We start from the raw sequence: 144,179 nt of genomic DNA, 5'->3' as shown, positions 1-144,179 counted from the left end.
GCAATATCTGGGATTCAGTTAGCTGAAAAACAACCGGATATTTCCGGTTTCATCAACTCATATGCGGACAAATTGGTGTGGAATTCGTATGCAATGGACAGACAAAATCACAGTAAAAATGGTTTTGGAGAAAAGCAAAGTCTTTTCGTTAGGCAAGTGCATAAAATGTCATGTACACAAACAGAAATATCATGTTTGTTTGCCGCAGTTCCTCTAGTCTCTCGCTTAGAATATACGAATGTGTAGAGTTGGTGTCTCCATGTGGAAGCACTGAGTGTTTCCCAGTACAAAATTAAATGTTCCCTGATAAAAAAAAGTTTCAAAACAATAAAGTCCTTTGATAATATCCAGAAAACACAAACACAGAGGCTGTCGCAATATCTGGATATTAGTTAGCCAAAACACAACTGCATATTTCGGTTTCATCAAGTCATATCAGGACAAAGTGGTGTGGAATTCCTATGCAATGGACACAGAAAATCACAATAAATATGTTTTGGGGTAAAGCAAAGTCTTTTCGTTAGGCAACTGCATAAAATGTCATCTATACAAGCAGAAATATCATGTTTGTTTGCCGCAGTTCCTCTAGTTTTCTCGCTAGAAAATACGAATGTGTAGAGCTTGTGTCTCCATGTGGAACCAATCAGAGTTTCCCAGTAGAAAATTAAATGTTCCCTGATTAAAAAAAAAAAACATTAAAAACCATAAAGTCCATCGATAATATCCAGAAAGCACAAACACAGAGGCTGCGTCAATATCTGGGATTCGGTTAGCCAAAACAAATCCGGATATTTCCGATTTCATCCACTCATATCCGAACAAAATGGTGTGGAATTCATATTTAATGGACAGACAAAATCACAGTAAAAAAGGTTTTGGAGAAAAGCAAAGTCTTTTCGTTAGGCAAATGCATAAAATGCCATCTAAACAAACAGAATATCACGTTTGTTTACCGCAGTTCCTCTAGCTTTCTCCCTGGAACATACGAATGTGTAAACCTGATGTCTCCATGTGGAACCAATCAGAGTTTCCCAGTACAAAATTAAATGTTTCCTGATAAAAAAAAAATCTTTCAAAGCAATAAAGTCCTTCGATTATATCCAGAAAACACAAACACAGAGGCAGTCGCAATATCTGGATATCAGTTAGCCAAAAAACAACCGGATATTTCCGATTTCATCCACTCATATCCGGACAAAGTGGTGTGGAATTCGTATGCACTGGACCGAGAAAATAACAGTAAAAATCGTTTTGGAAAAGCAAAGTCTTTTCGTTAGGCAAGTGCATAAAATGTCATGAATACAAACAGAAATGTCATGTTTGTTTGCCGAAGTTCCTCTAGTTTTCTCGCTAGAAAATACGAATGTGTAGAGCTTGTGTCTCCATGTGGAACCAATCAGAGTTTCCCAGTAGAAAATTAAATGTTCCCTGATTAAAAAAAAAACATTAAAAACCATAAAGTCCATCGATAATATCCAGAAAGCACAAACACAGAGGCTGCCTCAATATCTGGGATTCGGTTAGCCAAAACAAATCCGGATATTTCCGATTTCATCCACTCATATCCGAACAAAATGGTGTGGAATTCATATTTAATGGATAGACAAAATCACAGTAAAAAAGGTTTTGGAGAAAAGCAAAGTCTTTTCGTTAGGCAAATGCATAAAATGCCATCTAAACAAACAGAATATCACGTTTGTTTACCGCAGTTCCTCTAGCTTTCTCCCTGGAACATACGAATGTGTAAACCTGATGTCTCCATGTGGAACCAATCAGAGTTTCCCAGTACAAAATTAAATGTTTCCTGATAAAAAAAAAATCTTTCAAAGCAATAAAGTCCTTCGATTATATCCAGAAAACACAAACACAGAGGCAGTCGCAATATCTGGATATCAGTTAGCCAAAAAACAACCGGATATTTCCGATTTCATCCACTCATATCCGGACAAAGTGGTGTGGAATTCGTATGCACTGGACCGAGAAAATAACAGTAAAAATCATTTTGGAAAAGCAAAGTCTTTTCGTTAGGCAAGTGCATAAAATGTCATGAATACAAACATTAATGTCATGTTTGTTTGCCGAAGTTCCTCTAGTTTTCTCGCTAGAAAATACGAATGTGTAGAGCTGGTGTCTCCATGTGGAACCATTCACAGTTTCCCAGTACAAAATTAAATGTTCCTTGATGAAAAAAAAAAAACCTTTCAAAACAAAAAATTCCATAGATAATATCTAGAAAACACAAACACAGGGGCTGCGGCAATATCTGGGATTGAGTTAGCCAAAACACAACCGGATATTTCCGGCTTCATCCAGTCATATAAGGACAAAGTGGTGTGGAATTCATATGTAATGGACAGAGAAAATCTCAGTAAAAATGGTTTTGGAGAAAAGCAAAGTCATTTCGTTAGGCAAGTGCATAACATGCCATCTATACAAACAGAAATAACATGCTTGTTTGCCGCAGTTACTCTAGCTTTCTCCTAGAAAATACGAATGTTTAGAGCTGGTGTCTCCATGTGGAACCAATCAGAGTTTCCCCGTATAAAATAAAATATTCCCTGATAAAAAAATTCAAAACCATAAAGTCCTTTGATAATATCCAGAAAACACAAACACAGAGACTTTCCCAATATCTGGGATTCAGTTAGCCAAAACACAAGCGGATATTTCCGGTTTCTTCCAGTCATATCCAGACAAAGTGGTGTGGAATTCGTATGCAATGGACTGAGAAAATCACAGTAAAAATGGTTTTGGAGAAAAGCAAAGTCTTTTCATTAGGCAAGTGCATAAAATTTCATGAATACTAACAGAAATATCATGTTTGTTTGACGCAGTTCCTCTAGCTTTCTCGCTAGAAAATACGAATGTGTAGAGCTGGTGTCTCCATGTGGAATCAATTAGAGTTTCCCAGTACAAAATTGAATATTTCCTGATATAAAAAAACTTTCAAAACAAAAAGTGCTTCGATAATCTACAGAAAACACAAACACAGGGTCTGTCGCAATATCTGGGATTGAGTTAGCCAATACACAACCGGATATTTCCAGTTTCATCCAGTCACATCCGGAAGAAGTGGTTGGAATTCGTAAGCTAAGGACCGAGAAAATCACAGTAAAAATGGTTTTGTAGAAAAGCAAAGTCTCTTTGTTAGGCAAGTGCATAAAATGCCATCTATACAAACAGAAATATCATGATTGTTTGCCACAGTTCCTCTAGCTTTCTCATAGAAAATACGAATGTGTAGAGCTTGTGTCTCAATGTGGAACCAATTAGAGTTTCCCAGTACAAAATTAAATGTTCGCAGATTAAAAAAAAACTTTCAAAACAATAACGTCCATTGATAATATCAAGAAAACACAAACACAGGGGCTGTGGCAATATCTGGATATCAGCTAGCCAAAACAAAACCGGATATTTCCGGTTTCATCCAGTCATATCCGGACAAAGTGGTGTGCAATTCGTATGCAATGGTGAGACAAAATCGCAGTGAAAATGGTTTTGGAGAAAAGCAAAGTCTTTTCTTTAGGCAAGTGCATAAAATGTCATGTATACAAACAGAAATATCATATTTGTTTGTCGCAGTGCCTCTAGATTTTTCTTGCTAGAAAATACGAATGTGTGGAGCTGGTGTCTCCATGTGGAAGAAATTAGAGTTTCCCAGTACAAAATTGAAATTTTCCAGATAATAAAAATCTTTGAAAACAATAAAGTCCTTCGATAATATCCAGAAAACACAAACACAGGATCTGTGGCAATATCAGTGATTGAGTTAGTCAAAACACAACCGCATATTTCCGGTTTCATCCACTAACATTTGGACCATGTGGTGTGGAATTGAAATGCAATGGACAGACAAAATCACAGTAAAAATGGTTTTGGAGAATAGCAAAGTCTTTTCGTGACGCAAGTGCATAAAACATCATGTATACAAATGAAATATCAGGTTTGTTTGCCGAAGTTCCTCTAGCTTTCTCATAGACAATACGAATGTGTAGAGCTGGTTTGTCCATGTGGAACCACTGAGTGTTTCCTAGTACAAATTTAAATGTTCCCTGATAAAAAAAAATTCAAAACAATAAAGTCTTTGATAATATCCAGAAAACACTAACACAGGGGCTGTGGCAATATCTGGGATTGTGTTAGCCAAAAAAAAACCGGATATGTCCCGTTTCATGCACTCATAGCCGCAATAATCTTTGTGTAATTCGTATGCAATGGACTGAGAAAGTTACAGTGAAAATGGTTTTGGAGAAAAGCAAAGTCTTTTCGTTAGGCAAATGCATAAAATGTCATGTAAACAAACAGAAATATCATGTTAGTTTGCCGCAGTTCCTCTAGTTTTCTCCTAGAAAATATGAATGTGTAGAGCTTGTGTCTCCATGTGGAACCAATTAGAGTTTCCCAGTACAAAATTAAATGTTCCCTGATAAAAAAATTTTCAATGCAATAATGTCCGTCGATACTATTCAGAAAACACAAACACAGGGCTGTGGCAATATCTTGGATTGAGATACCCAAAAAAAATCGGATATTTCCGGTTTCATCCAGTCATATCTGGAAAAAGTGGTGTGGATTTCGTATGCAATGGACCGATAAAATCGCAGTAAAAATGGTTTGGGAGAAAAGCAAAGTCTTTTCGTTAGGCAAGTAAATAAAATATCATGTATACAAACAGAAAAATCATGTTTGTTCACCGCAGTTCCTCTAGCATTCTCCCTAGAATATACGAATATGTAGAGCTGGTGTTTCCATGTGTAACCAGTTAGAGTTTCCCACTACAAAATTAAATATTCCCTGATAAAGAAAAAATCTCTCAAAACAATAAAGTTCATCGATAATATACAGAAAACAAAAAAACACGGGCTGTGGCAATATCTGGGATTGAGTTAGCCAAAACAAAACCGGATATTTCCGGTTTCATCCACTTATATCCGGACAAAGCGGTGTGCAATTCGTATGTAATGGACTGAGAAAGTTACAGTGAAAATGGTTTTGGAGAAAAGCAAGGTCTTTTCGTTAGGCAAGTGTATATAATGCCATCTGTACAAACAGAAATATCATCTTTGTTTGCCGAAGTTCCTCTGGCTTTCATGCTAGAAAATACGTATGCTTAGAGCTGGTGTCTCCATGTGGAACCAATTAGAGTTTCCCAGTGCAAAATTAAATGTTCTCTGATGAAAAAAATACTTTCAAAACAATAAATTCTTTGATAATATCCAGAAAACACAAATACAGGATCTGTAGGAATATCTGGGTTTGAATTAGCAGAAACAAAACCGGATATTTCCCGTTTCATCCACTCATATCCGCAGTAAATGGTGTGGAATTCGTACGCAATGGACTGAGAAAATCACAGTAAAAATGGTTTTGGAGAAAAGCAAAGTCTTTTCGTTAGGCAAGTGCATAAAATGTCATGTATACAAACAGAAATATCATGTTTGTTTGCCGCAGTTCCTCTCCTTTTCTCCTAGAAGATACGAATGTGTAGAGCTGGTATCTCCATGTGGAACCAATTAGAATTTCCTAGTACAAAATTAAATGTTCCCTGACAAAAAAAAAAAATTCAAAACAATAAACTTCTTCGATAATATCAAGAAAACACAAACACGGATGCTGCCGCAATATCTGGGATTCAGGAAGCGAAAACACAATCGCATATTTCTCGTTTCAAACAAGTCATATCCCGACAAAGTGTTGTGGAATTCATATGCAATGGACCGAGAAAATCACAGTAAAAATGGTTTTGAGAAAAGCAAAATATTTTCATTAGGCAAGTGCATAAAATGTCATGTATACAGGCTGGCGCCGTGGCTCAACAGGCTAATCCTCCGCCTTGCGGCGCCGGCACACCGGGTTCTAGTCCCGTTCGGGGCATCTATCCTGTCCCGGTTGCCCCTCTTCCAGGCCAGCTCTCTGCTGTGGCCAGGGAGTGCAGTGGAGGATGGACCAAGTCCTTGGGCCCTGCACCCCATGGGAGACCAGGAGAAGCACCTGGCTCCTGCCATCGGAACAGCGCGGTGCGCCGGCCGCAGCGCGCTACCACGGTGGCCATTGGAGGGTGAACCAATGGCAAAAGGAAGACCTTTCTCTCTGTCTCTCTCTCACTGTCCACTCTGCCTGTCAAAAAAAAAATGTCATGTATACAAACAGTAGTATCATGTTTGTTTGCCGCAGTTCCTCTAACTTTCTCACCAGAAAATACGAATGTGTAGAGCTGGTTTCTCCATGTGGAAGCAATTGGGAGTTTCCCAGTACAAAATTAAATGTTCCCTGATAAAAAATTTTCAAATCAATAAATTCCATCGATAATATCCAGAAAACACAAACACAGGGGCTGCGGCAATATCTGGGATTGAGTTAGCAAAAACAAAACCGTATGTGTCCCGTTTCTTCCACTCATATCTGGACAAAGTTGTTTGGAATTCGTATGTAAAGGACTGAGAAAAGAGATTGAAAATGGTTTTGGAGAAAAGCCAAGTCTTTTCGTTAGGCAGGTGCATAAAATATCATCTATACAAACAGAAATATCATGATTGTTTGCCGCAGTTCCTCTAGCTTTCTCCTAGAAAATACGAATGTGTAGAGCGGTTTCTGCATGTGGAACCAGTGAGTGTTTCCCAGTATTAAATTAAATGTTCTGGGGAGCGGCAAGATGGCGGAATAGGAAGGGAGCACATTGATAGTTCAGCAAGACACACAGGTTAATAACAGTGCAGATACTGCAGGGTCAAGGAAGAGTAGGGGAAGAAACAGCAGCGGAAACTCTTCTGGAACTAGTGATTCACAGTGGACCTGCGTGGAGAGCGTGGAAGCCCAAGTTCGGGACACCAGCAGCAGACTCAACCCACTAGCGCTGGGACGCGAGCTGTGCAGAATTACTTCCCTTTTGAATCAAAAAGAGAAAGAAAGAAAGAGAGATTTACAATGCCAAACCTGGGAGTGTCATCTTTGACACACCCTCAGCCCTGAGGAACCAAACACAGCTCTCAGGCCACACTTTTCTCAAGCCTCTAAGGCTCCAGCGAAAGCAGACAGTCCACTTAATATAGAGCCATAGTGTAACAAGAAAAAACACCACAGTGAAGAAACAAAATATCTCCAACATGCCATACAACAAATGCAAAAACCGAGGTAACAAGAACAAGGAAGACACCATGACACCCCCAAATGAAAAAGACACCCCAATTCAAGATTATGAAGATGATGAGATAGAAGAAATGCAAAAGCAGACCTCAAAAAATTGATAAGAACATTAAGAAGTTCTCAAAAACAAATTCTTGAACTACAGAAATCCTTAATGGACAAGATAGAAAATCTCTCTCATGAAAATGAAATATTAAGGAGGAATCAAAATGAAATGAAACAACTAGTAGAACATGAAACTGTGATAGAGACAAAAAACCACAATGAAATGAAGAACTCAATAGATCAAATGACAAACACATTAGAGAGCCTTAAAAACAGAATGGGCAAAGCAGAAGAGAGAATATCAGACTTAGAAGACAGAGAACAGGAAAGGAAACAGGCAAACAAAAGAAAAGAAGAAGAAATAAGAAATCTAAAAAATATTGTCGGGAATCTACAGGATACTATTAAAAAACCTAATATTCGGCTTCTAGGAGTTCCTGAAGGCATGGAAAGTAAGAAAGGATTAAAAGGCATTTTCAGTGAGATACTAGCAGAAAATTTCCCAGGTTTGGAGAAGGACAGAGGCATCTTAGTACAGGAAGCTTATAGAACCCCTAAAAAACATGACCAAAAGAGATCCTCACCACGACACATTGTAATCAAACTCACCATAGTGAAACATAAAGAAAAGATTCTAAAAGGTGCAAGAGAAAAACGTCAGATTACTCTTAGAGGATCTCCAATTAGACTCACAGCAGACTTCTCATCAGAAACCCTACAAGCTAGAAGGGAATGGCAAGATATAGCCCAGGTACTAAGAGAGAAAAACTGCCAGCCCAGAATATTATATCCTGCAAAGCTCTCATTTGTGAATGAAGATGAAATTAAGACTTTTCATAGCAAACAGAAACTGAAAGAATTTGTGGCTACTCATCCTGCCCTGCAAAAGATGCTTAAAGATGTGTAACACACAGAAACACAGAAACATGGTCACCAATATGAAAGAAGGTAAAGGAAGGAAACCTCACAGCAAAAGATCATAGGAAGCTCAATTTCTCTTTGACATAGAATTACACTCTGATGCTCTGTTAAAACAATGTGTTAAAGTAATCTAAAAACAAAAAGCAATTCAAATCAATTGGCAATCTACAAAAAGAGTTAAAGATTTTAAAAGCTATTATTAAAATTGCTATATTGGTCTACTATGCTATGTTATATGTGTGTACATATTGTATGTCCACATAGGAAATTTTATTAAGAGTTTTATTTTAAATGGCTTATAGATAAGATTGTCCATAAATTTAAGCTGCTAAAATCAATCAAAGATACATTTTAATTTGTGTGACCTGAATCTGTGTATCATATGTTTTAAACGTGTTGGTAGAAAGAAACTAAAAACATTTTACATGGTTGTGCTTAAGTTTACTGGTTAAACAAACTACACCATGTTAGATATTTAAGAGGTGATTTCAAATACATGATTCTTAAAATTTATAGAAGGCATTGGACCATCCGGTAAATGTTTTCTTAAGTTCTTATCTAAGGGTTGAAACGGTTTGCTAAGTATTCATGTAATATTGCTATTGTCAGCAAATGATCTAGGACTTGCTCCCTCATTTCTCTATTCTAAGCCCAACTTGTTCTTTCACTTCTCTATTCTCTTCAAGGTAGGAAACTAATTCTATTATGAAGGAATCTGTAGGACGCACAATTTAATCTTTAGACCTTATAAAAGAGATGGCTAACATTTTTCTGTAATAGCATAGCAAAAATAAGAACTTAACGAATAATCTCATAGCTAGATTCACATCGCCATCAGTGAAGTATACAGTAAGTAGAAAAAAAAACTCCCTTTCAGACCAAAGGGAAAGAAAGTTTTAAAGTGAGAATATAATTTTCCTCATGGGCATTGTCTACCTTAGAAAAACTACTACAGAACATGCCTGTGACTATAGACTTGTAGTTCAGGCCACCGAAGATTAGAGATGGGACACGGGCACTCCCTTGACTTGCATAGATAAGTCTGGGCCTCTTAACTTACTAGGCCTAAAGCCCACCAGATTATTATCAAGCCCCTTCTATCAGGTTCTATTTGCCTCTCAATCAGAAAAATTACTTGTAGCTTAGACAGCACCTTTCTTAGCTCCTCTAATAATGACTCTGTCCTTTGTTCTAGACCCTGTCTAGTGCACTAGGCCTCATTCCTTTGTAGTCATAACCTCTACTCTACCACCAATGGCTCTACTCCCAACCTGTGTGTACTGATGGTCCTCTTCCCCACTTAATGCTGTATAATTGTTCAGACCTGGTTAAGGCCACTCTTAGGATCATTGGTTACTACCCTCACCCTTTCTTTTATGACCTTGTCTAAATATGATCAGAGTCGGGGAACTTGGTAGGCTTCCATAGCCTTGGCAACTCATGACGACAGCCTACGGTGGTTACTGGCGCCATAAACTAGAGTGTCAATTTGTTGGGTCAACAACAGGAGCCACTGTGCGCTTGCTCCTGATGTGGGATCTCTGTCCTTAATGTACTGTACATTTTGATTTAATGTTATAACTAGTACTCAAACAGTATGTTTCACTTTGTGTTTCTATGTGGGTGCAAACTGTTGAAGTATTTATACTAAATTGATCTTCTGTATATAAATAGAATTGAAAATGAATCTTGATGTGAATGGAAAGGGAGAGGGAGCGGGAGAGGGGAGGGTTGCGGGTGGGAGGGAAATTATGGGAAGGGGAAGCCATTGTAATCCATAAGCTGTATACTGGAAATTTATATTCATTAAATAAAAGTTAAAAAAAAGAAAAAAAGAAGATAATATCCAGAAAACAAAAACACAGGAGCTGTGGCAATATCTGGGATTGAGTTAGCCAAAACACAACAGCATATTTCTGGTTTCATCCACTCATATCCTGACAAAGTGGTGTGGAATTCGTATGCAATGGACCGAGAAAATCACAGTAAAAATGGTTTTGGAGAAAAGCAAAGTCTTTACATTACGCAAGTGCATAAAATGCCATCTATACAAACAGAAATATCATGTTTGTTTGCCGCAGTTCCTCTAGTTTTCTCCTAGAAAATACGAATTATAAGCTGGTGTCTCTATGTGGAACCATTTAGAGTTTCCCGGTGCAAAAGTAAATGTTCCCGGATTAAAAAAAAAAAAACTTTCAAAACTATAAATTCCTTCGATAATATCCAGAAAAAACAAACAAAGGGGCTGTGGCAATATCTGGGATTGAATTAGCAAAAACAAAACCGGATATTTACGGTTTAATCCAGTCATATCCGGAAAAAGTGGTGTGGAATTCGTATGCAATGGTCGGAGAAAATCACAGTAAAAATGGTTTTGGAGAAAAGCAAAGTCTTTTCATTAGGCAAGTGCATAAAATGCCATCTATACAAACAGAAATATCATGTTTGTTTGGAGCAGTTCCTCCAGCTTTCTCCCTAGAAAATACGAATGTGTAGAGCTGGTGTCTCCATGTGGAACCACTGAGTGTTTCCCAGTACATAATTAAATGTTCCCTGATAAAGAAAACTTTCAAAACAATAATTCCAATTGACAATATCCAGAAAACACAAACATAGGGGCTGTGGTAATCTGGGATTGCGTTAGTCAAACAAAACCGGATATTTCCAGTTTCATCCAGTTATATCGGGACAAACTGGGTGTGGAATCTGTAGGCAATGGACCGAGAAAAGCACTGTAAAAATGGTTTTGGAGAAAAAAAAGTCCTTTTGTTATGCTTTCTCCTAGAAAATATGAATGTGTAGAGCATGTGTCTCCATGTGGAACCAATTAGCCTTTCCGAGAACAAAGTTAAATATTCCTTGATAAAAAAAAAAAAAAAACTTTCAAAACAATAATGTCCTTCGGTAATATCCAGGAAAAACAAACACAGAGGCTGTCGCAATATCTGGGAATGAGTTAGCCAAAACAAAACCGGGTATTTCCCCTTTCATCCAGTCATATCCGGACAAAGTGGTGTGGAATTTGTATGAAATGTACTGAGAAAATCCCAGTAAATATGGTTTTGGAGAAAAGCAAAGTCTTTTCGTTAGGAAAGTGCATAAAATGTCATGTATACAAACAGACATATCATGTTTGTTTGCCGCAGTTCCTCTAGCTATCTCCCTAGAAAATACTAATGTGTAGAGCTAGTTTCTCCATGTGGAACCAGTGAGTGATTCCCAGTACAAAATTAAATGTTCCCTGATAATAATAAAAAAAAACTTTCTAAACAATATTGTCCGTTGATAATATCCAGAAAACACGAACACAGGGGCTGTGGCAATATCTGGGATTGAGTTAGCCAAAAAAAAACCGGATATTTTCGGTTTCAAACAGTCATATCCGGTACAAGAGGTGTGGAATTCATATGCAATGGACGGAGAAAATTGCAGTGAAAATGGTTTTGGAGAAATGCAAAGTCTTTTCCTTAGGCAAGTGCATAAAATGCCATCTATACAAACAGAAATATCATGATTGTTTGCCGCAGTTCTTTTAGATATCTCCCCAGGAAATACTTATGTGTAGAGCACGTATCTCCATGTGGAACCAATTAGAGTTTCCCAGAACAAAGATAATGTTCCTATATAAAAAAAAAAACACTTTCAAAACAATAAAGTCCTTCGGTAATATCCAGGAAAAACAAACACAGAGGGTGTCGCAATATCTGGGATTGAGTTAGCAAAAAAAAACCGGATATTTCTGGTTTCATCCAGCCATATCTGGACAAAGTGGTGTGGAATTCCTATGCAATGTACCGAGAAAATCACAGTAAAAACGGTTTTGGAGAACAGCAACGTCTTTTCGTTAGGCAAGTGCATAAAATGCCATCTATACAAAGAGAAATATCATGATTGTTTGCCGCAGTTCCTCTAGCTTTCTCCCTAGAAAATAGGAATGTGTAGAGCTGGTGTCTCCATGTGGAACCAATTAGAGTTCCCCAGTACAAAATAAAAGTTCACTGATAACAAAAAACTTTAAAAACCATAAACTCTATTTATAATATCCAGAATACACAAACAAAGGATCTGTGGCAATATCTGGGATTGAGTTAGCCAAAACAAAACCAGATATTTCCGGTTACATCCAGTCATATCCGGACAAAGTGGTGTGGAATTCGTATGCAATGCAGCAAGAATATCACAGTAAAAATGATTTTGGATTAAAGCAAAGTCTTTTCGTTAGGCAAGTGCGTAAAATATCATGTATACAAACAGAAATATCATGTTTGTTTGCTGCAGTTCCTCTAGCTTTCTCCCTAGAAAACAAGTGTGTAGAGCTGGTGTCTCCATGTGGAACCAATTGATGTTTCCCAGTATGCGGCGAGCCTCGACCAGCAAGGCACAGAATTAAAGGCACGAAGATCCTTCTCCGATCACGGTTTATTGAGACGCCACTTGGTTGTCAATACAGATGTAGGCAGAGAGGCACTGAACACATTTCTCTCACTGCTTATATCCCCATCCCCTTGTCCCAGTACATAGTCATACATTATCTTAAGTCTAAACCCATCCCCTGTCCCAGCACATAGTCATACATTATCTTAAGTCTAAACCCATCCCCTGTCCCAGCACATAGTCATACATTATCTTAAGTCTAAACATAGTGAAAGAGCAATAAACCCATAAAAAACAGGGAGCTTCAAAATAAACAAGCCTTGCCATAAACTGGCCTTGTCAAACATTAGTGCCTTCACAGACACTATCTAAGGCTCCTGGAAGATTACCTAAACAATCTTTACTCAGCACGTAGGCATGCAAGCAATCTTTACTCAGCACGTAGGCATCTTGCCTTACAAATCTTCCACAGTTCCCCCTTTTTTTTGTGTTTTACAGCAAATGAGGTCTTATCCCCGATCAGGCCTTCACCTCATGATGTGCTGGCCGATCAAGGGGCGCCTGTGCTCAGGGATACTCCCATTCCGGTGCAATGAGCAAAAGCTCTCGGAGTGCTAAGGCAGTATCCCAGATGAAAAAGAATTCCTATCAGGTGCGATGGCACTATGGCCCCTGAGTGCAAGGACATTCTTTTAAGCTTCTTTAAACATGCTGAGCCAAACCGCGGGGGAACTGCCTGCCTCAATTGCGGCCATTGCTTGCAGGAGAGCAATTTTTTCGCGCTTGCGGCTCCGTACTAATCGGAAAAGAACAAAAAGAGTACACAACAGCCCTAATAGTAATACAGCTCCGAACAATCCAACCCCCACCCATTCTTTGAACCATTGTAACCCCTGTAATATATAATCAGAAAACCCTTTCAGAGTGACAACAGATGCTCTAGTTTCATTCAGCTGCAAAATCATGATAGTAAGATTTTGCTGAAGTTCCCCAAATTCCACAGACCAGTTCCCTGATAGATAAGACCCAAGTTTTCTTGACTCATTTAGAGAGGCTGGATATGGCGTGACACATATATGGTGCAGTCTCTGAACGCAACCTAGGCTGGTGACTTCAAAAAGATCTTCCATAGCTGCTTGCAGCAAGTCCATGCGTTTATTTAATAGTAGCACCCCTGAAGCCAGATGATCATTTATGCGTTCCTGGACAAATAGAGCGTCTGATGATCTTTTTACGACGTCATTAATAGTCTGCACAGTTTGAGCAGTGGAAGCCATGGCCACTCCCGCCGTAACAGCCGCTGCGGCAGAGGCGACAATTGCCGTTACAATGGCTATAATCCCAAAGTCCCGTGGCTGTCGAAACAAAACTGCCAGAGGAAATTCCTCTGGGTCAGTCACTACTGGTATAGGAACATAGGTAGGTACACGCATTATTACCATAGTTTTCTGAGTTCCATTCCAACACTGGGTTAAATAGCATGTATCATTTCCTGCACATTTTATTATCGTCCCATTATCTTGTTTATCTGTCAAAAGAAAAATAAAGGGAGGATCGACACAAACATGACTAGACAGGAGGCTCATATTATGCAAAGAGTGCGATGTAAAGTTACTGAGTACGTGACTAGTTATGTTATAACTGCCACTAGCATTATAGAGGCTTATATTAATAGAATCAAGCCTTGCCAAAGGGGACAAATCCATACTAGCTCCACGTCTATTCCACAATACCCAGGAGGCTAAAGGATTGCCCGCTTTGGGTTTCTGATATAATTTGAATTTAGGAGAAAATTTATACGGTTCTTGGGTTTCTACACTTTCTGTGCAATCACCAAATCGCGGGGGATAGCTGAATTCCCGAGTGATGCACTTTGGTACAGGTCTAGATATGTTCCATGAAGCACTGGGATTGGTTCTTGTCTGTATTAAAAAAGGGACTGTTATGTTGGCTGTGATCAGGAGTGTAGTGACATTAGCCACGGTGCTATTACCTCCTCCTCCTGTTCCATTTGTGCTCCCTAGAGCAATTTTTGTAAGGGCCTCGAGCAACATTGGGATCGAGAGGTCAGGATTTAGATATTTAAAGGGATCATATATCCAACTAAGGTTATATGAAAGAATCTGTATACAGGGACTCTGCGAGTTCATAGAAAAACACAAGCTATTATAGAGGGTAACATTAGTAGCATTATATCGCATTTGTCGCATATTTTGTGGTGTTTTGCACGGTATTTCTAACTGACAGTCTCTATTATACAATTGAGGAAACATCTTATCACTAGAGAACACTGGCTTAGGTATTGGCCATGTTCTCGCAATGGCCCACAGGGTCACATTCTTTGATATCGTCATGGGAAATGTCAACCATAGTCCCATCAGTATCCATGTCAGACGTTTCATTATCATGCCTCGTGTTCTCTTGTCGTTCCTCTTCTTTCTTATCTGTCACTCTCCTTGTCAGTCTCTCTGGAATCCAGATCGGGTCTGGTCGTTCCTGCGGAAAAACACAAATTGCTCCCCTGGATCTCTGTATCACAGGATCCGGGCCATACCATTTGTTATCTAGTACATCTTTCCACATGACCTTTTGGCTAGTTTGTACAGGATTTTTTGTATGTCTCATAGCCGCTGATTCATTCTCTGCATTAAAATGTAAGAAATTAAGAGTGTATAATGCAATAGCGAGGCGTTCTCTGGGGGTTGCATGGAATGCAATGCCCCCTTTCTGTTTTTGCAATGTTTCTTTTAGGGAGCGATTAGCGCGCTCCACAATGCCTTGGCCTTGAGGATTATACGGTAGGCCAGTTTTATGAGCTACTTGCATTTGTGACATAAAGGTAGTGAAGCCTTTTGAAGTATAAGCGGGCCCGTTGTCAGTTTTTATGAGGGCAGGCTTTCCCCAAGCTGCCCAAGCCTCAAGACAATGAAGTTTCACCTGTGCTACACGTTCCCCAGACAAGGAAGTGGCATGAATGACACCAGAATATGTGTCCACTGAGACATGTACATATTTTTGCCTACCGAATTCTGGGATGTGTGTAACATCCATTTGCCATAAGGATAAAGGTTTTAGTCCCCTAGGATTAACACCAGAATGTGGCGGATGGAGGAATATTGCACAATCTGGACAGGCCTTTACAATTTGCCGAGCTTGTTCTCTGGAGATATGAAAGCGCAAGCGCAGCGTATTAGCTGGAACATGAAAAGAGGCATGAAAGTTTTTTGCTAGGTCAACAGAAGTCAGAGATACAAAGACACTATTACGGGTTGCAATATCTACCTTGGCATTAGTTTTACTCATAGGTCCAGGGAGGCCAGAGTGAGCTCTTATATGGCCAATGAAAAAGGGCATACGTCTAACCAGGATAGCTTGCTGGATTTGTCGGAATATTGGGGCTACCGTGCTATGCGACTGTATATGAGCTACAACTTCTAGTGAACGGACAGCATTTACCACATATTGGGAATCTGAGATAATATTAATGGGTTCATCTGAAAATGTGCGAAATACTGTCAATACCACTAAGCACTCTACCACTTGAGGGGCGTTAGGGCGAAAATAAAGAATCACAGGCTCTGAATCAGTTGTAGCATACGCTCCACGACCAGTCTTGGAACCATCAGTATAAATAGTTGTTGCAGCTGGAATGGGTTTGCTCTTTGTAAGTTTAGGAAAGTAAACTAAATTTCGCTGCACAAAAGTTAATAATTTGTCCGCTGGCAAGTGATTATCAATTACACCTGAGAAAGCAGTTAGAACAATAGGCCAAACATTAGTGGTACCGGCAAGAGTCTCAATTTGCATCTGAGTATAAGGCACAATCAGCTCATCAGGATGTTTACCAAAATGCATTGTGCAAAACTTGAGACCCAGAAGAGCATAATGAGCTACTAATTCAGGATAATACCGCAATGTTCTCACACCCGCTGAATTACCATGTATCCACCATAAAGGAGCATTTTGCCACACCACTCCAGTAGGTGTAGTGGGCGTAGCAAGAATGCATAGTAGTAATTTTTTAGACGGATCAAACCTACATAGTTGGGCTTTACTAATGGCCTTTTCTACGAGTTGCAAAGCTTTAACGCCCTCAGGAGTAAGTTGACGAGGAGAGGCAATATCTGGATTGCCCTCCAGAATAGAGAACAAAGGTTGCAGGTCATTTCGGGTCAGCGGTAAATATCCACGTAGCCAATTTATGTCCCCTAGCAGTTTTTGAAAATCATTCAGTGTACATAGGTTTTGAGTGCTAATGCAGAGCTTCTGTGGCCGAATGGAAGTTGTAGTAATTTTTGCTCCTAAAAATTGCACCACATCAGATTGTTGTATTTTTTCTGGGGCAATAGAAAGACCATATGCTTTAAGGCAGGAGGAGAGCAATGCAAAGGCCTTATCTACTAATTGCTGTGAATGAGCTGTGATAAGAATGTCATCCATATAATGAATGACACGGACTTGTGAAAGCTGTTTTCGCACTGGTGCGACAGCCTGATTAACATATAACTGGCAAAGAGTAGGGCTATTAGCCATGCCTTGAGGCAACACTTTCCATTGATACCTTGCGTCAGGCATTTCATGATTCTCTGAAGGGAGAGTAAAAGCGAATCGCTCTCGATCTAAAGAATGTAAAGGTATGGAAAAGAAACAATCCTTAATGTCTACCACTAGCATAGGCCAGCCCTTTGGAAGGGAAGACAGAAGAGGCAGTCCTCTCTGTACTGGTCCCATCAATTGCATCTGTCTATTGACTGCTCGCAGATCATGCAAAAGCCTCCATTTGCCTGATTTTTTCTTTATGACAAAAATTGGAGTATTCCAGGGCGATACTGAGGGCTCTATATGTTCTAACATCAGCTGCTCTTGCACAAGTTCTCTAGCGGCGGCGAGTTTTTCACGACTGAGGGGCCACTGGGGCACCCACACTGCCTTATTCGTATTCCAGGGAATACGTAATAGCTTTTCCTCAGTGGCCCCTAGGAAAAACCCACGCCTTTGCGGTCTGTTTTTTGAACTAACTCCACCGGTTCTGATATACCCTGAAGATTTTTCCCTAACCCTTTATTGGGCATATATCCTTGTCTTGCCATGATATTTTTGCTAGTCTGCGAATACTCATTAGTCAATATGAGTTTCATCTGGGTTTGTATATCCCTACCCCATAAATTTATAGGTAAATCTACCACAAAGGGACGAAAGGTGCCTTGTTGTTTATCGACTGTCCAGTGGAGTTCCTTAGAACTTATTTCTGGAGCCTGTCGATATCCCAATCCTACCAAGTCTTGAGAGGCATGCTGCAAAGGCCATCCCTTTGGCCAAAATTGTTTACTCATAACGCTACGATCTGCTCCTGTATCCACTAAGCCTGAAAAATGTTTACCCTCCACCTCTATCTGTAACATTGGTCGGTCATTTAATTCCATGCTTAGACATGCGAGATCGATTCCTGTAGATCCAAAACCAGATGCGCCACGGTTATGTGACCGGGCGGGGTATTTTTTATGACCTGATTGCAGTATCAGAAGTTGTGCTACGCGATCACCAGGGGAAATGGAAATTACTCCAAAAGGGGAGTAGCACATTACTTTAATAACACCCTCGTAGTCAGGATCAATTACTCCTGGTAAAACAATTAACCCTCGTAGCGTTGATGATGACCGTCCAATGATTAATCCTGCGGTATTCTTTTCTAATGGGCCCTGCATGTCTGTATCTATTATCTGTACTCCCATGCTCTGTGTTAATACCAAGCCGGAGGTGGCACGGAGGTCCAGCCCTGCGGAGCCTGCGGTTGCTCTGCGGACTTCGGGGGTGGCTGCATGGAAGGTTCCTGTAGTGCCCCATATGCTTTCGGGCCCTGGGGACGGGGGCCCCGATATCCGTTTTTTGACTCCTTTTCTATTGTCTCGAGGGGTTGTCCGTTAATGTCTTTTACTGACCTGCATTCATTAGCCCAATGCTTCCCCTTTTTGCATCTGGGACAAGTGCCAGGTATTTGTCGCACAGGATTGTTATGCTCCTTTTGTTCTTTACAATTTTTCTTAAAATGACCAATTTTCCCACACTTAAAACATGCACCATTATTGTTATTACGTTTTGTTGCAGTTAAAATAGCAGCAGCAAGCCCAGCATTAGTTAATGGTCCCCCAATTTCCCTACATGCCTTCAACCAGGCTTCTAGCCCTTTTCCTTTCCATGGAGTTATGGCTCGTTTGCAATCTTTAGTAGCTTGCTCATATATAAGCTGCTGAATTAAGGGCATTGAACTCTCCACGTCCCCAAAAATTTTTCCTGCTGCTTCCATCATTCTACCCACAAACTCTGAAAAAGGCTCATTGGGCCCTTGAATAATTTTTGTTAAATTCCCCGAGACCTCACCTCTTTTGGGTAAAGTCTTCCAAGCCCTGAGATATATGTCATTAATCTGTCTGTATACTTCAAGGGGGTAACGAGTTTGATCAGCCGCCCATTGTCCTTGTCCTAAAAGCATATCTGCTGTCCAATGCGGCTGACCATCCCGCACATTTTGTCTAGCCTGTGTATGTGCAGCATCGGTAACAATGGATCTGTAATCGAGATATTGTCCCGTGCTGAGGCTGCCTCGTGCAATCTCAAACCAATCTGAAGGTGTCATAGCATTAGTGGTTAATCGTCCTAACAAAGTTAAAGTATAGGCGGCATTGGGACCAAATTGGCGAGCGGCCTCCACTAGATCTTTTAACTGTTTATATGGTATAGGCTCATGAAATCGGCGTTGAGTCTGTTGTTCCTCAAATACCGGGAAGGCTGATGCCAATTGGGCCCACGTTTCCCTTTTAATAAAATGACTGCCTTTACTGTGCTTAACATAAGGGGGAGGGCGCACGCTAGCAGCCTGAATTTTATTATCTGCGCCCTGTTCCTCAGTCTCAGTGAAATCATTATCCAAATTTTCTTCATACTGCTCCTCTTCTGCCAATCTAAAATCCTCAAACTCACTTAAGGCGGGGTACAAAGGTGCTGAAGGTTTTTCTTTTTCTGAGCTCAAAATTTTCTTCATTTCCTCGCGAGATCTCTTATCTTTTACCTTGCTTTTTCTTTTGGTATGTTCCCTCTCCTCTGCAATACTTTGTTCCGACCAACTATCCTGCTGGTCAGCTAATGCTCTTCTCCCTTGTTTGATAATTTCCACATTTTTACCAGTTTGTAAGCAGGAATGTACCAATTTCCAAAACGGAAGAGTTCCTGCCCTAAGCGACCCCTTTTCTTTAGCCTGCTCCAAATCCTTTCCTAATTTTTCCCAACATTTCAAATTAATATCTCCAGTGTAAACAAACCAAGGGGCTTTCCTGTCTATATCTTCTAAAATCGTCTTTATTGTTTTTGTGGAAATTTTTAATCCCCTTTCTTTTAACAATGCTTGTATGGGATCCACGAAATTTTCACTTTCATGACTATTGGCAGTACCCATATCTATGATTCTAAAAGGCACTGTTTCCTTTTACTCTGGGCCGCACACAACTTTAGAACTATAACAGCGAGTATTAAAACAATGATAAGAGAGAAGGCAAAAATGATAATAACCAGGAGAAATTCTTCTAACATACCCTTCCTCGACGTCGACCCGTCTCCCGTGTGAAGTTCTGGATCTCACCTCTCCAGTCGTGCAATGTTACGCGTCTGGTTCGAGTTTCCCGGGTTTCGGCACCAGCTGCGGCGAGCCTCGACCAGCAAGGCACAGAATTAAAGGCACGAAGATCCTTCTCCGATCACGGTTTATTGAGACGCCACTTGGTTGTCAATACAGATGTAGGCAGAGAGGCACTGAACACATTTCTCTCACTGCTTATATCCCCATCCCCTTGTCCCAGTACATAGTCATACATTATCTTAAGTCTAAACCCATCCCCTGTCCCAGCACATAGTCATACATTATCTTAAGTCTAAACCCATCCCCTGTCCCAGCACATAGTCATACATTATCTTAAGTCTAAACATAGTGAAAGAGCAATAAACCCATAAAAAACAGGGAGCTTCAAAATAAACAAGCCTTGCCATAAACTGGCCTTGTCAAACATTAGTGCCTTCACAGACACTATCTAAGGCTCCTGGAAGATTACCTAAACAATCTTTACTCAGCACGTAGGCATGCAAGCAATCTTTACTCAGCACGTAGGCATCTTGCCTTACAAATCTTCCACACCAGTACAATTTAAATGTTCCATGATAATAAATATTCAAAACAATAAAGTCCTTCGATAATATCCAGAAAAAAGAAACACAGAGTCTGTCGCAATATCTAGGATACAGTTAGCCAAAAAAAACCGGATATTTCTGGTTTCATCAAGTCATATCCAGACAAAGTGGTGTGGAATTCATATGCAATGGACTGAGAAAATTTCAGTGAAAATGGTTTTGAAAAAAAGCAAAGTCTTTTGGTTAGGCATGTGGATAAACTGCCAGCTATACAAACAGAAATACCATGATTGTTTGCCGAAATTCCTTTAGATTTCTCCCCAGAAAATACGAATGTGTAGAGCTGGTGTCTCCATGTGGATCCTATTAGAGTTTCCCAGTACAAAATTAAATGTTCCCTGATAGGAAAAAAAAAAAAATCTTTCAAAACAATAGATTCCATCGATAATATCCAGAAATCACAAACACAGGGGCTGTGGCAATATCTGGGATTGAGTAAGCCAAAAGAAAACCGGATATTTCCAGTTGCATCCAGTCATATCCGGACAAAGTAATGTGGAATTTGCATGCAATGGACAAACAAAATTAGAGTAAATATGGTTTTGAAGAAAAGCAGAGTCTTTTCGATAGGCGAGTGCATAAAATACCATCTATAAAAACAGAAATATCATGATTGTTTCCCGCAGTTCCTCTAGCTTTCTCCTAGAAAATACGAATGTGTAGAGCTGGTGTCTCCATGTGGAACCAATTAGAGTTTCCAAGTACAAAATTAAATGTTCCCTGATTAAAAAAAAAACTTTCAAAACAATAAATTCTTCGATAATATCCAGAAAACACAAACACAGAGGCTGTGGAAATATCTGGGATTGAGTTAGACAAAACACAAGCGGATATTTCCCTTTTGATCCAGTCATATCCGGAAAAAGTGGTGTGGAATTCGTATGCAATAGACTGAGAAAATTTCAGTGAAAATGGTTTTGAAGAAAAGCTAAGTCTTTTGGTTAGGCATGTGGATAAACTGCCAGCTATACAAACAGAAATATCATGATTGTTTGCCGAAGTTCCTTTAGATTTCTCCCCAGAATATACGAATGTGTAGAGCTGGTGTCTCCATGTGGAACCACTGAGTGTTTCCCAGTGCAAAATTAATGTTCCCTGATAAAAAAAAACTTTCAAAACAATAAATTCCATTTATAATATCCAGAAAACACAAACACAGGGTCTGTGGCAGTATCTGGGATTTAGTTAGCCGAAACATAACCGCATATTTCCGGTTTTATCCAGTCATATCCATAAAAAGTGGTGTGGACTAAGTAGGCAATGGACCTAGAAAATTGCAGTGAAAATGGTTTTGGAGAAAAGGAAAGTCTTTTCATTAGGCAAGTGCATAAAATGCCATGTATACAAACAGAAATATCATTTTTGTTTGCCGAAGTTCTTCTAGTTTTCTCCCTAGAAAATACGAATGTGTAGAGCTGGTGTCTCCATATGGAACCAATTGAGGTTTCCCAGTAGAAATTTAAGTGATCCCTGATAAGAAAAAAAATTTTCAAATAAGTAAATTCCTTCTATAATATCCAGAAAATACAAACACAGGGTCTGTGGCAATATCTGGAATTGAGTTAGCCAAAACAAAACCGGATATTTCCGCTCTCATCCAGTCATATCCGAAGAAAATGGTGTGGAATTTGTAGGCAATGGCCGAGAAAATCACAGTAAATATGGTTTTGGAGAAAAGCAAAATCTTTTTGTTAGGCAAGTGCATAAAATGTCATGTATACAAACAGAAATATCATGATTGTTTGCTGCAGTTCCTCTAGCTTTCTCGCTAGAAAATACGAATCTGTAGAGCGGGTTTCTCCATGTGGAACTACTGAGTGTTTCCCAGTAAAAAACTAATTCTTCCCTGATAAAAGAAACTTTCAAATCAATGATGTCCATTGATAATATCGAAAAAACACAAACACAGGGGCTGTGGCAATATCTGGGATTGAGTTAGGCAAAAGAAAACCGGATATTTCCGGTTTCATCCAGTCATATCCGGAAAAAGTGGTGTGGAATTCATATGCAATGAATCGAGAAATCACAGTTAAAATGGTTTTGGAGAAAAGCAAAGTCTTTTCGTTAGGCAAGTGCATAAAATGTCATGTATACAAACGAAATATCACGTTTGTTTGCCGCAAATCCTCTAGATTTCATTTAGAAAATACGAATGTGTAGAGCTGGTCTCCGTGTGGAACCAATTAATTTCCCAGTACAAAATGAAATGTTCCTATATAAAAAAAAAAAAACTTCAAAACACAAAAGTCCTTCGATAATATCCAAAAAACACAAACACAGGTGCTGTGACAATATCTAGGATTCAGTCAGCCAAAAGAAAACAGGATATTTCCGGTTTCATCCAGTCATATCCGTAAATACTGGTGTGGAATTCGTATGCAACGGACTTAGAAAATTGGGGTGAAATCGGTTTTGGAGAAAAGCAAAGTCTTTTCGTTAGGCAAGTCCGTAAAATGCCATCTATAGAAACAGAAATATCATGTTTGCTTTTCGCAGTTCCTCTAGCTTTCTCCCTAGAAAATACGAATGTATTAGTGTATCTAAGCTCAAAATAAATGTTCCCAGATTAAAAAATATTCAAAACAATAAAGTTCTTCAATAATATCCAGAAAACAAAAACACAGAGGCTGTCAAAATAAATGGGATTGAGTTAGCCAAAACACAAGCGGATATTTCCCCTTTCATCCACTCATGTCCGGACAAAGTGGTGTGGAATTCGTATGCAATGGACAGAAAAAATCACAGTAAAAACGGTTTTGGAAAAAAGCAAAGTCTTTTTCTTAGGAAATGTATAAAATGGCATGTATACCAACAAATTTATATGTATGTTTGCCTCAGTTCCTCTAGCTTTCTCGATAGAAAACAGGAATGTGTAGAGCTGGTTTCTCCATGTGGAACCACTGCGTGTTTCCCAGTACAAAATTAAATGTTCCCTGATAAAAAAAACTTTCAAAACAATAAAGTACTTCGATAATATCCAGAAAACACAAACACAGAGGCTGTGGCAATATCTGGGATTGAGTTAGAAAAACAAAACCGGATATTTCCACTTTCATCCAGTCATATCGGGACAAAATGCTGTGGAATTCACATGCAATGGAACGAGAAAATCACAGTAAAATGGTTTTGGAGAAAATCAAAGTCTTTTCATTACACAAGTGCATAAAATGCCATCTATACAAACAGAAATATCATTTTTGTTTGCCGCAGTTCCTCTAGCTTTCTCCTAGAAAATCCGAATGTGTAGAGCTGGTGTCTCCATGTGAAACCAATTAATGTTTCCCAGTACAAAAGTAAATGTTCCCTGATAAAAAAAACATTCAAAACAATAAAGTCCTTCGATAATATCCAGAAAATACAAACACTGAGGCTGTTGCAATATCTGGGATTCAGTTAGCAGAAACACAACCGCATATTTCTGGTTTTATCCAGTCATGACCGGTCAAAGTGGTGTGGAATTCATATGCAATGGACCGACAAAATCACAGTAAAAATTGTTTTGGGGAAAAGCAAAGTCTTTTCATTAGGCAAGTGCATAAAATGCCATCTAAAAATGGAGAGATCAAGATTGTTTGCCACAGTTAATTGAGATTTCTCCCCAGAAAATACGAAAGTGTAGAGCTGGCTTCTCCATGTGGAACCAGTGAGTGTTTCCCAATACAAAATTAAATGTTCCGTGATAAAAAAATTCAAACAATAATGTCCATTGATAATATTCAGAAAACACAAACACAGGGGCTGTGGCAATATCTGGGATTGAGTTAGCCAAAACACAACCGCATATTTCTGGTTTCATCCACTCATATCCTGACAAAGTGGTGTGGAATTCGTATGCAATGGACCGACAAAATCACAGTAAAATGGTTTTGGAGAAAAGCAAAGTCTTTTCATTACGCAATTGCATAAAATGCCATCTATACAAACAGAAATATCATGTTTGTTTGCCGCAGTTCCTCTAGCTTTCTCCTAGAAAATACGAATGTGTAGAGCTGGTGTCTCCATGTGGAACCAATTAGAGTTTCCCAGTACAAAATTAAATGTTCCCTGATTAAAAAATAAACTATCAAAACAATAAAGTCCTTCGATAATATCCAGAATATACAAACACAGGGGCTTTGGCAATATTTGAATTTGAGTTAGCCAAACCAAAATCGGATATTACAGGTTTCATCCAGTCATATCTTGTCAAAGTGGTGAGCAATTCGTATGCAATGGACTGAGAAATTCCCAGTAAAAATGGTTTTGGAGAATAGCAAAGTCTTTTCGTTTGGCAAGTCCATAAAATGCCATCTATAGAAACAGAAATATCATGATTGTTTGCCGCAGTTCCTTTAGATTTCTCCCCAAAAAAACGAATCTGTAGAGCTTATTTCTCCATGTGGAACCACTGAGTGTTTCCCAGTACAAAATTAAATGCTCCCTGATTAAAAAAAAAAACTTTCAAAACAATAATGTCCATTGATAATATCCAGAAAACACAAACACAGGGGCTGTGGCAATATCAGGGATTGAGTTAGCCAAAACAAAACCGGATATTTCCGGTTTCATCCAGTCATATCCTGACAAAGTGGTGTGCAAATCATATGTAATGGACCAACAACATCACCAAAAAATGGTTTTAGAGAAAAGCAAAGTCTTTTGCTTAGGCAAGTGCATAAAATGTCATCTATACAAACAGAAATATCATGATTGTTTGCCGCAGTTCCTCTAGCTTTCTCGCTAGAAAATACGAATGTGTAGAGCAGGTGTTTCCATGTGGAACCTTTAGAGTTTCCCAGTGCAAGATTAAATATTCCCTGATAAAAAAAATTTCAAAACTATAAAGTCCTTTGATAAGATCCAGAAAACACAAACACAGGGGCTGTCGCAATATCAGGGATTGAGTTAGCCAAAACAAAACCGGATATTTCCAGTTTCATCCAGTCATATCTGGACAAAGCAGTGTGGAATTCGTATGCAATGGTCGGAGAAAATCACAGTAAAATGGTTTTGGAGAAAAGGAAATTCTTTTCGTTAGGAAAGTGCGTAAAATGCCATCTATACAAACAGAAATATCATGTTTGTTGGAAGCAGTCCCTCTAGCTTTCTCAGTCGAAAATACGAATGTGTAGAGTTGCTGTCTGCATGTGGAAGCACTGAGTGTTTCCCAGTACAAAATTAAAACATCCCTAATTAAAAAAAAATTCAAAATAATAAAGTCCTTCAATAATATCCAGAAAACAAAAACACAGCGGCTGTCACCATATCTGGGATTCAGTTAGCCAAAACACAAATGGATATTTCCGGGTTCATTCAGTCATATCCGGACAAAGTCGTGTGCAATTCGTATGCAATGTACTGAGAAAATTACATAGAAAATGGTTTTTTGAGAAAAGCAAAGTCTTTTCATTAGGCTAGTGCATAAAATTCCATCTGTACAAACAGAAATATCATGATTGTTTCCGCAGTGCCTCAAGATTTCTCCTAGAAAATACGAATGTGTAAAGCTGGTTTAACCATGTGGAACCAGTGAGTTTTTAACAGTACAAAATTAAATGTTCCCTGATAAAAAAAAACCTTTCAAACAATAATCTCCATTGGTTATATCCAGAAAACCCAAACACAGGGGCTGTCCAATATCTGGGATTCAGTTAGTCAAAACAGAACCGCATATTTCTGGTTTCATCCACTCATATCCGGACAAAGTTTGGTGCAATTCGTATGTAATGGATCGACAAAATTACAGTAAAAATGGTTTTGGAGAAAAGCAAAGTCTTTTCATTACGCAAGTGCATAACATGTCATCTATACAAACAGAAATATCATGTTTGTTTGCCGCAGTTCCTCTAGCTTTCTCCTAGAAAATACGAATGTGTAGAGCTGGTGTCTCCATGTGGATCCAATTAGAGTTTCACAGTACAAAATGAAATGTTCCCTGATAAAAAAACTTTCAAAACAATAAAGTCCTTCGATAATATGCAGAAAACACCAACACAGGATCTGAGGCAATATCTGGGATTGAGTGCCAAACAAAAACCGGATATTTCAGGTTTCATCCAGTCATATCCGGACAAAGTGGAGTGCAATTCGTATGCAATGGACTGATAAAATAACAGTAAAAACGGTATTTGAGAAAAAAAAAGTCTTTTCGTTATTCAAGTGCATAGAATGTCATGTATACAAACAGAAATATCCTGTTTGTTTGCCGCAGTTCCTCTAGCTTTCTCGCTAGAAAATACGAATGTGTAGAGCTGGTTTCTGCAAGTGGAACCACTGAGTGTTTCCCAGTAAAAAATTAAATGTTTGGGGATAAAAAAAATTGAAAACAATAATGACCATTGATAATATCCAGAAAACACATACACAGGGGCTGTGGCAATATCTCGGATTGAGTTAGCCAAAACAAAACAGGGTATTTCCTGTTTCATCCAGTCATATCCGGAAAAATCGTGTGGAATTCGTATGTAATGGACTGCGAAAATTGCAGTGAAAATGGTTTTGGAGAAAAGCAAAGTCTTTTTTTAGGGAAGTACATAAAATGCCATCTATACAAACAGAAATATCATGTTTGTTTGCTGCAGTTCCTCTAGTTTTCTCGCTAGAATACACGAATAGGTAGAACTGGTTTCTGCATGTAGAACCAGTGATTGTTTCCCAGTACAAAATTAAATGTTCCCTGATTTAAAAAAAGCGTTCAAAACAATAATGACCATTGATAATATCCAGAAAACACAAACACAGGGGCTGTGTCAATATCTGGGATTCAGTTAGCCAAAACACAATCACATATTTCCGGTTTCATCCAGTCATATCCGGACAAAGTGGTGTGGAATTCGTATGCAATGGACTGAGAAAATGACAGTGAAAGTGGTTTTGGAGAAAAGCAAAGTCTTTTCCTTAGGCAAGTGCATAAAACGTCACGTATACAAACAGAAATTATATGTTTCTTTGCCGCAGTTCATTTAGGTTTCTCCCCAAGAATACAAATGTGTATAGCTGGTGTCTCCATGTGAAACCAAATAGAGTTTCCAGTACAAAATTAAATGTTCCCTGACAAAAAACATTCAGAACAATAAAATTCTTGGATAATATCCAGAAAACACAAACAAAGAGGCTGTAGCAATATCTGGGATTCATTAGCCAAAACAAAACCTGATATTTCCGGTATCGTCCAGTCATATCCGGACAAATTGCTGTGGAATTCGTATGCAATTGACTGAGAAAATTACAGTGAAAGTAGTTTTCGTGAAAAGCAAAGTCTTTTCGTTAGGCATGTGCATAAAATGCCATCTATACAAACAGAAATATCATGATTATTTGCCTCAGTTCCTCTAGGTTTCTCCTAGAAAATACGAATGTGTAGAGCTGGTGTCTCCATGTGGAACCACTAAGAGTTTCCCAGTAAAAAATTAAATGTTCCTTGATAAAAAAATTTCAAAATATAATTTCCATTGATAATATGCAGAAAACACAAACACAGAGGCAGTCGCTATATCTGGGTTTCAGTTAGTCAAAACACAACCGGATATTTCCGGTTTCATCCACTCATATCCTGACAAAGTGGTGTGGAATTCGTATGCAATGGACTGTGAAAATTGCAGTGAAATTGGTTTTGAAGAAAAGCAAAGTCTTTTTATTAGGCAAGTGCATGTAATGCCATCTATACAAAGAACAATATCATGTTTCTTTTCCACTGTTCCTCTAGCTTTCTCCCTAGGAAACACGAATGTGTAGAACTGGTGTCTCCATGTGGAAGCAATTATAGTTTCCCAGTACAAAATTAAATGTTCCCTGACAAAAAAACATTCAAAATAATAAAATACTTCGATAATATCCAGAAAACACAAACACAGGGGCTGTGGCAATATCTGGAATTGAGATAGCCAAAACAAAACTGGATATTTCCAGTTTCATCCAGTAATATCAGTTTGCACTGGAGAGACAAAATCACAGTAAAAATGGTTTTGGAGAAAAGCAGAGTCTTTTCGTTAGGCAAGTGCATAAAATGTCATGTATACAAACAGAAATATCATGTTTGTTTGCGGCAGTTCCTCTAGCTATCTCGCTAGAAAATATGAATGTATAGAGCTAGTGTCTCCCTGTGGAACCACTGAGTGTTTCCAAGTAGAAAATTAAATGTTCACTGATAAAAAAAAACTTTCAAAACAATAAAGTCCATCGATAATATCCAGAACACAAACACAGGGTCTGTGGTAATATCTGGGTTTCACTTAGCCAAAACAGAACCGGATTTCCGGTTTCATCCACTCATATCCGGAAAAAGTGTTGGGGAATTCATATGTAATGGACCGAGAAAATCACAGCAAAAAATGGTTTTGGAGGAAAGCAAAGTCTTTTTGTTAGGCAAGTGCATAAAAAGTCATCTATACAAACAGAAATATCATGATTGTTTGCCGCAGTTCCTCTAGTTTCTCGCTTAGAAATTACGAATGTGTAGAGCTGGTGTCTCCATGTGGAACCACTGGGTGTTTCCCAGTACAAAATTAAATGTTCCATGATTAAAAAAAACTTTTAAAACAATAAAATCCTTCGATAATATCCACAAAACACAAACACTGGGGTTGTGGCAATATCTGGGATTTAGTTAGCCAAAACACAACCGGATATTTCCGGTTTCATCCAGTCATATCCGGACAAAGTGGTGTGGAATTCGTATGCAATGGACAGACAAAATCACAGTAAAAATGGTTTTGGAGAAAAGCAAAGTCTTTTCGTTAGGCAAGTGCATAAAATGTCATGTATACAAACAGAAATATCATGTTTGTTTGCCGCAGTTCCTCTAGATTTCTCCCCAGAAAATATGAATGTGTAGAGCTGGTGTCTCCATGTGGAACCAATTAGAGTTTCCCAGTACAAAATTAAATGTTCCCTGATTAAAAAAAACTTTCAAAACATAAATCCATCGATAATATCCACAAAATCAAACACAGGTGCTGTCGCAATATCTTGGATTGAGTTAGCCAAAACATAACTGTATATATTTCTGGTTTCATCCAGTGAAATCTGGACAAATTGGTGTGGAATTCGTATGCAATGGACCGAGAAAAGCACAGTAAAAATGGTTTTGGAGAAAAGCAAAGACCTTTCGTTAGGCAATTGCATAAGATGCCATCTATACAAAGAGAAATACCATGTTTCGTTGCCACAGTTACTCTAGCTTTCTCGCTAGAAAAAAGGAATGTGTAGAGCTGGTGTCTCCATGTGGAACCAATTAGAGTTTCCAAGTACAAAACTAAATGTTCCCTGATAAAAAACAGTTTCAAAAGAATAAAATACTTCGATAATATCCAGAAAACACAAAGACAGAGGCTGTCGCCATATCTGGTATTTAGTTAGCCAAAATATAATTGGATATTTCTGGTTTCATCCAGTCATATCCGGAAAAAGTGGTGTGGAATTCGAATGGAATGGATTGAGAAATTTACAGTAAAATTGGTTTTGGAGAAAAGCAGTCTTTTCGTTAGGCAAGTGCATAAAATGTCATGTATACAAACAGAAATATCATGTTTGTTTTCCGCAGTTCCTCTAGCTTTCTGCCTAGAAAATCCAAATGTGTAGAGCTGGTGTCTCCATGTGGAACCAATTAGAATTTCCCAGTACAAAATTAAATGTTCCCAGATTAAAAAAAAACTTTCAAAACAATAAAGTGCTTCGATAATATCCAGAAAACACAAACACAGTGTCTGTGGCAATATCTGGGATTTAGATAGTAAAAACTAAACCGCATATTTCTGTTTTCATCCAGTATATACGGATAAAGAGGTGTGCAATTCGTATGCAATGGTCCGAGAAAATCACAGTAAAAATGGTTTTGTAGAAAAGCAAGGTCCTTTCGTTAGGCAAGTGCGTAAAATGTCATTTACACAAACAGAAAATCATGTTTGTTTGCTGCAGTTCCTCTAGCTTTCTCCCTAGAAAATACGAACGTGTAGAGCTGGTGTCTCCATGTGGAACCACTGAGTGTTTCCCAGTAGAAAATTAATGTGCCCTGATAAAAGAAAAAACACTTTCAAAACAAAAAATCATTCGATAATATCCAGAAAACACAAACACAGGGGCTGTGGCAATATCTGTAATTCAGTTAGCCAAAACAAAACCGCATATTTCTGGTTTCATCCAGTCATATCTGGACAAAGTGGTGTGGAATTCGTATGCAATGGACTAAGAAAATTACAGTGATTGTGGTTTTGGCGAAAAGCAAAGTCTTTTCGTTAGGAAAGTGCATAGAATGTCGTGTATACAAACAGACATATCATGTTTGTTTACCGTAGTTCCTCTAGATTTCTCCCTAGAAAATACGAATGTGTAGAGCTGGTGTCTCCATGTGGAAAAATTAGAATTTCCCAGTAGAAAATTAAATGTTCCCTGATCAAAAAAAGAAACTTTAAAAACAATAAAGTCCTTCGATAATATCCATAAAACACAAACACAGGGGCTGGGGCAGTATCCGGGATTGAGTTAGGCAAAAACAACCGGATATTTCCGGTTTCATCCACTCATATCCGGACAAAGTGGTGTGGAATCGTATGCAATGGACCAAGAACATCAGAGTAAAAATGGTTTTGTAGAAAAGCAAAGTCTTTTCGTTAGGCAAGTGCATAAAATGTCATGTATACAAACAGAAATATCATGTTTCTTTGCCGCAGTTCCTCTAGTTTCTCGCTTAGAAAATACGAATGTGTAGAGCTGGTGTCTCCATGTGGAACCAATTAGAGTTTCCCAGTACAAAATTAAATGTTCCCTGAGGGAAAAAAAAAAAACTTTGAAAACAATAAAGTCGTTCGATAATATCCAGAAAACAGAAACACAGGGTCTGTGGCAATATCTGGGATTGAGTTAGCCAAAACAAAACAGGATATTTCCGGTTACATCCAGTCATATCCGGAAAAAGTGGCGTGGAATTTGTATGCAATGGACTGGGAAAATCACCGTAAATATGGTTTTGGAGAAAAGCAAAGTCTTTTCGTTATGCAAGTGCATAAGATGTCATGTATACAAACAGAAATATCATGTTTGTTTGCAGCAGTTCCTCTAGCTTTCTCCTAGAAAATACGAATGTGTAGAGCTGGTGGATCCATGTGGAACCAATTAGAGTTTCCCAGTACAAAATTAAATGTTCCCTGAACAAATATTCCTTTCAAAACAATAATGTCAATTGATAATATCCAGAAAACACAAACACAGGGGCTGTGGCAATATCTGGGATTGAGTTAGCCAAAACAAAACCGGATATTTCTGGTTTCATCCAGTCATATCCGGACAAAGTAGTGTGGAGTACTTATGCCCTGGACTAAGAAAACTACAGTGAAAGTGGTTTTGGAGAAAAGTGAAGTTTTTTCGTTAGGCAAGTCCATAAAATGCCATGTACACAAACAGAAATATCATGTTTGTTTGCCGCAGTTCCTCTAGATTTCCCCTAGAAAATACGAATGTGTAGAGCTGGTGTCTGCATGTGGAACCAATTAGAGTTTCCCAGTACAAAATTAAATGTTCCCTGATAAAAAACTTTCAAAACAATAAAGTCCTTCGATAATATCCAGAAAATACCAACACAGAGGGTGTCGCAATATCTTGGATTCAGTTAGCCAAAACAAAGCCGCATATTTCTGGTTTCATCCACACATATCAGGGCAAAGTGGTGTGGAATTCGTATGCAATGGACTGAGAAAATTACATTGAAAATGGTTTAGGAGAAAAGCAAAGTCTTTTCATTAGGCAAGTGCATAAAATATGATGTATAGAAACAGAAATATCATGTTTGTTTGCCGCAGTTCCTCTAGCTTTCTCCTAGAAAATATGAATGTGTAGAGCTGGTGTCTCCATGTGGAACCAGTGAATGTTTCCCAGCATAAAATTAAATGTTCCCTGAGGGAAAAAAAAACTCTCAAAACAATAAAGTCCATTGATGATATCCAGAAAATACAAACAGAGGATCACTGGCAATATCTGTGATTGAGTTAGCCAAAACAAAACCGGATATTTCCGGTTACATCCAGTCATATCCGGAAAAAGTGGCGTGGAATTTGTATGCAATGGACTGCGAAAATCACCGTAAATATGGTTTTGGAGAAAAGCAAAGTCTTTTCGTTATGCAAGTGCATAAGATGTCATGTATACAAACAGAAATATTATGTTTGTTTGCCGCAGTTCCTCTAGCTTTCTCCTAGAAAATACGAATGTGTAGAGCTGGTGTCTCCATGTGGAACCAATTAGAGTTTCCCATTACAAGATTAAATGTTCCCTGATTAAAAAAAAACTTTCAAAACATAAATCCATCGATAATATCCACAAAATCAAACACAGGGGCTGTCGCAATATCTTGGATTGAGTTACCCAAAACATAACTGTATATATTTCTGGTTTTATCCAGTGAAATCTGGACAAATTGGTGTGGAATTCGTATGCAATGGACCGAGAAAATCACAGTAAAAATGGTTTTGGAGAAAAGCAGAGTCTTTTCGTTAGGCAAGTGCATAAAATGTCATGTATACAAACAGAAATATCATGTTTGTTTGCGGTAGTTCCTCTAGCTATCTCGCTAGAAAATATGAATGTATAGAGCTAGTGTCTCCCTGTGGAATCACTGAGTGTTTCCAAGTAGAAAATTAAATGTTCACTGATAAAAAAAACTTTCAAAACAATAAAGTCCATCGATAATATCCAGAACACAAACACAGGGTCTGTGGTAATATCTGGGTTTCAGTTAGCCAAAACAGAACCGGATTTCCGGTTTCATCCACTCATATCCGGAAAAAGTGTTGGGGAATTCGTATGTAATGGACCGAGAAAATCACAGCAAAAAATGGTTTTGGAGGAAAGCAAAGTCTTTTTGTTAGGCAAGTGCATAAAAAGTCATCTATACAAACAGAAATATCATGATTGTTTGCCGCAGTTCCTCTAGTTTCTCACTTAGAAAATACGAATGTGTAGAGCTGGTGTCTCCATGTGGAACCACTGGGTGTTTCCCAGTACAAAATTAAATGTTCCATGATTAAAAAAAAAAACTTTTAAAACAATAAAATCCTTCGATAATATCCACAAAACACAAACACTGGGGTTGTGGCAATATCTGGGATTTAGTTAGCCAAAACACAACCGGATATTTCCGGTTTCATCCAGTCATATCCGGACAAAGTGGTGTGGAATTCGTATGCAATGGACAGACAAAATCACAGTAAAAATGGTTTTGGAGAAAAGCAAAGTCTTTTCGTTAGGCAAGTGCATAAAATGTCATGTATACAAACAGAAATATCATGTTTGTTTGCCGCAGTTCCTCTAGATTTCCCCTAGAAAATACGAATGTGTAGAGCTGGTGTCTCCATGTGGAACCAATTAGAGTTTCCCAGTACAAAATTAAATGTTCCCTGATAAAAAACTTTCAAAACAATAAAGTCCTTCGATAATATCCAGAAAATACCAACACAGAGGGTGTCGCAATATCTTGGATTCAGTTAGCCAAAACAAAGCCGCATATTTCTGCTTTCATCCACTCATATCCGGGCAAAGTGGTGTGGAATTCGTATGCAATGGACTGAGAAAATTACATTGAAAATGGTTTTGGAGAAAAGCAAAGTCTTTTCATTAGGCAAGTGCATAAAATATGATGTATAGAAACAGAAATATCATGTTTGTTTGCCGCAGTTCCTCTAGCTTTCTCCTAGAAAATATGAATGTGTAGAGCTGGTGTCTCCATGTGGAACCAGTGAATGTTTCCCAGCATAAAATTAAATGTTCCCTGAGGGAAAAAAAAACTCTCAAAACAATAAAGTCGTTCGATAATATCCAGAAAACACAAACACAGAGTTTGTGGCAATATCTGGGATTGAGTTAGCCAAAACAAAACCGGATATTTCCGGTTACATCCAGTCATATCCGGAAAAAGTGGCGTGGAATTTGTATGCAATGGACTGCGAAAATCACCGTAAATATGGTTTTGGAGAAAAGCAAAGTCTTTTCGTTATGCAAGTGCATAAGATGTCATGTATACAAACAGAAATATTATGTTTGTTTGCCGCAGTTCCTCTAGCTTTCTCCTAGAAAATACGAATGTGTAGAGCTGGTGGATCCATGTGGAACCAATTAGAGTTTCCCATTACAAGATTAAATGTTCCCTGATTAAAAAAAAACTTTCAAAACATAAATCCATCGATAATATCCACAAAATCAAACACAGGGGCTGTCGCAATATCTTGGATTGAGTTACCCAAAACATAACTGTATATATTTCTGGTTTTATCCAGTGAAATCTGGACAAATTGGTGTGGAATTCGTATGCAATGGACCGAGAAAATCACAGTAAAAATGGTTTTGGAGAAAAGCAGAGTCTTTTCGTTAGGCAAGTGCATAAAATGTCATGTATACAAACAGAAATATCATGTTTGTTTGCGGTAGTTCCTCTAGCTATCTCGCTAGAAAATATGAATGTATAGAGCTAGTGTCTCCCTGTGGAATCACTGAGTGTTTCCAAGTAGAAAATTAAATGTTCACTGATAAAAAAAACTTTCAAAACAATAAAGTCCATCGATAATATCCAGAACACAAACACAGGGTCTGTGGTAATATCTGGGTTTCAGTTAGCCCAAACAGAACCGGATTTCCGGTTTCATCCACTCATATCCGGAAAAAGTGTTGGGGAATTCGTATGTAATGGACCGAGAAAATCACAGCAAAAAATGGTTTTGGAGGAAAGCAAAGTCTTTTTGTTAGGCAAGTGCATAAAAAGTCATCTATACAAACAGAAATATCATGATTGTTTGCCGCAGTTCCTCTAGTTTCTCACTTAGAAAATACGAATGTGTAGAGCTGGTGTCTCCATGTGGAACCACTGGGTGTTTCCCAGTACAAAATTAAATGTTCCATGATTAAAAAAAAAAACTTTTAAAACAATAAAATCCTTCGATAATATCCACAAAACACAAACACTGGGGTTGTGGCAATATCTGGGATTTAGTTAGCCAAAACACAACCGGATATTTCCGGTTTCATCCAGTCATATCCGGACAAAGTGGTGTGGAATTCGTATGCAATGGACAGACAAAATCACAGTAAAAATGGTTTTGGAGAAAAGCAAAGTCTTTTCGTTAGGCAAGTGCATAAAATGTCATGTATACAAACAGAAATATCATGTTTGTTTGCCGCAGTTCCTCTAGATTTCCCCTAGAAAATACGAATGTGTAGAGCTGGTGTCTCCATGTGGAACCAATTAGAGTTTCCCAGTACAAAATTAAATGTTCCCTGATAAAAAACTTTCAAAACAATAAAGTCCTTCTATAATATCCAGAAAATACCAACACAGAGGGTGTCGCAATATCTTGGATTCAGTTAGCCAAAACAAAGCCGCATATTTCTGCTTTCATCCACTCATATCCGGGCAAAGTGGTGTGGAATTCGTATGCAATGGACTGAGAAAATTACATTGAAAATGGTTTTGGAGAAAAGCAAAGTCTTTTCATTAGGCAAGTGCATAAAATATGATGTATAGAAACAGAAATATCATGTTTGTTTGCCGCAGTTCCTCTAGCTTTCTCCTAGAAAATATGAATGTGTAGAGCTGGTGTCTCCATGTGGAACCAGTGAATGTTTCCCAGCATAAAATTAAATGTTCCCTGAGGGAAAAAAAAACTCTCAAAACAATAAAGTCGTTCGATAATATCCAGAAAACACAAACACAGAGTTTGTGGCAATATCTGGGATTGAGTTAGCCAAAACAAAACCGGATATTTCCGGTTACATCCAGTCATATCCGGAAAAAGTGGCGTGGAATTTGTATGCAATGGACTGCGAAAATCACCGTAAATATGGTTTTGGAGAAAAGCAAAGTCTTTTCGTTATGCAAGTGCATAAGATGTCATGTATACAAACAGAAATATTATGTTTGTTTGCCGCAGTTCCTCTAGCTTTCTCCTAGAAAATACGAATGTGTAGAGCTGGTGTCTCCATGTGGAACCAATTAGAGTTTCCCAGTACAAAATTAAATGTTCCCTGATTAAAAAAAAACTTTCAAAACATAAATCCATCGATAATATCCACAAAATCAAACACAGGTGCAGTCGCAATATCGTGGATTGAGTTAGCCAAAACATAACTGTATATATTTCTGGTTTCATCCAGTGAAATCTGGACAAATTGGTGTGGAATTCGTATGCAATGGACCGAGAAAATCACAGTAAAAATGGTTTTGGAGAAAAGCAGAGTCTTTTCGTTAGGCAAGTGCATAAAATGTCATGTATACAAACAGAAATATCATGTTTGTTTGCGGTAGTTCCTCTAGCTATCTCGCTAGAAAATATGAATGTATAGAGCTAGTGTCTCCCTGTGGAATCACTGAGTGTTTCCAAGTAGAAAATTAAATGTTCACTGATAAAAAAAACTTTCAAAACAATAAAGTCCATCGATAATATCCAGAACACAAACACAGGGTCTGTGGTAATATCTGGGTTTCAGTTAGCCCAAACAGAACCGGATTTCCGGTTTCATCCACTCATATCCGGAAAAAGTGTTGGGGAATTCGTATGTAATGGACCGAGAAAATCACAGCAAAAAATGGTTTTGGAGGAAAGCAAAGTCTTTTTGTTAGGCAAGTGCATAAAAAGTCATCTATACAAACAGAAATATCATGATTGTTTGCCGCAGTTCCTCTAGTTTCTCACTTAGAAAATACGAATGTGTAGAGCTGGTGTCTCCATGTGGAACCACTGGGTGTTTCCCAGTACAAAATTAAATGTTCCATGATTAAAAAAAAAAACTTTTAAAACAATAAAATCCTTCGATAATATCCACAAAACACAAACACTGGGGTTGTGGCAATATCTGGGATTTAGTTAGCCAAAACACAACCGGATATTTCCGGTTTCATCCAGTCATATCCGGACAAAGTGGTGTGGAATTCGTATGCAATGGACAGACAAAATCACAGTAAAAATGGTTTTGGAGAAAAGCAAAGTCTTTTCGTTAGGCAAGTGCATAAAATGTCATGTATACAAACAGAAATATCATGTTTGTTTGCCGCAGTTCCTCTAGATTTCCCCTAGAAAATACGAATGTGTAGAGCTGGTGTCTCCATGTGGAACCAATTAGAGTTTCCCAGTACAAAATTAAATGTTCCCTGATAAAAAACTTTCAAAACAATAAAGTCCTTCGATAATATCCAGAAAATACCAACACAGAGGGTGTCGCAATATCTTGGATTCAGTTAGCCAAAACAAAGCCGCATATTTCTGCTTTCATCCACTCATATCCGGGCAAAGTGGTGTGGAATTCGTATGCAATGGACTGAGAAAATTACATTGAAAATGGTTTTGGAGAAAAGCAAAGTCTTTTCATTAGGCAAGTGCATAAAATATGATGTATAGAAACAGAAATATCATGTTTGTTTGCCGCAGTTCCTCTAGCTTTCTCCTAGAAAATATGAATGTGTAGAGCTGGTGTCTCCATGTGGAACCAGTGAATGTTTCCCAGCATAAAATTAAATGTTCCCTGAGGGAAAAAAAAACTCTCAAAACAATAAAGTCGTTCGATAATATCCAGAAAACACAAACACAGAGTTTGTGGCAATATCTGGGATTGAGTTAGCCAAAACAAAACCGGATATTTCCGGTTACATCCAGTCATATCCGGAAAAAGTGGCGTGGAATTTGTATGCAATGGACTGCGAAAATCACCGTAAATATGGTTTTGGAGAAAAGCAAAGTCTTTTCGTTATGCAAGTGCATAAGATGTCATGTATACAAACAGAAATATTATGTTTGTTTGCCGCAGTTCCTCTAGCTTTCTCCTAGAAAATACGAATGTGTAGAGCTGGTGGATCCATGTGGAACCAATTAGAGTTTCCCAGTACAAAATTAAATGTTCCCTGATTAAAAAAAAACTTTCAAAACATAAATCCATCGATAATATCCACAAAATCAAACACAGGTGCTGTCGCAATATCGTGGATTGAGTTAGCCAAAACATAACTGTATATATTTCTGGTTTCATCCAGTGAAATCTGGACAAATTGGTGTGGAATTCGTATGCAATGGACCGAGAAAATCACAGTAAAAATGGTTTTGGAGAAAAGCAAAGACCTTTCATTAAGCAATTGCATAAGATGCCATCTATACAAACAGAAATACCATTTTTCGTTGCCACAGTTACTCTAGCTTTCTCGCTAGAAAAAAGGAATGTGTAGAGCTGGTGTCTCCATGTGGAACCAATTAGAGTTTCCAAGTACAAAACTAAATGTTCCCTGACAAAAAACACTCAAAACAATAAAATACTTCGATAATATCCAGAAAACACAAACACAGAGGCTGTCGCCATATCTGGGATTTAGTTAGCCAAAATATAATTGGATATTTCTGGTTTCATCCAGTCATATCCGGAAAGAGTGGTGTGGAATTCGTATGGAATGGATTGAGAAATTTACAGTAAAATTGGTTTTGGAGAAAAGCAGTCTTTTCGTTAGGCAAGTGCATAAAATGTCATGTATACAAACAGAAATATCATGTTTGTTTGCCGCAGTTCCTCTAGCTTTCTGCCTAGAAAATCCGAATGTGTAGAGCTGGTGTCTCCATGTGGAACCAATTAGAGTTTCCCAGTACAAAATTAAATGTTCCCAGATTAAAAAAAAAAAAAAAAACTAGGCCGGCGCCGTGGCTCAATTGGCTAATCCTCCGCCTTGCGGCGCCGGCACACCGGGTTCTAGTCCCGGTCTGGGCACCGATCATGTCCCGGTTGCCCCTCTTCCAGGCGAGCTCTCTGCTGTGGCCAGGGAGTGCAGTGGAGGATGGACCAAGTGTTTGGGCTCTGCACCCCATGGGAGACCAGGATAAGCACCTGGCTCCTGCCATCGGAACAGCGCGGTGCGCTGGCCGCAGCGCGCTACCGCGGCGGCCATTGGAGGGTGAATCAATGGCAAAAGGAAGACCACTCTCTCTGTCTCTCTCTCACTGTCCACTCTGCCTGTCAAAAAAAAAAAAACCAAAAATAAAACTTTCAAAACAATAAAGTGCTTCGATAATATCCAGAAAACACAAACACAGGGGCTGTGGCAATATCTGGGATTTAGATAGTAAAACCTAAACCGCATATTTCTGTTTTCATCCAGTATATCCGGATAAAGAGGTGTGCAATTCATATGCAATGGTCCGAGAAAATCACAGTAAAAATGGTTTTGTAGAAAAGCAAGGTCCTTTCGTTAGGCAAGTGCATAAAATGTCATTTACACAAACAGAAAATCATGTTTGTTTGCTGCAGTTCCTCTAGCTTTCTCCCTAGAAAATACGAACGTGTAGAGCTGGTGTCTCCATGTGGAACCACTGAGTGTTTCCAGTAGAAAATTAATGTGCACTGATAAAAGAAAAAACACTTTAAAAACAATAAAGTCGTTCGATAATATCCAGAAAACACAAACACAGGGGCTGTGGCAATATCTGGAATTCAGTTAGCCAAAACAAAACCGCATATTTCCGGTTTCATCCACTCATATCCGGACAAAGTGGTGTGGTATTCGTATGCAATGGACTAAGAAAATTACAATGATTGTGGTTTTGGTGAAAAGCAAAGTCTTTTCGTTAGGCAAGTACATAAAATGTCATGTATACAAACAGACATATCATGTTTGTTTACCCGAGTTCCTCTAGATTTCTCCCTAGAAAATACGAATGTGTAGAGCTGGTGTCTCCATGTGGAAAAATTAGAATTTCCCAGTAGAAAATTAAATGTTCCCTGATCAAAAAAAACAAACTTTAAAAACAATAAAGTCCTTCGATAATATCCAGAAAACACAAACACAGGGGCTGTGGCAGTATCTGGGATTTAGTTAGGCAAAAACATCCGGATATTTCCGGTTTCATCCACTCATATCCGGACAAAGTGGTGTGGAATCGTATGCAATGGACCAAGAACATCAGAGTAAAAATGGTTTTGTAGAAAAGCAAAGTCTTTTCGTTAGGCAAGTGCATAAAATGTCATGTACACAAACAGAAAATCATGTTGTTTGCCACAGTTCCTCTAGACTTCTCCCTAGAAAATACGAATGTGTAGAGCTGGTGTCTCCATGTGGAACCAATTAGAGTTTCCAAGTGAGAAATTAAGGCAGGAAGCGGTTAAAATGGAGTTGCTTGGCTAACTGCATATTGTTCTGCTTTTGTACAAAAGAGCTGGGCTTGCAAAATGCTTTTTTTAAGATGACTAAACTTTAGCTGAACTTGTAGCATGTGATGTGTTAATGCCTTTATGAGATAATTGAGCATGTGACAATTATTTTAGGAGCTATGTTAAGTTTTTGGTCATGATGACCCCGTGTTTATGCTTGGTTAAGGACTTTGTTCCCTTACTTTGGAAAAACCCTTTACCTTGTGATTTGTTTGGTTATGCTGTGGTTTATCTTGTGATCCTCTGTAATGCTGTGGAGATATGCTAATGTTGTGGTTTTAAATCTTAAATACTCTGTGCGGTTGATGATCAGGGCCTCTCTTCTCGCACTGCACCAGAGGGTGTTGTTGTGCTTAGAGTTGGCCCATCTGCGCAGATGTAATAAACTTCCTCATGCACTTGCATCGATTGGACTGGAATTCGTGTTTCTGGGGTCGGTAGAAGTGTGAGACACCTGTCAGGGGTCTTACATTCTTGGGGGCTCGTCCGGGATTCGAGACCCCAGACCCACGCTCCATTTTCCAATCGGAGGTAAGTTTTTGCTGTTTTAAGTGTTTTTGTGTGTTTTGTTGATTTTTTTATTATTTTATTTTTTCCCGGGGCGCTTGACGTACCGGAGGTTTATGTTTTAACTGTACGGGCGCTAGGCGTCCGGGCGCTAGGCGCCGAAAGAGTTGAGCCAGTAGTAGGTAAGGACAGACGTGTCCGCGACCCCTGGCTCGGGCCCTGGGGGACGCTCCAGTGGCGGTGTCTCGGGGGAGGCTGGCCAGGCAGCTCTCCCACCAGGTAAAAGTCTTCTTCCCCGGGAGAGGGCTGGTGGCAGCAGCCGCTCCCGTCGGTGGTTTCAGTTTTGTGGGGAAGCTTTGGTTTCGGTGTAAGTTTTTCTTCCCCGGGAGAGGGCTGGTGGCAGCAGCTGCTCCCGTCGGAAGTTTTGGTTTTAGTTTTGTTGCGCGCAGGTCTCGTCTTATTAGGGCGCGCAGGTCTTGTCCCATTGTTGTGTGCAGTGTTTTTGTGAGTTTTGTGATTGTTATTTGTGTTTTAATATACTTTCCTTATTTGCCTTTCCCCTTTAATATGGGACAGGAATTAACTACACCTTTGAGTCTTATTTTATGAGTCTTAATTGGGAAAACTGCAATGCGAAGTTGTTTATGTTGTTTATCTGTTTTCAGTGTTTGAGTGATTACCCAACTGATCAGAAGTGTACTAATTGTTGGCCAAACCGCTTGACTCTGACAGCTTAAATTCTAAACTGAGTCTTCCAACTTTGGGCTTCCAGTCGGATCCCTGGAACTCTCAAAGGATGAGACTCTAAAATTTGTTAAAGTAACCGCTGCTTGAGTCAATTCAGATTATGTAAAATATATTAAAATGTTGTAAATGGTGTCAGACCTATGCTGTATTTATGTTTTTGCTTTTCAGCTAGAGTGGTTTTATAAAAATAAGAGTAAATTCTGTGTATACAAGCCTTTATGTTGTTAACATTGGTTCAGAGAATTAAGTTAATGCTAAAGCCCTTTGGTTTGCTTGGTAGCTCACTTATTCGGGTTTTACATGTCTTTGATATGCTTTAGACATGTTTTTCTTAACGATGAAGATCTTTTCAAAGTTATGTCCATGTTTGCTGTCCAGGAGGAGTTATTCTTATGTTACTTAAAAGCATGGAAATGTAATTTTGACTTTTAATTCAGATAATGGTGTGATATTCATTAATAACTCAGTGTCTTAAGCCATCTAGGCATCAATGCTAAGCAAAATGTAAAAAATTGTATTGTATTTTTCACATCTTAAATTCGATAAGAGAGACTGTTTGAGTTTGTTAACATGTATTCTCATAGATTGTCTATACATAACAATTCAAGACTATGTAAAAGTAACTACAGGTATAAAGTTTCAGAAAATGTGAGCAAGTCATAAAAAGTTTTAAAAGGTTTACAACTTTAAAATTGTTTACAGTTTTCTTTAAGTTAAGTGCTAATGCCAAAATTACATTGACCTAAAGTTAAAGTCTGATCTTCTGTTACAACAATAAGGTTTTTTTAAAAAAAATGTACACTAATGTTAGTAAATACCTAAAAATGGTCTAAGTCTTAAAATCTGTTTTTGCAAAAATTGTAATGTCTATTTTAACAGTGTCTGCTGAATCAGTTACTCTGCCATTTTTAGAGTTAGGTCCTATAAGCTCTTTTTGATTCTGTTAAGTAGTTCTAAATTATGTAAACCCTTATGTTCAAGGTTTTTATTTCTGGTTTATTTAACAACAAACATAAAATTCATGTTCTACCAAAGTGATCTATTGTGTACTCTACTGTCTCTGTTAAGTTCAAATTAATAAAAAGCATTGTTAAGTATTATGATCAAATCTGGTTTAAAAGTGTAAAAATCACCCTAACTAATAAATGGCTATCATTTCAGGATGTTAAGGAATTCTATTTTGACCAGATACTCTAAGTTCTCTTGGCACCTTTAACAGACTTTCTAAAAATCCAAGTTCTAAATTATCCGAACTTTTGACACCCCCAGAGGGCCCCTGGAGATGTCAAAAAGAGATCTCTCATCTTGCAGAGATAATAACCAATCGGCTGTTTAAATTAAAAGTGGTGCCAAGATGTAAAATGATGCTAAACTTCAGCTATAAACATGTTTCTTTCTAGCTGCTCCAGTCTCTGGCTCAGAAGCCAGATCCTTTAAAGAGGGACCGATGAAGTCTCCGTCCAGCTAACGCTAAACAACCAGGCATTGCTAGTTCAAATGTATTGCTAGTTCAAATGTGGATCAAACGGGAGGTCTAGCCAAAAGGGAAACAAATAGTTAAGATTGTACAAACCTACAAAAATGTAACAATTACAGATAGTAATAGGCTACTATCATTATGGCTAAATGGTTACCCACTGTGTTCCATCCGCTAAAAAATTTTTGTTGTCTTACAAATATTTAATGAAACCCGAATCACTAATTTCAGAGTAATGCAAAATGTTAGCTCATTTGTTAATTGGACTGTGTGCGCCTCAACATGTCTGTTTATTAAAATGGTACTGTTTTTTATGCTCCTGACATTGGTGCCCTTTTTTGGAAACCAGAAGAAAAACGGAGGCGGAAGAATCCGATGAAATAGAGGAGGAAGGACCCCCGGCCCATTCTAGCTGGCCGTCCTCCTCCTCCATATGACTGGGATCACAAGCCCTGACTGGACTTGCAGGGCCTGTTTTACTAACATTAATTTTACTACACTTGAATGGAACTCTGTAAAAGACTCAGTCTCTACTGCCAGACTCCCCTGAGGAGTTTAGCTGAAGGGGTTAAAGTTATTTAGTTAAAAAAGGGGAAGTTTAAGATGGGCTAAGAAAGAGGAACTAACTAGGATCCTGGCCACCACCGTTAAAAGAAAGCAAAAGTAAGGGAAAATTAGGATAGGCAGGGACCCCGGGAGACCGACAAAAGCACAGAGAAGTGCCCAAAAGGACAAGTCTGCTTAAGATCTGACTAACAACGGGAGTCAAGTGGTGTACGACTGCCACACGAGACTGAACTGACTGAAACGGCCCCTGCAAGACGACAAGAGAAAAAAATGACAGCAGCGGAGTGGTGAGACTGGGCGACAGTGGCCCCTCGGCTCCTCCCTCATTGGGACACGTCTGGGTTTCCACCTTCAACCCCCCGAGGACTCTGCTCGGCAGGCAGGGCTGATCGCTATGGACCATGCACTCCGTGCAGCTAAGAAAAAGGAGCGGGTGGCAATGCACGAGAACAGCAGGTACGCTCTCGCCACTACCCACGGGGAACTCAAAATGGACAGAGGCTTTATCGACCAGGAAGAAGAATTGCGCCAATGTTTCCCTGATTTGGACTATCAAAGGTACTGGGGTCAGACACCGGGCCGGCTTTCGTCTCCAGGGTAAGTCAGATGGTGGCACAGGTGTTGAAAATAGAAAGTTGCATTGTGTTTATAGGGTAAGTCAGATGGTGGTAGCGGTAGCCAAGGTACTGGGGATATAGTTAGGTAAAACGTATGATTAATGGTGGAGGCTGGCACTGGAGACTGGGTCAAATTGCTGCTACACATTTTTATAATGCTACATATCTTTTATATGCTGCTGCATTTTTGGAATTTCCCTATTTTGCCAGGCTTTGCTTAAATGTCTGCCTTTTAGGGCTTTAAAGGCTTTTTGAAGAAGCAGTCCCTGGCTCTGCTCTCCGAGCAGCAGAAGATGAGTGACTGCGAGTTTGCCTATGTACACATGCTGGCTGATTATCTGCTGTATATCCTGAAGACGCCGCAGCCTGGACTGGGATTGAGCAAGACGTCCAGGGTGCTGCAGAACGTCACCTTCTCCATCCAGCAAGAAGTGGAAGAGGCTCTGCAACCGTACCTGCACAATGTGCCTGTCGCGTCCGTCAAGACTGCCAGAATGATTTTCAACCAAGTAATGGAAAAAAAGTTTGAGGACGGTGTCGTCAACTGGGGTAGGATTGTGACTATATTCGCATTTGAAGGGGTCCTGGCCAAGAAGCTCCTCCGGGAGCAGGCTGCTCCGGATGTGGACATTTTTAAGCCCATCCCTTATTTTGTGGCTGAGTTCACAACGAGGAGAATGGGAGAATGGATAAAGAGTATTGTTGGTAAGAAGGGCTAAAGAAAAAAGAGCTTTTTTATATAAGAAAAGGACATGGTTTGTAAGAATAACTTTATCCGGATGGCTAGTTTACTCTAGGCTAAAATGGAAGTGGTAAAATGTTTAAAGTAAGTCGAAGAGGGTGTGTGAAAGTCACAGTCACAAAAAGTATTTGGGTCAATTCAGCTGAATAGGCACCAGGTATCAACCCAAGTTTGTATGACTTCTTCAGGGATGTGTTTTCTGTTTTTGTCTCTGTTGTATTTTCTGTTTTTAAATCCTGATGCCTTTTTGTAACTTTTTTATTTTGCGGGGCGGGGCATACTTCCCCAACCCTGCAGACTTGCTTCTGTGCTTATAAAGTCGGCTGCAAGGCACAGAGATGTGCTTATAAACCTGTGTCTGGAAGCGGATTTGGTGGGCGCCGGTAATGGGCAGCCCACATATTCCAATAATAATCACGTGGGAGGAAGAAACACCTAGGACATCTCCGGCCTGTTTTTTTTTTTTTTTTGATTAGACTCCCCTATGAAACAAAGGACTGGGCGGAAGCGTATATTTAATCACCTCTTAATTCTAATTGTTACCATTGTGGGATTTTTAATTTCTTTCCAAAAGAATCTTAGCCATTGCAGGACCCTTAGTAAGATAGGGCCTGCTTCTCGGGGTATGCAACTGATATTTTGAACACCCTGCTTTCTTTCTTTATTTCAGGCCTTTATAAAATTTAAAAAGTAATTCCTAAAATTTTAAGATTAAAATTTGACAAAAAGAAAAGGGGGGGGAACGAGAAATTAAGGCAGGAAGGGGTTAAAATGGAGTTGCTTGGCTAACTGCATATTGTTCTGCTTTTGTACAAAAGAGCTGGGCTTGCAAAATGCTTTTTTTAAGATGACTAAACTTTAGCTGAACTTGTAGCATGTGATGTGTTAATGCCTTTATGAGATAATTGAGCATGTGACAATTATTTTAGGAGCTATGTTAAGTTTTTGGTCATGATGACCCCGTGTTTATGCTTGGTTAAGGACTTTGTTCCCTTACTTTGGAAAAACCCTTTACCTTGTGATTTGTTTGGTTATGCTGTGGTTTATCTTGTGATCCTCTGTAATGCTGTGGAGATATGCTAATGTTGTGGTTTTAAATCTTAAATACTCTGTGCGGTTGATGATCGGGGCCTCTCTTCTCGCACTGCACCAGAGGGTGTTGTTGTGCTTAGAGTTGGCCCATCTGCGCAGATGTAATAAACTTCCTCATGCACTTGCATCGATTGGACTGGAATTCGTGTTTCTGGGGTCGGTAGAAGTGTGAGACACCTGTCAGGGGTCTTACACAAGTACAAAATTAAATGTTCCCTTAGGGAAAAAATATTCAAAACAATAAAGTCGTTCGATAATATCCAGAAAACACAAACACAGGGTCTGTGGCAATATCTGGGATTGAGTTAGCCAAAACAAAACCGGATATTTCCGGATACATCCAGTCATATCCGGCAAGAGTGGCGTGGAATTTGTATGCAATGGACAGCGAAAATCACCGTAAATATGGTTTTGGAGAAAAGCAAAGTCTTTTCGTTATGCAAGTGCATAAGATTTCATGTATACAAACAGAAATATCATGTTTGTTTACAGCAGTTCCTCTAGCTTTCTCCTAGAAAATACGAATGTGTAGAGCTGGTGGATCCATGTGGAACCAATTAGAGTTTCCCAGTACAAAATTAAATGTTCCTGAACAAATATTCCTTTCAAAACAATAATGTCCATTGATAATATCCAGAAAACACAAAGACAGGGGCTGTGGCAATATCTGGGATTGAGTTAGCCAAAAGACAACCGGATATTTCCGGTTTTATCCAGTCATATCCGGACAAAGTGGTGTGGAGTACTTATGCCATGGACTGAGAAAACTACAGTGAAAGTGGTTTTGGAGAAAAGTGAAGTTTTTTTGTTAGGCAAGTCCATAAAATGTCATGTACACAAACAGAAATATCATGTTTGTTTGCCGCAGTTCCTCTAGATTTCTCCTAGAAAATATGAATGTGTAGAGCTGGTGTCTCCATGTGGAACCAATTAGAGTTTCCCAGTACAAAATTAAATGTTCCCTGATAAAAAACTTTCAAAAAAATAAAGTCCTTCGATAATATCCAGAAAATACCAACACAGAGGGTGTCGCAATATCTTGGATTCAGTTAGCCAAAAAAAAAAACCGCATATTTCTGGTTTCATCCACTCATATCTGGGCAAAGTGGTGTGGAATTCGTATGCAATGGACTGAGAAAATTACATTGAAAATTATTTTGGAGAAAACCAAAGTCTTTTCATTAGGCAAGTGCATAAAATGTGATGTATAGAAACAGAAATATCATGTTTGTTTGCCGCAGTTCTTCTAGCTTTCTCCTAGAAAATACAAATGTGTAGAGCTGGTGTCTCCATGTGGAACCAGTGAATGTTTCCCAGCACAAAATTAAATGTTCCCTGATTAAAAAAAAAAAAACTTTGAAAACAATAAAGTCCATCGATAATATCCAGAAAACACAGACACAGGGGCTGCGGCAATATCTGGGATTAAGTTAGCCAAAACACAACCGCATATTTCCGGTTTCATCCAGACATATCCGGACAAAGTGGTTTGGAATTCGTATGCAATCGACCGAAAAAATCACAGTGAAAATGATTTTGGAGAAAAGCAAAGTCTTTTCGCTAGGTAAGTGCATAAAATGCCATATATATAAACAGAAATATCAGGTTTGTTACCCGCAGTTCCTCTAGGTTTCTCACTAGAAAATATGAATGTGTAGAACTGGTTTATCCATGTGATTCCAGTGAGTGCTTCCCAGTACAAAATTAAATGTTCCTTAATAAAAAAAAAAGATTCAAAACAATAAAGTCCATCTATTATATCCAGAAAACACAAACTCAGGGGCTGTGGCAATATCTGGGATTGAGTTAGCCAAAACAAAACCGTATATTTCCGTTTTCATCCAGTCATATCCTTACAAAGTGGTGTGGAATTCGTATGCAATCGAATGAGAAAATCACAGTAAAAATGGTTTTGGAGAAAAGCAAATCTTTTTGTTAGGCAAGTGCCTAAAATGTCATGTATACAAATAGAAATATTGTTTTTGTTTCCCGCAGTACCTCTAGCTTTCTCCATTGAAAATAGGAATGTGTAGAGCTGTTTCATCCATGTGGAAGCAGTGAGTGTTTCCCAGTATAAAAAAATGTTCCCTGATTAAAAAAAAAAAACTTTCAAAACAATAAAAATCTTTGATAATATCCAGAAAACACAAACACAGGGGCTGTGGCAATATCTGGGACCGAGTTAGCCAAAACAAAACCGGATATTTCCGGTTTCATCCAGTCATATCCGGACAAAGTGGTGTGGAATTCGTATGCAATGGACCGAGAAAATCGCAGTGAAAATGGTTTTGGAGAAAAGCAAAGTCTTTTCTTTAGGCAAGTGCATAAAATGTCATGTATACAAACAGAAATATCATGTTTGTTTGCCTCAGTTCCTCTGGATTTCTCGCTACAAAATACGAATGTGTAGAGCTGGTTTCTCCATGTGGAACCAGTGAGTGTTTCCCCGTACAAAACTAAATGTTACCTGTTAAAAAAAATTCAAGACAATAAAGTCCATTGATAATATCCAGAAAGCACAAACACAGGGGCTGTGGCAATCTGGGATTGAGTCAGCCAAAAAAAAAAACCGGATATTTCTGGTTTCATCCAGTCATATCCGGGCAAAGTGGTGTGGAATTCGTATGCAATGGACCAAGAAAATCACAGTAAAAATGGTTTTGGAGAAAAGCAACGTCTTTTCATTAGGCAAAGGCCTAAAATATCATGTATACAAACAGAAATATCATGTTTGCTTGCCGCAGTTCCTCTAGTTTTCTACTAGAGAATACGAATGTGTAGAGCTCGTTTCTCCATGTGGAACCAGTGAGTGTTTCCCAGTAGAAAATTAAATGTTCCCTGATAAAAAAAAACATTTATAAGAATAATGACCATTGATAATATCCAGAAAACACAAACACAGGGGCTGTGGCAATAACTGGGATTCAGTTAGCCAAAACAAAACCGGATATTTCCGGTTTCATGCAGTCATATCCGGACAAAGTGGTGTGGAATTTGTATGCAATGGACAGACAAACTCACAGTAAAAATGGTTGTGGAGAAAAGCAAAGTCTTTTCGTTAGGTAAGTGCCTAAAATATCATGTATACAAACAGAAATATCATGTTTGTTTGCCGCAGTTCCTCTGGATTTCTCGCTAGAAAATACGAATGTGTAGAGCTGGTGTCTCCGTGTGGAACGAATTAGAGTTTTCCAGCACAAAATTAAATGTTCCCTTATATAAAATATTCAAAACAATAAAGTCCTTCAATAATATCCAAAAAAAAAAAAAACAAACACAGAGGCTTCGCAATATCTAGGATTGAGTTAGCCAAAAAAATATATATATATTTCTGGTTTCATCTAGTCATATCCGGACAAAGTAGTGTGGAATTTGTATGCAATGGACCGAGAAAATCACAGTAAAAATGGTTTAGGAGAAAAGCAAAGTCTTTTTGCTAGGCAAGTGCACAAAATGTCATGTATACAAACAGAAATATCATGTTTGTTTGCCGCAGTTCCCCTAGCTTTCTCCTTAGAAAATAGGAATGTGTAGAGCTGGTGTCTCCATGTGGAACCCATTAGAGTTTCCCAGTACAAAATTAAATGTTCTCTGATAAAAAAAAAAAAAACTTTCAAAACAATAAAATCCTTCGATAATATCCAGAAAACACAAACACAGGGGCTGTGGCAGTATCTGGGATTGAGTTAGCCAAAACAAAACCTGATATTTAAGGTTGCATCCAGTCATATCCGGACTAAGTGGTGTGGAATTCGAATGTAATGGACCCAGAAAATCACAGTAAAAATGGTTTTGGAGAAAAGCAAAGTCTTTTCGTTAGGCAAGTGCATAATATGTCATCTATACAAGCAGAAATATCATGTTTGTTTGCCGCAGTTCCTCTAGTTTTCTCCCTAGAAAATACGAATATGTAGAGCTTGTGTCTCCACTGGAACCAATTAGAGTTTCCCAGTAAAAAATTAAATGTTCCCTGAAAAAAAAACTTTAAAAACAATAAAGTCCATCGATAATATCCAGATAACACAAACAGAGGATCTATGGCAATATCTGTGATTGAGTTAGCGAAAACATAACTGGATATTTCCGGTTTCATCCAGTCATATCTAAACAAAGTGGTGGTGAATTCCCATGCAATGGACTGAGAAAATTAAAGTAAAAATGGTTTTGGAGAAAACAAAGTCTTTTCGTTAGTCTAATGCATAAAATGCCATCTACACAAATTGAAATATCATGTTTGTTTGCCGCAGTTCCTCTAGCACTCTCCCTAGAAAATACGAATGTGCAGAGCTGGCATCTCCATGTGGAACCAATTAGTTTCCTAGTACAAAATTATATGTTCCCTGATAAAAAAAATATTTCAAAACAATAAAGTCCATCTATTATATCCAGAAAACACAAACTCAGGGGCTGTGGCAATATCTGGGATTGAGTTAGCCAAAACAAAACCGTATATTTCCGTTTTCATCCAGTCATATCCTTACAAAGTGGTGTGGAATTCGTATGCAATGGAATGAGAAAATCACAGTAAAAATGGTTTTGGAGAAAAGCAAATCTTTTTGTTAGGCAAGTGCCTAAAATGTCATGTATACAAATAGAAATATTGTTTTTGTTTCCCGCAGTACCTCTAGCTTTCTCCATTGAAAATAGGAATGTGTAGAGCTGTTTCATCCATGTGGAAGCAGTGAGTGTTTCCCAGTATAAAAAATGTTCCCTGATTAAAAAAAAAAACTTTCAAAACAATAAAAATCTTCGATAATATCCAGAAAACACAAACACAGGGGCTGTGGCAATATCTGGGACCGAGTTAGCCAAAACAAAACCGGATATTTCCGGTTTCATCCAGTCATATCCGGACAAAGTGGTGTGGAATTCGTATGCAATGGACCGAGAAAATCGCAGTGAAAATGGTTTTGGAGAAAAGCAAAGTCTTTTCTTTAGGCAAGTGCATAAAATGTCATGTATACAAACAGAAATATCATGTTTGTTTGCCTCAGTTCCTCTGGATTTCTCGCTACAAAATACGAATGTGTAGAGCTGGTTTCTCCATGTGGAACCAGTGAGTGTTTCCCCGTACAAAACTAAATGTTACCTGTTAAAAAAAATTCAAGACAATAAAGTCCATTGATAATATCCAGAAAGCACAAACACAGGGGCTGTGGCAATCTGGGATTGAGTCAGCCAAAAAAAAAAAAAACCGGATATTTCTGGTTTCATCCAGTCATATCCGGGCAAAGTGGTGTGGAATTCGTATGCAATGGACCAAGAAAATCACAGTAAAAATGGTTTTGGAGAAAAGCAACGTCTTTTCATTAGGCAAAGGCCTAAAATATCATGTATACAAACAGAAATATCATGTTTGCTTGCCGCAGTTCCTCTAGTTTTCTACTAGAGAATACGAATGTGTAGAGCTCGTTTCTCCATGTGGAACCAGTGAGTGTTTCCCAGTAGAAAATTAAATGTTCCCTGATAAAAAAAAAACATTTATAAGAATAATGACCATTGATAATATCCAGAAAACACAAACACAGGGGCTGTGGCAATAACTGGGATTCAGTTAGCCAAAACAAAACCGGATATTTCCGGTTTCATGCAGTCATATCCGGACAAAGTGGTGTGGAATTTGTATGCAATGGACAGACAAACTCACAGTAAAAATGGTTGTGGAGAAAAGCAAAGTCTTTTCGTTAGGTAAGTGCCTAAAATATCATGTATACAAACAGAAATATCATGTTTGTTTGCCGCAGTTCCTCTGGATTTCTCGCTAGAAAATACGAATGTGTAGAGCTGGTGTCTCCGTGTGGAACGAATTAGAGTTTTCCAGCACAAAATTAAATGTTCCCTTATATAAAATATTCAAAACAATAAAGTCCTTCAATAATATCCAAAAAAAAAAAAAAAAACAAACACAGAGGCTTCGCAATATCTAGGATTGAGTTAGCCAAAAAAATATATATATATTTCTGGTTTCATCTAGTCATATCCGGACAAAGTAGTGTGGAATTTGTATGCAATGGACCGAGAAAATCACAGTAAAAATGGTTTAGGAGAAAAGCAAAGTCTTTTTGCTAGGCAAGTGCACAAAATGTCATGTATACAAACAGAAATATCATGTTTGTTTGCCGCAGTTCCCCTAGCTTTCTCCTTAGAAAATAGGAATGTGTAGAGCTGGTGTCTCCATGTGGAACCCATTAGAGTTTCCCAGTACAAAATTAAATGTTCTCTGATAAAAAAAAAAAACTTTCAAAACAATAAAATCCTTCGATAATATCCAGAAAACACAAACACAGGGGCTGTGGCAGTATCTGGGATTGAGTTAGCCAAAACAAAACCTGATATTTAAGGTTGCATCCAGTCATATCCGGACTAAGTGGTGTGGAATTCGAATGTAATGGACCCAGAAAATCACAGTAAAAATGGTTTTGGAGAAAAGCAAAGTCTTTTCGTTAGGCAAGTGCATAATATGTCATCTATACAAGCAGAAATATCATGTTTGTTTGCCGCAGTTCCTCTAGTTTTCTCCCTAGAAAATACGAATATGTAGAGCTTGTGTCTCCACTGGAACCAATTAGAGTTTCCCAGTAAAAAATTAAATGTTCCCTGAAAAAAAAACTTTAAAAACAATAAAGTCCATCGATAATATCCAGATAACACAAACAGAGGATCTATGGCAATATCTGTGATTGAGTTAGCGAAAACATAACTGGATATTTCCGGTTTCATCCAGTCATATCTAAACAAAGTGGTGGTGAATTCCCATGCAATGGACTGAGAAAATTAAAGTAAAAATGGTTTTGGAGAAAACAAAGTCTTTTCGTTAGTCTAATGCATAAAATGCCATCTACACAAATTGAAATATCATGTTTGTTTGCCGCAGTTCCTCTAGCACTCTCCCTAGAAAATACGAATGTGCAGAGCTGGCATCTCCATGTGGAACCAATTAGTTTCCTAGTACAAAATTATATGTTCCCTGATAAAAAAAAAATATTTCAAAACAATAAAGTCCATCTATTATATCCAGAAAACACAAACTCAGGGGCTGTGGCAATATCTGGGATTGAGTTAGCCAAAACAAAACCGTATATTTCCGTTTTCATCCAGTCATATCCTTACAAAGTGGTGTGGAATTCGTATGCAATCGAATGAGAAAATCACAGTAAAAATGGTTTTGGAGAAAAGCAAATCTTTTTGTTAGGCAAGTGCCTAAAATGTCATGTATACAAATAGAAATATTGTTTTTGTTTCCCGCAGTACCTCTAGCTTTCTCCATTGAAAATAGGAATGTGTAGAGCTGTTTCATCCATGTGGAAGCAGTGAGTGTTTCCCAGTATAAAAAAATGTTCCCTGATTAAAAAAAAAAAAACTTTCAAAACAATAAAAATCTTTGATAATATCCAGAAAACACAAACACAGGGGCTGTGGCAATATCTGGGACCGAGTTAGCCAAAACAAAACCGGATATTTCCGGTTTCATCCAGTCATATCCGGACAAAGTGGTGTGGAATTCGTATGCAATGGACCGAGAAAATCGCAGTGAAAATGGTTTTGGAGAAAAGCAAAGTCTTTTCTTTAGGCAAGTGCATAAAATGTCATGTATACAAACAGAAATATCATGTTTGTTTGCCTCAGTTCCTCTGGATTTCTCGCTACAAAATACGAATGTGTAGAGCTGGTTTCTCCATGTGGAACCAGTGAGTGTTTCCCCGTACAAAACTAAATGTTACCTGTTAAAAAAAATTCAAGAGAATAAAGTCCATTGATAATATCCAGAAAGCACAAACACAGGGGCTGTGGCAATCTGGGATTGAGTCAGCCAAAAAAAAAAACCGGATATTTCTGGTTTCATCCAGTCATATCCGGGCAAAGTGGTGTGGAATTCGTATGCAATGGACCAAGAAAATCACAGTAAAAATGGTTTTGGAGAAAAGCAACGTCTTTTCATTAGGCAAAGGCCTAAAATATCATGTATACAAACAGAAATATCATGTTTGCTTGCCGCAGTTCCTCTAGTTTTCTACTAGAGAATACGAATGTGTAGAGCTCGTTTCTCCATGTGGAACCAGTGAGTGTTTCCCAGTAGAAAATTAAATGTTCCCTGATAAAAAAAAAACATTTATAAGAATAATGACCATTGATAATATCCAGAAAACACAAACACAGGGGCTGTGGCAATAACTGGGATTCAGTTAGCCAAAACAAAACCGGATATTTCCGGTTTCATGCAGTCATATCCGGACAAAGTGGTGTGGAATTTGTATGCAATGGACAGACAAACTCACAGTAAAAATGGTTGTGGAGAAAAGCAAAGTCTTTTCGTTAGGTAAGTGCCTAAAATATCATGTATACAAACAGAAATATCATGTTTGTTTGCCGCAGTTCCTCTGGATTTCTCGCTAGAAAATACGAATGTGTAGAGCTGGTGTCTCCGTGTGGAACGAATTAGAGTTTTCCAGCACAAAATTAAATGTTCCCTTATATAAAATATTCAAAACAATAAAGTCCTTCAATAATATCCAAAAAAAAAAAAAAAACAAACACAGAGGCTTCGCAATATCTAGGATTGAGTTAGCCAAAAAAATATATATATATATTTCTGGTTTCATCTAGTCATATCCGGACAAAGTAGTGTGGAATTTGTATGCAATGGACCGAGAAAATCACAGTAAAAATGGTTTAGGAGAAAAGCAAAGTCTTTTTGCTAGGCAAGTGCACAAAATGTCATGTATACAAACAGAAATATCATGTTTGTTTGCCGCAGTTCCCCTAGCTTTCTCCTTAGAAAATAGGAATGTGTAGAGCTGGTGTCTCCATGTGGAACCAATTAGAGTTTCCCAGTACAAAATTAAATGTTCTCTGATAAAAAAAAAAAAAACTTTCAAAACAATAAAATCCTTCGATAATATCCAGAAAACACAAACACAGGGGCTGTGGCAGTATCTGGGATTGAGTTAGCCAAAACAAAACCTGATATTTAAGGTTGCATCCAGTCATATCCGGACTAAGTGGTGTGGAATTCGAATGTAATGGACCCAGAAAATCACAGTAAAAATGGTTTTGGAGAAAAGCAAAGTCTTTTCGTTAGGCAAGTGCATAATATGTCATCTATACAAGCAGAAATATCATGTTTGTTTGCCGCAGTTCCTCTAGTTTTCTCCCTAGAAAATACGAATATGTAGAGCTTGTGTCTCCACTGGAACCAATTAGAGTTTCCCAGTAAAAAATTAAATGTTCCCTGAAAAAAAACTTTAAAAACAATAAAGTCCATCGATAATATCCAGATAACACAAACAGAGGATCTATGGCAATATCTGTGATTGAGTTAGCGAAAACATAACTGGATATTTCCGGTTTCATCCAGTCATATCTAAACAAAGTGGTGGTGAATTCCCATGCAATGGACTGAGAAAATTAAAGTAAAAATGGTTTTGGAGAAAACAAAGTCTTTTCGTTAGTCTAATGCATAAAATGCCATCTACACAAATTGAAATATCATGTTTGTTTGCCGCAGTTCCTCTAGCACTCTCCCTAGAAAATACGAATGTGCAGAGCTGGCATCTCCATGTGGAACCAATTAGTTTCCTAGTACAAAATTATATGTTCCCTGATAAAAAAAAATATTTCAAAACAATAAAGTCCATCTATTATATCCAGAAAACACAAACTCAGGGGCTGTGGCAATATCTGGGATTGAGTTAGCCAAAACAAAACCGTATATTTCCGTTTTCATCCAGTCATATCCTTACAAAGTGGTGTGGAATTCGTATGCAATGGAATGAGAAAATCACAGTAAAAATGGTTTTGGAGAAAAGCAAATCTTTTTGTTAGGCAAGTGCCTAAAATGTCATGTATACAAATAGAAATATTGTTTTTGTTTCCCGCAGTACCTCTAGCTTTCTCCATTGAAAATAGGAATGTGTAGAGCTGTTTCATCCATGTGGAAGCAGTGAGTGTTTCCCAGTATAAAAAAAGTTCCCTGATTAAAAAAAAAAACTTTCAAAACAATAAAAATCTTCGATAATATCCAGAAAACACAAACACAGGGGCTGTGGCAATATCTGGGACCGAGTTAGCCAAAACAAAACCGGATATTTCCGGTTTCATCCAGTCATATCCGGACAAAGTGGTGTGGAATTCGTATGCAATGGACCGAGAAAATCGCAGTGAAAATGGTTTTGGAGAAAAGCAAAGTCTTTTCTTTAGGCAAGTGCATAAAATGTCATGTATACAAACAGAAATATCATGTTTGTTTGCCTCAGTTCCTCTGGATTTCTCGCTACAAAATACGAATGTGTAGAGCTGGTTTCTCCATGTGGAACCAGTGAGTGTTTCCCCGTACAAAACTAAATGTTACCTGTTAAAAAAAATTCAAGACAATAAAGTCCATTGATAATATCCAGAAAGCACAAACACAGGGGCTGTGGCAATCTGGGATTGAGTCAGCCAAAAAAAAAAACCGGATATTTCTGGTTTCATCCAGTCATATCCGGGCAAAGTGGTGTGGAATTCGTATGCAATGGACCAAGAAAATCACAGTAAAAATGGTTTTGGAGAAAAGCAACGTCTTTTCATTAGGCAAAGGCCTAAAATATCATGTATACAAACAGAAATATCATGTTTGCTTGCCGCAGTTCCTCTAGTTTTCTACTAGAGAATACGAATGTGTAGAGCTCGTTTCTCCATGTGGAACCAGTGAGTGTTTCCCAGTAGAAAATTAAATGTTCCCTGATAAAAAAAAAACATTTATAAGAATAATGACCATTGATAATATCCAGAAAACACAAACACAGGGGCTGTGGCAATAACTGGGATTCAGTTAGCCAAAACAAAACCGGATATTTCCGGTTTCATGCAGTCATATCCGGACAAAGTGGTGTGGAATTTGTATGCAATGGACAGACAAACTCACAGTAAAAATGGTTGTGGAGAAAAGCAAAGTCTTTTCGTTAGGTAAGTGCCTAAAATATCATGTATACAAACAGAAATATCATGTTTGTTTGCCGCAGTTCCTCTGGATTTCTCGCTAGAAAATACGAATGTGTAGAGCTGGTGTCTCCGTGTGGAACGAATTAGAGTTTTCCAGCACAAAATTAAATGTTCCCTTATATAAAATATTCAAAACAATAAAGTCCTTCAATAATATCCAAAAAAAAAAAAACAAACACAGAGGCTTCGCAATATCTAGGATTGAGTTAGCCAAAAAAATATATATATATTTCTGGTTTCATCTAGTCATATCCGGACAAAGTAGTGTGGAATTTGTATGCAATGGACCGAGAAAATCACAGTAAAAATGGTTTAGGAGAAAAGCAAAGTCTTTTTGCTAGGCAAGTGCACAAAATGTCATGTATACAAACAGAAATATCATGTTTGTTTGCCGCAGTTCCCCTAGCTTTCTCCTTAGAAAATAGGAATGTGTAGAGCTGGTGTCTCCATGTGGAACCCATTAGAGTTTCCCAGTACAAAATTAAATGTTCTCTGATAAAAAAAAAAAAAACTTTCAAAACAATAAAATCCTTCGATAATATCCAGAAAACACAAACACAGGGGCTGTGGCAGTATCTGGGATTGAGTTAGCCAAAACAAAACCTGATATTTAAGGTTGCATCCAGTCATATCCGGACTAAGTGGTGTGGAATTCGAATGTAATGGACCCAGAAAATCACAGTAAAAATGGTTTTGGAGAAAAGCAAAGTCTTTTCGTTAGGCAAGTGCATAATATGTCATCTATACAAGCAGAAATATCATGTTTGTTTGCCGCAGTTCCTCTAGTTTTCTCCCTAGAAAATACGAATATGTAGAGCTTGTGTCTCCACTGGAACCAATTAGAGTTTCCCAGTAAAAAATTAAATGTTCCCTGAAAAAAAAACTTTAAAAACAATAAAGTCCATCGATAATATCCAGATAACACAAACAGAGGATCTATGGCAATATCTGTGATTGAGTTAGCGAAAACATAACTGGATATTTCCGGTTTCATCCAGTCATATCTAAACAAAGTGGTGGTGAATTCCCATGCAATGGACTGAGAAAATTAAAGTAAAAATGGTTTTGGAGAAAACAAAGTCTTTTCGTTAGTCTAATGCATAAAATGCCATCTACACAAATTGAAATATCATGTTTGTTTGCCGCAGTTCCTCTAGCACTCTCCCTAGAAAATACGAATGTGCAGAGCTGGCATCTCCATGTGGAACCAATTAGTTTCCTAGTACAAAATTATATGTTCCCTGATAAAAAAAATATTTCAAAACAATAAAGTCCTTCGATTATATCCAGAAAACACAAACACAGAGGCTGTCGCAATATCTGGATATCAGTTAGCCAAAACACAACCGGAGATTTCTGGTTTCATGCAGTCATATCCGGACAAAGTGTTGTGGAATTCCTATGCAATGGACCCAGAAAATCACAATAAAAATGTTTTGGGGGAAAACAAAGTCTTTTCTTTAGGCAAGTGCATAAAATGTCATGTATACAAACAGAAATATCATGTTTGTTTGCCGCAGTTCCTCTATTTTTCTCGGTAGAAAATACGAATGTGTAGAGCTTGTCTCTCCATGTCAACCAATCAGAGTTTCCCAGTACAAAATTAAATGTTTCCTGATAAAAAAAAAAATCTTTCAAAACAATAAAGTCCTTTCATAATATCCAGAAAACACAAACACAGAGGCTGCGTCAATATCTGGGATTCGATTAGACAAAAGAAAACCGGATATTTCCGGTTTCATCCAGTCATATCGGGACAATGTGGTGTGGAATTCGTATGCAATGGAACGAGAAAATCACAGTAAAAATGGCTTTGGAGTAAAGCAAAGTCCTTTCATTAGGAAAGTGCGTAAAATGACATCTATCCAAACAGAAATATCATGTTTCTTTGCCACATTTACTCTAGCTTTCTCCCTAGAAAATCCGAATGTGTAGAGCTGGTGTCTCCATGTGAAACCAATTAATGTTTCCCAGTACAAAATTAAATGTCCCCTGATAAAAAACATTCAAAACAATAAAATCCTCGATAATATCCAGAAAACACAAACACAGAGGCTGTCTCAATATCTGGATATCATTTAGCCAAAACACAACTGGATATTTCCGGTTTCATCCAGTCATATCCGGACAAATTGGTGTGGAATTCCTATGCAATGTACCCAGAAAATGACAGTAAAAGTGGTTTTGGAGAAAAGCAATGTCTTTTCGTTAGTCAAGTGCATAATATGTCATCTATACAAACAGAAATATCATGTTTGTTTGCCGCAAATCCTCTAGCTTGCTCGCTAGAAAATACGAATGTGTAGAGCTGGTGTCTCCATGTGGAACCAATTAGTTTCCCAGTACAAAATTAAATGTTCCCTGATAATAAAAACCTTTCAAAACAATAAAGTCCCTCGATCATATCCAGAAAACACAAACAGAGGATTTGTGGCACTATCTGTGTTTGAGTTAGCCAAAAGAAAACCAGATATTTCCGGTTTCATCCAGTCATATCCGGACAAAGTGCTGGGGAATTCATATGTAATGGACTGAGAAAATTACAGTGAAAATGGTTTTGGAGAAAAGCAAAGTGTTTTCGTTAGGCAAGTGCATAAAATATCATGTATACAAACAGAAATACCATGTTTCTTTGCTGTAGTTCCTCTAGTTTTCTGATAGAAAATAAGAATGTGTAGAGCTGGTGTCTTCAAGTGGAACCAGTGACTGTTTCCCAGTACAAAATTCAATGTTGATTGATAAAAAAAGCTTTAAAACAATAAATTCCATAGATAATATCCAGAAAACACAAACAAAGAGGCTGCAGCAATATCTGGGATTTGGTTAGCCAAAACAAAACCGGATATTTCCGGTTTCATCCACTCATATACGTACAAAGTGGTGTGCAATTCCTATGCAATGGACAAACAAAATCACAGTAAAAATGGTTTTGGAGAAAAGCAAAGTCTTTTCATTAGGCAAATGCATAAAATGCCATCTACACAAACAATATATCATGTTTGTTTGCCACAGTTACTCTAGCTTTCTCCCTGGCTGATACGAATGTGTAAAGCTGATCTCCATGTGGAACCAATTAGAGTATTCCAGTACAAAATTAAATGTTTCCTGATAAAAAAATCTTTCAAAACAATAAAGTCCTTCGATTATATCCAGAAAACACAAACACAGAGGTTGTCGCAATATGTGGATATCAGTTAGCCAAAAAACAACCGGATGTTTTCGATTTCATCCAGTCATATCCGAACAACGTGGTGTGGAATTCATATGTAATGGACTGAGAAAATCACAGTAAAAGTTGTTTTGGAGAAAAGCAAAATCTTTTCGTTAGGCAAGTACATAAAATATCAATTATACAAGCAGAAATATCATGTTTGTTTGCCGCAGTTCCTCTAGCCTTCTCGCAAGAAAATACGAATGTGGAGAGCTGGTGTCTCCATGTGGAACCAGTGAATGTTTCCCTGCACAAAATTCAATGTTCACTGAAAAAAATAGCTTTTTTTTTTATTTCATACAATGTTATTCACACATTTTTCATTTTCTAATTTATACATAATATACAAGGAAGTGAAGATAACATTTCATATGCGCCAGTAAGAGCCAGGACTTAGACAAACTGGTCCAGAAACAATCCACAGAAAAAGGAGACACTCAAGAATAACGCCTAGTTGGTTTTGCCCAACTCAGTGTTTTTCTTATCTGAAACAGGTTTGACTAAAACTCCATGCCAATTTACTAAAAGGTGTTGGGGTAGGCACCAAAAATGGAAGACCATAGAGTTTCTGTAAGAACAGGTATTTTCTAGAGTAGGCCTAGAAGTCGGGAGGACTGGGTTGTCAGCGTTGGGACACATGGGAACAGTCTCCCAGGACTTGTCATTTCCTAAATGTGCAGTAGTAACTGACTATGCCAGCAGAGGGTCAGGAGCGCAACTGTATAAACACACAAAGTCATCAACCAGTCTCTGGGGACAGCCCTGATCCTGAAACCAAGAGCTGACACTGGGAACAGAAGTTCAACATGGGGCCAAGACACTCTGAAGCTGGCAAATTAAGGGAGGCTGGGAGACAGCAGTTTGTACCGGGGGAAGAAAGCACGGCTACTGTTGAAGGGCAGCTGCTCAGCCAGGTGACTATGCAAAGGAATTGGAACAAATGGTTGGATTTAATGGCCTCACCAAGGAATGTTGGGTTAGAATAGTAGAAGAACTCAACAACAAACATGAAAAAGTATGCCTGGCACCCCAAACTTTATGCCATTTTTTTAGGTTCGTGGTAAGAACAGCTCAGTGTTAAAACCTTTATATTCAACATTGTGCTCAGAAGACTGACGTACTTCTGCAGATCACTAGTAAAAAATCCCTCCATGTTCAATCGACAGAGATTGCCTGTTCGTTTCAGTTTCCAGCTCTAAACATAAGTGGGTCAACATAAATGTTTATACAAAATACTGACTTCAACAAAATACAAAGCACTTTCTTTATCTTTCAGAAAAAAAGCTTTAAAACAATAAAGTCCTTCGATAATATCCAGAAAACACAAACACAGGGGCTGCGGCAATATCTGTGATTCAGATAGCCAAAACACAACCAGATATTTCCGGTTTCATCCACTCATATCCGGACAAAGTGGTGTGGAATTGATATTTAATGGACAGACAAAATCACAGTAAAAATGGTTTTGGAGAAAAGCAAAGTCTTTTCGTTAGGCAAGTGCATAAAATATCAATTATACAAGCAGAAATATCATGTTTTAATGCCGCAGTTCCTCTAGTCTTCTCGCTAGAAAATACGAATGTTTAGAGCTGGTGTCTCCATGTGGAACCAATCAGAGTTTCCCAGTACAAAATTAAATGTTCCCTGATAAAAAACATTCAATACAGTAAAGTCCTTCGATAATATCCAGAAAACACAAACACAGAGGCTGTCGCAATATCTGGGATTCAGTTAGCCAAAACACAACCACATATTTCTCGTTTCATTCACTCATATCGGGACAATGTGGTGTGGAATTCGTATGCAATGGAACGAGAAAATCACAGTAAAAAATGGCTTTGGAGCAAAGCAAAGTCCTTTCGTTAGGAAAGTGCATAAAATGTCATCTATACAAGCAGAAATATCATGTTTGTTTGTCGCAGTTCCTCTAGATTTCTCGCTAGAAAATACGACTGTGTAGAGCTTGTGTCTCCATGTCAACTAATCAGAGTTTCCCAGTACAAAATTAAATATTCCCTGATAAAAAAAAAACTTTAAAAACCGTAAAGTCCATCGATAATATCCAGAAAACACAAAAACAGAGGCTGCGTCAATATCTGGGTTTCGGTTAGCCAAAACAAAACTGGATATTTCCGGTTTCATCCACTCATATCCGGACAAAGTGGTGTGGAATACGAATTTAATGTACAGACAAAATCATAGTAAAATGGTTTTGGAGGAAAGCAAAGTCTTTTCGTTTGGCAAGTGCATAAAATGTGATATATACAAACAGAAATATCATGATGTTTGCCGCAGTTCCTCTAGCTTTCTCACTAGAAAATACAAATGTGTAGAGCTGGTGTCTCCATGTGGAACCAATTAGAGTTTCCAAGGACAAAATTAAATGTTCCCTGATGAAAAAAAACATTCAAAACAAGAAAGACCTTCGATAATATCCAGAAAACACAAACACAGAATCTGTCCCAATATCTGGGATTCAGGTAGCCAAAACACAACCGCATATTTCTGGTTTCTTCCACTCATATCCGGAAAAAGTGGTGTGGAATTCGTATGCAACGGACCGAGCAAATCACAGTAAAAAAGGTTTTGGAGAAAAGCAAAGTCTTTTCGTTAGGCAAGTGCATAAAATGTCATGTATGAAAACAGAAATACCATGTGTGTTTACCGCAGTTCCTCTAGCTTTCTCCTAGAAAATACGAATGTTTAGAGCTGGTGTCTCCATGTGGAACCAATCAGAGTTTCCAAGTAGAAAATTAAATGTTCACTGACAAAAAACATTCAAAACAATAAAGTGCATTGAAAATATTCAGAGAACACAAACAGAGGATCTGTTGCAATATCTGGGATTGAGTTAGTCAAAACACAACCACATATTTCCGGTTTCATAAAGTCATATCCGGAAAAAGTGGTGTGGAATTCACATGCAATGCAGTGAGAAAATCACAGTAAAAATGATTTTGGAGAAAAGCAAAGTCTTTTGGTTAGGCAAGTGCATAAAATGTCATGTATACAAACAGAAATATCATGTTTGTTTCCCGCAGTTCCTCTAGCTTTTTCCTAGAAAATAAGAATGTTTAGAGCTGGTGTCTCCATGTGGAACCAATTTCAGTTTCCCAGTATAAAATTAAAAGTTCCCTGATATAAAAATACTTAAAAAAACAATAAATTCCATCGATAATATCCAGAAAACACAAACACAGAGGCTGTGGCAATATCTGGGATTCAGTTAGCAAAAACAAAACCGGATATTTCCGGTTTCATCCCGTCATATCCGGACAAAGTGGTGGGGAATTCGTATGTAATGGACTGAGAAAATCACAGTAAAAATGGTTTTGGAGAAAAGCAAATTCCTTTCGTTAGCTTAATGCATAAAATGCCATCTACACAAACAGAAATATCATGTTTTATTGCCACAGTTCCTCTAGCTTTCTCGCTAGAAAATACGAATGTGTAGAGCTGGTGTCTCCATGTGGAACCAATTAGTTTCCCAGTACAATATTACATGTTCCCTGATAAAAAAAAATCCTTCAAAACAATAAAGTCCTTCGATAATATCCAGAAAACAGAAACACAGAGGCTGTCGCAATATCTGTATATCAGTTAGCCAAAACACAATCGGATATTTCCAGTTTCATCCACTCATATCCGGAAAAAGTGTTGGGGAGTTCGTATGCAATGGACAGACAAAATTACAGTAAAAATGGTTGTGGAGAAAAGCAAAGTCTTTTCGTTCGGGAAGTGCATAAAAATCATGTATACAAACAGAAATATCAGGTTTGTTTTCGCAGTTCCGATAGTTTTCTCACTAGAAAATACGAATGTGTGGAGCTGGTGTCTCCATGTGGAACCAATCAGAGTTTCCCAGTACAAAATTAAATGTTCCCTGATAAAAAAAAAAAACTTTAAAAACAACAAATTCCATCGATAATATCCAGAAAACACAAACACAGAGGCTGCGGCAATATCCGGGATTGAGTTAGCCAAAACACAACCGGATATTTCCGGTTTCTTCCACTGATATCCGGACAAAGTGATGTGGAATTCATATGTAATGGACTGAGAAAATAACAGTAAAAATGGTTTCAGAGAAAAGCAAAGAATTTTCATTAGGCTTATGCATTAATGCCATCTACACAAACAGAAATATCATGTTTGTTTCCCACAGTTCCTCTAGCTTTCACCCTACAAAATATAAATGTGTAGAGCTGGCGTCTCCATGGGGAACAAATGAGAGTTTCCCAGTACAAAATTAAATGTTCCCTGATTAAAAAAAATATTTCAAAACAATAAAGTCCATTGATAATATCCAGAAAACACAAACACAGAGGCTGTGTCAATATCTGGGATTCGGTTAGCCAAAATATAACCGGATATTTCCGGTTTCCTCCACTCATATCCGGACAAAGTGGTGTGGAATTCGTATTTAATGGACAGACAAAATCTCAGTAAAAAAGGTTTTGGAGAAAAGCAAAGTCTTTTCATTAGGCAAATGCATAAAATGCCATCTACACAAACAAAATATCATGTTTGTGTGCCGCAGTTCCTGTATCTTTCTCCTAGAAAATACGAATGTGTAGAGCTGGTGTCTCCATGTGGAACCAATTAGAGTTTCCCAGTACAAAATTAATTGTTCCCTGATTAAAAAAAATCAAATCAATAACTCCATCGATAATATACAGAAAACACAAACACAGGGGCTGCAGCAATATCTTGGATTCAGTTAGCCGAAAAACAACCGGATATTTCCGGTTTCACTGACTCATATGTGGACAAAGTTGTATGGAATTCGTATGCAATGGACAGGCGAAATCACACTAAAAATGGTTTTGGAGAAAAGTAAAGTCTTTTCGTTAGGCAGGTGCATAAAATATCATCTATACAAACAAAAATATCATGTTTGTTTATGCAGTTCCTCTAGATTTCTCGCTAGAAATTACGAATGTGTAGAGCTGTTGTCTCCATGTGGAACCAATCAGAGTTTCCCAGTACAAAATTAAATGTTCCCTGATTAAAAAAAAATCTTTAAAAACAATAAAGTCCATCTATCATATCCAGAAAAAACAAACACAGAGTCTGCGGCAATATCCGGGATGAGTTAGCGAAAACACAACCGGATATTTCTGGTTTCATCCAGTCATATGCAGACAAAGTGGTGTGGAATTTGTATGTAATAGACTGAGAAAATCACAGTAAAAATGGTTTCAGAGAAAAGCAAAGAATTTTCGTTAGGCTTATGCATAAATGCCATCTACACAAACAGAAATATCATGTTTGTTTGCTGCAGTTCCTCTAGCTTTCTCCCTACAAAATACGAATGTGTAGAGCTGGCGTATCCATGTGGAACAAATTAGCCTTTCCCAGTATAAAATTAAATGTTCCCTGATAAAAAAATATTTCAAAACAATAAAGTCCTTCGATTATATCCAGAAAGCACAAACACAGAGGCTGCGTCAATATCTGGGATTCGGTTAGCCAAAACAAAACCGGATATTTCCAATTTCATGCAGTCATATCCGGACAAAGTGGTCTGGAATTGATATTTAATGGACAGACAAAATCACTAAAATGGTTTTGAAGAAAAGCAAAGTCTTTGCGTTAGGCAAGTGCATAAAATGTCACGTATACAAACAGAAATATCATGTTTGTTTCCGGCAGTTCCTCTAGCTTTCTCACTAGAAAATACGAATGTATAGAGCTGGTGTCTCCATGTGGAACCAATCAGAGTTTCCCAGTACAAAATTAAATGTTCCTGATTAAAAAAAAATCTTTAAAAACAATAAAGTCCATCGATAATATCCAGAAAACACAAACACAGAGGCTTCGGCAATATCTGGGATTCAGTTAGCCAAAACACAACCGGATATTTCCAGTTTCCTCCAGTCATATCCGGACAAAGTGGTGTGGAAATCGTATGTAATGGACTGAGAAAATCACAGTAAAAATGGATTTGGAGAGAGCAAAGACTTTTCGTTAGTCTAATGCATAAAATGCCATCTACACAAAAAGAAATATCATGTTTGTTTTCCGCAGTTCCTGTAGCATTCTCCCTACAAAATACGAATGTGTAGGGCTGGCAACTCCATGGGGAACAAATTGGAGTTTCCCAGTAAAAATTAATGTTCCCTGATAAAAAAATATTTCAAAACAATAAAGTCTTCGATTATATCCAGAAAACACAAACACAGAAGCTGTCGCAATAACTGGATATCAGTTAGCCAAAACACAACCGGATATTTCCGGTTTCATCCAGTGTTATCCGGACAAAGTGGTGTGGAATTCGTATGCAATGGACCAAGAAAAACACAATAAAAATGTTTTGGGGGAAGCAAAGTCTTTTCTTTAGGCAAGTGCATAAAATGTCATCTATACAAGCAGAAATATCATGTTTGTTTGTCGCAGTTCCTCTAGATTTCTCGGTAGAAAATACAAATGTGTAGAGCTTGTGTCTCCATGTCAACCAATCAGAGTTTCCTAGTACAAAATTAAATATTCCCTGATAAAAAAAAATTTAAAAACCGTAAAGTCCATCGATAATATCCAGAAAACACCAACACAGTGGCTGCGGCAATATCTGGGATTCAGTTAGCCAAAACAAAACCGGATATTTCCGGTTTCATCCACTCATATCCGGACAAAGTGGTGTGGAATACGTATTTAATGTACAGACAAAATCATAGTAAAAATGGTTTTGGAGGAAAGCAAAGTCTTTTCGTTTGGCAAGTGCATAAAATGTGATATATACAAATAGAAATATCATGATGTTTGCCGCAGTTCCTCTAGCTTTCTCACTAGAAAATACAAATGTGTAGAGCTGGTGTATACATGTGGAACCAATTAGAGTTTCCCAGGACAAAATTAAATGTTCCCTGATGAAAAAAAAACATTCAAAACAAGAAAGACCTTCGATAATATCCAGAAAACACAAACACAGAATCTGTCCCAATATCTGGGATTCAGGTAGCCAAAACACAACCGCATATTTCTGGTTTCTTCCACTCATATCCGGAAAAAGTGGTGTGGAATTCGTATGCAATGGACCGAGCAAATCACAGAAAAAAAGGTTTTGGAGAAAAGCAAAGTCTTTTTGTTTGGCAAGTGCATAAAATGTCATGTATGAAAACAGAAATACCATGTTTGTTTGCCGCACTTCCTCTAGCTTTCTCCTAGAAAATACGAATGTTTAGAGCTGGTGTCTCCATGTGGAACCAATCAGAGTTTCCAAGTAGAAAATTAAATGTTCACTGACAAAAAACATTCAAAACAATAAAGTGCATTGAAAATATTCAAAGAACACAAACACAGGATCTGTTGCAATATCTGGGATTGAGTTAGTCAAAACACAACCGCATATTTCCGGTTTCATGAAGTCATATCCGGACAAAGTGGTGTGGAATTCACATGCAACGCAGCGAGAAAATCACAGTAAAAATGATTTTGGAGAAAAGTAAAGTCTTTTCGTTAGGCAAGTGCATAAAATGTCATGTATACAAAGAAAAATATCATGTTTGTTTATGCAGTTCCTCTAGTTTTCTCCTAGAAAATAAGAATGTGTAGAGCTGTTGTCTCCATGTGGAACCAATCAGAGTTTCCCAGTACAAAATTAAATGTTCCCTGATAAAAAACATTCAAAAAATAAAGTCCTTCGATAATATCCAGAAAACAGAAACACAGAGGCTGTCGCAATATCTGGGATTCAGTTAGCCAAAACACAAGCGGATATTTCTCATTTCATTCACTCATATCAGGACGACGTGGTGTGGAATTCGTATGCAATGGACAGACAAAATTACAGTAAAAATGGTTTTGGAGAAAAGTAAAGTCTTTTCGTTAGGCAAGTGCATAAAATGTCATGTATACAAACAGAAATATGTTTGTTTTCGCAATTCCTCTAGCTTTCTTGCTAGAAAATACGAATGCGTAGAGCTGTTGTCTCCATGTGGAACCAATCAGAGTTTCCCAGTACAAAATTAAATGTTCCCTGATTAAAAAAAATCCTTAAAACAATAAGCTCCTTCGATAATATTCAGAAAACACTAACTCAGTGGCTGTGGCAATATCTGGGATTGAGTTAGACAAAACAAAACTGGATATTTCGGGCTTCATCCAGCCATATCCGGACAAAGTGGTGTGGACTTCTTATGTGATGGACCGAGAAAATCACAGTAAAAATGGTTTTGGAGAATAGCAAAGTCTCTTCGTTAGGCAAGTGAATAAAATGTCATGTATAGAAACAGAAATATCATGTTTGCTTGCAGCAGTTCTTCTAGCTTTCTCCTAAAAAATACAGATGTGTAGAGCTGGTTTCTCAATATAGAACCAATTAGAGTTTCCCAGCAGAAAATTAAATGTTCCCTGATAAAAAAAATATTCAAAACAATAAAGTCCTTCGATAATATCCAGAAAACACAAACACAGAGGCTGTCGCAATATCTGTGATTGAGTTAGCCAAAAACAACAGAATATTTCCGGTTTCATCTAGTCATATCCGGACAAAGTGGTGTGGAATTTGTATGCAATGGACCGAGAAAATCACAGCAAAAATGGGTTAGGAGAAAAGCAAAGCCTTTTCGTTAGGTAAGTGCACAAAATGTCATGTACACAAACAGAATTATCATATTTGTTTGCCGCAGTTCCCCTAGCTTTCTCCCTAGAAAATACGAATGTGTAGAGCTGGTGTCTCCATGTGGAACCAATTAGAGTTTCCCAGTACAAAATTAAATGTTCCCTGATAAAAAAAGAAACGTTCAAAACAATAAAGTCCTTCGATAATATCCAGAAATCATAAACACAGGGGCTGCGGCAATATCTGGGATTGAGTTAGCCAAAAGAAAACCGGATATTTCCGGTTTCATCCTGTCATATCCGGACAAAGTGGTGTGGAGTTAGTATGTAATGGACCGACAAAATCACAGTAAAAATGGTTTTGGAGAAAAGCAAATTCTTTTCGTTAGGCAATTCCATAAAATGCCATCTATACAAACAGAAATATCATGTTTGTTTGCCGCAGTTCCTTTAGATTTATCCCGAGAATATACGAATGTGCAGAGCAGGTGTCTCCATGCGGAAACAAATAGAGTTTCCCAAATCAAAATTAAATGTTCTCTGATAAAGAAAAAAAATTTCAAAACAATAAAGTCCTTCGATAATATCCAGAAAACACAAACAGAGAGGCTGTTGCAATAACTGGGATTCAGTTAGCCAAAACAAAACCGGATACTTCAAGTTTCATCCAGTCATATCCAGACAAAGTGGTGTGTAATTCGTATGCAATGGACAGAAAAACTCACAGTAAAAATGGTTTTGGAGAAAAGCAAAGTCTTTTCGTTAGGCAAGTGCATATAATGTCATGTATACATACAGAAATATCATGTTTGTTTGCCTCAGTTCCTCTGGATTTCTCGCTACAAAATACGAATGTGTAGAGCTGGTTTCTCCATGTGGAACCAGTGAGTGTTTCCCCGTACAAAACTAAATGTTAACTGTTAAAAAAAATTCAAGACAATAAAGTCTATTGATAATATCCAGAAAGCACAAACACAGGGGCTGTGGCAATCTGGGATTGAGTTAGCCAAAAAAAAAAGGATATTTCTGGTTTCATCCAGTCATATCCGGGCAAAGTGGTGTGGAATTCGTATGCAATGGACCAAGAAAATCACAGTAAAAATGGTTTTGGAGAAAAGCAACGTCTTTTCGTTAGGCAAATGCCTAAAATATCATGTATACAAACAGAAATACCATGTTTCCTTGCCTCAGTTCCTCTAGTTTTCTACTAGAGAATAAGAATGTGTATAGCTCATTTCTCCATGTGGAACCAGTGAGTGTTTCCCAGTAGAAAATTAAATGTTCCCTGATAAAAAAAAAACTTTTATAAGAATAATGACCATTGATAATATCCAGAAAACACAAACACAGGGGCTGTGGCAATAACTGGGATTCAGTTAGCCAAAACAAAACCGGATACTTCAAGTTACATCCAGTCATATCCGGACAAAGTGGTGTGTAATTCGTATGCAATGGACAGACAAACTCACAGTAAAAATGGTTTTGGAGAAAAGCAAAGTCTTTTCATTAGGTAAGTGCCTAAAATATCATGTATACAAACAGAAATATCATGTTTGTTTGCCGGAGTTCCTCTGGATTTCTCACTAGAAAATACGAATCTCTAGAGCTGGATTCTCCATGTGGAACCTATTAGTGTTTCCCAGCACAAAATTAAATGTTCCCTTATAAAAAATATTCAAAATAATAAAGTCCTTCAATAATATCCAAAAAAAAAAAAAAAACAAACACAGAGGCTGTTGCAATATCTGGGATTGAGTTAGCAAAAAAAAAAATATTTCTGGTTTCATCTAGTTATATCCGGACAAAGTCGTGTGGAATTTTATGCAATGGACCGAGAAAATCACAGTAAAAATGGTTTAGGAGAAAAGCAAAGTCTACTCGCTAGAAAATACGAATGTGTAGAGCTGGTGTCTTCATGTGGAACCAGAGATTGTTTCCCAGTACAAAATTCAATGTTCACTGATAAAAAAAGCTTTAAAACAATAAAGTCCATCGATAATATCCAGAAAACACAAACACAGGGGCTGCGGCAATATCTGGGATTCAGTTAGCCAAAACACAACCGGATATGTACGGATTCATTCACTCATATCCGGACAAAATTGTGTGGAATTTGTATGCAATAGACCAAGCAAATCATAGTACAAATGGTTTTGGAGAAAAGCAAAGTCCTTTCTTTAGGCAAGTGCCTAAAATGTCATGTATACAAACAGAAATATCCTGTTTGTTTTCCGCACTTACTCTAGTTTTCTCCTAGAAAATATGAATGTGTAGGGCTGGTGTGTACATGTAGAACCAGTGAGTGTTTCCCAGTACAAAAGTAAATGTTCCCAGATTAAAAAAAAAAAAAAAAACTTTAAAAACAATAAAGTCCTTCGGTAATATCCAGAAAACACAAACACAGGGGCTGTGGCAATATCTGGAATTGAGTTAGCCAAAAAAAACCCGGATATTTCCGGTTTCATCCAGTCATATCCGGACAAAGTGGTGTGGAATTCGTATGCAATGGACTGAGAAAATCACAATAAATATGGTTTTGGAGAAAAGCAAAGTCCTTTCGTTACGCAAGTGCATATAATGTCATGTATACAAACAGAAATATCATGTTTGTTTGCCGCAGTTCCCCTAGCTTTCTACTAGAAAATAAGAATGTTTAGAGCTGGTGTCTCCATGTGGAACTAATTAGAGTTTCCCAGTACAACATAAAATGTTCCCTGATTAAAAAAAAAAAAAACTTTCAAAATAATAAAGTCCTTTGATAATATCCAGAAAACACAAACACAGGGGCTCTGGCAATATCTGGAATTGAGTTAGCCAAAAAAAAACCCGGATATTTCCGGTTTCATCCAGTCATATCTGGACAAAATGGTTTGCAATTCGTATGCAATGGACTGAGAAAATCTCAGTAAAAATGGTTATGGAGAAAATAAAAGTCTTTTTGTTAGGCAAGTCCATAAAATGCCATCTTTACAAACAGAAATATCATCTTTGTTTGCTGCAGTTCATTTAGATTTCTCCCCAGAACATACGAATGTGTAGAGCTGGTGTCTCCATGACTAACAAATTAGAGTTTCCCAATTCAAAATTAAATGTTCTCTGATAACAAAAAAAAACTTTCAAAACAATAAAGTCCTTCGATAATATCCAGAAAACACAAACACAGAAGCTGTTTCAATAACTGGGATTCAGTTAGCCAAAACACAAGCGGATATTTCCAGTTTCATCCAGTCGTATCCAGACAAAGTGGTGTGGAATTCGTATGCAATGGACCGAGAAAATCACATTAAAATGGTTTTGGAGAAAACCAAAGTCCTTTCGTTAGGCAAGTGCATATAATATCATGTATACAAACAGAATTATCATGTTTGTTTGCCGCAGTTCCTCTAGCTTTCTCCTAAAAATTCTAATGTGTAGAGCTGGTGTCTCCATGTTGAACCAATTAGAGTTTCACAGTACAGAATTAAATGTTCCCTGATAAAAATCATTCAAAACAATAAAGTCCTTCAAAATATCCAGAAAATACAAACACAGGGGCTGTGGCAATATCTGGTATTGAGTTGGCCAAAGCAAAACCGGATATTTTCCCCTTTCATCCAGTCATATCCGGACAAAGTGGTGTGGAATTCGTATGCAATAGACCGAGAAAATCACAGTAAAAAAGGTTATGGAGAAAATAAAAGTCTTTTCGTTATGCAAGTCCATAAAATGCCATCTATACAAGCAGAAATATCATGTTTGTTTGCCGCAGTTCCTTTAGATTTCTCCCCAGAACATACGAATGTGTAGAGCTGGTGTCTCCATGAGGAACCTATAAGAGTTTCCCAATTCAAAATTAAATGTTCTCTGATAAAAAAAAAAACTTTCAAAACAATAAAGTCCTTCGATAATATCCAGAAAACACAAACACAGAAGATGTTGCAATATCTGGGATTGAGTTAGCCAAAACAAAACTGGATATTTCCGGTTTCATCCAGTCATATCCGGACAAAGTGGTGTGGAATTCGTATGCAATGGACCGAGAAAATCACAGTAAAAATGGTTTTGGAGAAAAGCAAAGTCTTTTCGTTAGGCAAGTGCCTAAAATATCATGTATACAAACAGAAATATCATGTTTGTTTGCTGCAGTTCCTCTTGCTTTCTCCTAAAAAAATACGAATGTGTAGAGCTGGTTTCTCCATGTGGAACCAGTGAGTGTTTCCCAGTACAAAGTTAAATGTTCCCTGATTTAAAAAAAAAAAAACTTTCAAAACAATAAAGTCCTTCGGTAATATCCAGAAAACACAAACATGGAAGCTGTTGCAATAACTGGGATTCAGTTAGCCAAAACAAAACTGGATATTTCCGGTTTCATCCAGTCATATCCGGACAAAGTAGTGTGGAATTCATATGCAATGGACCGAGAAAATCACAGTAAAAATGGTTTTGGAGAAAAGCAAAGTCTTTTCGTTAGGCAAGTGCATATAATGTCATGTATATAAACAGAATTATCATGTTTGTTTGCCCCGTTCCTCTAGCTTTCTCCTAAAAAATATGAATGTGTAGAGCTGGTGTCTCCTTGGGGAATGAATTAGTGTTTCCCAGCACAAAATTAAATGTTTCATGATAAAAAAACATTCAAAACAATAAAGTCCTTCGATAATATTCATAACACACAAACACAGATGCTGTCGCAATATCTGGGATTCAGTTAGCCAAAACACAACTGGATAATTCCCCTTTCAACCATTCATATCCGGACAAACTGGGTGTGCAATCCGTATGCAATGGACCGAGAAAATCACAGTAAAAATGGTTTTGGAGAAAAGCAAAGTCCTTTCGTTATGCAAGTGTATAAAATGTCATGTATACAAATAGAAATATCATGTATGCTTGCCGCAGTTCCTCTAGCTAACTCGCTAGAAAATACGAATGTGCAGAGCTGGTGTCTCAATGTGGAACCAATTATAGTTTCACAGTACAAAATTAAATGTTCCCTTATAAAAATCATTCAAAACAATAAAGTCCATCGATAATATCCAGAAAGCACATACACAGGGGCTGTGGCAATCTGGGATTTAGTTAGCCAAAACAAAACCGGATATTCTGGTTTCATCCAGTCATACCACGACAAAGTGGTGTGAAATTCATATGCAATTGACCGAGAAAATCACAGTAAAAATGGTTATGGAGAAAATAAAAGTCTTTTCGTTAGGCAAGTCCATAAAATGCCATCTATACAAACAGAAATATTATGTTTGTTTGCCGCAGATCCTTTAGATTTCTCCCCAGAACATACGAATGTGTAGAGCTGTTGTCTCCATGAGGAACCTATAAGAGTTTCCCAATGCAAAATTAAATGTTCCCTGATAAAAAACATTCAAAACAATAAAGTCCTTTGATAATATCCAGAAAACACAAACACAGGGGCTGTGGCAATATCTGGGATTGAGTTAGCCAAAACAAAACCGGATATTTCCGGTTTCATGCAGTCATATCCGGACAAAGTGGTGTGGAATTTGTATGCAATAGACCAAGCAAATCGTAGTAAAAATGGTTTTGGAGAAAAGTAAAGTCTTTTCGTTAGGCAAGTGCATAAAATGCCATGTATACAAACAGAAATATCAGGTTTGTTTGCCGCAGTTCCTCTAGCTTTCTCCCTAGAAAATAAGAAGGTGTAGAGCTAGTTTCTCGATGTCGAACCAATTAGAGGTTCCCAGTAGAAAATTAAATGTTCCCTAATAAAAAACAAACTTTAAAAACAATAAAGTCCTTCGATAATATCGAGAAAACACAAACACAGGTGCTGTGGCAATATCTGGGATTGAGTTAGCCAAAACAGAAGCGGATATTTCCCCTTTCATCCAGTCATATCCGGACAAAGTGGTGTGGAATTCGTATGCAATGGACCGAGAAAATCACAGTAAATATGGTTTTTGAGAAAAGCAAACTCTTTTCATTAAGCAAGTGGATAAAATGCCATCTATTCAAACAGAAATATCATGATTTTTTGCCGAAGTTCCTATAGATTTCTCCCCAGAAAATACGAATGTATAGCTGGTGTCTCCATGTGGAGCCAATTAGAGTTTCCCAGTACAAAATAAAATGTTCCCGGATAAAAAAAAAAAAAACCTTTCAAAACTATAAAGTCCTTCGATAATATCCAGAAAACACAAACACAGAGGCTGTCGCAATATCTGGGATTCAGTTAGCCAAAACACAACTGCATATTTGTGGTTTCATCCACTCATATCCAGACAAAGTGGTGTGGAATTCGAATACAATGATCTGAGAAAATCACAGTAAAATGGTTTTTGAGAAAATCAAAGTCTTTTCGTTAGGCACGTGCATAAAATGCCATCTATAGAAACAGAAATATCATGTTTGTTTGCCGTAGTTCCTCTAGCTTTCTCTCTAAAAATATGAATGTGTAGAGTTGGTGTCTCCATGTGGAAACACTTAGTGTTTCCCAGTACAAAATTAATTGATCCCTGATAAAAAAAAACTTTCAAATAATAATGTCCATTGATAATATCCAGAAAACACAAACACAGGGGCTGTGGAAATATCTGGGGTTCAGTTAACCAAAACACAACCGCATATTTCTGGTTTCATCCACTTATATCCGGACAAAGTGGTGTGGAATTCATATGCAATGGACGGACTAAATGACAGTAAAAACGGTTGTGAAGAAAAGCAAAGTCTTTTCATTAGCCAAGTTGAAACAATGCCATCTATACAAACAGAAATATCATGTTTGTTTGCCGCAGTTCCTCTAGATTTCTCGCTAGAAAATACGAATGTGCAGAGCTCGTTTCTCCATGTGGAACCAATTAGAGTTTCCCAGTACAAAATTAAATGTTCAAAGATTAAAAAAACTTTCAAAACAATAATGTCCATTGATAATATTCAGAAAACACAAACACAGGGGCTGTGGCAATATCTGGGATTGAGTTAGCCAAAACAAAACTGTATATTTCCGGATCATCCAGTCATATCCGGACCATGTGGTGTGCAATTCATATGCAATAGACTGAGAAAATTACAGTGAAAATGGTTTTGGAGAAAAGCAAAGTCTTATCGTTAGGCAAGTGCATAAAATGTCATGTATACAAACAGAAATATCATGACTGTTTGCCGCAGTTTCTCTAGCTTTCTCGCTAGAAAATACGAATGTGTAGAGCTGGTGTCTCCATGTGGAATCACTGAGTGTTTCCCAGTACAAAAGTAAATGTTTCCTGATAAAAAATTTTCAAAACAATAAAGTCCTTCGATAATATCCAGAAAACACAAACACAGGGGCTGTCGCAATATCTGGGATTCAGTTAGCCAGAACACAACCGGATATTTCCGGTTTCATCCAGTCATATCTGGACAAGGTGGTGTGGAATTCGTATGCAATGGACCGAGAAAATCACAGTAAATATGGTTTTTGAGAAAAGCAAACTCTTTTCATTAAGCAAGTGGATAAAATGCCATGTATTCAAACAGAAATATCATGATTTTTTGCCGAAGTTCCTATAGATTTCTCCCCAGAAAATACGAATGTGTATAGCTGGTGTCTCCATGTGGAGCCAATTAGAGTTTCCCAGTAGAAAATAAAATGTTCCCGGAAAAAAAAAAAAACTTTCAAAACAATGAAGTCCTTCGATAATATCCAGAAAACACAAACACAGAGGCTGTGGCAATATCTGGGATTGAGTTAGCCAAAACACAACTGCATATTTGTGGTTTCATCCACTCATATCCAGACAAAGTGGTGTGGAATTCGTATGCAATGGTCCGAGAAAATCACAGTAAAAATGGTTTTGGAGAAAAGCATAGTCTTTTCGTTAGGCAAGTGCATAAAATGCCATCTATATAAACAGAAATATCATGATTGTTCGCCGTAGTTCCTCTAGTTTTCTCCTAGAAAATACAAATGTGTAGAGCTTGTGTCTCCATGTGGAACCAATTAGAGTTTCCCAGTACAAAATAAAATGTTCCCGGATAAAAAAAAAACTTTCAAAACTATAAAGTCCTTCGATAATATCCAGAAAACAGAAACACAAAGGCTGTCGCAATATCTGGGATGCAGTTAGCAAAAACACAACCGCATATTTGTGGTTTCTTCCATTCATATCCAGACAAAGTGGTGTGGAATTCGAATGCAATGGTCTGAGAAAATCACAGTAAAAATGGTTTTCGAGAAAAGCAAAGTCTTTTCGTTAGGCACGTGCATAAAATGCCATCTATAGAAACAGAAATATCATGTTTGTTTGCCGTAGTTCCTCTAGCTTTCTCTCTAAAAATATGAATGTGTAGAGTTAGTGTCTCCATGTGGAACCAGTGAGGGTTTCCCAGTACAAAATTAAATGATCCCTGATAAAAAAAACTTTCAAATAATAATGTCCATTGATAATATCCAAAAAACACAAACACAGGGGCTGTGGCAATATCTGGGGTTCAGTTAGCCAAAACAAAACCGGATAATTCTGGTTTCATCCACTCATATCCGGACAAAGTGGTGTGGAATTCGTATGCAATGGACCGACTAAATGACAGTAAAAACGGTTTTGAAGAAAAGCAAAGTCTTTTCGTTAGCCAAGTTGAAAAAATGCAATCTATACAAACAGGAATATCATGTTTGTTTGCCGCAGTTTCTCTAGATTTCTCCTAGAAATTATGAATGTGTAGAGATGGTGTCTCCATGTGGAACCAATTAAAGTTCTCAGTACAAAACTAAATGATCCCTGATAAAATAAACTTTCAAAACAATAATGTCCATTGATAATATCCAGAAAACACAATCACAGGGTCTGTGGCAATATCTGGGATTGAGTTAGCCAAAACACAACCGCATATTTCCGGTTTCATCCAGTATTATCCAGACAAAATGGTGTGGATTTCGTATGCAATTTACCGAGATAATCACAGTGAAAATGGTTTTAGAGAAAAGCAAAGTCTTTTCGTTAGGCAGGTGCATAAAATGCCACCTATATAAACAGAAATATCATGTTTGCTTGCCGCAGTTCCTCTAGCTTTCTCGCTATAAAATACGAATGCGTAGAGCTGGTGTCTCCATGTGGAAGCACTGAGTGTTTCCCAGTAGAAAACTAAATGTTTCCTGATAAAAAAACTTTAAAAACAATAATGTCCATTGATAATATCCAGAAAACACAAACACAGGGGCTGTGGCAATATCTGGGATTGAGTTAGCCAAAACACAACCGCATATTTCCGGTTTCATCCAGTCATATCCGGACAAAGTGGTGTGGAATTCGTATGTAATGGACTGAGAAAATTACAGTAAAAATGGTTTTGGACAAAAGCAAAGTCTTATCATTTGGCAAGTGCATAAAATGTCATGTGTATAAACAGAAATATCAGGTTTGTTTGCCGCAGTTCCTCTAGCTTTCTCCCTAGAAAATAAGAAGGTGTAGAGCTATTTTCTCGATGTCGAACCAATTAGAGGTTCCCAGTAGAAAATTAAAGGTTCCCTAATAAAAAACAAACTTTAAAAACAATAAAGTCCTTCGATAATATCCAGAAAACACAAACACAGGTGCTGTGGCAATATCTGGGATTGAGTTAGCCAAAAAAAAAAAAAAAAGAAACGGATATTTCCAGTTTCATCCAGTCATATCCCGACAAAGTGGTGTGCAATTAGTATGCAATGGACCGAGAAAATCACAGTGAAAATGGTTTTGGAAAAGCAAAGTCTTTTCGTTAGGCAAGTGCATAAAATGCCATCTATAGAAACAGAAATATCATGTTTGTTTGCCGCAGTTCCTCTAGCTTTCTCCTTAGAAAATATGAATGTGTAGAGCTGGTGTCTCCATGTGGAACCAATTAGAGATTCCCAGTACAAAATTAAGTGTTCCCTGATTTAAAAAAAAAAAAACCTTTCAAAACAATAAAGTCCTTCGATAATATCCAGAAAACAGAAACACAGTGGCTGTAGCAATATCTGGATATCAGTTAGCCAAAACACAACCGGATATTTCCCGTTTCATCCAGTCATATCCGGACAAATTGGTGTGGAATTCGTATGCAATGGACCCAGAAAATCAAAATAAAAATGGTTTTGTAGAAAAGCAAAGTCTTTTCGTTAGGCAAGTGCATAAAATGTCATGTATGAAAACAGAAATATCATGTTTGTTTGCCACAGTTCCTCCAAATTTCTCCTAGAAAATACGAATGTGTAGAGCTGGTGTCTCCATGTGGAACCAACTAGAGTTTCCCAGTACAAAATTCAATGTTCCCTGATAAAAAAACTTTCAAAACAATAAAGTCCATCGATAATATCCAGAAAACACAAACACAGGGTCTTCGGCAATATCTGGGTTTCTGTTAGCCAAAACAGAACCGGATATTTCCGGTTTCATCCACTCATATACGTACAAAGTGGTGTGCAATTCGTATGCAATGGACAGACAAAATCACAATAAAAATGGCTTTGGAGAAAAGCAAAGTCTTTTTTTTATTCAAGTGCATATAATGTCAGGTATACAAATAGAAATATTATGTTTGTTTGCCGCAGTTCCTCTTGATTTCTCCCTAGAAAATATGAATGTGTAGAGCTGGTGTCACCATGCAGAACCAATTAGTGTTTCCCAGTACAAAATTAAATGTTCCCTGATAAAAAACATTGAAATCAATAAAGTCCTTCGATTATATCCAGAAAACACAAACACAGAATCTGTGGTAATATCGGGGATTGAGTTAGGCAAAACAAAACCGGATATTTCCGGTTTCATCCAGTCATATCCGGACAAAGTGATGTGGAATTTATGAAATAGACAAACAAAATCACAGTAAAATGGTTTTGGAGAAAAGCAAAGTCTTTTCGTTAGGCAAGTTCTTAAAATGTCATCGATACAAACAGAAATATTATGTTTGTTTGCTGCAGTTCCTCTAGTTTTCTCCTAGAAAATACGAATGTGCAGAGCTGGTGTCTCCATGTGGAACCAATCAGAGTTTCCCAGTACAAAATTAAATGTTCAGCTGGCGCTGTGGCTTAACAGGCTAATCCTCCAACTTGCGGTGCCGGCACACCACGTTCTAGTCCCGGTTGGGGCGCCAGATTCTAGCCCGGTTGCCCCTCTTCCAGGCCAGCTCTCTGCAATGGCCCGGGAAGGCAGTGGAGGATGGCCCAAGTGCTTGGGCCCTGCACCCGCATGGGAGACCAGGAGAAGCACCTGGCTCCTGGCTTCGGATCAGCGAGATGCACCGGCCGCAACGGCCATTGGAAGGTGAACCAATGACAAAAAGGAAGACCTTTCTCTCTGTCTCTCTCTCTCACTATCCACGCTGCCTGTCAAAAAAAAATTAAATGTTCCCTGATTAAAAAAAAACTTTAAAAACAATAAATTCCATCGATAATATCCAGAAAACACAAACACAGAGGCTGCGGCAATATCTGGGATTAAGTTAGCCAAAACAAAACCGTATATTTCCGGTTTCATCCAGTCATATCCAGACAAATTGGTGTGGAATTCATATGCAATGGACAGACAAAATCACAATAAAAATGTTTTGGGGAAAATCAAAGTCTTTTCTTTAGGCAAGTGCATAAAATGTCATCTATACAAACAGAAATATCATGTTTGTTTGCCGCAGTTCCTCTAGCTTTCTCGCTAGGAAATATGAAGGTGTAGAGCTTGTGTCTCCATGTGGATCCAATTAGTTTCCCAGTACAAAATTAAATGTTCCCTGATGAAAAAAAAAAATCATTCAACACAATAAAGTCCGTCGATAATATCCAGAAAACACAAACACATAGGCTGTCGCAATATCTGGATATCAGTTAGCCAAAAGACAACCGGATATTTCCGGTTTCATCCAGTCATATCTGTAAAAAGTGGTGTGGAATTCGTATGCAATGGACCCAGAAAATCACAGTAAAAATGGTTTTCGAGAAAAGCAAAGTCTTTTCGATAGGCAAGTGCATAATATGTCATCTATAGAAGCAGAAATATCATGATTGTTTGGCACAGTTCCTCTAGCTTTTTCGGTAGAAAATACGAATGTGTAGAGCTGGTGTCTGCATGTGGAACCAGTGAGTTTTTCCCAGTACAAAATTAAATGTTCCCTGATAAATAAATCATTCAAAAAAAGTCCTTCGATAATATCCAGAAAACAGAAACACAGTGGCTCTAGCAATATCTGGATATCAGTTAGCCAAAACACAACCGGATATTTCCGGTTTCATCCAGTCATATCCGGACAAATTGGTGTGGAATTCGTATGCAATGGACCCAGAAAATCACCATAAAAATGTTTTTGAGAAAAGCAGTCTTTTCGTTAGGCAAGAGCATAATATGTCATTTATACAAGCAGAAATATCATTTTTGTTTGCCGCAGTTCCTCTAGATTTCTCTATACAAAATACGAATGTGTAGAGCTGGTGTCTCCATGTGGAAATAGTGAGTGCTTCCCAGTACAAAATTAAATGTTCACTGACAAAAAAAAAAACTTTCAAAACAATAAAGTCCATCGATAATATCCAGAAAACAAATATAGGCTCTTTGGCAATATCTGGGTTTCAGTTAGCCAAAACAGAACCGGATATTTCCGGTTTCATCCACTCATATATGGACAAAATGTTGAGGAATTCGTATGCAATGGACAGACAAAATCACAGTAAAAATGGTTTTGGAGAAAAGCAAAGTCTTTTCGTTAGGCAAGTGCATAAAATGTCATGCATACAAACAGAAATATCATGTTTGTTTGCCGAAGTTCCTCTAGGGTTCTCGTTAGAAAATACGAAGGTGCAGAATAGTTTCTCCATGTGAAACCAGTGAGTGTTTCTCATTAGGAAATTAAATGTTCCCTTATAAAAAAAAAACTTTCAAAACCATAAAGTGTCGATATTATCCAGAAAACACAAACACAGAGGCTGTTGCAATATGTGGGACTGAGTTAGCCAAAACACATCCTCATATTTCTGGTTTCATCCAGTCATATCCGGAAAAAGTGGTGTGCAATTGGTATGCAATGGACCGAGAAAATCACAGTAAAAATGGTTTTGGAGAAAAGCAATGTCTTTTCAATAGGCAAGTGCATAAAATGTCATGTATACAAACAGAAATATCATGTTTGTTTGCTGCAGTTCCACTAGCTTTCTCCTAGAAAATAAGAATGTATAGTGCTGGTGTCTCCATGTGGAACCTGTCACAGTTTCCTAGTACAAAATTAAATGTTCCTTGATAAAAAAAAAACTTTCAAAACAATAAAGTCCATCGATAATATCCAGAAAACACAAACACAGGCTCTTCGGCAATATCTGGGTTTCAGTTAGCCAAAACAGAACCGGATATTTCCGGTTTCATCCACTCATATACGTACAAAGTGGTGTGCAATTCGTATGCAATGGACAGACAAAATCACAATAAAAATGGCTTTGGAGAAAAGCAAAGTCTTTTTGTTATTCAAGTGCATATAATGTCAGGTATACAAATAGAAATATTATGTTTGTTTGCCGCAGTTCCTCTTGATTTCTCCCTAGAAAATATGAATGTGTAGAGCTGGTGTCACCATGCAGAACCAATTAGTGTTTCCCAGTACAAAATTAAATGTTCCCTGATAAAAAACATTGAAATCAATAAAGTCCTTCGATTATATCCAGAAAACACAAACACAGAATCTGTGGTAATATCGGGGATTGAGTTAGGCAAAACAAAACCGGATATTTCCGGTTTCATCCAGTCATATCCGGACAAAGTGATGTGGAATTTATGAAATAGACAAACAAAATCACAGTAAAATGGTTTTGGAGAAAAGCAAAGTCTTTTCGTTAGGCAAGTTCTTAAAATGTCATCGATACAAACAGAAATATTATGTTTGTTTGCTGCAGTTCCTCTAGTTTTCTCCTAGAAAATACGAATGTGCAGAGCTGGTGTCTCCATGTGGAACCAATCAGAGTTTCCCAGTACAAAATTAAATGTTCAGCTGGCGCTGTGGCTTAACAGGCTAATCCTCCAACTTGCGGTGCCGGCACACCACGTTCTAGTCCTGGTTGGGGCGCCAGATTCTAGCCCGGTTGCCCCTCTTCCAGGCCAGCTCTCTGCAATGGCCCGGGAAGGCAGTGGAGGATGGCCCAAGTGCTTGGGCCCTGCACCCGCATGGGAGACCAGGAGAAGCACCTGGCTCCTGGCTTCGGATCAGCGAGATGCACCGGCCGCAATGGCCATTGGAAGGTGAACCAATGACAAAAAGGAAGACCTTTCTCTCTGTCTCTCTCTCTCACTATCCACGCTGCCTGTCAAAAAAAAATTAAATGTTCCCTGATTAAAAAAAAAAACTTTAAAAACAATAAATTCCATCGATAATATCCAGAAAACACAAACACAGAGGCTGCGGCAATATCTGGGATTAAGTTAGCCAAAACAAAACCGTATATTTCCGGTTTCATCCAGTCATATCCAGACAAATTGGTGTGGAATTCATATGCAATGGACAGACAAAATCACAATAAAAATGTTTTGGGGAAAATCAAAGTCTTTTCTTTAGGCAAGTGCATAAAATGTCATCTATACAAACAGAAATATCATGTTTGTTTGCCGCAGTTCCTCTAGCTTTCTCGCTAGGAAATATGAAGGTGTAGAGCTTGTGTCTCCATGTGGATCCAATTAGTTTCCCAGTACAAAATTAAATGTTCCCTGATGAAAAAAAAAATCATTCAACACAATAAAGTCCGTCGATAATATCCAGAAAACACAAACACATAGGCTGTCGCAATATCTGGATATCAGTTAGCCAAAAGACAACCGGATATTTCCGGTTTCATCCAGTCATATCTGTAAAAAGTGGTGTGGAATTCGTATGCAATGGACCCAGAAAATCACAGTAAAAATGGTTTTCGAGAAAAGCAAAGTCTTTTCGATAGGCAAGTGCATAATATGTCATCTATAGAAGCAGAAATATCATGATTGTTTGGCACAGTTCCTCTAGCTTTTTCGGTAGAAAATACGAATGTGTAGAGCTGGTGTCTGCATGTGGAACCAGTGAGTTTTTCCCAGTACAAAATTAAATGTTCCCTGATAAATAAATCATTCAAAAAAAGTCCTTCGATAATATCCAGAAAACAGAAACACAGTGGCTCTAGCAATATCTGGATATCAGTTAGCCAAAACACAACCGGATATTTCCGGTTTCATCCAGTCATATCCGGACAAATTGGTGTGGAATTCGTATGCAATGGACCCAGAAAATCACCATAAAAATGTTTTTGAGAAAAGCAGTCTTTTCGTTAGGCAAGAGCATAATATGTCATTTATACAAGCAGAAATATCATTTTTGTTTGCCGCAGTTCCTCTAGATTTCTCTATACAAAATACGAATGTGTAGAGCTGGTGTCTCCATGTGGAAATAGTGAGTGCTTCCCAGTACAAAATTAAATGTTCACTGACAAAAAAAAAAACTTTCAAAACAATAAAGTCCATCGATAATATCCAGAAAACAAATATAGGCTCTTTGGCAATATCTGGGTTTCAGTTAGCCAAAACAGAACCGGATATTTCCGGTTTCATCCACTCATATATGGACAAAATGTTGAGGAATTCGTATGCAATGGACAGACAAAATCACAGTAAAAATGGTTTTGGAGAAAAGCAAAGTCTTTTCGTTAGGCAAGTGCATAAAATGTCATGCATACAAACAGAAATATCATGTTTGTTTGCCGAAGTTCCTCTAGGGTTCTCGTTAGAAAATACGAAGGTGCAGAATAGTTTCTCCATGTGAAACCAGTGAGTGTTTCTCATTAGGAAATTAAATGTTCCCTTATAAAAAAAAAAACTTTCAAAACCATAAAGTGTCGATATTATCCAGAAAACACAAACACAGAGGCTGTTGCAATATGTGGGACTGAGTTAGCCAAAACACATCCTCATATTTCTGGTTTCATCCAGTCATATCCGGAAAAAGTGGTGTGCAATTGGTATGCAATGGACCGAGAAAATCACAGTAAAAATGGTTTTGGAGAAAAGCAATGTCTTTTCAATAGGCAAGTGCATAAAATGTCATGTATACAAACAGAAATATCATGTTTGTTTGCTGCAGTTCCACTAGCTTTCTCCTAGAAAATAAGAATGTATAGTGCTGGTGTCTCCATGTGGAACCTGTCACAGTTTCCTAGTACAAAATTAAATGTTCCTTGATAAAAAAAAACTTTCAAAACAATAAAGTCCATCGATAATATCCAGAAAACACAAACACAGGCTCTTCGGCAATATCTGGGTTTCAGTTAGCCAAAACAGAACCGGATATTTCCGGTTTCATCCACTCATATACGTACAAAGTGGTGTGCAATTCGTATGCAATGGACAGACAAAATCACAATAAAAATGGCTTTGGAGAAAAGCAAAGTCTTTTTGTTATTCAAGTGCATATAATGTCAGGTATACAAATAGAAATATTATGTTTGTTTGCCGCAGTTCCTCTTGATTTCTCCCTAGAAAATATGAATGTGTAGAGCTGGTGTCACCATGCAGAACCAATTAGTGTTTCCCAGTACAAAATTAAATGTTCCCTGATAAAAAACATTGAAATCAATAAAGTCCTTCGATTATATCCAGAAAACACAAACACAGAATCTGTGGTAATATCGGGGATTGAGTTAGGCAAAACAAAACCGGATATTTCTGGTTTCATCCAGTCATATCCGGACAAAGTGATGTGCAATTTATGAAATAGACAAACAAAATCACAGTAAAATGGTTTTGGAGAAAAGCAAAGTCTTTTCGTTAGGCAAGTTCTTAAAATGTCATCGATACAAACAGAAATATTATGTTTGTTTGCTGCAGTTCCTCTAGTTTTCTCCTAGAAAATACGAATGTGCAGAGCTGGTGTCTCCATGTGGAACCAATCAGAGTTTCCCAGTACAAAATTAAATGTTCAGCTGGCGCTGTGGCTTAACAGGCTAATCCTCCAACTTGCGGTGCCGGCACACCACGTTCTAGTCCCGGTTGGGGCGCCAGATTCTAGCCCGGTTGCCCCTCTTCCAGGCCAGCTCTCTGCAATGGCCCGGGAAGGCAGTGGAGGATGGCCCAAGTGCTTGGGCCCTGCACCCGCATGGGAGACCAGGAGAAGCACCTGGCTCCTGGCTTCGGATCAGCGAGATGCACCGGCCGCAACGGCCATTGGAAGGTGAACCAATGACAAAAAGGAAGACCTTTCTCTCTGTCTCTCTCTCTCACTATCCACGCTGCCTGTCAAAAAAAAATTAAATGTTCCCTGATTAAAAAAAAAACTTTAAAAACAATAAATTCCATCGATAATATCCAGAAAACACAAACACAGAGGCTGCGGCAATATCTGGGATTAAGTTAGCCAAAACAAAACCGTATATTTCCGGTTTCATCCAGTCATATCCAGACAAATTGGTGTGGAATTCATATGCAATGGACAGACAAAATCACAATAAAAATGTTTTGGGGAAAATCAAAGTCTTTTCTTTAGGCAAGTGCATAAAATGTCATCTATACAAACAGAAATATCATGTTTGTTTGCCGCAGTTCCTCTAGCTTTCTCGCTAGGAAATATGAAGGTGTAGAGCTTGTGTCTCCATGTGGATCCAATTAGTTTCCCAGTACAAAATTAAATGTTCCCTGATGAAAAAAAAAATCATTCAACACAATAAAGTCCGTCGATAATATCCAGAAAACACAAACACATAGGCTGTCGCAATATCTGGATATCAGTTAGCCAAAAGACAACCGGATATTTCCGGTTTCATCCAGTCATATCTGTAAAAAGTGGTGTGGAATTCGTATGCAATGGACCCAGAAAATCACAGTAAAAATGGTTTTTGAGAAAAGCAAAGTCTTTTCGATAGGCAAGTGCATAATATGTCATCTATAGAAGCAGAAATATCATGATTGTTTGGCACAGTTCCTCTAGCTTTTTCGGTAGAAAATACGAATGTGTAGAGCTGGTGTCTGCATGTGGAACCAGTGAGTTTTTCCCAGTACAAAATTAAATGTTCCCTGATAAATAAATCATTCAAAAAAAGTCCTTCGATAATATCCAGAAAACAGAAACACAGTGGCTCTAGCAATATCTGGATATCAGTTAGCCAAAACACAACCGGATATTTCCGGTTTCATCCAGTCATATCCGGACAAATTGGTGTGGAATTCGTATGCAATGGACCCAGAAAATCACCATAAAAATGTTTTTGAGAAAAGCAGTCTTTTCGTTAGGCAAGAGCATAATATGTCATTTATACAAGCAGAAATATCATTTTTGTTTGCCGCAGTTCCTCTAGATTTCTCTATACAAAATACGAATGTGTAGAGCTGGTGTCTCCATGTGGAAATAGTGAGTGCTTCCCAGTACAAAATTAAATGTTCACTGACAAAAAAAAAAACTTTCAAAACAATAAAGTCCATCGATAATATCCAGAAAACAAATATAGGCTCTTTGGCAATATCTGGGTTTCAGTTAGCCAAAACAGAACCGGATATTTCCGGTTTCATCCACTCATATATGGACAAAATGTTGAGGAATTCGTATGCAATGGACAGACAAAATCACAGTAAAAATGGTTTTGGAGAAAAGCAAAGTCTTTTCGTTAGGCAAGTGCATAAAATGTCATGCATACAAACAGAAATATCATGTTTGTTTGCCGAAGTTCCTCTAGGGTTCTCGTTAGAAAATACGAAGGTGCAGAATAGTTTCTCCATGTGAAACCAGTGAGTGTTTCTCATTAGGAAATTAAATGTTCCCTTATAAAAAAAAAACTTTCAAAACCATAAAGTGTCGATATTATCCAGAAAACACAAACACAGAGGCTGTTGCAATATGTGGGACTGAGTTAGCCAAAACACATCCTCATATTTCTGGTTTCATCCAGTCATATCCGGAAAAAGTGGTGTGCAATTGGTATGCAATGGACCGAGAAAATCACAGTAAAAATGGTTTTGGAGAAAAGCAATGTCTTTTCAATAGGCAAGTGCATAAAATGTCATGTATACAAACAGAAATATCATGTTTGTTTGCTGCAGTTCCACTAGCTTTCTCCTAGAAAATAAGAATGTATAGTGCTGGTGTCTCCATGTGGAACCTGTCACAGTTTCCTAGTACAAAATTAAATGTTCCTTGATAAAAAAAAAACTTTCAAAACAATAAAGTCCATCGATAATATCCAGAAAACACAAACACAGGCTCTTCGGCAATATCTGGGTTTCAGTTAGCCAAAACAGAACCGGATATTTCCGGTTTCATCCACTCATATACGTACAAAGTGGTGTGCAATTCGTATGCAATGGACAGACAAAATCACAATAAAAATGGCTTTGGAGAAAAGCAAAGTCTTTTTGTTATTCAAGTGCATATAATGTCAGGTATACAAATAGAAATATTATGTTTGTTTGCCGCAGTTCCTCTTGATTTCTCCCTAGAAAATATGAATGTGTAGAGCTGGTGTCACCATGCAGAACCAATTAGTGTTTCCCAGTACAAAATTAAATGTTCCCTGATAAAAAACATTGAAATCAATAAAGTCCTTCGATTATATCCAGAAAACACAAACACAGAATCTGTGGTAATATCGGGGATTGAGTTAGGCAAAACAAAACCGGATATTTCCGGTTTCATCCAGTCATATCCGGACAAAGTGATGTGCAATTTATGAAATAGACAAACAAAATCACAGTAAAATGGTTTTGGAGAAAAGCAAAGTCTTTTCGTTAGGCAAGTTCTTAAAATGTCATCGATACAAACAGAAATATTATGTTTGTTTGCTGCAGTTCCTCTAGTTTTCTCCTAGAAAATACGAATGTGCAGAGCTGGTGTCTCCATGTGGAACCAATCAGAGTTTCCCAGTACAAAATTAAATGTTCAGCTGGCGCTGTGGCTTAACAGGCTAATCCTCCAACTTGCGGTGCCGGCACACCACGTTCTAGTCCCGGTTGGGGCGCCAGATTCTAGCCCGGTTGCCCCTCTTCCAGGCCAGCTCTCTGCAATGGCCCGGGAAGGCAGTGGAGGATGGCCCAAGTGCTTGGGCCCTGCACCCGCATGGGAGACCAGGAGAAGCACCTGGCTCCTGGCTTCGGATCAGCGAGATGCACCGGCCGCAACGGCCATTGGAAGGTGAACCAATGACAAAAAGGAAGACCTTTCTCTCTGTCTCTCTCTCTCACTATCCACGCTGCCTGTCAAAAAAAAATTAAATGTTCCCTGATTAAAAAAAAAACTTTAAAAACAATAAATTCCATCGATAATATCCAGAAAACACAAACACAGAGGCTGCGGCAATATCTGGGATTAAGTTAGCCAAAACAAAACCGTATATTTCCGGTTTCATCCAGTCATATCCAGACAAATTGGTGTGGAATTCATATGCAATGGACAGACAAAATCACAATAAAAATGTTTTGGGGAAAATCAAAGTCTTTTCTTTAGGCAAGTGCATAAAATGTCATCTATACAAACAGAAATATCATGTTTGTTTGCCGCAGTTCCTCTAGCTTTCTCGCTAGGAAATATGAAGGTGTAGAGCTTGTGTCTCCATGTGGATCCAATTAGTTTCCCAGTACAAAATTAAATGTTCCCTGATGAAAAAAAAAATCATTCAACACAATAAAGTCCGTCGATAATATCCAGAAAACACAAACACATAGGCTGTCGCAATATCTGGATATCAGTTAGCCAAAAGACAACCGGATATTTCCGGTTTCATCCAGTCATATCTGTAAAAAGTGGTGTGGAATTCGTATGCAATGGACCCAGAAAATCACAGTAAAAATGGTTTTCGAGAAAAGCAAAGTCTTTTCGATAGGCAAGTGCATAATATGTCATCTATAGAAGCAGAAATATCATGATTGTTTGGCACAGTTCCTCTAGCTTTTTCGGTAGAAAATACGAATGTGTAGAGCTGGTGTCTGCATGTGGAACCAGTGAGTTTTTCCCAGTACAAAATTAAATGTTCCCTGATAAATAAATCATTCAAAAAAAGTCCTTCGATAATATCCAGAAAACAGAAACACAGTGGCTCTAGCAATATCTGGATATCAGTTAGCCAAAACACAACCGGATATTTCCGGTTTCATCCAGTCATATCCGGACAAATTGGTGTGGAATTCGTATGCAATGGACCCAGAAAATCACCATAAAAATGTTTTTGAGAAAAGCAGTCTTTTCGTTAGGCAAGAGCATAATATGTCATTTATACAAGCAGAAATATCATTTTTGTTTGCCGCAGTTCCTCTAGATTTCTCTATACAAAATACGAATGTGTAGAGCTGGTGTCTCCATGTGGAAATAGTGAGTGCTTCCCAGTACAAAATTAAATGTTCACTGACAAAAAAAAAAACTTTCAAAACAATAAAGTCCATCGATAATATCCAGAAAACAAATATAGGCTCTTTGGCAATATCTGGGTTTCAGTTAGCCAAAACAGAACCGGATATTTCCGGTTTCATCCACTCATATATGGACAAAATGTTGAGGAATTCGTATGCAATGGACAGACAAAATCACAGTAAAAATGGTTTTGGAGAAAAGCAAAGTCTTTTCGTTAGGCAAGTGCATAAAATGTCATGCATACAAACAGAAATATCATGTTTGTTTGCCGAAGTTCCTCTAGGGTTCTCGTTAGAAAATACGAAGGTGCAGAATAGTTTCTCCATGTGAAACCAGTGAGTGTTTCTCATTAGGAAATTAAATGTTCCCTTATAAAAAAAAAACTTTCAAAACCATAAAGTGTCGATATTATCCAGAAAACACAAACACAGAGGCTGTTGCAATATGTGGGACTGAGTTAGCCAAAACACATCCTCATATTTCTGGTTTCATCCAGTCATATCCGGAAAAAGTGGTGTGCAATTGGTATGCAATGGACCGAGAAAATCACAGTAAAAATGGTTTTGGAGAAAAGCAATGTCTTTTCAATAGGCAAGTGCATAAAATGTCATGTATACAAACAGAAATATCATGTTTGTTTGCTGCAGTTCCACTAGCTTTCTCCTAGAAAATAAGAATGTATAGTGCTGGTGTCTCCATGTGGAACCTGTCACAGTTTCCTAGTACAAAATTAAATGTTCCTTGATAAAAAAAAAACTTTCAAAACAATAAAGTCCATCGATAATATCCAGAAAACACAAACACAGGCTCTTCGGCAATATCTGGGTTTCAGTTAGCCAAAACAGAACCGGATATTTCCGGTTTCATCCACTCATATACGTACAAAGTGGTGTGCAATTCGTATGCAATGGACAGACAAAATCACAATAAAAATGGCTTTGGAGAAAAGCAAAGTCTTTTTGTTATTCAAGTGCATATAATGTCAGGTATACAAATAGAAATATTATGTTTGTTTGCCGCAGTTCCTCTTGATTTCTCCCTAGAAAATATGAATGTGTAGAGCTGGTGTCACCATGCAGAACCAATTAGTGTTTCCCAGTACAAAATTAAATGTTCCCTGATAAAAAACATTGAAATCAATAAAGTCCTTCGATTATATCCAGAAAACACAAACACAGAATCTGTGGTAATATCGGGGATTGAGTTAGGCAAAACAAAACCGGATATTTCCGGTTTCATCCAGTCATATCCGGACAAAGTGATGTGCAATTTATGAAATAGACAAACAAAATCACAGTAAAATGGTTTTGGAGAAAAGCAAAGTCTTTTCGTTAGGCAAGTTCTTAAAATGTCATCGATACAAACAGAAATATTATGTTTGTTTGCTGCAGTTCCTCTAGTTTTCTCCTAGAAAATACGAATGTGCAGAGCTGGTGTCTCCATGTGGAACCAATCAGAGTTTCCCAGTACAAAATTAAATGTTCAGCTGGCGCTGTGGCTTAACAGGCTAATCCTCCAACTTGCGGTGCCGGCACACCACGTTCTAGTCCCGGTTGGGGCGCCAGATTCTAGCCCGGTTGCCCCTCTTCCAGGCCAGCTCTCTGCAATGGCCCGGGAAGGCAGTGGAGGATGGCCCAAGTGCTTGGGCCCTGCACCCGCATGGGAGACCAGGAGAAGCACCTGGCTCCTGGCTTCGGATCAGCGAGATGCACCGGCCGCAACGGCCATTGGAAGGTGAACCAATGACAAAAAGGAAGACCTTTCTCTCTGTCTCTCTCTCTCACTATCCACGCTGCCTGTCAAAAAAAAATTAAATGTTCCCTGATTAAAAAAAAAACTTTAAAAACAATAAATTCCATCGATAATATCCAGAAAACACAAACACAGAGGCTGCGGCAATATCTGGGATTAAGTTAGCCAAAACAAAACCGTATATTTCCGGTTTCATCCAGTCATATCCAGACAAATTGGTGTGGAATTCATATGCAATGGACAGACAAAATCACAATAAAAATGTTTTGGGGAAAATCAAAGTCTTTTCTTTAGGCAAGTGCATAAAATGTCATCTATACAAACAGAAATATCATGTTTGTTTGCCGCAGTTCCTCTAGCTTTCTCGCTAGGAAATATGAAGGTGTAGAGCTTGTGTCTCCATGTGGATCCAATTAGTTTCCCAGTACAAAATTAAATGTTCCCTGATGAAAAAAAAAATCATTCAACACAATAAAGTCCGTCGATAATATCCAGAAAACACAAACACATAGGCTGTCGCAATATCTGGATATCAGTTAGCCAAAAGACAACCGGATATTTCCGGTTTCATCCAGTCATATCTGTAAAAAGTGGTGTGGAATTCGTATGCAATGGACCCAGAAAATCACAGTAAAAATGGTTTTCGAGAAAAGCAAAGTCTTTTCGATAGGCAAGTGCATAATATGTCATCTATAGAAGCAGAAATATCATGATTGTTTGGCACAGTTCCTCTAGCTTTTTCGGTAGAAAATACGAATGTGTAGAGCTGGTGTCTGCATGTGGAACCAGTGAGTTTTTCCCAGTACAAAATTAAATGTTCCCTGATAAATAAATCATTCAAAAAAAGTCCTTCGATAATATCCAGAAAACAGAAACACAGTGGCTCTAGCAATATCTGGATATCAGTTAGCCAAAACACAACCGGATATTTCCGGTTTCATCCAGTCATATCCGGACAAATTGGTGTGGAATTCGTATGCAATGGACCCAGAAAATCACCATAAAAATGTTTTTGAGAAAAGCAGTCTTTTCGTTAGGCAAGAGCATAATATGTCATTTATACAAGCAGAAATATCATTTTTGTTTGCCGCAGTTCCTCTAGATTTCTCTATACAAAATACGAATGTGTAGAGCTGGTGTCTCCATGTGGAAATAGTGAGTGCTTCCCAGTACAAAATTAAATGTTCACTGACAAAAAAAAAACTTTCAAAACAATAAAGTCCATCGATAATATCCAGAAAACAAATATAGGCTCTTTGGCAATATCTGGGTTTCAGTTAGCCAAAACAGAACCGGATATTTCCGGTTTCATCCACTCATATATGGACAAAATGTTGAGGAATTCGTATGCAATGGACAGACAAAATCACAGTAAAAATGGTTTTGGAGAAAAGCAAAGTCTTTTCGTTAGGCAAGTGCATAAAATGTCATGCATACAAACAGAAATATCATGTTTGTTTGCCGAAGTTCCTCTAGGGTTCTCGTTAGAAAATACGAAGGTGCAGAATAGTTTCTCCATGTGAAACCAGTGAGTGTTTCTCATTAGGAAATTAAATGTTCCCTTATAAAAAAAAACTTTCAAAACCATAAAGTGTCGATATTATCCAGAAAACACAAACACAGAGGCTGTTGCAATATGTGGGACTGAGTTAGCCAAAACACATCCTCATATTTCTGGTTTCATCCAGTCATATCCGGAAAAAGTGGTGTGCAATTGGTATGCAATGGACCGAGAAAATCACAGTAAAAATGGTTTTGGAGAAAAGCAATGTCTTTTCAATAGGCAAGTGCATAAAATGTCATGTATACAAACAGAAATATCATGTTTGTTTGCTGCAGTTCCACTAGCTTTCTCCTAGAAAATAAGAATGTATAGTGCTGGTGTCTCCATGTGGAACCTGTCACAGTTTCCTAGTACAAAATTAAATGTTCCTTGATAAAAAAAAAACTTTCAAAACAATAAAGTCCATCGATAATATCCAGAAAACACAAACACAGGCTCTTCGGCAATATCTGGGTTTCAGTTAGCCAAAACAGAACCGGATATTTCCGGTTTCATCCACTCATATACGTACAAAGTGGTGTGCAATTCGTATGCAATGGACAGACAAAATCACAATAAAAATGGCTTTGGAGAAAAGCAAAGTCTTTTTGTTATTCAAGTGCATATAATGTCAGGTATACAAATAGAAATATTATGTTTGTTTGCCGCAGTTCCTCTTGATTTCTCCCTAGAAAATATGAATGTGTAGAGCTGGTGTCACCATGCAGAACCAATTAGTGTTTCCCAGTACAAAATTAAATGTTCCCTGATAAAAAACATTGAAATCAATAAAGTCCTTCGATTATATCCAGAAAACACAAACACAGAATCTGTGGTAATATCGGGGATTGAGTTAGGCAAAACAAAACCGGATATTTCCGGTTTCATCCAGTCATATCCGGACAAAGTGATGTGCAATTTATGAAATAGACAAACAAAATCACAGTAAAATGGTTTTGGAGAAAAGCAAAGTCTTTTCGTTAGGCAAGTTCTTAAAATGTCATCGATACAAACAGAAATATTATGTTTGTTTGCTGCAGTTCCTCTAGTTTTCTCCTAGAAAATACGAATGTGCAGAGCTGGTGTCTCCATGTGGAACCAATCAGAGTTTCCCAGTACAAAATTAAATGTTCAGCTGGCGCTGTGGCTTAACAGGCTAATCCTCCAACTTGCGGTGCCGGCACACCACGTTCTAGTCCCGGTTGGGGCGCCAGATTCTAGCCCGGTTGCCCCTCTTCCAGGCCAGCTCTCTGCAATGGCCCGGGAAGGCAGTGGAGGATGGCCCAAGTGCTTGGGCCCTGCACCCGCATGGGAGACCAGGAGAAGCACCTGGCTCCTGGCTTCGGATCAGCGAGATGCACCGGCCGCAATGGCCATTGGAAGGTGAACCAATGACAAAAAGGAAGACCTTTCTCTCTGTCTCTCTCTCTCACTATCCACGCTGCCTGTCAAAAAAAAATTAAATGTTCCCTGATTAAAAAAAAAACTTTAAAAACAATAAATTCCATCGATAATATCCAGAAAACACAAACACAGAGGCTGCGGCAATATCTGGGATTAAGTTAGCCAAAACAAAACCGTATATTTCCGGTTTCATCCAGTCATATCCAGACAAATTGGTGTGGAATTCATATGCAATGGACAGACAAAATCACAATAAAAATGTTTTGGGGAAAATCAAAGTCTTTTCTTTAGGCAAGTGCATAAAATGTCATCTATACAAACAGAAATATCATGTTTGTTTGCCGCAGTTCCTCTAGCTTTCTCGCTAGGAAATATGAAGGTGTAGAGCTTGTGTCTCCATGTGGATCCAATTAGTTTCCCAGTACAAAATTAAATGTTCCCTGATGAAAAAAAAAATCATTCAACACAATAAAGTCCGTCGATAATATCCAGAAAACACAAACACATAGGCTGTCGCAATATCTGGATATCAGTTAGCCAAAAGACAACCGGATATTTCCGGTTTCATCCAGTCATATCTGTAAAAAGTGGTGTGGAATTCGTATGCAATGGACCCAGAAAATCACAGTAAAAATGGTTTTCGAGAAAAGCAAAGTCTTTTCGATAGGCAAGTGCATAATATGTCATCTATAGAAGCAGAAATATCATGATTGTTTGGCACAGTTCCTCTAGCTTTTTCGGTAGAAAATACGAATGTGTAGAGCTGGTGTCTGCATGTGGAACCAGTGAGTTTTTCCCAGTACAAAATTAAATGTTCCCTGATAAATAAATCATTCAAAAAAAGTCCTTCGATAATATCCAGAAAACAGAAACACAGTGGCTCTAGCAATATCTGGATATCAGTTAGCCAAAACACAACCGGATATTTCCGGTTTCATCCAGTCATATCCGGACAAATTGGTGTGGAATTCGTATGCAATGGACCCAGAAAATCACCATAAAAATGTTTTTGAGAAAAGCAGTCTTTTCGTTAGGCAAGAGCATAATATGTCATTTATACAAGCAGAAATATCATTTTTGTTTGCCGCAGTTCCTCTAGATTTCTCTATACAAAATACGAATGTGTAGAGCTGGTGTCTCCATGTGGAAATAGTGAGTGCTTCCCAGTACAAAATTAAATGTTCACTGACAAAAAAAAAAACTTTCAAAACAATAAAGTCCATCGATAATATCCAGAAAACAAATATAGGCTCTTTGGCAATATCTGGGTTTCAGTTAGCCAAAACAGAACCGGATATTTCCGGTTTCATCCACTCATATATGGACAAAATGTTGAGGAATTCGTATGCAATGGACAGACAAAATCACAGTAAAAATGGTTTTGGAGAAAAGCAAAGTCTTTTCGTTAGGCAAGTGCATAAAATGTCATGCATACAAACAGAAATATCATGTTTGTTTGCCGAAGTTCCTCTAGGGTTCTCGTTAGAAAATACGAAGGTGCAGAATAGTTTCTCCATGTGAAACCAGTGAGTGTTTCTCATTAGGAAATTAAATGTTCCCTTATAAAAAAAAAACTTTCAAAACCATAAAGTGTCGATATTATCCAGAAAACACAAACACAGAGGCTGTTGCAATATGTGGGACTGAGTTAGCCAAAACACATCCTCATATTTCTGGTTTCATCCAGTCATATCCGGAAAAAGTGGTGTGCAATTGGTATGCAATGGACCGAGAAAATCACAGTAAAAATGGTTTTGGAGAAAAGCAATGTCTTTTCAATAGGCAAGTGCATAAAATGTCATGTATACAAACAGAAATATCATGTTTGTTTGCTGCAGTTCCACTAGCTTTCTCCTAGAAAATAAGAATGTATAGTGCTGGTGTCTCCATGTGGAACCTGTCACAGTTTCCTAGTACAAAATTAAATGTTCCTTGATAAAAAAAAAACTTTCAAAACAATAAAGTCCATCGATAATATCCAGAAAACACAAACACAGGCTCTTCGGCAATATCTGGGTTTCAGTTAGCCAAAACAGAACCGGATATTTCCGGTTTCATCCACTCATATACGTACAAAGTGGTGTGCAATTCGTATGCAATGGACAGACAAAATCACAATAAAAATGGCTTTGGAGAAAAGCAAAGTCTTTTTGTTATTCAAGTGCATATAATGTCAGGTATACAAATAGAAATATTATGTTTGTTTGCCGCAGTTCCTCTTGATTTCTCCCTAGAAAATATGAATGTGTAGAGCTGGTGTCACCATGCAGAACCAATTAGTGTTTCCCAGTACAAAATTAAATGTTCCCTGATAAAAAACATTGAAATCAATAAAGTCCTTCGATTATATCCAGAAAACACAAACACAGAATCTGTGGTAATATCGGGGATTGAGTTAGGCAAAACAAAACCGGATATTTCTGGTTTCATCCAGTCATATCCGGACAAAGTGATGTGCAATTTATGAAATAGACAAACAAAATCACAGTAAAATGGTTTTGGAGAAAAGCAAAGTCTTTTCGTTAGGCAAGTTCTTAAAATGTCATCGATACAAACAGAAATATTATGTTTGTTTGCTGCAGTTCCTCTAGTTTTCTCCTAGAAAATACGAATGTGCAGAGCTGGTGTCTCCATGTGGAACCAATCAGAGTTTCCCAGTACAAAATTAAATGTTCAGCTGGCGCTGTGGCTTAACAGGCTAATCCTCCAACTTGCGGTGCCGGCACACCACGTTCTAGTCCCGGTTGGGGCGCCAGATTCTAGCCCGGTTGCCCCTCTTCCAGGCCAGCTCTCTGCAATGGCCCGGGAAGGCAGTGGAGGATGGCCCAAGTGCTTGGGCCCTGCACCCGCATGGGAGACCAGGAGAAGCACCTGGCTCCTGGCTTCGGATCAGCGAGATGCACCGGCCGCAACGGCCATTGGAAGGTGAACCAATGACAAAAAGGAAGACCTTTCTCTCTGTCTCTCTCTCTCACTATTCACGCTGCCTGTCAAAAAAAATTAAATGTTCCCTGATTAAAAAAAAAACTTTAAAAACAATAAATTCCATCGATAATATCCAGAAAACACAAACACAGAGGCTGCGGCAATATCTGGGATTAAGTTAGCCAAAACAAAACCGTATATTTCCGGTTTCATCCAGTCATATCCAGACAAATTGGTGTGGAATTCATATGCAATGGACAGACAAAATCACAATAAAAATGTTTTGGGGAAAATCAAAGTCTTTTCTTTAGGCAAGTGCATAAAATGTCATCTATACAAACAGAAATATCATGTTTGTTTGCCGCAGTTCCTCTAGCTTTCTCGCTAGGAAATATGAAGGTGTAGAGCTTGTGTCTCCATGTGGATCCAATTAGTTTCCCAGTACAAAATTAAATGTTCCCTGATGAAAAAAAAAATCATTCAACACAATAAAGTCCGTCGATAATATCCAGAAAACACAAACACATAGGCTGTCGCAATATCTGGATATCAGTTAGCCAAAAGACAACCGGATATTTCCGGTTTCATCCAGTCATATCTGTAAAAAGTGGTGTGGAATTCGTATGCAATGGACCCAGAAAATCACAGTAAAAATGGTTTTCGAGAAAAGCAAAGTCTTTTCGATAGGCAAGTGCATAATATGTCATCTATAGAAGCAGAAATATCATGATTGTTTGGCACAGTTCCTCTAGCTTTTTCGGTAGAAAATACGAATGTGTAGAGCTGGTGTCTGCATGTGGAACCAGTGAGTTTTTCCCAGTACAAAATTAAATGTTCCCTGATAAATAAATCATTCAAAAAAGTCCTTCGATAATATCCAGAAAACAGAAACACAGTGGCTCTAGCAATATCTGGATATCAGTTAGCCAAAACACAACCGGATATTTCCGGTTTCATCCAGTCATATCCGGACAAATTGGTGTGGAATTCGTATGCAATGGACCCAGAAAATCACCATAAAAATGTTTTTGAGAAAAGCAGTCTTTTCGTTAGGCAAGAGCATAATATGTCATTTATACAAGCAGAAATATCATTTTTGTTTGCCGCAGTTCCTCTAGATTTCTCTATACAAAATACGAATGTGTAGAGCTGGTGTCTCCATGTGGAAATAGTGAGTGCTTCCCAGTACAAAATTAAATGTTCACTGACAAAAAAAAAAACTTTCAAAACAATAAAGTCCATCGATAATATCCAGAAAACAAATATAGGCTCTTTGGCAATATCTGGGTTTCAGTTAGCCAAAACAGAACCGGATATTTCCGGTTTCATCCACTCATATATGGACAAAATGTTGAGGAATTCGTATGCAATGGACAGACAAAATCACAGTAAAAATGGTTTTGGAGAAAAGCAAAGTCTTTTCGTTAGGCAAGTGCATAAAATGTCATGCATACAAACAGAAATATCATGTTTGTTTGCCGAAGTTCCTCTAGGGTTCTCGTTAGAAAATACGAAGGTGCAGAATAGTTTCTCCATGTGAAACCAGTGAGTGTTTCTCATTAGGAAATTAAATGTTCCCTTATAAAAAAAAACTTTCAAAACCATAAAGTGTCGATATTATCCAGAAAACACAAACACAGAGGCTGTTGCAATATGTGGGACTGAGTTAGCCAAAACACATCCGCATATTTCCGGTTTCATCCAGTCATATCCGGAAAAAGTGGTGTGCAATTGGTATGCAATGGACCGAGAAAATCACAGTAAAAATGGTTTTGGAGAAAAGCAATGTCTTTTCATTAGGCAAGTGCATAAAATGTCATGTATACAAACAGAAATATCATGTTTGTTTGCTGCAGTTCCACTAGCTTTCTCCTAGAAAATAAGAATGTATAGAGCTGGTGTCTCCATGTGGAACCTGTCACAGTTTCCTAGTACAAAATTAAATGTTCCTTGATAAAAAAAACTTTCAAAACAATAAAGTCCATCGATAATATCCAGAAAACACAAACACAGGCTCTTCGGCAATATGTGGGTTTCAGTTAGCCAAAACAGAACCGGATATTTCCGGTTTCATCCACTCATATATGGACAAAGTGGTGTGCAATTCGTGTGCAATGGAGAGACAAAATCACAGTAAAATGGTTGTGGAGAAAAGCAAAGTCTTTTCGTTAGACAAGTGCATAAAATGTCGTGTATACAAACAGAAATATTATGTTTGTTTGCCGCAGTTCCTCTAGATTTCTCCCTAGAAAATACGAATGTGTAGAGCTGGTGTCACCATGTGGAACAAATCACAGTTTCCCAGTACAAAATTAAATGTTCCCTGATAAAAAAATCATTCAAAACAATAAATTGCATCGATAATATCTAGAAAAGACAAACACAGAGGCTGTGGCAATATCTGGGATTCAGTTAGCCAAAACAGAAGCGGATATTTCCGGTTTCATCCAGTCATATCCGGACAAAGTGGTGTGGAATTCGTATGTAATTGACTGAGAAAATCACAGTAAAAATGGTTGTGGAGAAAAGCAAAGTCTTTTCGTTAGACAAGTGCATAAAATGTCATGTATACAAACAGAAATATCATGTTTGTTTGCCGCAGTTCCTCTACCTTTCTCCCTAGAAAATACGAATGTGTAGAGCTGGTGTCTCCATGTGGAAGCAATTAGTTTCCCAGTACAAAATTAAATTTTCCCTTATTAAAAAATCTTTCAAAAACAATAAAGTCCTTCGATTATATCCAGAAAATACAAGCACAGATGCTGTCGCAATATCTGGATATGAGATAGCAAAACAAAACCGGATATTTCCGGTTTCATCCAGTCATATCCGGACAAAGTGGTGTGGAATTCATATGCAATGGACAGACAAAATCACAGTAAAAATGGTTTTGGAGAAAAGCAAAGTCTTTCCATATGCAAGTGCATAAAATGTCATTTTTACAAGGAGAAATATCATGTGTGTTTACCGCAGTTCCTCTAACTTTCTCGCTAGAAAATACGAATGTGTAGAGCTTTTGTCTCTATGTGGATCCAATTAGTTTCCCAGTACAAAATTAAATGTTCCCTGATAAAAAACTTTCAAAACAATAAAGTTCTTCGATAATATCCAGAAAACACAAACACAGGGGCTGTGGCAATATCTGGGATTGAGTTAGCCAAAACAATACCGTATACTTCCGGTTTCATCCAGTCATATCCGGACAAAGTGGTGTGCAATTCGTATGCAATGGACCGACTAAATCACAGAAAAATGGATTTGGAGAAAAGCAAAGTCTTTTTGTTAGGCAAGTGCAAAAAATGTCATGTATACAAACAGAAATATCATGTTTGTTTGCCTCAGTTCCTCTCGCTTTCTCCCTACAAAATACGAATGTGAGGAGCTGGTGTCCCCATGTGGGCCCATTAAAGTTTCCCAGTACAAAATCAAATGTTCCTTGACAAAAAACATTCAAAATAATAAAGTCCTTCGATAATATCCAGAAAACACAAACACAGGGGCTGTGGCAAAATCTGGGATTCAGTTAGCCAAAACACAAGCGGTTATTCCCCCTTTCATCCACTCATAACCGGACAAAGTGATGTGGAATTCATATGCAATGGACTGAGAAAATTGCAGTGAAAATGGTTTTGGAGAAAAGCAAAGTCTTTTCATTAGGCAAGTGCATAAAATGTCATGTATACAAACAGAAATATCATGTTTGTTTGCCGGAGATCCTCTAGCATTCTCCCTAGACAATACGAATGTGTAGAGCCAGTTTCTCCATCTGGAACTAATTGGTGTTTCCCAGTACAAAATTAAATGTTCCCTAAATAAAAAAATTTCAAAACAATAAAATCCTTCGATAATATCCAGAAAACACAAACACAGTGGCTGTGGCAATATCTGGAATTGAGTTAGCCAAAACAAAACCGGATATTTCCGGATTCATCCACTCATATCCGGACAAAGTGGTTTGCAATTCGTATACAATGGACCGAGAAAATCACAGTGAAAATGGTTTTTAAGAAAAGCAAAGTCTTTTCGTTAGGCAAGTGCATAAAATGCCATCTATATAAACAGAAATATGATTGTTTGCAGCAGTTCCTCTAGCTTTCTCCATAGAAAATACGAATGTGTAGATCTGGTGTCTCCATGTGGAACCAATTAGAGTTTCCCAGTACAAAATTAAATGTTTCCTGATTAAAAAAAAAAAAACTTTCAAAACTATAAAGTCCTTCGATGATATCCAGAAAACACAAACTCAGGGGCTGTGGCAATATCTGGAATTGAGTTAGCCAAAACAAAACCGGATATTTCCGGTTTCATCCACTTATATCCGGACAAAGTGGTGTGCAATTCATATGCAATGGACAGACAAAATCTCAGTAAATAGTTTTGGAGAAAAGCAAAGACTTTTCGTTAGGCAAGTGCCTAAAATATCATGTATAAAAACAGAAATATCATGTTCGTTTGCTGCATTTCCTCTAGATTTCTCCCCAGAATATACGAATGTGCAGAGCTGGTGTCTCCATGTGGAACCAATTAGAGATTCCCAGTACAAAATTAAATGTTCCCTGATAAAAAAAACATTCAAAATAATAAAGTCCTTCGATTATATCCAGAAATCAGAAACACAGGTGCTCTGGCAATATCTGGGATTGAGTTAGCAAACACAGAACCGCATATTTCCGGTTTCATCCAGTCATATCCGGACAAAGTGGTGTGGAATTCATATGCAATGGACCCAGAATATCATAGTAAAAATGGTTTTGGAGAAAAGCATAGTCTTTTCGTTAGGCAAGTGCCTAAAATATCATGTAAACAAACAGAAATATGATGTTTGTTTGCCGCAGTTTCTCTAGCTTTCTCGCTAGAAAATACGAATGTGTATAGCTGGTGTCTCCATGTGGAACCACTGAGTGTTTCCCAGTACATAATTAAATGCTCCCTGATAAAAAAACATTCAAAACAATAATGTCCATTGATAATATCCAGAAAACACAAACACAGGGTATGTCGCAATATCTGCGATTAAGTTTGCCAAAACAAAACGGGATTTTTCCGGTTTCATCCAGTCATATCAGGACAAACTGGTGTGGAATTTGTATGCAATGGACAGACAAAATCACAGTAAAAATGGTTTTGGAGAAAACAAAGTCCTTTCGTTAGGCAAGTGCATAAAATGCCATCTATATAAACAGAAATATCATGATTATTTGCCGTAGTTCCTGTAGCTTTCTTCCTAGAATATACGAATGTGTAGAGCTGGTGTCTCCATGTGGAACCAATTAGAGTTTCCCAGTGCTAAAATAAATGTTCCCTGAGAGCGGCAAGATGGCGGAATAGGCAGGGAGCACACTATTATTCCGGGGGGAGAGAAAGTTTAATATAAGTGGAGATACTGCAGGGTCAAGGAAAAGTAGGGGAATAAACAGCATTGGAAACTCTTCCGGAACTAGTGATTCACAGTGTACCTGCGTGGAGAGTGTGGGAGCCCAAGTTCGGGACACCAGCGGGAGACTCAACACATCAGCGCTGGAACGCGAGGTGAGCCGAACCTCAATAGCCCGAGATACCAGCGGGGAAGCGGAAAGAGGAGGCTAGAGGGAACGAGGCTTGAAACTCCATGGGGGAAAGTTCACCAGGCTAACTAGAAGAGAGATAGGAAAAAATTAAAAAAGTGACTGATACAGACACAAATTTCCCTCTCTCCGCTCACCTCTCAAAGGCGAGCAAGACAGAGCAGGCGCCATTTTCGACATACGTCATAAGCAGGGCGACCTCAGGTCTGCACCAGGCCTGAGCCTAGCAGAAACACCGGACTCTGGGGGGAGGGGTGAAATAACAGGAGATTAGCATCTAACTTGGCAACACAGTGGGAGACTGCAGGAGAATTGGAGCCCACACTGAGGGCAGCACAGATTCCCTGTGTGGTCCTTGGGAAAGAGCTTCCAATCTCTGGCTCCTGTGGGTATATCATTTGCCTGCTAACTACCTCCAATTACATTCAGCTGTGCGGAATTACTTCCCTTTTAAATCAAAAAAAGAGAGAGAGATTTACCACACCTAACCTGGGAGTGTCATCTTTGACACACCCTCAACCCTGAGGAATCAAACACAGCTCTCAGTCCACACTCATCTCAAGCCTCTAAGGCTCCACTGAAAGCAGACAGTCCACTTAATATAGAGCCATAGTGTAACAAGAAAAAACACCACAGTGAAGAAACCAAATATCTCCAACATGCCAAACAACAAATGCAAAAACCAAGCTAACAAGAACAAGGAAGACACTATGACACCCCCAAATGAAAAAGACACCCCAATTCAAGATTATGAAGATGATGAGATCGAAGAAATGCAAGAAGCAGATCTCAAAAATTGATAAGAACATTAAGAAGTTGTCAAAAACAAATTCTGGAACTACAGAAATCCTTCATGGACAAGATAGAAAATCTCTCTCATAAAAGTGAAATATTAAGGAGGAATCAAAATGAAATGAAACAACTAGTGGAACAAGAAACTCTGATAGTGACGAGAAATCATAACTAAATGAAGAATTCAATAGATCAAATGAAAAACACATTAGAGAGCCTTAAAAACAGAATGAGCGAAGCAGAAGAGAAAATATCAGACTTAGAAGACAGAGAACAGGAAAGGAAACAGGCAAACCAAAGAAAAGAAGAAGAAATAGGAAATCTAAAAAATATTGTCGGGAATCTACAGAATACTATTAAAAAACCCAACATTCATGTTCTAGGAGTTCCTGAAGGCATGGATGCCGCAGACCGGCTATCGCGGAAACACAGACCGAGGAGAACAAGGGGCGAAGGCTCATAGGAGAATCAGGAATCAGCGGGGAAATGACAGACAGACACACACGTTATGTGTATGTTACTGCTGCGATTTATTGTAGTAAGGCTTGGGTTTATATAGTAAAGGACAATACTACAGGCAAATGTAAAACTTTCATCACAAAGGTTGACAAAATGAGTTAAAACAATGATGTCATATGAGTGGTTTTATGAGGAACATAGTGGGGACATTGTTTTTAGACAATTTACGGAGGATGAGAATTGACCCTTGGCTTAGTTTCGTTTACTGAGGATGAGAATTGACCTTTGGCTTAGTTTTGTTTACTGAGGATGAGAATTGACCTTTGGCTTAGTTTTGTTTTATGAACTGTTTAGGGGAATTACTACCCAAAGTTTTGCTTGTCTTTAGATACTTGGAGATAATCCCTGAGCAACCTTAACATTTTTCTGTCACTATAATGGGAACCTAATGATATGTTTTGACTTGCATTCCTAGATCCCTTGTAAATAGCTTTAGTAAACAGAGGGGCAAAGATTGTTTGAATTTTTCCACAATCTTATGGGAAACGTTAACTTCTTTTTCTTGATTTTTTTTGTTTTTAATAATTGTGAGAGCAAGCAGTAAAGTGTAAACACAGCTTGTAGATAATGCATAATGAGATCATCAATAGAGCAGAGATATAGTGTCCCCAAAGTCAGCAAGGACAGTCTTCGGCTCCCCTTCATGTGAGTCGGGGGTCGTTAAAACCGCGGACTACACAGGAATCGCCTGAGGCTCCACTTCAACAAAGCGCTCACCCCAAAACCCTGCAGCCTTAGAACTCCGACGCAGCAACATTTTGCCACGCAGGTATCACAGCTGTGGGCGTGGCACATGGAGAGGGAGAAAGGATTAGAAGGCATTTTCAGTGACATACTAGCAGAAAATTTCCCAGGTTTGGAGAAGGACAGAGGCATCTTAGTACAGGAAGCTTATAGAACCCCTAATAAACATGACCAAAAGAGATCCTCACCACGACATGTTGTAATCAAAATCACCAGAGTGAAACAAAAAGAAACGATCCTAAAATGTGCAAGAGAGAAACGTCAGATTACTCTTAGAGGATCTCCAATTAGACTCACAGCAGACTTCTCATCAGAAACCCTACAAGCTAGAAGGGAATGGCGAGACATAGCCCAGGTACTAAGAGAGAAAAACTGCCAGCCCAGAATACTATATCCTGCAAAGCTCTCATTTGTGAATGAAGGTGATATTAAGACTTTTCATAGCAAACAGAAACTGAAAGAATTTGTGGCCACTCATCCTGCCCTGCAAAAGATGCTTAAAGATGTGTTACACACAGAAACATGGTCACCAATATGAAAGAAGGTAAAGGAAGGAAACCTCACAGCAAAAGATCACAGGAAGCTCAATTTCTCATTGACATAGAATTAAACTCTGATACTCTGTTAAATCAATGTGTTAAAGTAATCTATTATGTCCTCTTGATGTCTGTTAAATTCTAATTGTTCAAAAACAGCTGCATTTTTATTGAGCTATGGGTTATTTAAATATGTGAATATTTTCAAAGATTTGAATAATCACCTTGTAACAATGATCAAATTTGGTCTATGTTATGTCATGATTTTAAGAAATCTTATTTCAACTAGATATTTTGGATTTTGAGCCTTCTTGGCATTCTTGACAGGCATTCAAAAAATCAATGTTTCAAACAATCTGGTCTCTAAAATTTCCAGGAAATCCTGGACTTTGGTTTTTCCAGTTTGGGCCCAACTGAAAAAATTGAGGGACCTATGTCTCTCATCTTATAGAGACACCAACTAATCAGGGTATTTGGATTATATTAGAAGGACTGTCAAGATGTGATGTGGTACCAGACTTTAAGTTTCTATAATGGAAAATGCTATTAATACAAATGTTTGAGAATTAAAAAGTCTAATGATCTTGTGTTACTAGACATGATAGTTATCTCAATGAGAAAGCCCCAGAGGCCTAAAGGGTTAAATACTTGTAAAATCCTACAGGTGCTTTCAAAAATACTGTGAAGTAAGCAAGTGCCTCTTGTTGGTTGATGAGTTTATAATTTTAAACATGGCAACTTAAAGTCTTTTGTCATCCATAGTTATATATGATGTGCTGCTCATAAAACGAAAGCGTTGTTGGTTCTGTGTTTAGCTGTCCTCCTATAGGTTCCTATGGAATTTTTCCAGCCACTTTTATTGTATTCAGTACTTTGGGATGGCTCTGTAAACAGATGAAGCCAATAATGTATTACCAGTACCAACTGAGAGAAAGTATGGTTAACTGAGGTGACTAAAAACAAAACGCAATTCAAATCAATTGGCAATCTACAAAAAGAGTTAAAGATTTTAAAAGCTATTATTAAAATTGCTATATTGGTCTATTATGCTATATTATATGTGTGTACATATTGTATGTCCACATGGGGAAATTTTATTAAGAGTTTTATTTTAAATGGCTTATAGATAAGATTGTCCATAAATTTAAGCTGCTAAAATCAATCAAAGATACATTAAATTTGAGTGACCTGAATCTGTGTATCATATGTTTTAAACGTGTTGGTAGAAAGAAACTAAAAACATTTTAGATGGTTGTGTTTAAGTTTACTGGCTAAACAAACTACACCATGTTAGATATTTAAGAGGTGTTTTCAAATACATGATTCTTAAAATTTATAGAAGGCATTGGGCCTTCTGGTAAATGTTTTCTTAAGTTGTTATCTAGTGGTTGAAACGGTTTGCTAAGTATTCCTGTGATATTGCTATTGTCAGCAAGCGATCTAGGACTTGCTCCCTCATTTCTCTATTCTAAGCCCAACTTGTTCTTTCATTTCTCTATTCTCTTCAAGGTAGGAAACTAATTCTATTATAAAGGAATCAGTAGGATGCACAATTTAATCTTTAGACCTTATAAAAGAGATGTCTAACATTTTTTCTGTAATAGCATAGCCAAAATAAGAACTTAAATAATAATCTCATAGCTAGATTCACTTTGCCATCAGCGAAGTATACAGTATGTAGAAAAAACCTCCCTTTCAGACCAAAGGGAAATAAAGTTTTAAAGTGAGAATATAATTTTCCTCATGGGCATTGTCTACCTTAGAAAAACTACTACAGAACATGCCTGTGACTATAGACTTGTAGTTCAGGCCACCGAAGATTAGAGATGGGACACGGGCACTCCCTTGACTTGCATCCTCTGGTCTGCTTTAACACAAACCAGGAGGAAAAGAAAGCTAGGCATCAGAAGCAATGGGTGGCAGGCCTATTAAAGGCTGATCTGTACAGTGATCTGCCCTCAAGCAGACCCAACAGGCCAGTCCACTGCAGTGGCTTTCAATGTGGTAAGCCTGGGCTTCAGCAGAAGTCATCTTGTGAAGAGCCCTGGCAGCTCTGCCAAGAGTTGGATCACTGGAAATGGACCTGCCCTGGAGTCGAAGGATGCCCAGGTCAGAGCCACAGATCTTATTGGCTCTAAGCTGAAAAGCCCTTCACTCAGCCCAACTTCCAAAGTGACCACTGCAGCTGAGGAGATGGTCAAGTAGGGTCAGCAACATTGCAGGCAGAACTGTAAATTTCTTGTTGGAGATGCCACCTGCCTTTACCTGGCCAGCTCTCCTCCCAGGCCAGCCAAGGAATGAAAGTCAACAGAGTGCCTTCCCCTAGGAGGTTCACACCTCCCTTAGGATATACCCCATGTGAAGAGACAGATAGGTCTGGGCCTATTAACTTACAAGGCCTAAAGCCCACCAGATTATTATCAAGCCCCTTCTATCAGGTTCTATTTGCCTCTCAATCAGAAAAGTTACTTGTAGCTTAGACAGCACCTTTCTTAGCTCCTATAAAAATGACTCTGTCCTTTGTTCTAGGCCCTGTCTAGTGCACTTGGGCCTCATTCCTTCGTAATCATAACCTCTACTCTACCACCAATGGCTCTACTCCCAACCTGTGTGTACTGATGGTCCTCTTCCCCACTTCATGCTGTATAATTGTACAAACCTGGTAAACGCCACTCTTAGGATCCTTGGTTACTATCCTCACTCTGTCTTTTATGACCTTGTCTAAATATGATCAGAGTTGGTAAACATGGAAGGCTTCCATAGCCTTGGCAACTCATGATGACAGCCTAGGGTGGGTTGCGGGTGGGAGGGAAGTTATGGGAGGCGGAAGCCACAATAATCCATAAGCTGTACACTGGAAATTTATATTCATTAAATAAAAGTTAAAAAAATAAATCGGAAAAAAAATAAATGTTCCCTAATAAAAAAAAATTTTCAAAAGAATAAAGTCCTTCGATAATATCCAGAAAACACAAACACAGGGGCTGTGGCAGTACCTGGGATTGAGTTAGCCAAAACAAAACCGGATATTTCCGGTTTCATCGAGTCGTATCCGGACAAAGTGGTGTGGAATTCGTATGCAATACACCGAGAAAATCACAGTAAAAATGGTTTTGGAGAAAAGCAAAGTCTTTTCATTAGGCAAGTGCATAAAATGCCATCTATACAAACAGAAATATCACGTTTGTTTGCCGCAGTTCCTCTAGCTTTCTCAGTAGAATATACAAATGTGTAGAACTGGTGTCTCCATGTGGAACGAATCAGAGATTCCCAGTACAAAATTATATGTTCCCTGATGAAAAAAAATTTCAAAACAAGAATGTCCATTGATAATATCCAGAAAACACAAACACAGGGGCTGTGACAGTATCTGGGATTGAGTTAGCCAAAACAAAACCGGATAATTCTGGTTTCATCCAGTCATATAAGGAAAAAACTGGTGTGGAATTCGTATGCAACGGACTGAGAAAATTACAGTGAAAATGGTCTTGGAGAAAAACAGTCTTTTTCTTAGGCAAGTGCATAAAATGCCATCTATAGAAACAGTAATATCATGTTTGTTTGCCGCAGTTCCTCGAGCTTTCTCCTAGAAAATACGAATGTGTAGAGCTGGTGTCTCCATGTGGAACCAATTAGAGTTTCCCAGTACAAAATTAAATGATCCATGATAAAAATATTCAAAACAATAAAATACTTCGATAATATCCAGAAAACACAAACACAGAGGCTGTCGCAATATCTGGGATTGAGTTAGCCAAAACAGAAGCAGAAATTTCCGGTTTCATCCAGTCATATAAGGAAAACTGGTGTGGATTTCTTATGCAATGTACTTTAAAAATTGCAGTGAAAATGGTTTTGGGTAAAAGCAAAGTCCTTTCTTTAGGCAAGTGCATAAAATGCCATCTATACAAACAGAAATATCATGTTTGTTTCCCGCAGTTCGTTTAGATTTCTCCCCAGAAAATATGAATGTGTAGAGCTGATGTCTCCATGTGGAACCAATGAGAGTTTCCTAGTACAAAATCAAATGTTCCCTGATAAAAAACATTCAAAACAATAAAGTCCATTCATAATATCCAGAAAACACAAACACACGGGCTGTGGCAATATATGGGATTGAGTAAGACAAAACAAACGGGATATTTCCGTTTTCATCCAGTCATATCTGGACAAAGTGGTGTGGAATTCGTATGCAATGTACAGACAAATCACAGTAAAAATGGATTTGTAGAAAAACAAAGTCTTTTCATTATGCAAGTACATAAAATGCCATCTATATAAACAGAAATATCATGATTGTTTGCCAGAGTTCCTTTAGGTTTCTCCCCAGAAAATACGAATGTGTAGAGCTGGTGTCTCCATGTGATACCAATTAGAGTTTCCCAGTACAAAATTATATGTTCCCTGATTAAAAAAAAAAACTTTGAAAACAATAAAGTCCTTTGATAATATCCAGAAAACACAAACTCAGTGGCTGTGTCAATATTTGGGATTGAGTTAGCCAAAACACAACCGCATATTTCTGGTTTCATCCACTCATATCCGGACAATGTGGTGTGGAATTCGTATGCAGTGGACTGGGAAAATTACAGTGAAAGTGGTTTTGGAGAAAAGCAAAGTCTTTTCATTAAGCAAGTGCATAAAATGTCATATTTACAAACAGAAATATCATGCTTGTTAGCCACAGTTCCTCTAGATATCTCCCTAGAAATACGAATGTGTAGAGCTGGTGTCTCAATGTGGAACCACTGAGTGTTTCCCAGTACAAAAGCAAATGTTCACTGAAAAAAATTTTTTTCAAAACAATAAAATACTTTGATAATATCCAGAAAACCCAAACACAGGGGCTGTCGCAATATCTAGGCTTGACTTAGCCAAAACAACACCAGATATTTCCGGTTTCATCTACTCATATCCCGACAAAGTGGTGTGGAATTCGTATGTAATGGACCGAGAAAATCCCAGTAAAAATTGGATTGAGAAAAGCAAAGTCTTTTCATTAGGAAAGAGCATAAAATGCCATCTACACAAACAGAAATATCATATTGTTTGCTGCAGTTCATTTAGATTTCTACCAAGAAAATACGAATGCGTAGAGCTGGTGTCTCCATGTGGAAGCAATTAGAGTTGCGCAGTACAAAATTAAATGATCCCTGACAAAATATTCAAACAGTAAAATATTCGATAATATCCAGAAAACACAAATACAGGGGCTGTGGCAATATCTGGGGTTGCTTAGCCAAAACAAAACCGGATATTTCCGGTTTCATCCAGTCATATCCGGAGTAAGTTTTGTGGAATTCGTAAGCCATGGACCGAAAAAACCACATTGAAAATGGTTTTCGAGAAAAGCAAAGTCTTCTCGTTAGGCAAGTGCATAAAATGTCATGTATACAAACGGAAATATCATGTTTGTTTGCCGCAGTTCCTCTAGATTTCTCCCGAGAAAATATGAGTGTTTAGAGCTTGTGTCTCCATGTGGAAACACTTAGTGTTTCCCTGTACAAAATCAAATGTTCCCTGATAAAAAATTTTTCAATACAATAATGTCCATTGATAATATCCACAAAACACAAACACAGGGGCTGTGGCAATATCTTGGATTGAGTTAGCCAAAACAAAACCGGATATTTCCGGTTTCATCCAGTCATATCTGCACAAAGTGGTGTGGAATTCATATGCAATGGACTGCGAAAATTGCAGTGAAAATGGTTTTGGAGAAAAGCAAAGTTTTTTGTTAGGCAAGTGCATAAAAAGTCATGTATACAAACAGAAATATCATGTTTGTTTGCCGCAGTTCCTCTATCTTACTCCCTAGAAAATACGAATGTGTAGAGCTGGTGTCTCCATGTGGAACCAATTACAGCTTCCCAGTACAAAATTAAATGTTCCCTGATTAAAAAAAAAAAAAAACTTTCAAAACAATAAAGTCCTTCGATAATATCCAGAAAACACAAACACAGGGGCTGCGGCAATATCTGGGATTGAGTTAGCCAAAACAAAAGCGGATATTTCCCCTTTCATCCAGTCATATCCGGACAAATCGTGTGGAATTCATATGTAATGGATAGACAAAATCACAGTAAAAATGGTTTTGGAGAAAAGCAAAGTCTTTTCCTTAGGAAAGTGCAAAAAATGCCATCTATACAAACAGAAATATCATGATTGTTTACCGCAGTTCCTCTAGCTTTCTCGCTAGAAAATATGAATGTGTAGAGCTGGTGTCTCCATGTGTAACCAGTGAGTGTTTCCCAGTACGAAATTAAATGTTCCCTGATAAAAAATCTTTCAATACAATAATGTCCATTGATAATATCCAGAAAACTTAAACACAAGGGCTGTGGCAATATCTGGGATTGAGTTAGGCAAAACAAAACCGGATATTTCCGGTTTCATCCAGTCATATCCCGACAAAGTGTTGTGCAATTCGTATGCAATGGACAGCGAAAATTGCAGTGAAAATGATTTTGTAGAAAATCAAAGTCTTTTCGTTAGGCAAGTGCATAAATGCCATCTATACAAACAGAAATATCATGTTTGTTTGCCGCAGTTTCTCGAGCTTTCTCCCTAGAATATAAGAATGTGTAGAACTGGTGTCTCCATATGGAACCAGTTAGAGTTTCCCAGTACAAAATCAAATGTTCCCTGATAATAAAACTTTCAAAACAATAATGTCCTTCGATAATATCCAGAAAACACAAACATAGAGGCTGTGGCAATATCTGGGATTGAGTTACCAAAAACAAAACCGGATATTTCCGGTTTCATCCAGTCATATCCGGACAAAGTGGTGTGGAATTCATATGCAATGGACCGAGAAAATGACAGTAAAAATGGTTTTGGAGAAAAGCAAAGTCTTTTCGTTAGGCAAGTGCATAAAATGCCATGTATAGAAACAGAAATATCATATCCTTTGCCTGCAGTTCATTTAGATTTCTCCCCAGAAAATACGAATGTGTAGAGCAGTTGTCTCCATGTGGAAAAAATAGAGTTGCACAGTACAAAATTAAATGTTCCCTGACAAAAAATATTCAAAACAATAAAGTCGTTCGGTGATATCCAGAAAAAACAAACACAGGGGCTGTCTCAATGTCTGAGATTCAGTTAGCCAAAAAAACTCGCACATTTCAGGTTTCATCCACTCATATCCAGACAAAGAGGTGTGGAATTCGTATGCACTGGACTGCGAAAATTGCAGTGAAAATGATTTTGGAGAAAAGTAAAGTCTTTTCGTTAGGCAAGTGCATAAAATGTCAAGTATACAAACAGAAATATCATGTTTGTTTGCCGCAGTTCCTCTATCTTACTCCCTAGAAACTACGAATGTGTAGAGCTGGTGTCTCCATGTGGAACCAATTAGAGTTTCCCAGTACAAAATTAAATGTTCCCTGATTAAAAAAAGAAAAAAAAACTTTCAAAACAATAAAGTCCTTCGATAATATCCAGAAAACACAAACACAGGGGCTGTGGCAATATCTGGGAAAGAGTTAGCCAAAACAAAACCGGATATTTCCGGTTTCATCCAGTCATATCCGGATAAATCGCGTGGAATTCATATGTAATGGATAGACAAAATCACAGTAAAAATGGTTTTGGAGAAAAGCAAAGTCATTTCCTTAGGAAAGTGCAAAAAATGCCATCTATACAAACAGAAATATCATGATTGTTTGCCGCAGTTCCTCTAGCTTTCTCGCTAGAAAATATGAATGTGTAGAGCTGGTGTCTCCATGTGTAACCAGTGAGTGTTTCCCAGTACGAAATTAAATGTTCCCTGATAAAAAATCTTTCAATACAATAATGTCCATTGATAATATCCAGAAAACTTAAACACAAGGGCTGTGGCAATATCTGGGATTGAATTAGGCAAAACAAAACCGGATATTTCCGGTTTCATCCAGTCATATCCCGACAAAGTGTTGTGCAATTCGTATGCAATGGACAGCGAAAATTGCAGTGAAAATGGTTTTGTAGAAAAGCAAAGTCTTTTCGTTAGGCAAGTGCATAAATGCCATCTATACAAACAGAAATATCATGTTTGTTTGCCGCAGTTTCTCTAGCTTTCTACCTAGAATACAAGAATGTATAGAACTAGTGTCTCCATTTGGAACCAATTAGAGTTTCCCAGTACAAAATCAAATGTTCCCTGATAATAAAACTTTCAAAACAATAATGTCCTTCGATAATATTCAGAAAACACAAACATAGAGGCTGTGGCAATATCTGGGATTGAGTTACCAAAAACAAAACCGGATATTTCCGGTTTCATCCAGTGATTTCCGGACAAAGTGGTGTGGAATTCGTATGCAATGGACCGAGAAAATGACAGTAAAAATGGTTTTGGAGAAAAGCAAAGTCTTTTCGTTAGGCAAGTGCATAAAATGCCATGTATAGAAACAGAAATATCATATCCTTTGCCTGCAGTTCATTTAGATTTCTCCCCAGAAAATACGAATGTGTAGAGCAGTTGTCTCCATGTGGAACCAATTAGAGTTGCCCAGTACAAAATTAAATGTTCCCTGACAAAAAACATTCAAAACAATAAAGTCCTTCGATAATATCCAGAAAAAACAAACACAGGGGCTGTCTCAATGTCTGAGATTCAGTTAGCCAAAAAAACTCGCACATTTCAGGTTTCATCCACTCATATCCAGACAAAGTGGTGTGGAATTCGTATGCAATGGACAGCGTAAATTGCAGTGAAAATGGTTTTGTAGAAAAGTAAAGTCTTTTCGTTAGGGAAGTGCATAAATGCCATCTATACAAACAGAAATATCATGTTTGTTTGCCGCAGTTTCTCGAGCTTTCTCCCTAGAATATAAGAATGTATAGAACTGGTGTCTCCATTTGGAACCAATTAGAGTTTCCCAGAACAAAATCAAATGTTCCCTGATAATAAAACATTCAAAACAATAATGTCCTTCGATAATATCCAGAAAACACAAACATAGAGGCTGTGGCAATATCTGGGATTGAGTTACCAAAAACAAAACCGGATATTTCCGGTTTCATCCAGTGATTTCCGTACAAAGTGGTGTGGAATTCGTATGCAATGGACCGAGAAAATGACAGTAAAAATGGTTTTGGAGAAAAGCAAAGTCTTTTCGTTAGGCAAGTGCATAAAATGCCATGTATAGAAACAGAAATATCATATCCTTTGCCTGCAGTTCATTTAGATTTCTCCCCAGAAAATACGAATGTGTAGAGCAGTTGTCTCCATGTGGAACCAATTAGAGTTGCCCAGTACAAAATTAAATGTTCCCTGACAAAAAACATTCAAAACAATAAAGTCCTTCGATAATATCCGGAAAACACAAACACAGGGGCTGTCTCAATGTCTGAGATTCAGTTAGCCAAAAAATCCCGCACATTTCAGGTTTCATCCACTCATATCCAGACAAAGTGGTGTGGAATTCGTATGCAATGGACTGCGAAAATTGCAGTGAAAATTGTTTTGGAGAAAAGTAAAGTCTTTTCGTTATGCAATGCATAAAATGTCATGTATACAAACAAAAATATCATGTTTGTTTTCACAGTTCCTCTAGCTTTCTCACTAGAAAATATGAATGTGTAGAGCTGGTGTCTCCATGTGGAACCACTGAGTGTTTCCCAGTAGAAAATTAAATGTTCCCTGATGAAAAATCTTTCAACAGAATAAAGTCCTTCAATAATATCCAGAAAACACAAACACAAGGGCTGTGCCAATATCTAGGATTGAGTTAGCCAAAAAAAAAACCCGATATTTCTGGTTTCCTCCAGTCATATCCGCACAAAGTGGTGTGGAATTCATATGCAATTGAGTGCGAAAATTGCAATGAAAATGGTTTTAGAGAAAAGCAAAGTCTTTTCGTTAGGCAAGTGCATAAAATGTCATGTATACAAACAGAAATATCATGTTTGTTTGCCGCAGTTCCTCTAGCTTTCTCCTAGAAAATACGAATGTGTAGAGCTGGTGTCTCCATGTGGAACCAATTAGAGTTTCCCAGTACAAAATTAAATGTTCCCTGATAAAAAACATTCAAAACAAGAAAGTCCATCGATAATATCGAGAAAACACAAACACAGGGTCTGTGGCAATATCTGGGATTAAGTTAGCCAAAACAAAACCGAACATTTCCGGTTTCACCAGTCACATCCGGACAAACTGGTGTGGAATTCATTTGCAATGGACTGAGAAAATTGCAGTGAAAATGGTTTTGGAGAAAAGCAAAGTCTTTTCGTTTGGCAAGTGCATAAAATGTCATGTATGCAAACAGAAATATCATGTTTGTTTGCCGCAGTTCCTCAAGACTTCTCCTAGAAAAAACGAATGTGCAGAGCTGGTGTCTCCGTGTGGAACCAATTAGAGGTTCCCAGTACAAAGTTAAATGTTCCCTGATAAAAAAATTCAAAATATAATGTCCATTGATAATATCCAGAAAACACAAACACAGAGGCAGTCACAATCTCTGCGAATCAGTGAGTCAAAACACAAGCGGACATTTCCGGTTTCATCCAGTCATATCCAGACAAAGTGGTGTGGAATTCGCATGCAATGGACCGAGAAAATCACAGTAAAAATGGTTTTGGAGAAAGGCAAAGTATTTTCTTTAGACAAATGCATAAAATGTCATGTATACGAATAGAAATTTCATGTTTGTTTGCCGCAGTTCTTCTAGCTTTCTCCTAGCAAATATGAATGTGTAGAGTTAGTGTCTCCATGTGGAACCAATTAGAGTTTCCCAGTACAAAATTAAATGTTCCCTGATAAAAAACATCCAAAACAGTAAAGACCTTCAATAATATCGAGAAAACACAAACACAGGGTCTGTGGCAATATCTGGGATTAAGTTAGCCAAAAAAAAAAAACCGAACATTTCCGGTTTCATCCAGTCACATCCGGACAAAGTGGTGTGGAATTTATTTGCAATGGACTGAGAAAATTGCAGTGAAAATGGTTTTGGAGAAAAGCAAAGTCTTTTCGTGTGGCAAGTGCATAAAATGTCATGTATGCAAACAGAAATATCATGTTTGTTTGCCGCAGTTCCTCTAGACTTCTCCTAGAAAATACGAATGTGCAGAGCTGGTGTCTCCGTGTGGAACCAATTAGAGGTTCCCAGTACAAAGTTAAATGTTCCCTGATAAAAAAAATTCAAAATATAATGTCCATTGATAATATCCAGAAAACACAAACACAGAGGCAGTCAATATCTCTGCGAATCAGTGAGCCAAATAACAAGCGGACATTTCCGGTTTCATCCAGTCATATCCAGACAAAGTGGTGTGGAATTCGCATGCAATGGACCGAGAAAATCACAGTAAAAATGGTTTTGGAGAAAGGCAAAGTCTTTTTTTTAGACAAATGCATAAAATGTCATGTATACGAATAGAAATTTCATGTTTGTTTGCCGCAGTTCTTCTAGCTTTCTCCTAGCAAATATGAATGTGTAGAGCTGGTGTCTCCATGTGGAACCAATTAGAGTTTCCCAGTACACAATTAAATGCTCCCTGATAAAAAACATCCAAAACAGTAAAGACCTTCGATAATATCCAGAAAACACACACACAGGGTCTGTGGCAATATCTGGGATTAAGTTAGCCAAAAAAAAAAACCGAACATTTCCGGTTTCATCCAGTCACATCCGGACAAAGTGGTGTGGAATTTATTTGCAATGGACTGAGAAAATTGCAGTGAAAATGGTTTTGGAGAAAAGCAAAATCTTTTCGTTTGGCAAGTGCATAAAATGTCATGTATGCAAACAGAAATATCATGTTTGTTTGCCGCAGTTCCTCTAGACTTCTCCTAGAAAATACGAATGTGCAGAGCTGGTGTCTCCGTGTGGAACCAATTAGAGGTTCCCAGTACAAAGTTAAATGTTCCCTGATAAAAAAATTCAAAATATAATGTCCATTGATAATATCCAGAAAACACAAACACAGAGGCAGTCACCATCTCTGCGAATCAGTGAGCCAAATAACAAGCGGACATTTCCGGTTTCATCCAGTCATATCCAGACAAAGTGGTGTGGAATTCGCATGCAATGGACCGAGAAAATCACAGTAAAAATGGTTTTGGAGAAAGGCAAAGTCTTTTTTTTAGACAAATGCATAAAATGTCATGTATACGAATAGAAATTTCATGTTTGTTTGCCGCAGTTCTTCTAGCTTTCTCCTAGCAAATATGAATGTGTAGAGCTAGTGTCTCCATGTGGAACCAATTAGAGTTTCCCAGTACACAATTAAATGCTCCCTGATAAAAAACATCCAAAACAGTAAAGACCTTCGATAATATCCAGAAAACACACACACAGATTTTGTCACAATATCTTGGATTGAGTTAGCAAAAAACAACAGGATATTTCCGGTTTCATCCAGTAATATATGGAGAAAGTGGTGTGGAATTCTCATGCAAAGGACTGAGAAAATTGCAATGAAAATGGTTTTGGAGAAAAGCAAAGTCATTTCATTAGGCAAGTGCATAAAATGCCATCTATACAAACAGAAATATCATGTTTGTTTGCTGCAGTTCCTATAGCTTTCTCCCCAAAAAATACGAATGTGTAGAGCTATTGTCTCCATGTGGAACAATTTAGAATTTCCCAGTACATAATTAAATGTTCCCTGATAAAAAACATTCAAAACAATAAAGTCCTTCGATAATATCTAGAAAACACAAACACAGAGGGTGTTGCAATATCTGGGATTCAGTTAACCAAAACACAAGCAGATATTTCCTCTTTCATCCACTTTAGATTTCTCCAGAGAAAATCCAAATGTGTAGAGCTGGTGTTTCCATGTGGAACAAATTAGAATTTCCCAGTATAAAATCAAATGTTCCCTGACAAAAATAATTCAAAACAATAAAGTCCTTAGATAATATCCAGAAAACACAACCACAGAAGCTGTCGCAATATCTGGGATTTAGTTAGCCAAAACACAAGCGGACATTTCCGGTTTCATCCAGTCATATCCAGACAAAGTGGTGTGGAATTCGCATGCAATGGACCGAGAAAATCACAGTAAAAATGGTTTTGGAGAAATGCAAAGTCTTTTCTTTAGGCAAGTGTATAAAATTCCATCAATACAAACAGAAATATCAGTTTTGCTTGCTGCAGTTCCTCTAGCTTTCTCCTAGAAAATACGAATGTGTAGAGCTGGTGTCTCCATGTGGAACCAATTAGAGTTTTCCAGTAGAAAATCAAATGTTCCCTGACAAAAAAAATTTCAAACCAATAAAGTCCTTCGATAATAACGAGAAAACAGAACACAGGGGCTGTGGCAATATCTGGGATTGAGTTAGCCAAAACAAAATGAGATGTTTCCGGTTTCATCCATTCATATCCTGACAAAGTGGTCTCCAATTCGAATGCAATAGACCAAGGAAATCCAAGTAAAAATGGTTTTGGAGAAAAGCAAAGTCTTTTTGTTAGGCAAGTGCACAAAATGTCATGTATACAAACAGAAATATCAAGTTTGCTTGCCGCAGTTCCTCTAGATTTCTCGCTAGAAAATACGAATGTGTAGAGCTGGTTTCTCCATGTGGAACCAGTGAGTGTTTCCATGTACAAAATTAATGTTCCCTGATAAAAAAAATTTCAAAATACAATGTCCATTGATAATATCCATAAAACACAAACACAGAGTTATTCGCAATATCTGGGATTCAGTTAGACAAAACACAACCGGATATTACCAGTTTATCCAGTCATATCCGGACAAAGTGGTATGGAATTCGTATGCAATGGAACGTGTAAATCACAGTAAAAATGGTTTTTCAGAAAAGTAAAGTCTTTTCGTTAGGCAAGTGCGTAAAATGTCACGTATACGAACAGAAATATCATGTTTGTTTCCCGCAGTTCCTCTAGATTTCTAGCTAAAAAATAAGAATGTGTAGAGCTGGTGTCTCCATGTGGAACCAATTAGAGTTTCCCAGTACAAAATCAAATGTTCTCTGATAAAAAAAATTTCAAAACAATAAAGTCTTTCGATAATAAATGGAGAACACAAACACAGGGGCTGTGGCAATTCTTATATTTAGTTAGCCAAAACAAAACCGGATATTTCCGGTTTCATTCAGTCATATCCGGACAAAGTGGTCTGCAATTCTTATGCAATGGACAGAAAAAATCACAGTAAAAATGGTTTTGGAGAAATGCAAAGTCTTTTCTTTAGGCAAGTGGATAAAATTCCATCAATACAAACAGAAATATCAGTTTTGCTAGCCGCAGTTCCTCTAGCTTTCTCCTAGAAAATATGAATGTGTAGAGCTGGTGTCTCCATGTGGAACCAATTAGAGTTTTCCAGTAGAAAATCAAATGTTCCCTGACAAAAAATTTTCAAAACAATAAAGTCCTTCGATAATAACGAGAAAACACAAACACAGGGGCTGTGGCAATATCTGGGATTGAGTTAGCCAAAACAAAATGGGATGTTTCCGGTTTCATCCATTCATATCCTGACAAAGTGGTCTGCAATTCGAATGCAATAGACCAAGAAAATCCAAGTAAAAATGGTTTTGGAGAAAAGCAAAGTCTTTTCATTAGGCAAGTGCATAAAATGCCATGTATAGAAACAGAAATATCATGTTTGTTTGCCGCAGTTCCTCTAGATTTCTCACTAGAAAATACGAATGTGTAGAGCTGGTTTCTCCATGTGGAACCAGTGAGTGTTTCCATGTACAAAATTAAATGTTCCTTGATAAAAAAAATTTCAAAATATAATGTCCATTGATGATATCCATAAAAAACAAACACAGAGGAATTCGCAATATCTGGGATTCAGTTAGACAAAACACAACTAGATATTACAGGTATATCCAGTCATATCTGGACAAAGTGGTGTGGAATTCGTATGCAATGGAACAGGAAAATCACAGTAAAAATGGTTTTTCAGAAAAGCAAAATCTTTTCGTTAGGCAAGTGCCCAAAATGTCATGTATACGAACAGAAATATCATGTTTGTTTGCCGCAGTTCCTCTAGGTTTATCTCTAGAAAATACGAATGTGTAGAGCTGGTGTCTGCATGTGTAACCAGTGAGTTTTTCCCAGTACAAAATTAAATGTTCCCTGATAAAAAATATTCAAAACAATAAAGTCCTTTGATAATATCCAGAAAACACAAACAGAGAGGCTGTCCCAATATCTGGGACTCAGTTAGCCAAAACACAAGCGGATATTCCTCCTTTCATCCAGTCATATCCGGACAAAGTGGTGTGGAAATCGTATGCAATACACCGAGAATATCACAGTAACAATTGTTGTGGAGAAAAGCAAAGTCCTTTCGTTAGGAAAGTGCATAAAATGTCATGTATACAAACAGAAATATCATTTTTGTTTGCCGCAGTTCCTCTAGATTTCTCGCTAGAAAATACGAATGTGCAGAGCTCGTTTCTCCATGTGGAACCAATAAGAGTTTCCCAGTACAAAATAAAATGTTCTCTGATAAAAAAAATCAAAACAATAAATTCCTTCGATAATAAACGGAAAACACAAACACAGGGGCTGTGGCAATATCTTGGATTTAGGTAGCCAAAACAAAACGTGATATTTCCGGTTTCATCCACTCATATCCGGAAAAACTGGTGTGCAATTCATATGCAATGGACAGAAAAAATCATAGTAAAAATGGTTTTGCAGAAATGAAAAGTCTTTTCTTTAGGCAAGTGCATAAAATGCCATCAATACAAACAGAAATATCAGTTTTGTTTGCTGCAGTTCCTCTAGATTTCTCTTAGAAAATACGAATGTGTAGAGCTAGTTTCTCCATGTGGAACCAACTAGAGTTTCCCAGGACAAAATTAAATGTTCCCTGATAAAAAAAATTCAAAATATAATGTTCTTTGATGATATCCATAAAACAGAAACACAGAGGCACTCACAATATCTGGGATTCAGTTAGACAAAACACAACCGTATATTAGCGGTTACATCCATTCATATCCAGACAAAGTGGTATGCAATTCGTATGCAATGGAACGTGAAAATCACAGTAAAAATGGTTTTGGAGAAAAGCAAAGTCTTTTCGTTAGGCACATGTAAAAAATGTCATCTATACAAACAGAAATATGATGTTTGTTTGCCGCAGTTCCTCTAGATTTCGCCTAGAAAATACGAATGTGTAGAGCTGGTGTCTCCATGTGGAACTAATTAGAGTTTCCCAGTACAAAATTATATGTTCCCAGATAAAAAGAAAAAAAAAACTTTCAAAATAATAATGTCCATTGATAATATCCAGAAAAAACAAACACAGGGGCTGTGGCAATATCTGGGATTCAGTTAGCCAAAAACAACAGGATATTACCGGTTTCATCCAGTCATATTCCGACAAACTGTTGTGGAACTCATATGCAATAGACCGAAAAAATCACAGTAAAATGGTTTTGGAGAAAAGCAAAGTCTTTTCGTTAGGCAAGTGCATAAAATTCCATCTATACAAACAGAAATGTCACGTTTGTTTACCGTGGTTCCTTTAGATTTCTCCCCAGAAAATACGAATGTGTTGAGCTAGTGTCTCCAAGTGGAACCAATTAGAGTTTCCCATTACAAAGTTAAATGTTCCCTTATAAAAAACATCCAAAAAAATAAAGTCATTCGATAATATCCAGAAAGCACAAACACAGAGGCTGTGGCAATATCTGGGATTGAGTTAGCCAAAAACAACAGGATATTTCCGTTTTCATCCAGTCATATCCGGACAAAGTCGTGTAGCATTCGTATGCAGTGGACTGAGAAAATTGCTATGAAAATGGTTTTGGAGAAAAGCAAAGTCTTTTCGTTAGGCAAGTGCATAAAATGTCATGTATACAAACAGAAATATCCTGTTTGTTTGCTGCAGTTCCTCTAGTTTCTCGCTTAGAAAATACGAATGTGTAGAGCTGGTGTCTCCATGTGGAACCACTGAGTGTTTCCCAGTACAAAATTAAATGTGCCCTGAAAAAAAAAAACTTTCAAAACAATAATGACCATTGATAATATCCAGAAAACACAAACACAGGGGCTGTGGCAATATCTGGGATTGAGTTAGCCAAAAGAAACCGGATATTTCCGGTTTCATGCAGTCATATACGGACAAAGTGGTGTAGAATTCCTATGCAATGGACCAAGCAAATCATAGTAAAAATGGTTTTGGAGAAAAGCAAAGTCTTTTCGTTAGGCAAGTGCGTAAAATGCCACCTATACAAACAGAAATATCAAGTTTGTTTGCCGCAGTTCTTCTAGCTTTCTCCTAGAAAATATGAATGTGAAGAGCTGGTGTCTCCATGTGGAACCACTGAGTGTTTCCCAGTACAAAATTAAATGTTCCCTGATGAAAAAAAAATTTCAAAACATAATGACCATTGGTAATATCCAGAAAACACAAACACAGGGGCTGTGGCAATATCTGGGATTGAGTTAGCCAAAACAAAACCGGATATTTCCGGTTTCATCCATTCATATCCGGAAAAAGTGGTGTGGAATTTGTATGCAATAGACCAAGCAAATCATAGTAAAAATGGTTTTGGAGAAAAGCAAACTCCTTTCTTTAGGCAAGTGCATAAAATGTCATGTATACAAACAGAAATATCATGTTTGTTTGCCGCAGTTCTCTAGTTTTCTCCCTAGAATACACGAATAGGATTAACTGGTTTCTGCATGTGGAAACAGTCATTGTTTCCCAGTACAAAATTGAATGCTCCCTGATTAAAAAAATACTTTCAAAGCAATAATGACCATTGATAATATCCAGAAAACACAATCACAGGTGCTGTGGCAATATCTGGGATTGAGTTAGCCAATCCAAAACCGGATATTTCCGGTTTCATGCAGTCATATCCGGACAAAGTGGTGTGGAATTTGTATGCAATAGACCAAGAAAATCATAGTACAAATGGTTTTGGAGAAAAGCAAAGTCTTTTCGTTGGACAAGTGCATAAAATGTCATGTATACAAACAGAAATATCATGATTGTTGGCCGCAGTTCCTCTAGTTTCTTGCTTAGAAAATACGAATGTGTAGAGCTGGTGTCTCCATGTGGAACCACTGAGTGTTTCCCAGTACAAAATTAAATGTTCCCTGAGAAAAAAAATTTTGAAAACAATATAGTCCATTGATAATATCCAGAAAACACAAACACGGGCTGTGGCAATATCTGGGATTGAGTTAGCCAAAACAAAACCGGATATTTCCGGTTTCATGCAGTCATATCCGGACAAAGTTGTGTGGAATTCCTATGCAATGGACTGAGAATATCATAGTAAAAATGGTTTTGGAGAAAAGCAAAGTCCTTTCTTTAGGCAAGTGCATAAAATGTCATGTATACAAACAGAAATATCATGTTTGCTTGCCGCAGTTCCTCTAGTTTTCTCCCTAGAATACACGAATAGGAAGAACTGGTTTCTGCATGTGGAACCAGTGATTGTTTCCCAGTACAAAATTAAATGCTCCCTGATTTAAAAACAACGTTCCAAACAATAATGACCATTGATAAGATCCAGAAAACACAAACACAGGGGCTGTGGCAATATCTGGGATTGAGTTAGCCAAAACAAAACTGGATATTTCCGGTTTCATGCAGTCATATCCGGACAAAGTGGTGTGGAATTTGTATGCAATAGACCAAGCAAATCATAGTAAAAATGGTTTTGGAGAAAAGCAAACTCCTTTCTTTAGGCAAGTGCATAAAATGTCATGTATACAAACAGAAATATCATGTTTGTTTGCTTCAGTTCCTCTAGCATTCTCCGTAGAAAATACAAATGTTTAGAGCTGGTTTCTCCATGTGGAACCACTGAGTGTTTCAGAGTACAAAATTAAATGTTCCCCGATTAAAAAAAAAGTTTCAAAACAATAAAGTCCTTTGATAATATCCAGAAAACACAAACACAGGTGCTGTGGTAATATCTGGGATTGAGTTAGCCAAAACAAAAGCGGAAATTTCCCCTTTCATGCAGTCATATCCGGACAAAGTGTTGTGGAATTCGTATGCAATGGACTGAGAGAATTACAGTTAAAATGGTTTTGGAGAAAAGCAAAGTCCTTTCTTTAGGCAAGTGCATAAAATGTCATGTATACAAACAGAAATATCATGTTTGTTTGCCGCAGTTCCTCTAGTTTTTCGCTTAGAAAATACGAATGTGTAGAGCTGGTGTCTCCATGTGGAACCACTGAGTGTTTCCCAGAACAAAATTAAATGTTCCCTGATGAAAAAAAAAACTTTCAAAACAATAATGACCATTGGTAATATCCAGAAAACACAAACACAGAGGCTGTGGCAATCTGTTATTGAGTTAGCCAAAACAAAACCGGATATTTCCGGTTTCATACAGTCATATCCGGACAAAATGTTGTGGAATTTGTATGCAATAGACCAAGCAAATCATAGTAAAAATGGTTTTGGAGAAAAGCAAAGTCCTTTCTTTAGGCGAGTGCATAAAATGTCATGTATACAAACAGAAATATCCTGTTTGTTTGCCGCAGTTCCTCTAGTTTCTCGCTTAGAAAATACGAATGTGTAGAGCTGGTGTCTCCATGTGGAACCACTGAGTATTTCCCAGTACAAAATTAAATGTGCCCTGATAAAAAAAAACTTTCAAAACAATAATGACCATTGAAATATTGAGAAAACACAAACACAGAGGCTGTGGCAATCTGGGATTGAGTTAGCCAAAACAAAACCGGATATTTCCGGTTTCATGCAGTCATATCCGGACAAAGTGGTGTGGAATTTGTATGCAATAGACCAAGCAAATCATAGTAAAGATGGTTTTGGAGAAAAGCAAAGTCTTTTCGTTAGACAAGTGCATGAAATGTCATGTATACAAACAGAAATTTCATGTTTGTTTGCCGCAGTTCCTCTAGTTTTCTCCCTAGAATACACGAATAGGATTAACTGGTTTCTGCATGTGGAACCAGTGATTGTTTCCCAGTACAAAATTAAATGCTCCCTGATTAAAAAAAACGTTCCAAACAATAATGACCATTGATAATATCCAGAAAACACAAACACAGGGGCTGTGGCAATATCTGGGATTGAGTTAGCCAAAACAAAGCCGGATATTTCCGGTTTCATGCAGTCATATCCGGACAAAGTGGTGTGGAATTTGTATGCAATAGACCAAGCAAATCATAGTAAAAATGGTATTGGAGAAAAGCAAAGTCTTTTCGTTAGGCAAGTGCATAAAATGCCATCTATACAAACAGAAATATCATGTTTGTTTGCCGAAGTTCTTCTAGCTTTCTCCTAGAAAATACGAATGTGTAGAGCTGGTGTCTCCATGTGGAACCAATTAGAGTTTCCCTGTACAAAATTAAATGTGCCCTGATTAAAAACATTCAAAACAATAAAGTCCTTTGATAATATCCAGAAAACACAAACACATCGGCCTTCGCAATATCTGTGATTGAGTTAGCCAAAACAAAAGCAGATATTTCCCCTTTCATCCAGTCATATCCGGACAAAGTGGTGTGGAATTCATATGCAATAGACCAAGCAAATCATAGTAAAAATGGTTTTGGAGAAAAGCAAACTCCTTTCTTTAGGCAAGTGCATAAATTGTCAAGTATACAAACAGAAATATCATGTTTGCTTGCCGCAGTTCCTCTAGTTTTCTCCCTAGACTACACGAATAGGAAGAACTGGTTTCTGTATGTGGAACCAGTGATTGTTTCCCTGTACAAAATTAAATGCTCCCTGATTAAAAAAAAACGTTCAAAGCAATAATGACCATTGATAATATCCAGAAAACACAAACACAGGGGCTGTGGCAATATCTGGGATTGAGTTAGCCAAAACAAAATGGGATGTTTCCGGTTTCATCCATTCATATCCTGACAAAGTGGTCTGCAATTCGAATGCAATAGACCAAGAAAATCCAAGTAAAAATGGTTTTGGAGAAAAGCAAAGTCTTTTCATTAGGCAAGTGCATAAAATGCCATGTATAGAAACAGAAATATCATGTTTGTTTGCCGCAGTTCCTCTAGATTTCTCACTAGAAAATACGAATGTGTAGAGCTGGTTTCTCCATGTGGAACCAGTGAGTGTTTCCATGTACAAAATTAAATGTTCCTTGATAAAAAAAATTTCAAAATATAATGTCCATTGATGATATCCATAAAAAACAAACACAGAAGAATTCGCAATATCTGGGATTCAGTTAGACAAAACACAACTAGATATTACAGGTATATCCAGTCATATCCGGACAAAGTGGTGTGGAATTCGTATGCAATGGAACAGGAAAATCACAGTAAAAATGGTTTTTCAGAAAAGCAAAATCTTTTCGTTAGGCAAGTGCCCAAAATGTCATGTATACGAACAGAAATATCATGTTTGTTTGCCGCAGTTCCTCTAGGTTTATCTCTAGAAAATACGAATGTGTAGAGCTGGTGTCTGCATGTGGAACCAGTGAGTTTTTCCCAGTACAAAATTAAATGTTCCCTGATAAAAAATATTCAAAACAATAAAGTCCTTTGATAATATCCAGAAAACACAAACAGAGAGGCTGTCCCAATATCTGGGACTCAGTTAGCCAAAACACAAGCGGATATTCCTCCTTTCATCCAGTCATATCCGGACAAAGTGGTGTGGAAATCGTATGCAATACACCGAGAATATCACAGTAACAATTGTTGTGGAGAAAAGCAAAGTCCTTTCGTTAGGAAAGTGCATAAAATGTCATGTATACAAACAGAAATATCATTTTTGTTTGCCGCAGTTCCTCTAGATTTCTCGCTAGAAAATACGAATGTGCAGAGCTCGTTTCTCCATGTGGAACCAATAAGAGTTTCCCAGTACAAAATAAAATGTTCTCTGATAAAAAAAATCAAAACAATAAATTCCTTCGATAATAAACGGAAAACACAAACACAGGGGCTGTGGCAATATCTTGGATTTAGGTAGCCAAAACAAAACGTGATATTTCCGGTTTCATCCACTCATATCCGGAAAAACTGGTGTGCAATTCATATGCAATGGACAGAAAAAATCATAGTAAAAATGGTTTTGCAGAAATGAAAAGTCTTTTCTTTAGGCAAGTGCATAAAATGCCATCAATACAAACAGAAATATCAGTTTTGTTTGCTGCAGTTCCTCTAGATTTCTCTTAGAAAATACGAATGTGTAGAGCTAGTTTCTCCATGTGGAACCAACTAGAGTTTCCCAGGACAAAATTAAATGTTCCCTGATAAAAAAAATTCAAAATATAATGTTCTTTGATGATATCCATAAAACAGAAACACAGAGGCACTCACAATATCTGGGATTCAGTTAGACAAAACACAACCGTATATTAGCGGTTACATCCATTCATATCCAGACAAAGTGGTATGCAATTCGTATGCAATGGAACGTGAAAATCACAGTAAAAATGGTTTTGGAGAAAAGCAAAGTCTTTTCGTTAGGCACATGTAAAAAATGTCATCTATACAAACAGAAATATGATGTTTGTTTGCCGCAGTTCCTCTAGATTTCGCCTAGAAAATACGAATGTGTAGAGCTGGTGTCTCCATGTGGAACTAATTAGAGTTTCCCAGTACAAAATTATATGTTCCCAGATAAAAAGAAAAAAAAACTTTCAAAATAATAATGTCCATTGATAATATCCAGAAAACACAAACACAGGGGCTGTGGCAATATCTGGGATTCAGTTAGCCAAAAACAACAGGATATTACCGGTTTCATCCAGTCTTATTCCAACAAACTGTTGTGGAACTCATATGCAATAGACCGAAAAAATCACAGTAAAATGGTTTTGGAGAAAAGCAAAGTCTTTTCGTTAGGCAAGTGCATAAAATTCCATCTATACAAACAGAAATGTCACGTTTGTTTACCGCGGTTCCTTTAGATTTCTCCCCAGAAAATACGAATGTGTTGAGCTAGTGTCTCCAAGTGGAACCAATTAGAGTTTCCCATTACAAAGTTAAATGTTCCCTTATAAAAAACATCCAAAAAAATAAAGTCATTCGATAATATCCAGAAAGCACAAACACAGAGGCTGTGGCAATATCTGGGATTGAGTTAGCCAAAAACAACAGGATATTTCCGTTTTCATCCAGTCATATCCGGACAAAGTCGTGTAGCATTCGTATGCAGTGGACTGAGAAAATTGCTATGAAAATGGTTTTGGAGAAAAGCAAAGTCTTTTCGTTAGGCAAGTGCATAAAATGTCATGTATACAAACAGAAATATCCTGTTTGTTTGCTGCAGTTCCTCTAGTTTCTCGCTTAGAAAATACGAATGTGTAGAGCTGGTGTCTCCATGTGGAACCACTGAGTGTTTCCCAGTACAAAATTAAATGTGCCCTGAAAAAAAAAAACTTTCAAAACAATAATGACCATTGATAATATCCAGAAAACACAAACACAGGGGCTGTGGCAATATCTGGGATTGAGTTAGCCAAAAGAAACCGGATATTTCCGGTTTCATGCAGTCATATACGGACAAAGTGGTGTGGAATTCCTATGCAATGGACCAAGCAAATCATAGTAAAAATGGTTTTGGAGAAAAGCAAAGTCTTTTCGTTAGGCAAGTGCGTAAAATGCCACCTATACAAACAGAAATATCAAGTTTGTTTGCCGCAGTTCTTCTAGCTTTCTCCTAGAAAATATGAATGTGAAGAGCTGGTGTCTCCATGTGGAACCACTGAGTGTTTCCCAGTACAAAATTAAATGTTCCCTGATGAAAAAAAAATTTCAAAACATAATGACCATTGGTAATATCCAGAAAACACAAACACAGGGGCTGTGGCAATATCTGGGATTGAGTTAGCCAAAACAAAACCGGATATTTCCGGTTTCATCCATTCATATCCGGAAAAAGTGGTGTGGAATTTGTATGCAATAGACCAAGCAAATCATAGTAAAAATGGTTTTGGAGAAAAGCAAACTCCTTTCTTTAGGCAAGTGCATAAAATGTCATGTATACAAACAGAAATATCATGTTTGTTTGCCGCAGTTCTCTAGTTTTCTCCCTAGAATACACGAATAGGATTAACTGGTTTCTGCATGTGGAAACAGTCATTGTTTCCCAGTACAAAATTGAATGCTCCCTGATTAAAAAAATACTTTCAAAGCAATAATGACCATTGATAATATCCAGAAAACACAAACACAGGTGCTGTGGCAATATCTGGGATTCAGTTAGCCAATCCAAAACCGGATATTTCCGGTTTCATGCAGCCATATCCGGACAAAGTGGTGTGGAATTTGTATGCAATAGACCAAGAAAATCATAGTACAAATGGTTTTGGAGAAAAGCAAAGTCTTTTCGTTGGACAAGTGCATAAAATGTCATGTATACAAACAGAAATATCATGATTGTTGGCCGCAGTTCCTCTAGTTTCTTGCTTAGAAAATACGAATGTGTAGAGCTGGTGTCTCCATGTGGAACCACTGAGTGTTTCCCAGTACAAAATTAAATGTTCCCTGAGAAAAAAAATTTTGAAAACAATATAGTCCATTGATAATATCCAGAAAACACAAACACGGGCTGTGGCAATATCTGGGATTGAGTTAGCCAAAACAAAACCGGATATTTCCGGTTTCATGCAGTCATATCCGGACAAAGTGGTGTGGAATTCCTATGCAATGGACTGAGAATATCATAGTAAAAATGGTTTTGGAGAAAAGCAAAGTCCTTTCTTTAGGCAAGTGCATAAAATGTCATGTATACAAACAGAAATATCATGTTTGCTTGCCGCAGTTCCTCTAGTTTTCTCCCTAGAATACACGAATAGGAAGAACTGGTTTCTGCATGTGGAACCAGTGATTGTTTCCCAGTACAAAATTAAATGCTCCCTGATTTAAAAACAACGTTCCAAACAATAATGACCATTGATAAGATCCAGAAAACACAAACACAGGGGCTGTGGCAATATCTGGGATTGAGTTAGCCAAAACAAAAGCGGAAATTTCCCCTTTCATCCAGTCATATCCGGACAAAGTGGTGTGGAATTCGTATGCAATGGACTGAGAGAATTACAGTAAAAATGGTTTTGGAGAAAGCAAATTCATATCATTAGGCAGGTGCATAAAATGTCATGTATACAAACAGAAATATCATGTTTGTTTGCTTCAGTTCCTCTAGCATTCTCCGTAGAAAATACAAATGTTTAGAGCTGGTTTCTCCATGTGGAACCACTGAGTGTTTCAGAGTACAAAATTAAATGTTCCCCGATTAAAAAAAAAGTTTCAAAACAATAAAGTCCTTTGATAATATCCAGCAAACACAAACACAGGTGCTGTGGTAATATCTGGGATTGAGTTAGCCAAAACAAAAGCGGAAATTTCCCCTTTCATGCAGTCATATCCGGACAAAGTGTTGTGGAATTCGTATGCAATGGACTGAGAGAATTACAGTTAAAATGTTTTTGGAGAAAAGCAAAGTCCTTTCTTTAGGCAAGTGCATAAAATGTCATGTATACAAACAGAAATATCATGTTTGTTTGCCGCAGTTCCTCTAGTTTTTCGCTTAGAAAATACGAATGTGTAGAGCTGGTGTCTCCATGTGGAACCACTGAGTGTTTCCCAGAACAAAATTAAATGTTCCCTGATGAAAAAAAAAACTTTCAAAACAATAATGACCATTGGTAATATCCAGAAAACACAAACACAGAGGCTGTGGCAATCTGTTATTGAGTTAGCCAAAACAAAACCGGATATTTCCGGTTTCATACAGTCATATCCGGACACAATGTTGTGGAATTTGTATGCAATAGACCAAGCAAATCATAGTACAAATGGTTTTGGAGAAAAGCAAAGTCCTTTCTTTAGGCGAGTGCATAAAATGTCATGTATACAAACAGAAATATCCTGTTTGTTTGCCGCAGTTCCTCTAGTTTCTCGCTTAGAAAATACGAATGTGTAGAGCTGGTGTCTCCATGTGGAACCACTGAGTATTTCCCAGTACAAAATTAAATGTGCCCTGATAAAAAAAAACTTTCAAAACAATAATGACCATTGAAATATCGAGAAAACACAAACACAGAGGCTGTGGCAATCTGGGATTGAGTTAGCCAAAACAAAACCGGATATTTCCGGTTTCATGCAGTCATATCCGGACAAAGTGGTGTGGAATTTGTATGCAATAGACCAAGCAAATCATAGTAAAGATGGTTTTGGAGAAAAGCAAAGTCTTTTCGTTAGACAAGTGCATAAAATGTCATGTATACAAACAGAAATATCAAGTTTGTTTGCCGCAGTTCCTCTAGTTTTCTCCTAGAAAATACGAATGTGTAGAGCTGGTGTCTCCATGTGGAACCAATTAGAGTTTCCCAGTACAAAATTAAATGTTCCGTGATAAAAAACATTCAAAACAATAAAGTCCTTTGATAAGATCCAGAAAACACAAACACATCGGCTGTCGCAATATCTGTGATTGAGTTAGCCAAAACAAAACCGGATATTCCCGTTTTCATGCAGTCATATCCGGACAAAGTGGTGTGGAATTTGTATGCAATAGACCAAGCAAATCATAGTAAAAATGGTTTTGGAGCAAAGCAAAGTCTTTTCGTTAGACAAGTGCATGAAATGTCATGTATACAAACAGAAATTTCATGTTTGTTTGCCGCAGTTCCTCTAGTTTTCTCCCTAGAATACACGAATAGGATTAACTGGTTATGCATGTGGAACCAGTGATTGTTTCCCAGTACAAAATTAAATGCTCCCTGATTAAAAAAAACGTTCCAAACAATAATGACCATTGATAATATCCAGAAAACACAAACACAGTGGCTGTGGCAATATCTGGGATTGAGTTAGCCAAAACAAAACCGGATATTTCCGGTTTCATGCAGTCATATCCGGACAAAGTGGTGTGGAATTTGTATGCAATAGACCAAGCAAATCATAGTAAAAATGGTATTGGAGAAAAGCAAAGTCTTTTCGTTAGGCAAGTGCATAAAATGCCATCTATACAAACAGAAATATCATGTTTGTTTGCCGAAGTTCTTCTAGCTTTCTCCTAGAAAATACGAATGTGTAGAGCTGGTGTCTCCATGTGGAACCAATTAGAGTTTCCCAGTACAAAATTAAATGTTCCCTGATTAAAAACATTCAAAACAATAAAGTCCTTTGATAATATCCAGAAAACACAAACACATCGGCCGTCGCAATATCTGTGATTGAATTAGCCAAAACAAAAGCGGATATTTCCCCTTTCATCCAGTCATATCCGGACAAAGTGGTGTGGAATTCGTATGCAATAGACCAAGCAAATCATAGTAAAAATGGTTTTGGAGAAAAGCAAACTCCTTTCTTTAGGCAAGTGCATAAATTGTCAAGTATACAAACAGAAATATCATGTTTGCTTGCCGCAGTTCCTCTAGTTTTCTCCCTAGACTACACGAATAGGAAGAACTGGTTTCTGTATGTGGAACCAGTGATTGTTTCCCTGTACAAAATTAAATGCTCCCTGATTAAAAAAAAACGTTCAAAGCAATAATGACCATTGATAATATCCAGAAAACACAAACACAGGGGCTGTGGCAATATCTGGGATTGAGTTAGCCAAAACAAAATGGGATGTTTCCGGTTTCATCCATTCATATCCTGACAAAGTGGTCTGCAATTCGAATGCAATAGACCAAGAAAATCCAAGTAAAAATGGTTTTGGAGAAAAGCAAAGTCTTTTCATTAGGCAAGTGCATAAAATGCCATGTATAGAAACAGAAATATCATGTTTGTTTGCCGCAGTTCCTCTAGATTTCTCACTAGAAAATACGAATGTGTAGAGCTGGTTTCTCCATGTGGAACCAGTGAGTGTTTCCATGTACAAAATTAAATGTTCCTTGATAAAAAAAAATTTCAAAATATAATGTCCATTGATGATATCCATAAAAAACAAACACAGAGGAATTCGCAATATCTGGGATTCAGTTAGACAAAACACAACTAGATATTACAGGTATATCCAGTCATATCCGGACAAAGTGGTGTGGAATTCGTATGCAATGGAACAGGAAAATCACAGTAAAAATGGTTTTTCAGAAAAGCAAAATCTTTTCGTTAGGCAAGTGCCCAAAATGTCATGTATACGAACAGAAATATCATGTTTGTTTGCCGCAGTTCCTCTAGGTTTATCTCTAGAAAATACGAATGTGTAGAGCTGGTGTCTGCATGTGGAACCAGTGAGTTTTTCCCAGTACAAAATTAAATGTTCCCTGATAAAAAATATTCAAAACAATAAAGTCCTTTGATAATATCCAGAAAACACAAACAGAGAGGCTGTCCCAATATCTGGGACTCAGTTAGCCAAAACACAAGCGGATATTCCTCCTTTCATCCAGTCATATCCGGACAAAGTGGTGTGGAAATCGTATGCAATACACCGAGAATATCACAGTAACAATTGTTGTGGAGAAAAGCAAAGTCCTTTCGTTAGGAAAGTGCATAAAATGTCATGTATACAAACAGAAATATCATTTTTGTTTGCCGCAGTTCCTCTAGATTTCTCGCTAGAAAATACGAATGTGCAGAGCTCGTTTCTCCATGTGGAACCAATAAGAGTTTCCCAGTACAAAATAAAATGTTCTCTGATAAAAAAAATCAAAACAATAAATTCCTTCGATAATAAACGGAAAACACAAACACAGGGGCTGTGGCAATATCTTGGATTTAGGTAGCCAAAACAAAACGTGATATTTCCGGTTTCATCCACTCATATCCGGAAAAACTGGTGTGCAATTCATATGCAATGGACAGAAAAAATCATAGTAAAAATGGTTTTGCAGAAATGAAAAGTCTTTTCTTTAGGCAAGTGCATAAAATGCCATCAATACAAACAGAAATATCAGTTTTGTTTGCTGCAGTTCCTCTAGATTTCTCTTAGAAAATACGAATGTGTAGAGCTAGTTTCTATATGTGGAACCAACTAGAGTTTTCCAGGACAAAATTAAATGTTCCCTGATAAAAAAAAATTCAAAATATAATGTTCTTTGATGATATCCATAAAACAGAAACACAGAGGCACTCACAATATCTGGGATTCAGTTAGACAAAACACAACCGTATATTAGCGGTTACATCCATTCATATCCAGACAAAGTGGTATGCAATTCGTATGCAATGGAACGTGAAAATCACAGTAAAAATGGTTTTGGAGAAAAGCAAAGTCTTTTCGTTAGGCACATGTAAAAAATGTCATCTATACAAACAGAAATATGATGTTTGTTTGCCGCAGTTCCTCTAGATTTCGCCTAGAAAATACGAATGTGTAGAGCTGGTGTCTCCATGTGGAACTAATTAGAGTTTCCCAGTACAAAATTATATGTTCCCAGATAAAAAGAAAAAAAAACTTTCAAAATAATAATGTCCATTGATAATATCCAGAAAACACAAACACAGGGGCTGTGGCAATATCTGGGATTCAGTTAGCCAAAAACAACAGGATATTACCGGTTTCATCCAGTCATATTCCGACAAACTGTTGTGGAACTCATATGCAATAGACCGAAAAAATCACAGTAAAATGGTTTTGGAGAAAAGCAAACTCTTTTCGTTAGGCAAGTGCATAAAATTCCATCTATACAAACAGAAATGTCACGTTTGTTTACCGCGGTTCCTTTAGATTTCTCCCCAGAAAATACGAATGTGTTGAGCTAGTGTCTCCAAGTGGAACCAATTAGAGTTTCCCATTACAAAGTTAAATGTTCCCTTATAAAAAACATCCAAAAAAATAAAGTCATTCGATAATATCCAGAAAGCACAAACACAGAGGTGTGGCAATATCTGGGATTGAGTTAGCCAAAAACAACAGGATATTTCAGTTTTCATCCAGTCATATCCGGACAAAGTCGTGTAGCATTCGTATGCAGTGGACTGAGAAAATTGCTATGAAAATGGTTTTGGAGAAAAGCAAAGTCTTTTCGTTAGGCAAGTGCATAAAATGTCATGTATACAAACAGAAATATCCTGTTTGTTTGCCGCAGTTCCTCTAGTTTCTCGCTTAGAAAATACGAATGTGTAGAGCTGGTGTCTCCATGTGGAACCACTGAGTGTTTCCCAGTACAAAATTAAATGTGCCCTGAAAAAAAAAACTTTCAAAACAATAATGACCATTGATAATATCCAGAAAACACAAACACAGGGGCTGTGGCAATATCTGGGATTGAGTTAGCCAAAAGAAACCGGATATTTCCGGTTTCATGCAGTCATATACGGACAAAGTGGTGTGGAATTCCTATGCAATGGACCAAGCAAATCATAGTAAAAATGGTTTTGGAGAAAAGCAAAGTCTTTTCGTTAGGCAAGTGCGTAAAATGCCACCTATACAAACAGAAATATCAAGTTTGTTTGCAGCAGTTCTTATAGCTTTCTCCTAGAAAATATGAATGTGAAGAGCTGGTGTCTCCATGGGGAACCACTGAGTGTTTCCCAGTACAAAATTAAATGTTCCCTGATGAAAAAAAAATTTCAAAACATAATGACCATTGGTAATATCCAGAAAACACAAACACAGGGGCTGTGGCAATATCTGGGATTGAGTTAGCCAAAACAAAACCGGATATTTCCGGTTTCATCCATTCATATCCGGAAAAAGTGGTGTGGAATTTGTATGCAATAGACCAAGCAAATCATAGTAAAAATGGTTTTGGAGAAAAGCAAACTCCTTTCATTAGGCAAGTGCATAAAATGTCATGTATACAAACAGAAATATCATGTTTGCTTGCCGCAGTTCTCTAGTTTTCTCCCTAGAATACACGAATAGGAAGCACTGGTTTCTGCATGTGGAAACAGTGATTGTTTCCCAGTACAAAATTGAATGCTCCCTGATTAAAAAAATACTTTCAAAGCAATAATGACCATTGATAATATCCAGAAAACACAAACACAGGTGCTGTGGCAATATCTGGGATTGAGTTAGCCAATCCAAAACCGGATATTTCCGGTTTCATGCAGCCATATCCGGACAAAGTGGTGTAGAATTTGTATGCAATAGACCAAGCAAATCATAGTACAAATGGTTTTGGAGAAAAGCAAAGTCTTTTCGTTGGACAAGTGCACAAAATGTCATGTATACAAACAGAAATATCATGATTGTTGGCCGCAGTTCCTCTAGTTTCTTGCTTAGAAAATACGAATGTGTAGAGCTGGTGTCTCCATGTGGAACCACTGAGTGTTTCCCAGTACAAAATTAAATGTTCCCTGAGAAAAAAAATTTTGAAAACCATATAGTCCATTGATAATATCCAGAAAACACAAACACAGGGGCTGTGGCAATATCTGGGATTGAGTTAGCCAAAACAAAACCGGATATTTCCGGTTTCATGCAGTCATATCCGGACAAAGTGGTGTGGAATTCCTATGCAATGGACTGAGAATATCATAGTAAAAATGGTTTTGGAGAAAAGCAAAGTCCTTTCTTTAGGCAAGTGCACAAAATGTCATGTATACAAACAGAAATATCATGTTTGCTTGCCGCAGTTCCTCTAGTTTTCTCCCTAGAATACACGAATAGGAAGAACTGGTTTCTGCATGTGGAACCAGTGATTGTTTCCCAGTACAAAATTAAATGCTCCCTGATTTAAAAAAAAGTTCCAAACAATAATGACCATTGATAATATCCAGAAAACACAAACACAGGGGCTGTGGCAATATCTGGGATTGAGTTAGCCAAAACAAAACCGGATATTTCCGGTTTCATGCAGTCATATCCGGACAAAGTGGTGTGGAATTCCTATGCAATGGACCGAGAAAATCATAGTAAAAATGGTTTTGGAGAAAAGCTTTCTTTAGGCAAGTGCATAAAATGTCATGTATACAAACAGAAATATCATGTTTGTTTGCCGTATTTCCTCTAGTTTTCTCCCTAGAATACATGAATAGGAAGAACTGGTTTCTGCATGTGGAAGCAGTGATTGTTTCCCTGTACAAAACTAAATGCTCCCTGATTAAAAAAAAGTTCAAAACTATAATGACCATTGATAATATCCAGAAAACACCAACACAGAGGCTGTGGCAATATCTGGGATTGAGTTAGCCAAAAGAAAACCGGATATTTCCGGTTTCATGCAGTCATATCCGGACAAAGTGGTGTGCAATTTGTATGGAATAAACCAAGCAAATCCTAGTACAAATGGTTTTGGAGAAAAGCAAAGTCCTTTCTTTAGGCAAGTGCATAAAATGTCATGTATACAAACAGAAATATCATGTTTGTTTGCCGCAGTTCCTCTAGTTTTTCGCTTAGAAAATACGAATGTGTAGAGCTGGTGTCTCCATGTGGAACCACTGAGTGTTTCCCAGAACAAAATTAAATGTTCCCTGATGAAAAAAAAAACTTTCAAAACAATAATGACCATTGGTAATATCCAGAAAACACAAACACAGAGGCTGTGGCAATCTGTTATTGAGTTAGCCAAAACAAAACCGGATATTTCCGGTTTCATACAGTCATATCCGGACAAAATGTTGTGGAATTTGTATGCAATAGACCAAGCAAATCATAGCACAAATGGTTTTGGAGAAAAGCAAAGTCCTTTCTTTAGGCGAGTGCATAAAATGTCATGTATACAAACAGAAATATCCTGTTTGTTTGCCGCAGTTCCTCTAGTTTCTCGCTTAGAAAATACGAATGTGTAGAGCTGGTGTCTCCATGTGGAACCACTAAGTATTTCCCAGTACAAAATTAAATGTGCCCTGATAAAAAAAAAAAACTTTCAAAACAATAATGACCATTGAAATATCGAGAAAACACAAACACAGAGGCTGTGGCAATCTGGGATTGAGTTAGCCAAAACAAAACCGGATATTTCCGGTTTCATGCAGTCATATCCGGACAAAGTGGTGTGGAATTCCTATGCAATAGACCAAGCAAATCATAGTAAAGATGGTTTTGGAGAAAAGCAAAGTCTTTTCGTTATACAAGTGCATAAAATGTCATGTATACAAACAGAAATATCAAGTTTGTTTGCCGCAGTTCCTCTAGTTTTCTCCTAGAAAATACGAATGTGTAGAGCTGGTGTCTCCATGTGGAACCAATTAGAGTTTCCCAGTACAAAATTAAATGTTCCGTGATAAAAAACATTCAAAACAATAAAGTCCTTTGATAAGATCCAGAAAACACAAACACATCGGCTGTCGCAATATCTGTGATTGAGTTAGCCAAAACAAAACCGGATATTCCCGTTTTCATGCAGTCATATCTGGACAAAGTGGTGCGGAATTTGTATGCAATAGACCAAGCAAATCATAGTAAAAATGGTTTTGGAGCAAAGCAAAGTCTTTTCGTTAGACAAGTGCATGAAATGTCATGTATACAAACAGAAATTTCATGTTTGTTTGCCGCAGTTCCTCTAGTTTTCTCCCTAGAATACACGAATAGGATTAACTGGTTTCTGCATGTGGAACCAGTGATTGTTTCCCAGTACAAAATTAAATGTTCCGTGATAAAAAACATTCAAAACAATAAAGTCCTTTGATAATATCCAGAAAACACAAACACAGGGGCTGTGGCAATATCTGGGATTGAGTTAGCCAAAACAAAACCGGATATTTCCAGTTTCATGCAGTCATATCCGGACAAAGTGGTGTGGAATTTGTATGCAATAGACCAAGCAAATCATAGTAAAAATGGTTTTGGAGCAAAGCAAAGTCTTTTCGTTAGACAAGTGCATGAAATGTCATGTATACAAACAGAAATTTCATGTTTGTTTGCCGCAGTTCCTCTAGTTTTCTCCCTAGAATACACGAATAGGATTAACTGGTTTCTGCATGTGGAACCAGTGATTGTTTCCCAGTACAAAATTAAATGCTCCCTGATTAAAAAAAAACGTTCCAAACAATAATGACCATTGATAATATCCAGAAAACACAAACACAGGGGCTGTGGCAATATCTGGGATTGAGTTAGCCAAAACAAAACCGGATATTTACGGTTTCATGCAGTCATATCCGGACAAAGTGGTGTGGAATTTGTATGCAATAGACCAAGCAAATCATAGTAAAAATGGTTTTGGAGAAAAGCAAAGTCTTTTCGTTAGGCAAGTGCATAAAATGCCATCTATACAAACAGAAATATCATGTTTGTTTGCCGAAGTTCTTCTAGCTTTCTCCTAGAAAATACGAATGTGTAGAGCTGGTGTCTCCATGTGGAACCAATTAGAGTTTCCCAGTACAAAATTAAATGTTCCCTGATAAAAAACATTCAAAACAATAAAGTCCTTTGATAATATCCAGAAAACACAAACACATCGGCTGTCGCAATATCTGTGATTGAGTTAGCCAAAACAAAAGTGGATATTTCCCCTTTCATCCAGTCATATCCGGACAAAGTGGTGTGGAATTCGTATGCAATAGACCAAGCAAATCATAGTAAAAATGGTTTTGGAGAAAAGCAAACTCCTTTCTTTAGGCAAGTGCATAAATTGTCAAGTATACAAACAGAAATATCATGTTTGCTTGCCGCAGTTCCTCTAGTTTTCTCCCTAGACTACACGAATAGGAAGAACTGGTTTCTGTATGTGGAACCAGTGATTGTTTCCCTGTACAAAATTAAATGCTCCCTGATTAAAAAAAAACGTTCAAAGCAATAATGACCATTGATAATATCCAGAAAACACAAACACAGGGGCTGTGGCAATATCTGGGATTGAGTTAGCCAAAACAAAACCGGATATTTCCGGTTTCATGCAGTCATATCCGGACAAAGTGGTGTGGAATTCCTATGCAATGGACCGAGAAAATCATAGTAAAAATGGTTTTGGAGAAAAGCTTTCTTTAGGCAAGTGCATAAAATGTCATGTATACAAACAGAAATATCATGTTTGTTTGCCGTATTTCCTCTAGTTTTCTCCCTAGAATACATGAATAGGAAGAACTGGTTTCTGCATGTGGAAGCAGTGATTGTCTCCCTGTACAAAACTAAATGCTCCCTGATTAAAAAAAAGTTCAAAACTATAATGACCATTGACAATATCCAGAAAACACCAACACAGAGGCTGTGGCAATATCTGGGATTGAGTTAGCCAAAATAAAACCGGATATTTCCGGTTTCATGCAGTCATATCCGGACAAAGTGGTGTGGAATTTGTATGGAATAGACCAAGCAAATCCTAGTACAAATGGTTTTGGAGAAAAGCAAAGTCCTTTCTTTAGGCAAGTGCATAAAATGTCATGTATACAAACAGAAATATCATGTTTGTTTGCCGTAGTTCCTCAAGTTTTTCGCTTAGAAAATACGAATGTGTAGAGCTGGTGTCTCCATGTGGAACCACTGAGTGTTTCCCAGTACAAAATTAAATGTTCCCTGATGAAAAAAAAAAAACTTTCAAAACAATAATGACCATTGGTAATATCCAGAAAACACAAACACAGAGGCTGTGGCAATCTGTTATTGAGTTAGCCAAAACAAAACCGGATATTTCAGGTTTCATACAGTCATATCAGGACAAAATGTTGTGGAATTTGTATGCAATAGACCAAGCAAATCATAGTACAAATGGTTTTGGAGAAAAGCAAAGTCCTTTCTTTAGGCGAGTGCATAAAATGTCATGTATACAAACAGAAATATCCTGTTTGTTTGCCGCAGTTCCTCTAGTTTCTCGCTTAGAAAATACGAATGTGTAGAGCTGGTGTCTCCATGTGGAACCACTGAGTATTTCCCAGTACAAAATTAAATGTGCCCTGATAAAAAAAAAAACTTTCAAAACAATAATGACCATTGAAATATCGAGAAAACACAAACACAGAGGCTGTGGCAATACCTGGGATTGAGTTAGCCAAAACAAAACCGGATATTTCCGGTTTCATGCAGTCATATCCGGACAAAGTGGTGTGGAATTTGTATGCAATAGACCAAGCAAATCATAGTAAAGATGGTTTTGGAGAAAAGCAAAGTCTTTTCGTTAGACAAGTGCATAAAATGTCATGTATACAAACAGAAATATCAAGTTTGTTTGCCGCAGTTCCTCTAGTTTTCTCCTAGAAAATACGAATGTGTAGAGCTGGTGTCTCCATGTGGAACCAATTAGAGTTTCCCAGTACAAAATTAAATGTTCCGTGATAAAAAACATTCAAAACAATAAAGTCCTTTGATAAGATCCAGAAAACACAAACACATCGGCTGTCGCAATATCTGTGATTGAGTTAGCCAAAACAAAAGCGGATATTTCCCCTTTCATCCAGTCATATCTGGACACAGTGGTGTGGAATTCGTATGCAATAGACCAAGCAAATCATAGTAAAAATGGTTTTGGAGAAAAGCAAAATCATTTCTTTAGGCAAGTGCATAAATTGTCAAGTATACAAACAGAAATATCATGTTTGCTTGCCGCAGTTCCTCTAGTTTTCTCCGTAGACTACACGAATAGGAAGAACTGGTTTCTGTAGGTGGAACCAGTGATTGTTTCCCTGTACAAAATTAAATGCTCCCTGATTAAAAAAAAACGTTCAAAGCAATAATGACCATTGATAATATCCAGAAAACACAAACACAGGGGCTGTGGCAATATCTGGGATTGAGTTAGCCAAAACAAAACCGGATATTTCCGGTTTCATGCAGTCATATCCGGACAAAGTGGTGTGGAATTCCTATGCAATGGACTGAGAAAATCATAGTAAAAATGGTTTTGGAGAAAAGCAAAGTCTTTTCGTTAGACAAGTGCATAAAATGTCACGTATACAAACAGAAATATCATGTTTGCTTGACGCAGTTCCTCTAGTTTCTCGCTTAGAAAATACGAATGTGTAGAGCTGGTGTCTCCATGTGGAACCACTGAGTATTTCCCAGTACAAAATTAAATGTGCCCTGATAAAAATAATTTTGAAAACAATAAAATCCATTGATAATATGCAGAAAACACAAACACAGGGGCTGTGGCAATATCTGGGATTGAGTTAGCCAAAACAAAACCGTTTATTTCCAGTTTCATGCAGTCATATCCGGACAAAGTGGTGTGGAATTTGTATGCAATAGACCAAGCAAATCATAGTAAAGATGGTTTTGGAGAAAAGCAAAGTCTTTTCGTTAGACAAGTGCATAAAATGTCATGTATACAAACAGAAATATCAAGTTTGTTTGCCGCAGTTCCTCTAGTTTTCTCCTAGAAAATACGAATGTGTAGAGCTGGTGTCTCCATGTGGAACCAATTAGAGTTTCCCAGTACAAAATTAAATGTTCCGTGATAAAAAACATTCAAAACAATAAAGTCCTTTGATAAGATCCAGAAAACACAAACACATCGGCTGTCGCAATATCTGTGATTGAGTTAGCCAAAACAAAACCGGATATTCCCGTTTTCCTGCAGTCATATCCGGACAAAGTGGTGTGGAATTTGTATGCAATAGACCAAGCAAATCATAGTAAAAATGGTTTTGGAGCAAAGCAAAGTCTTTTCGTTATACAAGTGCATGAAATGTCATGTATACAAACAGAAATTTCATATTTTTTGCCGCAGTTCCTCTAGTATTCTCCCTAGATTACACGAATAGGAAGAACTGGTTTCTGCATGTGCAACCAGTGATTGTTTCCCAGTACAAAATTAAATGCTCCCTGATTAAAAAAAACGTTCCAAACAATAATGACCATTGATAATATCGAGAAAATACAAACACAGGGGCTGTGGCAATATCTGGGATTGAGTTAGCCAAAACAAAACCGGATATTTCCGGTTTCATGCAGTCATATCCGGACAAAGTGGTGTGGAATTTGTATGCAATAGACCAAGCAAATCATAGTAAAAATGGTTTTGGAGAAAAGCAAAGTCTTTTCGTTAGACAAGTGCATAAAATGTCATGTATACAAACAGAAATATCATGTTTGTTTGCCGCAGTTCTTCTAGCTTTCTCCTAGAAAATACGAATGTGTAGAGCTGGTGTCTCCATGTGGAACCAATTAGAGT

At 37.8% G+C, this 144,179-nt stretch overlaps 1 protein-coding gene across 1 annotated transcript; it reads left to right on the top strand.

Annotated features, from left to right (window-relative positions):
* The first annotated feature begins 45,062 nt into the window (after positions 1–45,062).
* LOC133750506 (bcl-2-related protein A1-like) lies at positions 45,063–105,060 on the top strand. Its single transcript, XM_062180090.1, has 2 exons — positions 45,063–45,474; positions 104,981–105,060. The coding sequence occupies exons 1-2, from the start codon at positions 45,063–45,065 to the stop codon at positions 105,058–105,060; spliced, it is 492 nt and encodes a 163-aa protein (XP_062036074.1).
* The last annotated feature ends 39,119 nt before the right edge of the window (positions 105,061–144,179 follow it).

The sequence above is a fragment of the Lepus europaeus genome, chromosome 21 (genome assembly GCF_033115175.1).
Source record: "Lepus europaeus isolate LE1 chromosome 21, mLepTim1.pri, whole genome shotgun sequence".
Lineage (NCBI taxonomy): Eukaryota > Metazoa > Chordata > Mammalia > Lagomorpha > Leporidae > Lepus > Lepus europaeus.
The sequence above is the reverse complement of the archived record's forward strand: the minus strand, read 5'-3'. Positions and strand labels throughout refer to the sequence as shown.

What these genes read in the sequence shown, in the direction of transcription:
- LOC133750506 (XM_062180090.1), top strand. Translation starts at nt 45,063, where the DNA reads ATGAGTGACTGCGAGTTTGCCTATGTACACATGCTGGCTGATTATCTG. An exon ending in ATGGATAAAGAGTATTGTTG is followed by an intron (nt 45,475 to 104,980) that starts GTAAGAAGGGCT and finishes TTCATGTTCTAG; the next exon opens with GAGTTCCTGAAGGCATGGAT.